Source organism: Aulonocara sp. 'chitande type north' Nkhata Bay, linkage group LG3, assembly GCF_057382095.1.
Source record: "Aulonocara sp. 'chitande type north' Nkhata Bay isolate Kocher_YH1m ecotype deep benthic linkage group LG3, A_spYH_male_GT1.1, whole genome shotgun sequence".
Lineage (NCBI taxonomy): Eukaryota > Metazoa > Chordata > Actinopteri > Cichliformes > Cichlidae > Aulonocara > Aulonocara sp. 'chitande type north' Nkhata Bay.
Window position 1 is genome coordinate 4,318,365 of NC_141346.1, and position 101,845 is coordinate 4,420,209.

Below are 101,845 nucleotides of genomic sequence, written 5' to 3' on the forward strand. Positions count from 1 at the left end.
GGAACAGCCACACCCACAGCTGAGTTTCCCACCCAGAAACAGAGCGTGAACATCACCTCTGTCTGCGCTGTGTTGGTCACAAGCTTTGTTCTGGGCTTTTAAGTGGAGGCTGGAGCTTGTGAGTGATGGAAGCTGAGAGCTGTGTTTGCACATGCTCAGTGTGACAGGATGTTGGCTGCTGTGTTTGCACATGCTCAGTGTGACAGGATGTTGGCTGCTGTGAAAGCTGAATGCTCTCTGGTTAGAAGTGATGTCACACATTAGGATAACTGTGCTAGCTCTCTGTCAGAGTACCAGGTCCTCGCTTTGACCACATGACTCTCAGTACACAGCATGATGTGTGCGCTGTAAACAGGAAGCAGAGGAGCAGGTCTGAGGCTGAGACTGAGGTCCAGATGTTTCCACATGTTTCTGCTCTGCCGTGTGTTTGGTGATTATTTCAGGTATAGATTGTGGAATATGACCAGTCTGATGTCAGCCTGCTTCTATGACATCACCTCTCTGTGCTGCCCCCTGCTGGCTTTGATCATTACTGACTGAGTCCTTGCTGCCACTTTATTAGGTACAGCTTGCTAACATAGGCTCAGACCTGCTTTGCCTTCAGAGCTGAGCCTTAAATCTTCATGGCTCAGACTCAGCAAGGTGCTGGAAACATCCCTCAGAGTCATGTGATCAGTGACGTCTGCTTCAGCACTGACAGATAGAAAAGTGCATCCACAAAAACAGGATATGTAATAATAATAATCAAATGCTGATTTTCAGCTTTTCAGACCTTTGTCTGGGTGCTAGTCCAGCTGTGTGTGTTTGTGATGACAGTGAATAAATGTCAGACTTAGTGTTAAAGTGTTAAGATGACATCAGCACTTTGACATGGATGGTAGTGAAAGCAGGAAGTGACAAATGTAGCACAGCAGCAGCGTTTAACACGTCTGAGCTGGAAACAGGAACATCATAGAACAGCTTCCACCTTCTTTTGCTCTGCTACAGTCTGGATGGATTTGCATTTAAAGATGCAAAGAGACTAAAATGGTTATGGTTATTAACCTCCACAGTGACAGGAAGTGTTTTTAAATGACTGAAACACTAAAATGATGCTAACGGCTGTCGTTAGGCTCACTGACAGCAGTGCTGATGTGTTCATGTCAAACACTGGCTCAGGTCAGACTCCTTCATCCTTCTCCAGCATGAGGCCGCCCTCAGACCGACAGGAGCTCTGACCTTTGACCTCTGACATCATGCACTTTGTGTTTTGACCTCGAGATGGCGACAAATCAGCACAGACAGACATACTTAAATAGAAGACATGGGACATTGAAGCAGTTTAAACACGTCCATCCGTCCATGAACATGTAAGAAATCAAATACATTTTTGCTTCATGTCTAAAATATGTAGGAAATATTCTCGGTATAAAAGTTTCTGTCAAAGTGCAGCTGATCCACACAGATCCATTTCTGCTTTTGCTCAATTCTAATTTCCCTATAAATGCCTCTTCAGTGTTTGGTTCCTCATTAAAATTTCAATTCTCTTTCCTGACCTGAAATTATCGTGTTTGTCTGAAGCTCCATGTCAAGGTAATGCTTTCCTGGCTAACATCAGCTGTATGCAGCTTAGTTCCAGCACAAAAAGCACAAATTTGCCATTCCATAGTTCACGGCGACGGACTCACAGCTGGACCAACGAGGCTGCTGTCTTCCGTCTTTTAGCACATGTGAGTATAAATCTGGAATAAGAGCAGCAGCAGGGCTCTTTTTGAATTAATCTTTACACTCAGACATTAGAGGCACTTCGTTCTTTAAAGGTTTGAGATCCTTGAATTTTCTTCTCTGTTCTCTTTAAGTTTGTCTGCTCCATTTGAACATTTCCCCATTTTCTGCTCTGCACTTTAATAGCTGAACTTGTTATAAAATTAAAATACAACTTCTATATTTATGTCCTGAACATGCTGTTAAATCAGACGTTGTCCCTAATGTTTACATTTTAATGAAAACACTTCTGAATCTGACAGAAGCAATTTTATTTTAGAATCTTCCACCACAGCAGACTTTTAGGGATTTTTTTTAATTGCTTCCACTTTTCTTTACTTGTAATAATTGTAATAAATCGTAATCTCGTCCCCACCACTCATGAAACTAAAGGATTTAATCCATACTGTTCGTTTAAGGCAGCTGACTTGGTACAAAATTATAACAACAATGGTGACCAAGCATTTCAGCATGTTTAGCAACTGCAACTGTTACTTTTCTCACCAAAGAAACAGCTCCAAGTCTCCAGATCTAGCAAGCTAACCGAACGAGCATCATGTTTGTCTAATAAGATCGCAAAATAACGCTTGGTAAACAAAACTGAATAATTAACCAAAACAAGTTATGTCAAAGCATTCAACAAGTCAATAACTTAATTTTAGTGTCATGGCTACTGGATGGACTCACGTGCAGACAGAGTTCTTTGCAATCAAAAGAAGACAGTTTATTTACAACAGGGAACAACTCAGTGCTACATATATGTGCAGTGAGTTGGAAGGGGCTCCAGAGAGAGGGCGTAATCCACACACACGCTTCCTCTTCAGCACAGTCACCACCATATCAGCCTATTAGAGCACTTCGCTTTTACACTGCAGGCCTACTTGTTGTTCCTAGAGTATTTAAAAGTAGAATGGGAGGCAGAGCCTTCAGTTTTCAGGCCCCTCTTCTGTGGAACCAGCTTCCAGTTTGGATTCAGGAGACAGACACTATCTCTACTTTTAAGATTAGGCTTCAAACTTTCCTTTTTGCTAAAGCATATAGTTAGGGCTGGACCAGGTGACCCTGAATCCTCCCTTTAGTTATGCTGCAATAGGTGTAGGCTGCTGACTGTTTCTTTTTCACTCACTAAATCTATTAAGTCTTTATTTTATCTAATGTTACGATAACCAAAAAATCTGTTTTCATATGTAAAGTTATGATGGGTCTGTTCCATCTGGCCTAACCAGAAGTCACCAGATTCCAATGGTAAATGCACTAGTTCTTATATAGCGCTTTTCTGAGCACTCAAAGCGTGTTATATAACTTGTGCCCATTGACACAAGCACATTTTTCTTAGTGCTTTCTGACTAACATTCACACTCCGATGGATGCATCGGAAAGCAATTTGGGGTTAGTATCTTGCCCAAGGATCTCATGTTGATAGGGTTTTTCAGTGTTTTGTGAAATCATTGACAAGACCTGAAATGTAACAGATTTTCTTTTATATGCAAAAGTACTGTAACCGCAGTTTGTGGAACAAGCACCCCCCTATTCACTGTAGTCCTAAACAACCACACATACATAACCTTCTCAAAAAAGTAAGAAATATTACATATTTCTTTGTAAATGTACATTAGTAAAAGATTACATTGTCTCTGCATTGATGTTTTTAATGTGTCTATAGATGCAATATGGAACGGTCTGTACATGAGCAGCTGTTGTATATGCTGCAGAATCTGGGAGAAGAGGAGCTGAAACATTTCCACTGGTACCTACAGAATGTACCTGTAGGTGATTTCACTACCATTCGGAAGTGCCATCTGGAGAAAGCAAACAGACTGGAAACTATAGATTTGATGGTGCAGACATATACTACTGACCATGTGATAGAATTGGCGACATCCATTTTAGAGATGATGAGTCAAGGTCAGTCTGAGAAAAGAGACACTCAACACAGTAATGCAATATGCAGGCACAACATTATACTGAGTTTCTCGGAGGAACCCACTCAAGGTATTAATAAATTACTATCTAATCTAATTAATAAATCACTTTTAAGAGGCCATGATTCAAAATGTTCTTTCATCCAACAGGAAATCCCTCAGTTCAGGCACCTTCATTACTTTCATCAGAAGGTAAGAGTTAAATACTCTTAGGAAATGTTTTTAATGCAAAAACGTTTTGCTTGTTTTCGTGTGGTGTCTCCGTCGTCCCAGTATGTATTTTTTATTTTGCAAGGTCAGCTTCTCTCTGAGAGTCAGCATCAGCTAAAATTAAGCTACACCAACACCCTTAGTGCAAAAACCTGCACAAAGGGTGTTGGTGTAGTTTCACTGCACCACTGAGCATGAGATACAAGCACAACCAATAAGAATTGCCTTTCTCAACCAGTTTTTACATTATAATTTTACTTTGGTGTGTCAGTTTTGTGTTTTATACTGGTTATTCTGTCTCTTGTCCTGTATGTATTGTGTTCAGTTTTGTTTCCCAAGTTGCTAACTTGAGTCACCGGTGTCTGGTTTTTCTTTGCCATGTTTGGTTACTTGTTAGCTGTGTTAGCTGGGTAAGCTGTGTTTTAAGTTTGACTTATGCCTGCTGAGACCTGCATTTGGTTACTCACTCCACTACCAAACAACATTTCCCTCCACAAGATCAGATTGCTGCCACTCTTGATCAACCAGCGCTTTGTTAATTCTGACAGTATTACTTGCTGGTGTTGATTTAATCCGGGTGTCATTAAATGGTAAATGGCCTGTATTTGTATAGCGCTTTTCTAGTCCCTAAGGACCCCAAAGCGCTTTACACAACCAGTCATCCACCCATTCACACACTGGTGATGGCAAGCTACATTGTAGCCATAGCCACCCTGGGGCGCACTGACAGAGGTGAGGCTGCCGGACACTGGCGCCACCGGGCCCTCTGACCACCACCAGTAGGCAACGGGTGAAGTGTCTTGCCCAAAGACACAACGACCGAGACTGTCCAAGCCAGGGCTCGAACCAGCAACCTTCCGATTACAAGGCGAACTCCCAACTCTTGAGCCACGATCGCCCATTACTGTCAATGTAAATTTTTTACCTAATTTATGGTTATCCTGAGCCAACATTTTCAGATTTACTTAAATGTCACCTCCTCTGGCCTCGGGAATACAACTGACTAACTGAGGTGTGACTAACTGAGCAGAAAAGTGTTGGTGTCACTTGCTGCTGTCATACTGCCAGTCTTTCAATTAAGAACTAAGCTAATACCATGTTAAGCTAGCAAATTCCTGTAGATACAGTAAATATATATATATATATATATACATATATATATATATATATATATATATATATATATATATATATATATATGATGAATCATGGTTCACATTGTTCAGGGCAGATGGCAGCTTAGAATGTCACAGTTCTTGCATGGCCAGCATACTCACCGGACATGTCACCCATTGAGCATGTTTGGGATGTGCTTGACCGACGTATACGACAGTGTGTACCAGTTCCCACGAATATCCAACAACCTCGCACAGCCATTGAAGTGGAGTGGACCAACATTCCACAGGCCACAATTGACAATCTGATAGACTCCATGCGACGATGTGTTGCACTGCATGAGGCAAATGGTGGTCACACCAGATACTGACCGGTTCTGGGTCCCCAGACCCCCAATAGCGCAAAAAACTGCACATTCCAGGGTGGCCTTTTGTTGTGGGCAGTCTGAGGTACACCTGTGCACTACTCATGATGTCAGATCAGCATCCTGATGTGGCACACCTGTGAGGTGGGATGGATTATCTCAATATGGCAGATGTGCCCACTACCACACATTTGGACTGATTTGTGACCACTGTTTGGGAGGGATGGTTATATTGTGTATCTGGAATGAATTTTAGGTCTCTACGTCCATCCCATAGGGAATGGGAGCAGTAACAAAGGTGTTGCGTTTATATTTTTGTTGAGTGTATATATATATATATATATATATATATATATATATATATATATATATATATATATATATATATGTGTGTGTGTATATATATATATATATATGTATATATATATATACATATATATATATATATATGTATATACATTCTAGCCTATATATATGTATATGTATGTATGTATGTATATATATATATATATATATATATATATATATGTATGTATATATATATATATATGTATGTATATATATATATATATATATATATATATATATATATATATATATATATATATATATGTGTGTGTGTATGTATATGTATGTATATATGTGTGTATGTATATGTATGTATATATGTGTATGTATATATAGTCCGTTTATAACAAATAGACAATACCATGTTAGCCTGTCGATTTTTTCAGAGACTCTTCAAAAATGTCAACCCCAACTCAAGGCTAATCTACGGAATGTGTACCAGTGTGTGTTTGAGGGGATTGCTAAAGCAGGAGACCCAACTCTTCTGAATCAGATCTACACAGAGCTCTACATCACAGAGGGAAGGACTACAGAGGTCAATAATGAACATCAGGTCAGACAGATTGAAAGTGCGTACAGGAAACCAGACAGACCAGAAACAACAATCAGACAAGAAGACATCTTTAAAGCCTCACCTGGAAGAAAAAGAACAATCAGAAGAGTCCTGACAAAAGGTGTGGCTGGCATTGGGAAAACATTCTTAACACAAAAATACACCCTGGACTGGGCTGAAGACAAAGCCAACCAGGAAATCCAGTTAATATTTCCATTCAGTTTCAGAGAGCTGAATGTGCTGAAAGAGGAAAAGTTCAGCTTGGTGGAACTTGTTCATCACTTCTTTACTGAAACCAAAGAAGCAGGAATCTTCAGCTTTGAAGACTTCCAGGTTGTGTTCATCTTTGATGGTCTGGATGAGTGTCGACTTCCTCTGGACTTCCACAAAACTACAATCCTAACTGACCCTAGAAAATCCACTTCAGTGGATGTGCTGCTGATAAACCTCATCAGGGGGAAACTGCTTCCCTCTGCTCGCGTCTGGATAACCACACGACCTGCAGCAGCTAATCAAATCCCTCCTGGGTGTGTTGGCAGAGTGACAGAGATCAGAGGGTTCACTGACTCACAGAAGGAGGAGTACTTCAGGAAGAGATTCAGAGATGAGGAGCAGGCCAACAGGATCATCTCCCACATCAAGACATCACGAAGCCTCCACATCATGTGCCACATCCCAGTCTTCTGCTGGATCACTGCTACAGTTCTGGAGGATGCGCTGCAAATCAGAGAGGGAGGCCAGCTGCCCAGGACCCTGACTGAGATGTATACCCACTTCCTGGTGGTGCAGGCCAAAGTGAAGAATGTCAAGTATGATGGGGGAGCTGAGACAGATCCACACTGGAGTCCAGAGAGCAGGAAGATGATTGAATCTCTGGGAAAACTGGCTTTTGATCAGCTGCAGAAAGGAAACCTGATCTTCTATGAATCAGACCTGACAGAGTGTGGTATCGCTAACAGAGAAGCCTCAATGTACTCAGGAGTGTTCACACAGATCTTGAAAGAGGAGAGAGGACTGTATCAGAACAAAGTGTTCTGTTTCATCCATCTGAGTGTTCAGGAGTTTCTGGCTGCTCTTTATGTCAACCTAACCTTCATTAACTCTGGCATCAACCTGGTAGAAGACAAACAAACAGCATCCAAGTGGTCTAAATTATTTAGGGAGAAAAATAATTCAAAATATCTCCACAGGAGTGCTGTGGATAAGGCCTTAGAGAGTCCAAATGGGCACCTGGACCTCTTCCTTCGCTTCCTCCTGGGTCTTTCCGTGCAGGCCAATAAATCTCTCCTACGAGACCTTATGACATGGACGGGATGTTGCTCACGGAACAATCAGAAAACAGTCAAGTATATCAAGAAGAAGATCAAAAATAATCTGTCCTTAGAAAAAAGCATCAATCTGTTCCACTGCCTGAATGAACTGAATGATTGTTCTCTAATTGAGGAGATCCAACAGTCCCTGAGATCAGGAAATCTCTCCACAGATAAACTGTCTCCTTCTCAGTGGTCAGCTCTGGTCTTCATCTTACTGTCATCAGAAAAAGATTTGGATGTGTTTGACCTGAAGAAATACTCTGCTTCAGAGGAGACTCTTCTGAGGCTGCTGCCAGTGGTCAAAGCCTCGAACAAAGCTCTGTAAGTAAATATCTGCTCATATGTTTACTTTTTAAAAATATAATTCTGTGAATCTCTAAAGCATGGTCATGTCATACAAGATGCCCTTCAGACAAAGGTGTATGTCAGGTTAAGGCTGGATTGTACTCCAGTGTTGTAAAATACCTTTTTTTTCACATTTAGTTTGATGGTAGAAGAAGGTAGCACATGGTGTGGTTTCTGCAAACAGGAGCAGGGAAAAACAATACAAATCAAATGAAGACTAAAAGGGAAGACTGTGTGTTTTTGTTCTTTTTCATAAATTTTCAGACTAAGTAGCTGTAACCTCTCAGAGAGAAGCTGCGAAGCTCTGTCCTCAGTTCTCAGCTCCCAGTCTTGTAATCTGAGAGAGGTGGACCTGAGCAACAACAACTTGCAGGATTCAGGAGTTAAGCTTCTGTGTGGTGGAATGAAGAGTCCTCACGTTAAGCTGGAAAGCCTCCGGTCAGATCAAGTGATAAAATGTTTTTTCTTTTCTTTTCAAATGACAGTACAAACCAAAAAGAATTGAAGCTAATTAGGTGACTTGTTTAACATTAAGCAATGGGATTTTAATCAAGTGATGAAATATTCAAAACAAATATTGTGTTTGTCCATGGACTTACTTTAAAACCAATGTATCTGTCTTTCTTACTCACCATTTTCAGACTGAGTGGTTGTGACCTCTCTGAGAAAAGCTGTGAAACTTTGTACACAGTTATCGACTGCCAGCCGCCTAGTCTGAAAGAGCTAGACCTGAGCAACAATGACTTGCAGGATTCAGGAGTGAAAATTATGTTTGCTAGATTGAAGAGTCAACATTGTACACTGGTAAAACTCAGGTGAGATTAAGGGATACTCTGTGTTAAATTATATTTTCCATATTTTGGATATCCGTATTTTGGGGATTTCAATTGACATCAAAGCAACTTATTTTTTTGTTTGTTATTTACTTATTCCAAATGACTATAAAGATGTAATAATTCCATCCAGTCAACCTGGATGGACTAACTAAATAATGAGTAACTCCTCACTGCATCTAGAAAAAAAACATTAACACCAGCCTTGTCTCCTTTTTCATAATTATTTCAGTATAAGTGGCTGTAACCTCTCAGAGAAAAGCTGTGAAGCTCTGTCCTCAGTTCTCAGAAAACAGTTGTCTAATCTGAGTGAGCTGGACCTGAGTAACAACAACCTGCGGGATTCTGGCGTGAAACTTCTTTCTACTGGAATGAAGAGCGAACACTGCAAACTAGAAAAACTCTGGTCAGCTAACAATCAAGTTTAATTTTAGCCAACTAGACAAACATCAATCATATGTTGTTATGTTTTATATTCTGACCACTTCAGTCCAAGTCACAGTAATTTGCAATATTTGTACCCTTTTCCACACAGAGTAATCATGACTAATACCCATCTTGGAACAACATAAAATAACATGCACACTAGCAACTCCTCACTGTACAAAAATGTATTTGAGCACTTTGATAGACTTTGTATTTTTGTTCATAATTATTCAGGCTGAGTGGCTGTAACATCTTAGAGAGAAGCTGTGATGCTCTGTCCTCAGTTCTCGGCTTCCAGAACTCCACTCTGATGGAATTGGACCTGAGTAACAATGACTTGAAGGATTTAGGAGCAAAGCCTTTGTTGGCTGGACTAGAGAGGCCAGACTGTGCACTGCAAACTGTCAGGTGAGGTCAAGTGATATTTTTTTTCTTCTGATAGCTGATAAAAATACCAAATAAGAAGGCTAATTTAGTGCTTCATCTGTGTGTGAGTTCTTTAAAATATAAATAAAATTAGCAAAATCAAGACTTTCAACTCACATAAGAAAATATTTCACTCATGACAGAACTTAAATAACAGAACAGATGTTTAAAGTAAGATATTTACAATTTTCTGCACAAAATGAGCTAATTTTCAATTGTGATGCTTGCTGCAGGTCTCAAATTGCTGGGACAAACACCATGTTTACCATGGTGTTGCAGCTCCTCTTCTTTCCAAAACAGTTTGAAGACGACTGGGCATCAAGGTTGTGGTGTTTTGGTGTTCAAGTTCTGTCCAATTATTTGCCTGACTCTGATGCAAAGAGGTTGTGGTCATTTTTTTTTATTTTAAAAAATTATTCTTTATTGCTTTTCCATCAACCATAAAAAGAAAAAAAAAACAAACAAAAAAAACCAAAACTGAATATGTAATAATAATTTCTATACATCGTAAATAATTAATGTTAGGAGGACATAAGGATATATTATATATACTCTCCCATGAAAATCATACATATAATAATTCAGAAAAATGTATACAACCCAAGATAACCCCAACAACGACAAGAAATAAATAAATAAATAAAATAAAAAAAAAGGGTTTACAGATGGTGCTCCAGAGAGAAGAAAATCAAGCAGGTACAACATATTGAGACATTAGGTTTAAGTGCTTTGTTCCAGGGTTTCGGGCTGGAGTTTAATCCAAGAATATCATGTTAGTTAGAGAGGCGTCCAGATTAGTCGTTGTAATGGTAAACTGCATCCTCTTCAGTTTCCAATCCATTTAATTTCACATCCCTTCTCCTGTCCTTCTATTTAGTAGATCAGCATTCGCAGGTTCCCCAGGTTTTCTTTAGCAGCTACGGCGCTGCTTCTCCATACAGGTTAAATGGATAGAATCATCAGTTCTATACATTGTCAATCATTTCCTCACCTTCCAAAAATAACAAATAATTTCCCCACATTTTTTTAAAGGAAGCATGTTTACCCTTTATCATAGATGTAAGTTTCTCCAGAGCAAGGGATTTTGACAGTGTCGATAACCAAGTTCTCAAGTGTGGTCTGCTAGTGGATCTCCATGATTTGGCTATACTGTATTTCGCCTGTAATAGGCAGAAGGTTGTGGTTTTTTGGTTAGTTTTGCTCAGCTGAATTTCAGCAGGGAAAATTCCTAGGATGCATATTTTAGGACATGGATCCAATTTGACACTTGTAATATGTGCAATTATTTCTAAAACTTCTTTCCAAAACTTTTGAATTTCTGAGCAGTTCCACAGGCAGTGTATCAGTGTGCCTTTTTCCCCACATTTAACACATATGTCCGGAGTTTTGGGATCAAATTTATTTAGTAATGTTGGGGTAATATATGTTCTCATTAACCATTTGTATTGGATTAGTTTAAATTGAGTGTTTATAGATTGTGTTTGGGCTTTCAAACAAGCTTTTTGCCATTCCTCTATAGTTATACTACACTCTAAGTCTTGACACCATGCACGTCTTTCTTTTTCTGAGGATATTTGGGAGCCGTCTCTAAGGTTATTGTAGAAGCGAGAAATTAAACCCTTCTTCAGCCGATGGTTTATTGCTATATCTTCTAATGAGTTTAGCGTGGGCAATGTTAGAGATTTTTGAGTTTTTGAAATGAAGCTTCTGATTTGAAGAAATTTAAAGAAATGTTTGGTTGGAATGTCAAATTTCTGTGTCAAGCCCTTGAAACATATTAAGGTGTCCTTGTCAAATAGATCTGCGACTTTGTACAGGCCTCTGTCTGCCCATAGTTTAAAACCCAAATCTTTCCAACCGGGTTTAAAGGCCTTATTGCCCCAGATAGGTGAAAATTGGGATAGTACTGGTATTTCATTTTTAAACTTGAGTGTTTCAAACCACACACGAATGGTATTTTTAACAAAGAGGTTTGATGTATCTTTCATCAGATCTTTATATTTTGCAGAGTACAAATAAGTGCTGAGTGGTAAGGGGGTAGTACTTGACCTTTCTAAATTTACCCAGGGTAAGGTAGTTGTTGAAAACCAGCATGAGGCGGCAGAGAGTTGGGCAGCCCAGTAGTACCATTTGAGGTTTGGAACACAGAGACCTCCTCTATCATACGGGAGATATAGTAGCGAGAGACGCAGTCTAGCTCGTCTGTTATTCCAAATGAATTTACTGAATATTGTTTTTGCCTTTGTGAAAAAGTCATCTGGAGGGCTGAGAGGAATGACTCGAAAGAGGTATAGAAATTTTGGAAGAATGTTCATTTTGAGAATATTTACGCGTCTAATCATCGAGATTGGTAGTGTAGACCATCTGTTGATTAAGCCAGTAACAGATTTGATAATAGGAGAGTAATTTGCGTTTATCAAATCGTTAATTTTTGGAGTAATTTTTATACCTAGGTAGGAAAGACTGTCTCTGGCGATTTGAAACGTTGTTTGAATAGGTGGTTTAATTCTTTCAGAGTGATTAAAAAAGAGGATGGCCGATTTGGATTCATTAATTTTATAACCGGAGATATTGCCAAAAAAGTTAATTGTTTTAAGTAGCTGAGGAATTGAACTCTTTAATTTAGACAGCATTAAAATAATATCATCCGCGAATAATCCAATTTTGGACTCAATATTATTTGTTCTAATGCCAGAGATGTTTTGATTGTTCCTTATCGCAATAGCCAATGGTTCTATTGCTAGGACGAAAAGAAGAGGCGAAAGGGGACAGCCTTGACGTGTACCTCTACCTAGATAGAATGGTCTAGATATAATATTGTTGGTTCTAACTGAGGCTATAGGTTTATTATATAATATTTTAACCCAGGTCATAAAGTAATTGCCAAAGCCGAATTGAGATAGTACCTCATAGAGATAGTTATGTTCGACCCTATCGAAAGCTTTTTCTGCGTCTAAGGAAAGCAGAGCCATATCTAGTTGTTCTGAGTTTGTGTAAAGTACATTTAGTACTCTGCGAATCCCATGCTGTGTTTGTCGGCCTTTTACAAACCCATTTTGGTCATTATCAACAAGAAGATGGAGGTACCGTTCAAGTCTGTTTGCCAATACTTTGCTTATTATCTTGGTGTCCGAGTTTATTAGTGAGATTGGTCTATAAGATTCACATTTTGTAGGCGGTTTCCCAGGTTTAGGGAATACCGATATAAGTGCATTACGCAAGGAGGGGGGAAGTTCTTTTGAATCATAGCTTTCCACCAGCATATCATATAGAGGAAATATTAATTTGTCTTTAAATATTTTGAAAAGGTCTAGTGGAATTCCATCTGGGCTGGGAGTTTTTCCCATTTTTAATTTATCAATTGCAGTGGAGAGTTCATTCATCGATAACCGAGAGTCTAATTCGCATCGAGCTTCTTCAGAAAGTGAAGGAGTACTTATTGATTCAAAGAAGGATTCTAGTGATTCTCGAGTCGTGTCTCCTGTTGAAGTATATAGTTGTGAATAATAGTGTTCAAAGAGTTAATTTATTCTATGAGGATCTGTGGTATTTTCGTCTGCAGTTCTAATTTCATTTATTGTTTGTTCGTTCAATAGCGTTTTTATGCGCCATGCCAAAAGTTTTCTGCCTTTTCCCCTTGGTCGTAGTAGGTCTGTTTCAGTCTAAATAATCCTGCTGAGGCTTTCTCGGTAGTTAATTTATCGTATTTTGCTCTTAATCTTAAAAGTTTTTGTTGGTTTTCTTTAGAGTCATTCAGGTTTATCTCAAGTTCCACTTCTTTTATTTGGCCTTCAAGGTCCAGCATCTCAGTATAATTTTTATTTGCTTTGTTTTTAGTGTAGCTCATCATCTGTCCACGAATAAAAACCTTAAAAGCTTCCCATCTTATTGAGGCTGTAGTTTCAGATTTGTTAAAGTAGAAATAGTCATCAATATTTTTGCCTACATATTCCAAAATTTTTTGATTGTGTAGCCAGTGTGGTCTTAAACGCCAAATAGGGTTACGTCTAAAAGCTGTTGTCACTGAGAAGTTAAGCGTGGTCATTGAGTGGTCAGATATAAGCACACTTTTATATGAACAGCTGTTAATTCTGGAGATGAGAAAGTTTGAAATAAGATAATAATCTATGCGACTGCGGCTGTTATGACTGGCTGAGTGACAAGAATATTCTCTCCCTGTTGGGTTTTTTAATCTCCAAATATCTTTAAGATTCAATTCAGACATAAAGTGTTGTATAGCTTGTCTAGATTTTGGATGGGAAGAGTCTAAACCTAATGATCTATCAAGCCTGGGCTCTAGGGTACAGTTAAAGTCCCCCCAATAATTATCTCACCGTGGAGGTCTGTAATAGAGAGAAATAGATTATTATAGAAACTGGAGTCGTCAATATTAGGGCCATATACATTAACTAATATTAAATCTTGATTCAGCACGGAGCATTGTAATATAATGAATCTCCCTGCGGGGTCCAATATGGTTTTTTTAATGCACATGGGTACTGATTTATGAATAAGTGTTGCCACTCCTCTAGCATGTGTTGAGAAGTGGCTAAAGAAAGCCTGACCTGGCCATCTCCTCCTTATCCGGTCAGTTTCATTCACGAGTAAGTGTGTTTCTTGAATGAAAACTATCTTTGGGTGATAAGTTGTGGTCATTTTTGCGATGTTTTTCATGTAATGCAACAACAATTTATGTGCTTATGCCTTCTGCCATAATGTAATGTGCGAGAAATATCAGTGAAACACTACTGTCCGGTGCATGCCAATTACTGTCAGTAACAGTCATAGCAGCAATGATCACAGTCAAACACGGTTACTTTTGGCCGGACTTGCAGCTAATATTTGTATATTTGTCTGACTGCTTTTATAATATTGCACTGTGAGATGGATACTCCAAATGCAACAACAGATTCAGTGACTGTCCCGCAAGTGTCCAACCTTTCTATTACTAAATCAATGCAGTTGTTAATTTTAATGTTAAATTTAAACACACTCCCATTGCATAATAATATATGTTCAATTTGATTCAGTTCTGTTTATCAATGTATACAGCACCGAATCACAACATCAGTCACCTTGAGGCATTTTACATTGTAAGGTAGACCCTACAATAATACATACAGAAAGAAAAAATCCAACACTTATATGACCTCATATGAGCAAGCACTTTGGTGTACTTATGTGTCATGAGCAAAAGCATGTGCTCTTTGAACACACAGCACAATTTCTGTTCTGAAAGTAAATGCAGTTATGACTTTGAACAAACTCAAGATTGCATGTTTTGTGCCTTGGGTTTCATGTTGGGTTTCATGTTGAGTCCTTGGGACTCCCCCAGCAGCCTACAACTATTGCAGCATAACTAAGGGAGGATTCAGGGTCACCTGATCCAGTCCTTACTATATGCTTTAGCAAAAAGGAAAGTTTGAAACCTACTGTAATCTTAAAAGTAGAGGTAGTGTCTGTCTCCTGAATCCAAACTGGAAGCTGGTTTCACCGAAGAGCCTGAAAACTGAAGGGTCTGCCTCACATTCTACTTTCAATACTCTAGTAACAACAAATAAATGGTAAATGGCCTGTATTTATATAGCGCTTTACTAGTCCCTAAGGACCTCAAAGCGCTTTACATATCCAGTCATCCACCCATTCACACACTGGTGATGGCAAGCTACATTGTAGCCACAGCCACCCTGGGGCGCACTGACAGAGGCGAGGCTGCCGGACACTGGCGCCACCGGGCCCTCTGACCACCACCAGTAGGCAACGGGTGAAGTGTCTTGCCCAAGGACACAACGACCGAGACTGTCCAAGCCGGGGCTCGAACCGGCAACCTTCCGATTACAAGGCGAATGCCCAACTCTTGAGCCACGATCGCCCCGTGGCTCAAGAAAATAAGCCTGCAGAGTGAGAGCGAATTGCTCTAATGGGGTGATATGGTATTATAAAGTCATCAAGATAAGAAAGGGCCTGATTCCTTAAGACTTTGAATGTGAGGAGCAGGATATTGAATTCAATTCTGGATTTAAGGCAAGGCAAGGCAAATTTATTTGTATAGCACAATTCAACAACAAGGTGATTCAAAGTGCTTTACAGAGACATTAGAAACAAAAACAGATAAAAGGCATGATTTAAAATTGATTAAAACAAGCAAGCAAACAAACTAACTAATTAACAGACAAACTGCCACCAGAAATTCTTAGGTGGCTGCCTCAAAACTGTTTTGCATGCTCCTGTGTCGCATACTGTTGTTGGAGCGACAGTTGAGGCTCATCAGCGTCGTGTTTCTGGCACAGGTTGTGTTATTCACACCTGTTCGTGCGATCCGAACCCTTATCGTAAGGGGAGCTACCAGTCCCTCTGCGGACGAGCTACTTTCTATTTTAAATTCCCTGAATTTAAAATACTCTCTAGACCCAGTCTAGGTTGTGTTATTCACACCTGTTCGCGCGATCCGAACCTTTATCGTAAGGGGAGCTACCAGTCCCTCTGCAGACGAGCTATTTTCTATTTTAAATTCCCTGAATTTAAAATACTCTCTAGACCCAGTCTAGACCCAGCTGGGGAGCTACCCAGAGCTCTAAACCCACAAAAGGGGAGCTACCAGTCCTTCTGCGGACGAGCTACTTTCTATTTTAAATTCCCTGAATTTAAAATACTCTCTAGACCCAGTCTAGACCCAGCTGGGGAGCTACCCAGAGCTCTACAAACAAACAAACAAACAAAACAGTATATAAAATCAAAACAGATAAAATCAGAACAGTCAAAGTGCTTTACAGAGACAGAAACAAAAACAAATAAAAAGCATGATTTAAAATTGATTAAAACAAGCAAACAAACAAACTAACTAATTAACAAACAAACAAACAAACAAACAAACAAAACAGTATATAAAATCAAAACAGATAAAATCAGAACAGTAGATAAAATCAGTAGTTAATGTAAGTTTTGAAATTTAAGCTTAAAAGTGTGGATTTGGTGCTTTATTCAAATGCAGCTGAGAATAGGTGAGTCTTCAACCTGGATTTAAATAAACTGAGTGTTTCAGCTGATCTGAGGTTTTCTGGGAGTTTGTTCCAGATATAAGGAGCATAAAAGCTGAATGCAGCTTCTCCGTGTCTGGTTCTGACTCTGGGAACTGATAAAAGACCTGATCCAGATGACCTGAGGGATCTGGAAGGTTCATACTGGGTCAGGAGGTCACTGATGTATTTTGGTCCTAAACCATTCAGAGCTTTATAGACCAGCATTAGAACTTTAAAGTCTATCCTCTGACGGACAGGCAGCCAGTGTAAAGACCTCAGAGCTGGACTGATGTGGTCCACTTTTTTGGTCTTAGTGAGGACTCGAGCAGCAGAGTTCTGAATGAGCTGTAGTTGTCTGACTGATTTTTTAGGTAGACCTGTAAAGATGCTGTTACAGTAATCAAGCCTACTAAAGATGAATGCATGGACTAGTTTTTCCAGGTCCTGTTGAGACATCAGATCTTTTATCCTTTAAATATTCTTGAGGTGATAGTAAGCTGACTTGGTTATTGTCTTAATGTGTTTTTCTAAGTTTAGGTCTGCATCCATCACTACACCCAAATTTCTCGCCTGGTTTGTGGTTTTTAGATGTATAGATTGAAGTTCTCTGGTGACCTGTAATCGTTTTTCTTTAGCGCCAAAGACTATTACCTCAGTTTTGTTTTTGTTTAGCTGGAGAAAATTGTGGCATAACCAGTCATTAATTTCCTCAATGCATTTACCAAGAGCCTGTACAGGACCTTGGTCTCCTGGTGACATTGTGATATATATTTGTGTGTCATCTGCATAGCTATGATAGTTTATTTTTGTTGTTCTTTATAACCTGTGCCAGTGGGAGCACGTAAATGTTAAACAGAAGGGGTCCCAAGATGGAACCTTGGGGAACTCCACATGTGATACTTGTCTGCTCAGATGTGAAGTTATCTATTGATACAAAGTATTTCCTGTTTTCTAAGTATGTCTTGAACCAGTTTAGTGCATTTCCTGACAGACCTGTCCAGTTCTCCAGTCGTTTGAGTAATATGTTGTGGTCAACTGTATCAAATGCTGCACTGAGATCCAGTAAAACTAAGACTGACATTTTTCCACTGTCTGTATTCAGACATATGTCATTAAACACTTTGGTCAGACCGGTTTCAGTGCTGTGGTTCTGTCTAAAACCTGACTGGACGGCATCGTAGCAGTTATTCTGTTTTAAGAAGTAACTGAGCTGTTGAGAAACTGCTTTTTCAATGATCTTACTTAAAAATGGGAGATTTGAGATCGGCCTGTAGTTGTTCATTTGTGTCTTGTCAAGATTGTCCTTTTTCAGTATAGGTTTTATTACAGCAGTTTTTAGTGATTCTGGAAACACACCTGATAATAAAGAAAAGTTGACGATCTGTAACAGGTCTGACTCTAAAGTCTTTGAGACCTTTTTGAAAAAACTTGTTGGCAGGACATCTAAACAGCAGGAGGAGGAGTTCAGTTGACCTAAGATGTCCTCCAGGTCTTTGCTGTTAATAGGTTGAAACTGTTTCATGGTGTTTAAACAGTTTTTTGGTGGACACAGTACATATCCTGGATCTGCTGTTGATGTACTAATTGTTTGTCTAATTTTTTGGATTTTTTCAGTGAAGAATTTGGCAAAGTCATTGCAGGCCATGGTCGAATGAAGTTCAGCTGCCACTGACACAGGAGGGTTTGTTAGCCTGTCAACTGTAGAAAATAAGACCCGAGCATTATGGCTGTTTTTAGTGATGATGTCAGAGAAGTAGGACCTCCTTGCACTCCTCAGTTGTAAATTATAATTGTGAAGTTTCTCTTTATAGATGTCATAGTGAACCTGGTGGTTTGTTTTTCTCCATCTGCGCTCAGCTTTCCTACACTCTCTTTTTTCATTTTTCACCAGTGTGGAGTTTCTCCATGGAGACTTTTTCCTTCCAGAGATAACCTTCACCTTAATGGGAGCAATAGTGTCCATTACGTTTAAAATGTTAGCATTGAAGCTATTGACGAGCTCATTGACTGACCCTCTGGACAGGTCAGGTGTTAATGGGAAGACCTGGTTAAAAATTGCACTACTGTGTTCAGTTATACACCGTTTTGTAATCACTGTTGTTGATATATTTATGTGGGCTGAGATTTTACTTTCAAAGAAAACACAGTAATGATCAGACACGCCCACATCAGACACAGTAACCTTTGAAATGCTCAGGCCCTTGGAGATCAGTAGGTCAAGAGTGTGTCCTCTATTATGTGTGGCCTCTGTTACATGCTGAGTCAGCCCAAAGTTGCCCAGAGTGTTACTCAGGTCTTTGGTCCCTTTGTCCTGAGGGTTGTCCACATGGATGTTAAAATCCCCAACAATAATTACACAGTCAAAATCAACACAGATCACAGACAGCAGTTCACTAAGGTCATTAAAAAAGTCTGTGCAGTATTTGGGAGGCCTGTAAACATTAAGAAACACAACTTTGGATGGGGCCTTCAGCTGTAAAGCCACATATTCAAAAGACTGAAAACTTCCAGGAGATAGCTGCTTACATTGAAATGATTCATTAAATAAGACAGCAACCCCTCCTCCTCTCCTGCTCACCCTGGCCTCACTGATAAAACTGTAGTTAGGAGGGGTCGTCTCGATGAGAACAGCTCCACTGTTACTTTGGTCCAACCAAGTTTCAGTTAAAAACATAAAATCAAGATTGTGCTCAGTGATTAAATCATTAATTAAAAATGTTTTCCCAGCTAAAGATCTAACGTTTAATAAAGCCAACTTAAGTGTTTTAGAGGCATTACTTGTCCCCTCGTGTTTGGGAGCAGTCTGTGGCACACAAGGTATGTTTACTATGTTTAAAGATCTTTTACAGTGCACCTCTCTGTATTTTGACCAGGCCACATGTCTTCTTCTGTCACCTAAAAGTACAGAGATTTTAAAACCTTCTAGTGAACAGGGTCCCAGCTTCTCCTGGGAAAAGTCACCACTGCCATAATCCTTGCTGCCCGGACCCTTCACACATCACACATCAGACTGCGGAGACAGAGCATGAAGGTGGTAAGGAGGAACTAAGGGGGGCGAGGCTGGGCAATGTGACTTCGATTGCTCTGTTGAGGGTGGGGCTCGATGGCGAACCTTTGGCCGCTCTGGTGGGGGGTTTATGGGGGACAAAAAGGGATTGGGCCGGGGGGTAGATCTGAGCCCAGCATTGACCCGCTCCATCATCTCCTCAGTGAATTTCAGGTGTGGGGAGGAGGGAGAAAGGGAGGGGGAGGAGGGTGATGGCCTGTCAGGGGTTTGGGGGACTGGGGAAGATCGTGGTCCCTGGTCCTGGTCGTTGGTGTTGTTGAGAGAGTTGGAGGCAAATAGGGACCCCTCTTCTTGCCTCAGATGTCTCTCCTTTCTGAGGCTCTTCCCAGGTGGGGGCAAATGGAGCTCCTCCTCAAGGTTTCTGCTGGGCTTTGTCTGTTCTTGGAGTACTGTTTGTTCCTCTTTATGAGATAACTCCTCGTTTATCTCAGCCTTGGCACCAAGCACAGATGGATGACGTATGGAATAAAACAAGTTGGAGGTGAACAGTTTCATCCCTGACTTGTTAAAATTAAATCCATTTGCTTTGAACAGATGCCTGCGTTCCCAAAAAATAATAAAGTTGTTGATAAAATGCACCGAGTGGTCAGTACATGCTGATATAAGCCATTTATTCAATGTAAACAACCTGCTGAATCTCTCGTCTCCTCCTCTAACCGGCGGTACAGGTCCACTGATGAATACAGCTGCATTCAGAGAGTTTACAGTATTTAGTAATCCAGTATAGTCCCGTTTCAGAACCTCCGACTGTTGTTTGGACACATCGTTTGACCCTGTATGCAGAACAATGTTTGTCACAGTCGGATATTCATCTGCAATTTGAAGAATTCTCTCCTTCAGGTTGTTGACCATATCATTAGGAAAGCAGAGGACTTTAGTGTTCTTACCGCACATCCTTTGTACATCCTTTACGGCAGAGTCACCCACAATCAGAGTTTCAGGCCTAGCCTTTAGCTTTCCCTGTGGTCTTTTACTTATCAACAGATTTTCAGACCTTACTTCGCTGCTTTTAGATGGATGGTTGTCCGATATAGATCCAGGGTCCTTTGATAGTGGAGCAAATCTGTTGTGCAGTTTCACATTCAGTTGTTTTGGAGGTTTGTTGTTAATCTTCCTATTCACGGTTGTCCAGTCCTGTTTCCTCTCGTATACAGGGGTAGAAGAGCTTCTCTGTCTCGTAGGAAGTGAAGGCCAGTCGGTTTCAGAGATTTCAGCTCGCTGTGCTCTGCCCGTGATGTGTCCTCCCCCTTCCAGGAGACATGATTTATGTCTTGGTTTAGCACCACGACAGTCCAAGGGGGGATTATCACTTGAGGATTTATAATAATGCACAGAGTCTACTTTCTTGGTCATGTTATCTGTGCTCCTTAGCTGTGTACTAGCTTGCTCATCGCCATTGTTTTGAATCAAAGGCAAGGTTGTTTCATTTCCACACAGTCCATTTACCTCCACGTTTACTTCTAAGCGATGAATTTTTGTCTCCAGTACTGCAATCTTCTGCAGGAGGCTGTGGTAGTCATCTGTGGAGAGGGAAGGCATCTTGTTGCTAGTTAGCCTAGCGGTTAGCACCTTTCCAGGCTATTGAGGCTGTTCGGTGCCCAGATGCTGTAATCAGGCTTCAGCTGTGTCTAGGCCACAGACACACGGAGCGCTGAGGATAAGGTAACTATAAAAATGTTGCTGTTTCTGTTAAGGACACTTTAGTCCTAATGATCTATAAGTGTCCAGAAGCTATCGCAGGTAAGCTCATACGGAAAAAAGGGAAAAAATCAGCATAAAAATAAATAAAAGAAGAAAAGCATTTAAGGAGCAAAGAGATGAAGGAGCAAAGAGATGAAGCGTCCACACTCGCAAAAGGGGGAGGTGTCTTCTGAGAGCGAGCCTATGAAGGGAAGCCAATTTAGGAGAAATCCTGGTCAAAAATGACTCCAAGGTTCCTCACAATGTCAATGCAAGACGAAGCCATTCTGTTGTAATAGTTGCAGTATGTGGTTTTGCATTGCCCTGGTGAATACTTCCCTGAAATAGATGTCATCCGGATGTAAGCATATGTTGCTCTAAAGTCTTTATATACATTTCAGCTTTCATAGTTCCTTCCAAAACATGCAAGCTGTCCATACAAACAAGTCAGATGTTATGAGGTTGTATAAGTGCATATGGTATAAAAAAAATACAATTCATATAGCCATTTATCAAAGAAAACTTAATATTGCCAAATATTACAGTAAGTATTCGCTGCAGCTTGAACACACTTTAACGCCAGTGTCTTTTGTCGTCTTGTTAATATATTTTCAGAATGTGTGGCTGTAACCTCTCAGAAAGGATCTGTGAAACTCTGTCCTCAGTTCTCAGCTTTCAGTCATCTGGTCTGAGAGAACTGGGCCTGAGTAACAACAACCTGCAGGATTCAGGAGTGAAGCTTCTGTGTGATGGAGTGAGAAGTCAACAATGTGTATTGGAAATTCTCAGGTCAGGCTTCACTCATGCTACTTTAAAATCTGACTCACACCATTAGTCAAAAATCTAACTCATGTAGAACTTTATCGCCATTTCCAAAACAAGACAGAGATTGTATTTATATTAACCCTTTAAAGCCGGTCGGAGCGGGCACACTGCGTTTTGTGTAACTATTTTTAAATCCCTGTAGAACCGAAACCACGTAAGCTAGCGCAATAATTTTTTTTTTGCATATGAAACTGGAGTAGTTGTACTTACATCTTATGCCATCAGCTTGTCCTAGGTCACAGTTTGCCGCTTTGCCGATCCGATCAGCTGGTCATAACACGTCCTACATTGACATAGACGTCAGCGAGAACTATCGCATGTCCGCCATTACCTGCCCAAAATTGGAAGTGACATCATTTCGCGGAAAATGTCGTTTTTTTTACATATATGCATTGTAAGCCTATACTGGTGTTTTTAAAAGTCATGTTTTACTTCATCCTTTTCTGAATAGTTTCTGGGATGCTTAGAACTCAAATTACACTGCTTTAAATAGTTTAGTTTTATGCACATGCTGTTTTCTTTGCAAATTTACATTATACGATTTATTTTCGTTTTTTCTAGAGTATATAAAAATTGGTGTATTTCAAAAATAAAACTATGAAGACACTCAAAATAAATTTCCTGTTGTTGTAAACTATTTTTTGCAACTTTTTTGTATTTACAGTTTTGAAGGATAAACCTCTTAAATTTCTCTAAGTAGAAATCTATGTAAAAAAAAAAAAAACAACTTTTAATTTCTTTGTAGTTCATTGCACTTTTTTGCAATTTATGTAGTTACTATGGACTTAATACAGACATATTATTAAATTTTGGGCTATAACAGTTGTATTGATGTATAGCAACTTGAAATGCTCCCAAAAATGGCACTACAGCATGTAAAAATATATAGTAAGCTCTGGCAGACTTGGTTCTATGGTAGGTCTTAAAGGGTTAATATATCTGTATATACAAGCAATATACAGGTATATTAATATATCTGTATATTGCTTCTATGGGATCTCCATTTCACAGTCTTTTAGAATGCTTGACATGAAAGAAATTCTTGGATATTTTTGTCTAAATGATCACATTAGTTGTGCAAGGTAATAAGAGGATTTTTTTTCTATGTGATATTATGCAGCATTCACAAACAGTACATGTGCACTAACTGGGATTCATAAATACAAATTTAGAGCTGCCTTTGTCTGGGCATACAAGTAATTAATGAAAGCCTGACTGTCTCTGAAAATTTAAATATCTAGAAAATGATTACAACTCGGGATGGACCAATCCGATATTATGTATCGGTATCAGTCCGATGCTGACCTAAATTACTTGATCGGATATCGGAAAGGAATAAAAAATGTAATCCGATCCATTAAGCACAAAAGCAACTTAGATAACATGCGACATGGCGTAACCCAGCTCATGACCTTAGCATGTCAGACCAGTATGCGTCACGTGATTGAGCGCCTGTGGCGTGCGAGACCTGTCGGCCGTCTGGAGTTACTTTACACTGAAAGCATTTGGAGCCTCGCTACTTGCTTCCAAACTGGTATTTCATATCAGAGAAAGCTATCCCAGAGAAGTAAAGCAAGTCTGTAAGTTCATCTCTGAATATTTGTAAAGTATTTCCACGCTAAATTTAACAACCGATATATAGCACAAAAGCTGGACTGGCCATTGGACGATGATGGTGATTTTTCCAATTACAGCCATTCCAGAGAAGAGTGGCCTGAAAATTGAAGGCTCTGCCTCCGTAACATTCATCATCCCCCCTTCATTTCTAAATTCAGCTGCATAATCCTGTCTGAAACTTTCCTCACCTCCACAACACTATTCACATAGTCTTCCGTCAAAGTTACTCATGCTCCATTTCTCTTCCTAACTATGCCATGGTAGAACATGTTAAAAGAAATGTCTGAAATTTTGCTGGGGAAGTGTGTTATTGCTGGGTGGATTGTTGGGGTTTCTTTATTTTCTTTTTATCGTCTGTGAAAAGGTGTTTGCCACCTTTGTGATTTCTTATTATTTTTACATTGGGCACACATAAACTTTTCAGATCTTCAAAGAAATTTAAATATCAAGTAAGGTTATAAGGCCAGTTCTAAAGCTGTGAAATTCCAGCAAACCACAGAGAGAGCCATTGTCCACTAATGGTGAAAACATAGAAGAGTAGCAACTGGTTGACTGCAAATACCCCAAAAATGAAGCAATGACTAATCCAAGAGGTCACAAAAGACCCCACAACAGCATTGAAAGAAATGCAAACCTCATTTGCCTCAGTTGAGGATGGTGTTAGTCCACCATAAGAAAGAGACTGAGCAAAATGGACTGCATGCCAGAGTTCCAAGACAGTGTGATGATCCTGTTTTCCCCAATAAGTCAAGTCAAGTCAAGTCAAGTCATCTTTATTTATATAGTACATTTAAAAGACATCAGGTGTCAGCCAAAGTGCTGAACAGAGAAATATAATAATAATTAAAATAGATAAGATGAAAACATAGAAACATTGTGAGACATCCATATATTTTTGTAAAAAAAAAAGTGTACATGCAAATATGCACATACGTATGCAAAAATGTACACATTCACACACAAGCACATACGTGAACATAAAATACATGTATACGTGTCTACACATGCAAACATCATCCAATGAGATAAAAGACCAGGGTAGCTGAAACAGAATAAAAGGGGTGTCAGAGAGATCCGAAAGCCTTGGAAAATAGGTAGGTCTTCAGATTTGATCTGAAGACTTCCAGGGACGAAGAGGATTTTATGAAAGGGGGAAGACTGTTCCAGAGTTTCGAGGCGGCAATGGAGAAAGCCTGTCACCTTCAGATTTGAACTGGGAGCGTGGAACTAATAAAAGCATCTGACTGGAGGAGCGCAGAGTTCGAGTGCAGGCGGGACAGGCTTGAGTGACAGATGCCTAGATAGAGAGAGTTACAATAGTCAAGACGTGATTATATGAAAGCATGGATAACAGTTTCCTGGCCTTTAGATGACAGGATATTTTTGAGTTTAGAAATGCTCCTGAACATTAAGTATTAAAGTTCTGGTTAATTATTCACAGATGTATTGTTTTGTGTGTCTGCAGTCTCTCAGGCTGTCTAATCACAGAGGAAGGCTGTACCTCTCTGGCCTCAGCTCTGAGCTCCAACCCCTCCCGTCTGAGAGAGCTGGACCTGAGCTACAATCATCCAGGAGCCTCAGGAATGAAGCTGCTGTCAGCTGGACTGAAGGATCCAGGCTGGAGACTGGACACCCTCAGGTATGGAGAGAATGTCTGATAGAGGAGGAAGAAGAGGAAACATTTTATGTGTCCTTCACTCAGGTCCCACAGACATGATCTGAGCAACCACACACAGTAGGTTTTTCTTTACTCAGAAAAGAAATACTAGTCTACTTGGATGATAAATTCATAAATGATAGAGGGAAATCTGTCTTGAAACTGCCAAATTAGGCAGGGGTGTGGGTGTGGGGGGTAGCTCAGTTCAGGGGCGGGATAGCTCTGTAGGTAGAGTGGTGGCCCCATGATCAGAAGCTTGGGGTTTCGACTCCACTGAACACTGAGCGCTGCATTGGTGGCTGCCCACTGCTTCATTGGGTGAATGGGTTAAATGCAGAGCAGAGATTTCCCTGCGGGGACTAACACATACACACTGTTATGTTGCGTTCTATTTAGAAGAAATTATTCTTGTAGATATGTTTCTTACCTTTTTCACTTATGAGCTAATCAGAAACTGTTTGCCTCATCTACCATTTATCAATATTGAATTTTTCTTTTGTTACTTCTACGCAATCATTACATTATCTGAATGTGTGGAATGCTGAACACAGTTATGTTTAATAGGGGAAGCAACATTACATTGATGTATCATGATTTATTTTAATGCTGTGAAACACGAGAAACTGAGAAAAACAGAAATATAAGAAACCCAAGTATAACAGAATCTACAAGTAAGTTTGATGCAGGTTTTTGATGATCAGAAAATCCATCAAAGAGAAACCAGATTACAAATGATGATAAGAGTTACAGTTGATTCCTATTAAGCACAGATACACGGTACCACTGAAAAAGCATGGCAGGCTGGACATGCTCTCTGCTTCTAATTGGAATGTATTAGTTATCAGATAGCTACAGTGTTGAACACTGAATATAGGTGACAGACTAAACTATGACTGATTAAATTCTGCCTAAACCAGTAGAGAGACCCGGGGAATACGGCAATGTTTTTGTAGCCATTTCCCTCATTGCAGGGTTTCACAAGTGGCTCATCGAGTATCACTATTGAAAAGCTAATTGTATGCAGTCTCATAATGTTACATTTTAGTACCTGCTTGGATCGCTCAGAACCCTGGTGGAATGGGTACTAAAAAAGCACCTGGTACCAGGTACCTAATGGAAAACCCTGAAAACCTTGATGAACTATAGTGAGACGATCCAAGAAGGTACTGATTGAAAAGGGACTATAGATTGAGGTCTCCATCAAACACTACATCCTCTCAGTATGTGTTTGGAGATAATAGTAGCATCCTCAGTCATAACTGACTTGGATTTCTTGCTGTGACAATTCAGAATCGTCAGAATCAGAATACTTTATTTATCACTAGAGGGAATTGTGTTGGTTACAGTGCTCCAGTAAAAACAGTAACAAAAACAGACACTACAAGAAGTAAGAAATAGAACAATATATGCAATATATATATATATATATATATATATATATATATAAAAAACACCCAGCACGCCCCTGCGGGCGGTTTATCCTTCAAGCTCGGGTCCTCTACCAGAGGCCTGGGAGCTTGAGGGTCCTGCGCAGTATCTTAGCTGTTCCCAGGACTGCGCTCTTCTGGACAGAGATCTCCGATGTTATTCCCGGGATCTGCTGGAGCCACTCGCCTAGCTTGGGAGTCACCGCACCTAGTGCTCCGATTACCACGGGGACCACCGTTACCTTCACCCTCCACATCCTCTCGAGCTCTTCTCTGAGCCCTTGGTATTTCTCCAGCTTCTCGTGTTCCTTCTTCCTGATATTGCTGTCATTCGGAACCGCTACATCGATCACTACGGCTGTCTTCTTCTGTTTGTCTACCACCACTATGTCCGGTTGGTTAGCCACCACCATTTTGTCCGTCTGTATCTGGAAGTCCCACAGGATCTTAGCTCGGTCATTCTCCACCACCCTTGGGGGCATCTCCCATTTTGACCTCGGGACTTCTAGGTTATACTCGGCACAGATGTTCCTGTACACTATGCCGGCCACTTGGTTATGGCGTTCCATGTATGCCTTGCCTGCTAGCATCTTGCACCCTGCTGTTATGTGCTGGATTGTCTCTGGGGCATCTTTACACAGCCTGCACCTGGGGTCTTGCCTGGTGTGATAGACCCCAGCCTCTATGGATCTTGTACTCAGAGCTTGTTCTTGTGCTGCCATGATTAGTGCCTCTGTGCTGTCTTTCAGTCCAGCTTTGTCCAGCCACTGGTAGGATTTCTGGATATCAGCCACCTCCTCTATCTGCCGGTGGTACATACCGTGCAGGGGCCTGTCCTTCCATGATGGTTCCTCGTCTCCCTCCTCTTTCTTGGGTTTCTGCTGCCTGAGGTATTCACTGAGCACTCGGTCAGTTGGGGCCATCTTCCCAATGTATTCTTGGATGTTCCTTGTCTCATCCTGGACTGTGGTGCTGACACTCACCAGTCCCCGGCCCCCTTCCTTCCGCTTAGCGTACAGCCTCAGGGTGCTGGACTTGGGGTGAAACCCTCCATGCATGGTCAGGAGCTTTCTTGTCTTTATGTCAGTGGTTTCTATCTCCTCCTTTGGCCAGCTTATTACCCCAGCAGGGTACCTGATCACGGGCAGGGCGTATGTGTTGATGGCCCGGATCTTGTTCTTACCATTCAGCTGACTCCTCAGGACTTGCCTGACCCTCTGCAGGTACTTGGTGGTTGCAGCCTTTCTAGCGGCCTCTTCATGGTTCCCATTTGCCTGCGGGATCCCCAGGTACTTGTAACTGTCCTCTATGTCTGCAATGTTGCCTTCTGGTAGTTCAATCCCCTCAGTTCTGACTACCTTCCCTCTCTTTGTTACCATCCGACTACACTTCTCCAGTCCGAACGACATTCCAATGTCATTGCTGTATAGCCTGGTAGTGTGGATCAGTGAATCGATGTCTCGTTCACTCTTGGCATACAGCTTGATGTCATCCATGTACAGGAGGTGGCTGACAACTGCTCCGTTCCGTAGTCGGTATCCGTAGCCAGTCTTGTTAATGATCTCACTGAGGGGGTTCAGGCCTATGCAGAACAGCAGTGGGGACAGAGCATCTCCTTGGTAGATCCCGCACTTGATGGTAACTTGTGCTATGGGCTTGGAGTTGGCCTCTAGTGTTGTACGCCACATCCCCATTGAGTTCCTGATGAAGGCTCTTAGGGTCCCATTGATCTTGTACAATTCTAGGCATTCCAGTATCCAGCTGTGGGGCATTGAGTCATAGGCCTTCTTGTAATCAATCCAGGCAGTGCACAGGTTGGTCAGTCTGGTCTTGCAGTCTCGGCTGATTGTTCTGTCTACCAGTAGCTGGTGTTTTGCACCTCTGGCATTCTTGCCAATTCCTTTCTGTGTCCCGCTCATGTATTGACCCATGTGCCTGTTCATCTTAGCCGATATGATGCCTGACAGGAGCTTCCATGTAGTACTGAGGCAGGTTATTGGTCGGTAGTTGGAGGGGACCGGTCCCTTCTTGGGGTCCTTGGGGATCAGGACCGTCCGCCCTTCAGTTAGCCATTCCGGGTGTCTCTCGTTAACTAGCAGCTGGTTCATTTGTGCTGCCAGACGCTCATGGAGTGCAGTCAGCTTCTTCAGCCAGTAGGCGTGAACCATGTCGGGCCCTGGTGCTGTCCAACTCTTCATACTGGAAACCCTTTCTTGGATATCTGCCACTGTGATGGTTACTGGACCCTGTTCAGGGAGGTCGCTGTGGTCTGCCCTCAGATCCTCTAGCCACTGAGCATTGCCGTTATGGGTTGCATCCTTCTCCCATATGCTCTTCCAGTATTGCTCCGTCTCCAGCCTTGGTGGTGCTGTTCTCTTATTGTTCCCTTGCCACTATATATATATATATATATATATATATATATATATATATATATATATATATATATATATATATATATATATATTTATGTCACTTTCTAATAAATATCTGAGCATGTGCAAAAAGAGTGTAGTTATAGCAGTATACAGTGTGTTAGGTGAACGAGTTGTACAGGGAGATGGCCACAGGTAGGAATGATTTCCTGTTGTTCAATGGTGCTTTTTAGTAGTCTCAGTCTCTCATTGAACGTGCTGCTGTGGCTAGCCAGCACGTCATGGAGTGGGTTGGAGAAATTATCCAGCATTGTCTTTATCCTGAATAACATTTGCCTCTCCATAAGAACCCTAAGATAGTCCAGCTCCATCCCCACGACATTACTGGCCTTTTACTGAGTTTGTTAGCAGCAGCAATTGACAATTGATCGAACCATTACTTCAAAGAACTTACAGATCCAGGATCAGTCCAAATCATCAGCAGGTTGATCCGCGTATGGATTGAAGTGTATTTGTGAAAATGTTGGACTGTTCCTTTATCAGTGTCTAACAGTATGTGTACGAGAGCCATGTAATGTCCATGTGTGCATGCTGAACGACACTGTGCTGGTCTGACCCCCCTCCTCCTTTCAGGGTGGAGCCTGCTGGAGAACGATGGTTGACACCAGGTCTGAGGAAGTGTAAGTGTGTTTTTAATGTGATTCATGAAAACAAAGCAGCACACATTCAACCATCTTCAAACTGTCACATCACTCATTCACATCTCTGATGTCAGGAGTCATCATCAAAGTGTCAATCAATGAACAGATGATGGATCAATAACTGCAGCTGGATTGTGTTTGTTCTCTCCATCAGATTCCTGTCAACTCACAATCAACACAAACACAGCCAACGAATACCTCAGAATTTCTGACAACAACAGGAAAGTGACATGTGTGGAGGAGATTCAGTCATATCCTGATCATCCAGACAGATTTGAAAACTGTTATCAGCTGCTGTGTAGAAATGGTCTGACTGGTCGCTGTTACTGGGAGGTTGAGTGGAGAGGAAATGTTGATATATCAGTGAGTTACCAAAGAATCAGAAGAAAGGGACGCTGTAAGGACTGTTTGTTTGGAGGGAATGATCAGTCTTGGTGCCTGATCTGCTCTCATGATGGTCCTGAATCTGTTTGTCACAATAACAGAGAAACATCCATCTACTCCTCCTCCTCCTCCTCCGCCTCCTCCTCCTCCTCTGTCTCTAACAGAGTAGCAGTGTATGTGGACTGTCCTGCTGGCACTCTGTCCTTCTACAGAGTCTCCTCTGACACTCTGATCCACCTCCACACCTTCAACACCACATTCACTCAAACTCTTTATCCTGGGTTTGGGTTCTGGCCTCATCGTAGTGGTTCCTCAGTGTCTCTGTGCTGACTTGAATGTAAAGAGTGTCCTCCTGTTAAAGGAACTGTCAAGGTTTGGCTGTGTGGCAGGTAGGATGTAGGACCCAAACGCCGGAACAGGCGAAGTTAACTGAGAACATCAGCTTTATTGGTGGAAACTACAGATTTAGACAGGAGCACGAGGGAAACACACAGCAGTAAGGGTGCACAACATGACAACAAATGGGGAAGACTAAGGACTGAAATACACAGGCAGGTTTTGGGATTAAATTATTTGAAGTGCCTCAATTCTATGCTTTATATTAACTAAAATGCCATATAACCATATAGTGTAGTATTAAGTAGACACAGCCCTGAAAAATAAAGGCATTAGACTACGTGTCCTTGGGAAGTGGAATGCTGTAGACTCTCGCTCATGCCTGCCGGGGAAAAGTAGATAACAGGGGAGCATTTTTTAGTGGAAAGTTACTGAGACACTGTTTAGACTAGAATGAGAGAGCTTCTGTAATAAAACTGTTAGGGGCACACCACCATTTTGAGATCCGCTGCAACGTGTCATGGAGGATGCATCTCCCTTCATAAAGTAATATGAAAGATAAATAAAATGATAAATGGTCTACTGAGCAGTGTTTTGTCTTCCATCGGATGCATCTGAGGAATCAAAAGAACTCGGTGAAGTCTTGGTACTAAACACAGGATAACAAGAGGATTGGGAACAGGTGGAAACACAGTTCAGACTAATCAGATGTAATGACACAGAGGAAAAGCAAAACTCAAAACACTGAACACAGGACACGAGACTTTCAAAGGATAACAGGAAGCGGGAGACAGGCATAGAGACGCAAAGTTCATAAGGGGACATGGCTGACAGGGGAGACAGAGAGAACATGAAGCACAGAGGCAAGTAAGTAGTAAGTAACCCAAGTTAACCAAATGCCTGTCTAAGTCACAGAGTCAATGGTGCATAGTGGGGGGAAGGGGGCAGGGAATAAACTGTTCCACAGTGTAGGAGCTTGGGTTTGAAAACCACGATCCCCCTTTGTTTTCAAACGGGTCTTTGGAATAGTTAGAAGACCACTATTAATGGATTTAAGGATCCGGTATAGAGAGTAAGGTTGAAGAATCACAATGATATAAGTGGGGGCCTCACCTTGTAAGGGCTTAAATGTAAAAGTAAAAATTTTAAACTGATATCTGTACCCAACCGGAAGCCAGTGCAAGGATTTTAACACAGGAGAGATTTGGGAGAATTTATGACTGCAGGTTAAAGCCTTGATGCGGCATTTTGGACTGCTTGAAGATGATTTGAGGAAGCCTTAGACAGACAGGTTTTACGGCAAACTTGCCTAAAGCTGTGGATAGCTTCTGTAAACCAGGGCAGGATTTAACAGTGTTGGCTTTCACACCTGGGCTCCTGTGATTAGGTAGAGTATCATTAGGGGGCCCTTTTGCCCCTCTCGGTGGGACACCCCCACAGGGCTTTAATCTGGGACTCTGCACTATTTGACCCTAAAACTGAAGAAGCTTCTCAGATGAGAGGTGAAACACCTTCAAACAACTTAAAGAAGTCCAGACGCTTTTTTTTCCAAGCTCTTTAGACAGTTTTGGCTTTCCTGATTTTAAGACGAGCCACTTTATCTAGAAATTTTAGACATTGCAAAATGGTTGCCCACTGCTTTACTGAGTGAATGGGTTAAATGCAGAGAATCACTTAGTGAGCCATGTAATGTCCATGTTAATCCATGGGGATTAACAGCCAACCCAACTCCATCTCCTGAAAGATGCAGTGTGGTTAGACAATGACGGTCTGCCTGGCACAGTTCATTAAAATGAAAAAAAAAAAAAAAAAAAAACCATATTCCACTTAGTTTTGGTTAGGAACTTAAAATCCAAGTTATTCCTAATCAAAAGCTCATTGAGGGCAAATGCTTTATTTGAGATCAAATGGCAGCTTAATAGGGTCATCTTAATCGGCGAGGCTGAAGCATCTCTGGTTAAATCCTGAGGGACTTGGCACACATTCGCCCTGCACACTCCCCGAGACTTCTTACCTTTTATCATAAGCCAAGGGACTATGAGATGGTCACTCACATGTTCTAGGAAAGCTCGGCGTCCTGATGAAAACCATGCGGGGAAGGCATGCACTCAACTCGAAGCCCGTTTTAGCTAAAACATCCAACGTCGGCAGCCCCGAGCAGGACGCAAAATCAAGGATATTCCTGTATTTCCGTATTCTCACTTGGTTGCCCACACGTCTTCCTCGCTTCCTCAGACGATTTTTTGTCGGGAAACGGCAGCTCCGGTTTCTGCCTGACACAAGCAAGCATAGGAAGTTATGAGCAACAGCTGATCGCCCAAATGTGGAGGAAAGCCTCCAAAGTGTCCAATGATTTGTCTTTGAGCTCATAAACACAATGCGGTGATCAGTATAAGCACGTTGAAAAGATGGTTCAGGAAGAGGAAAAATCAGGAGAAAAGACACAGGCTTGTAAAAGTTGGGTGGATTTGTAGAAAATGAAACGGCTGGTCATGGACAGATGCAAGGTTATTGATGGTTCCACCCTCATGCAATAAAGAAGATGGATGTTGTATCACTCGATGACTGATCAGTTTGTTTCACTAACTCATCTACACAAGGCATTTTATAGAGTCTTGAAACAACAACTGCAATCTGCACAATTCCACTTTTATCTCCAGATAGATTTTTCACTTTCATCTCCATATTTCCACAGTATTCTCCAAATGTTCAGCAATATTTCTGTATCTTAATGTGGCCCTAATACTCCGTGGTAGCTTTAACATGATATATTCATGTCCATCTCAAACTGTGAGCTCGGCTCCAGCACAATAGTATGTTAAAATATCACTTTAAATAATAACATAAATAAATATAAATATAATCATTGGTTTGTACAGTCATTTATCATATAGTAATGCTTTTTTTTTTGGAAATGGGTCTAAAGTTAGCGAGGTCATTCTTTTTTCTTTTTTTTTTTGCCTGTCCCGTTTGGCTCTTTTGCATCAGAATTATTGTCTAAAGGCAAAGAAAGATGCCCAACGGATTTACTTTACCAAATTGACCTTCCCAGCCTTGCCATAATGGTCCATTTGATTCACCTTTTATTGTTTATTTTATTTTCACTTGCTGAATACGGGACAGACTTGACTGGGGGAAAGAAGGGGAGAAAGAAAGAGGGAAAGAGAAACAGCTGAGAAGAGGGACGGGGGAGAAGGGCAAAAAACAAAAACCAACAGAATGGGCAGAAAAAGAAAATGCATCTATCGATCACCTGGATCACCTGTTGAGAAAGAAAAAAGAAAACAAGAGTAATAGAATAAACAACATCACAATGATATATGGGAATATGACAGTAAATACTAAATATTAAACATTATTGTGCAGCACATAAGATCAACAGAACACAGTGTGCTTTGAGGTAGGAGCCAAAAAGGGTGTAGTTTGTGGGTGTGATCACCCGTGTGTACACCTGTGAGCATGGACGCGCTTGTTTTTAAAAGGTTCCTTCATGTAATGATCTGCTAGAGGGTGTGGGGGGGCCACAGCCCCGTCCTCCAGGGCATGAAGCAGGTATGGAGGAGATCAAAACTCCAGACATCCAGAGGCCCCCAGAACACAAGAGACCAAGGAAGACCAACAGAGGGGCAGCCGCGCCACTGTCCCAGTAAGAGCTGAGGAGAGTCCCAGATGAGGGCTCACCCAGCAGCCGTGGAGCAGAAGCCGGGGGGGGGGGGGGGTTGCAGTGACGCGCCCGTGAGCTCCGCCGGCAGCCAGCTGCGCCTGAGTGACCGAGCCCCAGGCCGAGAGGCCGGGGGCACCCCACCTCCGAAGTGGCCCGAGCGAGCCCCAGGCTCCAGGCCCCGATAAGCGGCCGCCAAGGAGTGAGCCGGTGTGTACCTGGACGCCCACCCCCAGACACAAAGAACCACCAACGCACCGACACCTGAGGGAGTCCGCCACTGGCAGGGGAAGTGGTGGTGGGTGGAGATAGGCCTCCAAACCTTGGAGGGCCTGAGATGTCCCCAGAGAGGTGGTGTCTGATACCCAACCTGACATATAGACACAGACATACAGGCACACACAGATACAAACATCCATTCCCACCCTCATGCTCTCATGTGCACTTACTCCACACTCAACCAACGTGGAGACAGACATAAAGAGACGCTGTACACACGATCACACTCTCCAAGCGTACTCTACGAACCGGGTCTAGGTACCCTTGCCCCTGGAGGGGGGAACTGCACCCAGACCCAGGTGGTGTTACCCTTTTCCCTGCGGTGGGGAGAGGCAGACCACCCCGACTCCGCAGCAGCAGGGAGGCCCCACACTCCAGACCCCAGTCGGACGGCCAACTCCTCCTCCTAGCCCCCCCCGCTCCAGCAGGCCGCAGAGAACGGGGGTGAGAGAAGACTCCAAACCTCCCTCCACCCGCTCATTGTAGTGTTGATGCATGTGTGTTCTAAGGTGCATTTAAAACCCAGGAGGGCATGGAGCTACCTGCCAGAGAGCAGCAGGTAAGCGCATAGTCCCTCCTGCTAGCCCTCAATGTCTACGTGTATTTAAAATTGAGAGGTGGGCAACGACGCCAGGGGTGAGGTGTACACCCTGATGGTAATTTGGATTCCGTGTATCGTGCCCACCCCCAAGATCCTATATGTATGTGTAATGAGAGTGTGAGTAATGTGAATGTCTAAGTTGTGGGATAAAATTGAGGCAGAGGCAGCCAGAAGGGGACGGGGGGGGGGGGGGGGGTAGCCTCCTCTGCACCCTGGTGACATACCCCTACTCCAAGGCCCTGCATGTGTGGGTGGTTGTGGTGGAGTGGGAAGAGGGAGGCAGCTGGAGTAATGCTAAATCAAAGCTTGCACACAATCATACAGGGTACAAGATGTAGTGAAAGCTGCAGACATAGCCACACCATTCTAAGACTTACCAAGTGGGAATCTGGAATTGCGCCTCTCACTCCCAAGTTGCATAGTCTTACCACTACACTATCCAGCTACAACACTGCTGGGACTTGTGACTGTACAAAATAGATCTGATTTGAGTCAAATGATCCAGATGTTTTCAGTCTCTCTGTTTTTCATTGTGAAAGAGGGAAAAATGAACAATTGGGAGCACACAAATATCAACATGTAGATAAAGTATTAAAGCATTTGATCTGACTGCAATGTATATGAACTTTGATTTTTAGGACATGAACCTTTTTCCGCTCATCATCTTATAATATTAGAATATTTCAAATCAATCAAGTGTATTTGAAATGTGAGATTTAAAGTCATATTGTTGAAATGTTTGTTCCAGGCTGTAAAAAGTGCACTGTAAGATGTGCACTTCAGGAAAACTGAGTGGAATGCATTAAGCTCTACATGTACTTTAATGTTAATGTCAGCCTGTAGTTTTTCATGTGAGCCCATGTAGTTAATCAGAGTTTCAAATCAAGACTTTAACTTTGATCAGTGTTTCCACAGTGACTTAGAAATGGTTAGCCTTCAGTTAATCCAAAATGCTGCAGCAAGAGTCCTAACAGGGACTAGAAAGAGAGAGCAGATTTCTCCTGTTTTGGCTTCCCTTCATTGGCTTCCTGTTATTATTATTATTATTATTTTTTATTTTATTTTTTTTTGTCCCGTTTGGATCTTTATCCATCAGAATGCACATTAACTGTGTTACAATAAGGACTTAACAGCGCCCTCTGCTGGAGTGTTTCAGTACTTCGTTAACTAGAATACACCACCTCCTCCTCCTCCTCACACCACCTGCTACAGCTCTACTCTTCTATGACTACAGTCATCCACAGCACTGATGTGAGGTCACATGGTTCATATGTAAGGAGCACAGCTGACCTCAGGTCAGTTTAATGACTGTGAGCAGCAGCTGTGTTATTGTCACTGTGACAGGGAGACACTCTCAGACACAGCGCTCATGTCAGCTTGTTCTCATGCAGGAGGATCAGGAGCTCCATGTTTGTCTTTCTGTTTGAATCATGATGTGTTTGTGCCATCAGAGTCTGTCATGAGTACTCAGGGTTTCACAGCAGCTCTTCTGGATGCTGACGAGGACTCCAACCTCATGTTTCACCTATCTGAGCTTCTGATGTCTGTGAACACTCGTGTTTCTTCTCTGGGCTCATCTGGACAAAAACACCTTTCTGTGTTTGGCTGCAGCCTCATTCTGACTGTCAGGAAGTGTGTTATCCATGAGCTGCACTTCTGTGAGGAAGTTTCCTGCTGTGTTTCCTGTCTGTGGACAAACACGAGTGTTCCAGCTGAGGACTTGGTTCCTTCCACCTGTCCATACAGGACATCACGCTGTCTTTTCTTTGATTTCTCTGACTCGTGTATTATGAACTAAATGTATCCTGATACACACAGAGATGGATGAGCAGAGGTCACATGATGAAAGAACAAACATGGAGTCTTTGATTTATTTAGATATTTATTGATGAATGCAAACAAACCCTGACACTGAACCATCGTCCAGCAGAACAAACCTGATCACATGACCTGCTGACCCAAACAGTGAAAATCTCCATGGCAACAACAACAAACAGCCTCACATATGTTAACAGAGGCTATTAGAAGCACAGAGTCTTTACAGTCTTTCTCCTGTTTGGACACAGATCTCTGCACATCTTCATCACAGTTACTCACAGACGAGCAGAGTGTGTGGATATCAAAGCTAAGTTTCCACCATGTTTGTAGTCTGTACTGGGACTCATGGAGCATCTCTCTATGAGCACTCAGTGCTTTCAACAGTGAGTCCCAGTTTAACCAGCAGCCTTCACACCACACATCACACAGACATGGAAACTTCAAACCCTCAGACTGAAGACACCATCAGAAATAAACAGATTGTGATGAAGATGAAGAACTGGAACAGTTTGCTGTGGTTTCTTCTGTTCCTGTCAGAAAAAAGAGTCTGGCAGCACTTTGCTCTCCTTCCACATGTTTAAGGAGGAAGTGAAGACGAGTGAGTGAGTCGTCTTCCTCTGTGGGCCCAACATCAGGCAGCAGCCACGGATTTGTAAAAACCCAGCACACTGCTTCAGAAACACTGAGTCCAGGTGACCAGAGTCATGTGATCAGTAAGGTCTTCACTCAAGACGTCACTGCTTCAGGACCTGATTCAGAGGTTTATAAGGACGTGGATCATCGGTGCTGATGTTGTGTGAGAGCTGGTGAACCATGGGGAACATAAATAAAAAAACAGGCCATCAACAATTCTACCCCCAGCTCTAAAACCTACATAATACACTATACATATAGTTATATAGGTTATAGTATGTTATATATAAACGTAGCTGAAGCAGTTTAATTTGTAGCTTCATGCTGCACTTCATATGTTTGTCCACCAGATGGCAGCACAGAGGCCTGTGTTGGAAAGCTTTGAGTAATGAAGCGCTTTCAATCCAAGCTTCAGAAAGCTTCATGTGGTCATCAAGGAAGCAACCAGGAAATATCTGCTGTGTGTAAAAACACCAACACAAGCATCCAGGATGAAGACAAGAAACTCAAAGCTCACAAAACAGGTGGAGCTAATTTTGTGACGTGTTTCTGTAAAAACACCACAGAAGTGAATCATCAAAGTTTCCATGTGAGCTGATGATGCTGCTGCAGAGTTTCTGTGAACCTCCTGTGACCCCGCCTCCTCATACAGAGACATCTTATTGGCTTTATTCATTCTGCTCAGCACAGACCTGCTGCATCCTGGATCCAGTTTGATCCAGTTTCTGCAGTAAATCTAATGACAGACCTCCAGGTGCACCTGCAGAGTCTTCTTGTTGTTTCAGCTCAACCATGAACTCTGTTAAGTGCAGTAATCAAACCATCATAGATCCTGTTTGACAGATGAAGCTGTCCCTCTAAGTGTAATCTAACACAGCTTATTAAACTCACTGCAGTCTGGACATCAGGACAGACATCAGCTAGTTTTAGTGATCAGTGATAGAGTGTAGAAGAAGATGGATGATGACATATTTGTTAGTGTGTCTAACTGTGAGTAACTGAAGCTCTCAAAGGCTGAGGACAGACCCTGGACTAATCTGAGGACTTTGGTGGTCCTGCTGATGTGTTCAGTCTGTGATTGGACAGAGAGCAGGGGTCCAGGACCTGGTGGGATCAAAATCATTAACTGTGTTTATTTTACCAGAGCTTTCCATTTCTCTTAAATGAGCTTCATGGTGTTGTTCTTGGCTGGTTTTGTTTCTGCTCCACACATCCTTCCACAGACGACACCATCATAGACACCAAAGGTGGTTCAATAAGTCCAAACTCCTCTGACTGAATCAAACACTTCCTGTGTCTCTTTGGTGTCAGGCAGAACATCAGTCTAACACCTCACTATTTCACTCTGACCTCTATGTTGGTAGAACGTGTTAGTAGAAACATATTGAGCTGTGTGGATGGACTCAAACGCACTGATAAGCCATGTATTAGAAACAGTTCTCTGTGTAAGTCTGTAGAGCTGAAGAAAGAAGACACAAAGACACCAACTGGGTGAAGTCCAGGTGTTTGACTTGTTCAGTGTAGAGCACTGTGACCTGGATGAACCTATGCACCACTATGATGCTCTAGATCATAGACTATGGTTTCATCATGTTAGAGACTTTCTCCCAGTTTAACCTACCAGTAATGGACACGGCGGAAGTGATCTTGGTCCTGCTGATGTTACAGATTGATGTCAGGCTGATCTTTATTATCACTGATGGACAGATTCATTTGGTTTTTGTGTTGTTCAGACTTCAGTATCACTGCTGCAGGTTGGATGAACTCTTATACTACGAAACAGGTTTTGTGTTTCTTTTATTTGACATGATTCACCAGGAAGTTCTGATCAGTTTGTCTTTCCTGTCTCCTTTTAGTCTGAAATAACTTGGTTTAAAGGTGCTTTTATTTTGGAGTCCCCTCTGACTATAATCATATATTTAATGTTAGGTATTGTTTGAGTGGAGCCTTTGAGTGGTTCATCTACACGGATCTATATTCATCAGGAGAGGAAGCATCATGGTTTTATGACATTATTGTTCTTACTGATCAAACCAACAGAGTAAAGATGTTTAAAGGGTTTAGTGTGAAGACTGTGATCCAGGTCTGAAGGAGATCCACGTCACCGTCAAACCTGTCACTCACTCAGGACTAAAAGCCTTTATATTCTGACATCACTTCCTGTGCTGTAAGTCCCGCCTCCCTCAGTTTGAGCAGCTCTGAGGTTAATAAGACACATATAAGAGTCAGAGTTCAGCATCAGCCCACAGTCATGTTACAGGTGACTCCAGGCTGCCAGCATAGCTGAGACACTGACAGAGGAGCTGTGAGTGTGAATGTGATGAAGCATCACTCAGTGTTTCACATCCATCATGTTAAAAACACTCAGGAAGTGTGACTGTGTGGCTGTGACGTTTACAACAGTCTAACATGTGCTGTCAACCAAACCATTTCATGTTTCTATGGTAACTAAATCATTAGGATTGAATCTGTTCTTGTTGAGGTGACCTGTTAGTGTTTGGACTCGTGATCACGTCACAAGATCATGTGAGATTTCAAACCACAGGAGAATCACTGTGGTTATAAGAGGCAGACACCCGCACACACACCACGTGTCTGCTGTTGTTGTCAGGGAAATGAAGGCCGCATCTCGAGCAGCCTTTGAGTTGGGACAGCCTTCATTTCGTCACTGTGATGCAATTGGCCTCAAAATGTGGCCTTTAAGGCTGCAGACCCTGAATTGGGACACAGCCAGGGTCTGCATCCTTTGGAGGCTCCAATTGAAGGCTGCAGGATGAGTTGGGTGTATCTTTCATGGCCCACTATATTTCAGAATTATAGTGTTACATCATATTCTATAAGGATGTGTTTGTATACTTTCTGCCCAGTTTGGCCCATTTAGCAGAAGTCAGAGCTTTTCTTGGTGGACAGACTTCCAGAGCGGAGACAGCAGGTTTTTCTGCTTCCTGATTGGGAGTCTGGCAAGATGTGCAGGGCTTGAATTTGGGGCGCATCATGTTGAGAACACACAAACAAAGGCAGCAGACACACAAAAGTTAACCAGCTCACTGACAAAAACTGACAAAAACAAAAAGATGAAGAGCTAAAGAGACAAAACGACAGATAGCAACAGAGAGACAGACCAATGAAGATGCAGCAAGAACAGATACAAATACACTGACGTGGCTCTTAAACGGGCCTTTGGGAGGTTTTCAAAAAGCAGATGTAGGAAGCAATAATAACAGGCTGATTGTTTACTCAGCAGGTTCTTCATCAAAGTATTGTGAATTCAGAAGCACCTTATACACCAGTGGTTATCTGTGCTGCCACACTGGGAGATATTTGTAGGACTGGTTTAGACTGGTGGAGAGAAATTTAGTTGTGTTGATGCAAGTTTGACTTGTTTTAACTACAACAAGTAGTACAGTATATTAATAACATGTCAAAATAAATCTATACATTAAATCCTTCGTGATGTGAAGACATTCAGGCATGCAGCTGCAAACTGTCGGTGCAGTGTAACGACTGAGTGATGTGAGTGAGCAATGATATTTTGCTGGTACTCGTTTTGCGTCTGCTCGATCTTTGTATTGGTGAAAGCTGACAGTGTGAAGCTTTTGACTACACGTTTTCACTCTTTATATTTGTGCCCTTGTGTATATCACACTATTTATTGTTGTTAGTGTATTTATAGAATGATCTTTCTATTTCAGTCATTTAATGTTTTCCGTTTCTCACTGAAAACATTTTCAAAGTCCACAGAAGTGGTTTGTGTCATCTGTCTGCTACTACAATGGCGCCATCGTGTGGACACCAGCAGGACCTACACAGCTGAGGAGGAACTACAGGAAGTGTTTCTTTATGAATGAAAGTAGCTTCAGCTCGGAGGCTCTGCTTCGCTGCTCAGGTATGTTTTCGCTTTAGTTTTAAAGATGTTTTGCGGTCAGACTCCCGCCGTTACTTCGAGTGTGTGTTTCATAACATCGTCACATTCAGTTATTTTCGCTTTAAACTTGATCCACGCGGTAAACTCTCCGCATGTGTTCAGGATATGATAGGATACGCTGACGTTAAATAAGGTGTTCCTGCAGACACGGGAACCATAAACTGAGCTGTAAACGTTTAAAGAGAGACACAAGTGTTACGACTCTAACTTGTATGTACGGCAAACGTTTTTTGGGTTTTTTTGTAAAATATATAGGTCATATCTAAATGTGCAGTCATATTCGTTGTGTTCCCACTAGTGCTTTCAGGTTAATCTCGTTGAAATGACCTTAACGCCACAACACGGCAAATCTCCGTTAACGAGCTACCCTATACAGAGGGGCTAGACAGCCAACACATTAACGAGCTAACTGCGCTAACACACTAGCTCCCACCCATGTAATTGAGCATTGCATGGCACATCCAACATACTGTTTTACTTTAGTCCATGACTCGCTTACCTTCAGGGTCATACGTCACATGAAAACCAAAATAATTCCAAACGCCAGATCTGAATGAGGGTGGGGAGGTCCACTTCTGTCTCGCTAGCTTGCCCTGCGCTCTTCCTTCTGACCATGCTGTCTGTGTTGAGTGCTCAGTGAATCTGCGTTCGACTACTCCGCCTAGGCTGCACTCTCGAGCCTAGGCGGAGTAGTCAAATGCAGATTCACTGAGCGCTCAACACAGACAGCATCGTCAGAAGGAAAGTTGATAAAATAAATTACAAATTTTGTATTGTTCTTTTTTTCTTCTCCCCTTTGGTTTTCTTTCTTTCTCTCCCCCTCTTTCTTTCATTCTTTCCCCCTGTCCTATCCCACAGTCATGTCTGTCCCGTTTGCAACTGAAAATAAAATAAATTCATAATTATAATAAAGGTCAATCAAATGGACCAATATGATGATCCACTTAAAATAAATCCTCTTGGCATCTTTCTTGGCCTCAAGACAACAATTCTGATGGCTATAGATCCACACGGGACACAAAAAAAAAAAAAAAAAAAAAAAAAATTTGAAAAAATTATATTGTTCGATACATATGCGGACCGAACCGAAAGCACTGTATCGAACGGTTCAATATCGATACGAATATCGTTGCACCCCTAGTATAACGTCAGGGAGAGCCAAGGCCAACATAACAAACAAAACATCCCTGATGTTGAAATAAAAGAAACTTACCTTACTCCAAAGAAAACAAAATATACAACCTATAACCATAACCTACCTAACAACACATAAACAGGAGAAAACAGGGTGTCAAAACAAAAGGCAGCTCTCCCCTACAAGCAGTCCGAACATGAAACAACAATGCTGGCGCGGCTGCCCCTCTGTTGGTCTTCCATGGTCTCTTGTGTTCTGGGGGCCTCTGGATGTCTGGAGTTTTGATCTCCTCCATACCCGCTTCACACCCTGGAGGACGGGGCTGTGGCCCCCCACACTCCCTAGCAGATCATTACATGGAGAAACCTTTGGAATGCAAGCATGCTGACCCACACAGGTATGCACACATGGGTATTCACAGACGCGGACTAAAGCTTTCTTGGCTGCTGCCTCAAAGCACACTGTGCGCTGTCTATCTTGCGTGCTGCACAATATCGTTTATTACTTAGTAAATACTGATATCTATGACTAGCTAGTTTATTGTGATGGTGCTTTGTTTTCTCTATTATTATGTTGCTCTTTGTTGTTTGCTGTCTCCTCTGTTTGTTTGTTTGTTTGTTTGTTTGTTTTTTCTCTCCATACAGGTGACCCAGGAGTTTTTTTTTTTTTTTTTTTTTTGTCTCTCTTCCCCCCCCTTCTCACCGTCTCTTCTCCCCTTGGGTTTTCTTTCTTTCTCTCCCCCTCTCTCTCTCATTCATTCCCCCTGTCCTATTTATTAAAAAAAAAAAAAAAAAAAAAAAAAAAAAAAAAAAAATGACAAAGGATGAACTGAAGCTCTGCCATCACGTAATGTCGCATACTGCTGTTTCTGATGTCATTTAAAAAAAAAAAAAAAAAAAAGAAAAAAAAAAAAAAAAAAAAGAAACAACAATGCTCACACAAGACACAAAGGCATGCAAGCCTGCACAAGTATGGCAACCAAAATGGCCAGAGGGCCCAGAAGCACAGCTCCACAGGCCTTAAATAGTGCTCTGCTGATTACCAATTAGCCGGACTCTGCGCAACATCCAATCAGGACAGAGGAGGTGGAGCCTGGACAAAACAAAGGGTTAATAGGGAGAAGAGACATCCTCCTGGGGGATGTAACACAGACAAAATAAGGCTAAAAATAATATATTAGCCCTCAAGTTACAAATATCATTTTCAATTTGTTTAGGAGGTGAGGACAGAAGGAAATATCATTTTTAGCATCAGTTAGCAGGACTACACAAATGAGTCCAACGGTTATAAGATTGTGGAACTGCTCATTATAATTGTAAGAGTTGTACAAACATGCGCTGTTTTAAAATGTGCTATGTTTAAAATGATAAATCAATATGATGAATTTGAAAGAAATGTGAGTTAACTGGGGGTCATTCTCGTCTCCTTGCTATTATGCGGTGGGGTATATTGCTGGTTATATTCTTGATGTGTGCTTTGTGCTACGAACTGTAGACAAACGTTAATGTGTTCCTTGGTTGATGGTGCCCACTTGTAATATCATTTGGAGTGCAGATAGGGGACACGGTTTACTAAGAATATTTTCTTCTTCCTGCTCCTGTTCACTCAGGGGTGCAGTGTGATATTAAGGGAAATCACAGTTTGTGTGTGTATGAAGGGAAACTGTTGAACCAAGTGTGAAATAAATAACTCTCAGATCTCAAAGTTTATTACAGGAAGTCAGGTGTGACAAAAGAGAGTAATGAAAACAAGACTTTTAGTGAAAGACAAACTAAAGACGAGAGCCTAAAAACCAGTTCTGAGGGATGTTCTTAATTTACAAGGAGTCACATCACTTTGCATGAAACAAAATGAATCACTAGAAATGATCTACAAGCTATGAGATGCTGTCGAAGCACTAAAGGAACCGGTATGAACAGTACTGTGAGAAAAACGCTATAAACTATGAAACAGTACTATGAGTAAACATTTCAGTGAGCCACCATAGTGCCAGGAGTCCCCACATGTGCTAGGGTGAGGGCTAAGAGTCACAAAGGGAAGGGGGGGGGGGGTCATCAATGCAGCAGATTGCAGCAGTCTTACTTGACGCGGGTGGAGGTGAAGCTTAGAGCGGAAGGTTGTCCGGGAGAGGCGAGCTGGGCAAATCCTACAATAGATTTGTAGCAGGCAGAGAAACAAACAAACATTTACACCATATTCAAAGAAACCTGGAAACTTGTTGCATTAAGAAATTAGAAGAACATCTGGATCCTTAGAAGGGAAATATAATGATGTCATGGGTGGCTCAAGACTTTTGCACTGTGCGGTGTAACCAGTGCTAATTTCTGTGGCTTATTTTACATGATGAGTTAGTGACTGTAATAAACATTAAAATCTACTTGTTTAATACACAATTGTAATATTATTTTTTCTTAACATGACATGAGAACCACAGATGATTTCTTCTTCCTATTCAAAAGAATCTATGAATATTTAAAGTAGTAATTTTCAGTCTGCTCTAAAGCTCACAGATATGATGATTACCTGCTCTCCTCCCTCTGGTCTGTGCCCCTCACTGACACGATGGACTGAACACTAAGCAATAAACATTTAGTAAAAAACAATAAGAGGAAATGATGAAACATGCAGATCAGCTGAGAGTCTTTTCAGCTGTGGAAGTTAAACAACAGTGAGGGTCTTCTTGTGTTTTTCCAGATGTTTCTAATCAGACAATTTGTCAGGGGCTGGGTGTGTGACCCAGCTGTTTGAGTTTATTTTGTATTTTCTGATTTCTTATGTTATATTGGAAATATATTAAGTTCTTGTGCCGTTATTTAGTCAGGGTTTTGTTGTTGTAGCAGCCATAACTAAATGTGTTGAATTTTGATGATCACTGGGTTTTCATTTGTTTGGTTGCTATGGTGATGTGTAACGGGAGTCACGTGGGTGCTAGTGGTGAAATTAAGAGGGCGTTGTCAGTCTGTCATTCTCTGAGAGGAGGGCTGGAGCTGTAGTTTTTGTTGACCGCTGCACCACGAGTTTCCCCTTGTTGCATCAGAGCCTGTGATGTTTAAGAGTCTGAATCGGGAGCCGATCACATTACTCTGTAAACTCTCAAAGCACTTTAATAAACAAGCAAGCAATTCCACCTCTCGCATTATTGCGTAAAGTTGACAGCACGTCAGGCAAATAGGCAGACTCCATCCCCGACCTCTAGCGACTGTGGAAGTCGCTACAGTTGTGTTTAGTTTAGGTCTCATCTACAGGGCTCTACACTAACTTTTTGTCATGATTGCACTGGTGCGCCTAAGAAAACCAGCACAAAAGTTAGGCGCACCCACATTTTTCAACCGCATTGCTTAAGTGCGTGAGCGCGCTTGTATTCAAAAGGTTTCTCCATGTACCCAAAAGTTGATTCTGTTCATCTGGAGGTAGCATTTTCAGTGGGAGCAACATTTCATCACATTGATCAATGGTCTTTGATCAATGGTCATGACAATTTGCATATTAATGATGCAGAAACTGATCTCCCAGCCCATTGTTCCTTCAGTGGGCTGGTTTCAGTCAATATGCAAATGTACTGTTTATAAGATTGAAACCTGCAGTCAACTGAGACTGAAGAAGTCACCTGGATGATGATGAAACGTTTCTCCCACAAAACGCTACGTCCAGATGAACAGAATCAACTTTTGGAGATTTACTTTCCTGGATGATTGAGAATGCTTTAAGACATTTCTCCATTTAACCACATGCTAGAGGGTGTGGGGAGTGATAGCCCCTCCAATGAGGGCATGAAGCAGGCATGGAGGAGATCCAGGCAGACATCCAGAGGGCCCTCAGAGTGTGAGAGCCCAAAGAGGGGCGGGGCCATCTGCTGTGATTGGTTGGGGTAAGAGAAGGAAGACAGGATAAAGACATGCTGTGGAAGAGAGACAGAGAGCTAAGCTAAGCTAGCGAAACAGTAAATACACAGTGAGTGAATACTTTGGCTATAAATCAGGTAGTGAGTACACAGAAAGTGTGCTTCGGATGAAGCACGTGAAGATTATACTATGAAAGAAGAATGTATTTAAAAGTTGTTAATTAAATTGCTAAGCAATTAAGCTACTCAGAAACACCACTGTGGTTCAGCAGGAACAGGAAGTGATACTCTAACGCAGAGCGAGCGAACACCAAGTGACAGCGCCACCAAGAGAGTGGTGCCACGTCCCCATGTACGCCCTGATGGTGGTCGCCTGCTTTAGCTTTGAGGGCTCAGATTTCTCTCCGCATCCCTGCACAGTTACTGAAATATACCTCAATATCCTCCATTTCTGCAATCAGAGGAATGTTTCCAAGACACCTGAAAATGAAAGTACTAAATGGGATGCAATACTGTCTTTATCTCAGGCAGCTTTTTGTGCAACAGAAGGAAAAAATGTGAGCCTAACATCACTGCCCAAGCTAGACAGCTGTGCTAATTTGGCCATTTTGAGCAGGAATGTAATTCAAATCAGCCCAACTGTAAAGAAACCCTTGTGTGCCTTTCTCCACTACACGGTTCAGGAGTTTTTTGCAGCTCTGTGGGTCTTAAAGGATCCAGAGAAGACCAGATGTGTTCTACAGAAGTGTCTGGTTCAGGGCAGCAAACACATGAAACACTTGGTCCCTTTCCTGTGTGGACTGTTGAATGAGAAGAACACTGATTTGTTAGAAGTTCTCCTTCCTCCTCAGCAGCTCAGAGACACGTCTGACTGGTTCTTCAAACACTTGGTGACCACCTTTGTAGGTTGCAGTGACAGTGAAGACTGTGAAGTGGACTTAATGTTCTTATGTCAATGCCTCTATGAGTCTCAGTCACCTGATGCCTGCCTCTGCCTCCTGGATAAACTGGACTACTGTATTGATGCGAGTGGAGAGACTCTTGATCCTCAGCAGTGTTGTGTTCTGGCCTATGTAATCAGCCAGAGTCAGGAGAGGAAAATAGAGCTGAACCTGGAGGATACAACAGTATCAAAACAGGGAATGAGGCCTTTGCTGGGATGCCTCAGCAAACTTCAAAGGTAAGTGAGAACATTTAGATCTGAAGTTAAAGGGTTCTGTACATCTGTTTTTAATATTTTAAATGTAAAGCATTCAGTGATTTAGAGCAGTATGTGTTTTTCTTAAAGTGAAAAATGAAAACATAGTAGTGAGAAGGATTTGTTTCAGCTTTGTTTCATCATGTTTCCAGTGAGTTGTAGACAGCAGAAAGTTTGTACGTAGTCTTTAGGTATTTGGTAACATTATTCTTTAGTCTTGATGCATATACAATAATCCAGGTGAGGGGATCCCAGAAAGCTAACTAACTTTTACCTGGACGTTTGTCATTTGAATGAGAGATTTTATTACTTATTTAAGACATTTTCAGTCTCAGCTGAAGCACATTTAACTTGTAAACTAGCACCACTGCATCACACTGACCCATGGTCTCATAATTATTGTGAAGTTAATTTCACGATCAGAGGCCATGAGCAGTGCTAAAGACAACCCAAAGTAAGGTTAGAGTAACAGACCTATCTCCCAGATTAATGCTGTGTTCATTTGTAGCTGTTACTCCTGAGTTATCAGGCAGACACGTATAGCTTTTATTCTCCAATGAGAAACATACTGCCTTTGTTACCTTGTGTTCAGTTAAAATCCACTAAGTCAAAATGCCTCACCCTCTAGTTCACATATAAACATAAATATAAGGATTTCCTCTACAAAAATGTGTTTAGATAAATTTTGATGTTGTTAGTCTGCTAGTTCAATACAGTTTTCTCATTAAAGTACAATCAATTATACACTGAACAAAAATATAAACGCAACACCTTTGTTACTGCTCCCATTCCCCATGGGATGGACGTAGAGACCTAAAATTCATTCCAGATACACAATATAACCATCCCTCCCAAACAGTGGTCACAAATCAGTCCAAATGTGTGGTAGTGGGCACATCTGCCATATTGAGATAATCCATCCCACCTCACAGGTGTGCCACATCAGGATGCTGATCTGACATCATGAGTAGTGCACAGGTGTACCTCAGACTGCCCACAACAAAAGGCCACCCTGGAATGTGCAGTTTTGTCTCACAGCAAAATGCCACAGATGCCACAAGCAATGAGGGAGCGTGCAACTGGCATGCTGACAGCAGGAATGTCAACCAGATCTGTCGCCCGTGCATTGAATGTTCATTTCTCAACCATAAGCCGTCTCCACAGGCGTTTCAGAGAATATGGCAGCACATCCAACCGGCCTCACAACCGCAGACCTCGTGTAACCACACCAGCCCAGGACCTCCACATCCAGCAGGTTCACCTCCAAGATCGTCTGAGACCAGCCACCCAGACAGCTGCTGGAACAATTGGTTTGCACAACCAAACAATTTCTGCACAAACTGTCAGAAACCGTCTCGGGGACGCTCAACTGCATGCCCGTCATCCTCATCGGGGTCTTGACCTGACTCCAGCTCGTCGCCGTAACAGACTTGTGTGGGCAAATGCTCACATTCGATGGCGTCTGGCACGTTGGAGAGGTGTGCGCTTCACGGATGAATCATGGTTCACATTGTTCAGGGCAGATGGCAGCTGAGAATGTCCCAGTTCTTGCATGGCCAGCATAATCACCGGACATGTCACCCATTGAGCATGTTCGGGATGTGCTTGACCGGCGTATACGACAGCGTGTACCAGTTCCCACGAATATCCAACAACCACGCACAGCCATTGAAGTGGAGTGGACCAACATTCCACAGGCCACAATTGACAATCTGATAGACTCCATGCGACGATGTGTTGCACTGCATGAGGCAAATGGTGGTCACACCAGATACTGACCGGTTCTGGGTCCCCAGACCCCCAATAGCGCAAAAAACTGCACATTCCAGGGTGGCCTTTTGTTGTGGGCAGTCTGAGGTACACCTGTGCACTACTCATGATGTCAGATCAGCATCCTGATGTGGCACACCTGTGAGGTGGGATGGATTATCTCAATATGGCAGATGTGCCCACTACCACACATTTGGACTGATTTGTGACCACTGTTTGGGAGGGATGGTTATATTGTGTATCTGGAATGAATTTTAGGTCTCTACGTCCATCCCATGGGGAATGGGAGCAGTAACAAAGGTGTTGCGTTTATATTTTTGTTCAGTGTAAATATTAGCTCATCTCCTGAACACAACAAACAAGCTGACAGTGAGTCAAAACCTTTAAGATTTAAGAGAAGTATCTTTGTTTTTTAGTTTCTAACCAAACAGCAAGACCCTAACACGTCAGCAATGATCAGTCCATTAACCTCCTAACACCTGAACTCTTTCATGCATTTTACATTTCTTTTTGCTCTTGTGACTTTATAGTAGAACACTATACAGTCACAATTGAGTAATGATGTACAAAACTCTTTATTTGGTGTCTGAACACAGCAGCATTTTTCCTGAGTACAAAAACAAAATGAGAAACAACAATTGTGCCCCTTTGAGCGACGTGGTTCATTTGAAAGAGCAAAACTTAGTATTGTTGTCTAGGCAATAGGGCTGCCACAAACGATTATTTTGATAGTTGACTAATCAGATCATCATCCACTGGACGTAAAACGTACAGCTTATTGCACCAGCAGCATCTGCTCTTATATAACTATCATTAGCTTACAGCTTTAAGTGTTTAAGGTCTGTGCAAACTAAAAATAAAGACAAGATGATAGTTTGTTAAATTTCAATGAAGTTTGCAGATTGTTTCGGTGAAGTTTAATAAACTCCTTGCTATCTAAAATATAACAGGACACCGGAGTAAATTCTCGAGCATCTCACACTTCTGATGATCAGCTGTCTGCTTGACCTTTATTCAGCTGTGTAAAAACTATAACTTTAATCTCAGCCAAACCGATTTACTCAGGAACAAATAAGATACTAAAAAAAAGCCAAACAATAACATTTTTAAATTATCTAAGTGACTTATATATCATGTTTAACCTGAGTAGGCGGTGGGTTTGAAAACGATTTGCTGGGAGTCCGGTGTTCTCACGGCTCTAGTGAGCCTAGCCCCCGGCTAGCTATCGAGCTGGTGGGTAACAGACGTCTCCGAAAACGTCGGAGCGCTTTTGAAAATATGTGGTGTCTTGATAAACTGAGCAGATATTTGAGGTTTACACAGCTACATTCTCGCCTGAAAATATGTTAAACATTTATTTTGTGACCCAGAAAGAATAATAAGAGTAATATTAAAACTAAGTGGCTGCCGCCATTGTTGGAAACTGAGCTGGGCCGTGCTATGAATTCTGGGATACAGCTTCTTCTTCTTCGGGGTTTAACGGCAGCTGGCATCCTTGTACATGCAGTGCTGCCATCTTCTGTTTCAGTCCGTTATTACACTCTTAAATCCTACTACTTATTCCTGTGTCTTTTGCGATCTTACAAACCTTCAAACGACGTGTCGACTATTAAATCAGTCGTCGATGATTTTGATAGTCGACGTAATCGTGACTAGTCGACTAATCGTGGCAGCCCTACTAGGCAACCAAAATGTGATGTCCCCATATGTGGACGCCACATCCTAGGAGGGTAAAGTTGTCCTTATAACCAGAGATAAAAACTGCTACAAGAGGTAAATTGGTATTAAACCCCGATTCTTTTGTCCCCATGATAGAACAGAGAAAATCTGACTCATAGTGGTCAAAACATTTTATATTTCTTTTTATTCAATCATCTTCCAGAAGAGAGAGCCCTGCACAGCCCCAAAAGCCAGTTGCAGGATCTCTAACATTTGAAGCTCCACATGTGTCTTATATGGTGTTATTTCTGTAGACAGAATGATTCTTACATCCTGTTCAAACTGCGGTGACTCTGCTGACTATATCTGTTCGTATTTTGAATGTACATTTTACACTTGTTTAAGATTTACTTTCTAAACCTTGAAGGCTGCAAACTCACATCAGCTCACCCGTCTCTGGTTTATATCGTATGCAGAGTCAATCCTCTTAAGCCTCTGGCAGCTTTGCACAAATTAGGAGTTTTGCATGAAAAAAGGCGAACATGGTTCTTCAGTTTCAGCATGAATCTACACAAATAGACTTTGTTCTCAGCAGCTGATTACATGTGAACTAATGAATTTCTCTACCAACCTTCCAACTGTAGGAGTGACTCCATGTCACGCCAGCTGTGGAGCATTTCTCTTCTGACTGATGGGGAAGTGGATTACGTGAGTTTACTTGACTTCACTGAGAATCAGCTGCACCTCCCAGTCAACAGTGAAACACAACTGTATGACGGAGCTGTGAGAGTCCTGCAGAAGAGGAAGAGGAAGGTGAAAGTCTGCCTTCACTGTGATCACAGAGTCTGTCAAAGTGCGAGCTCATTCCTCTTACACCATTTACCCCACATCCACTCACTCAGGTATGCTCTTTGGTTTTACTTATTAAACACTCAATGTTTTCATGTGATCTTCAATTGTGGTTTAAAATCCAGTTGAGTTACTTTATAGAAATAATTGAACCAACTGTAGTACTGACCTTATATGTCTTTAATGTACTTTTAATGCTGGAGATATTTATCTGAGACATATCTAGGACGGTGTCAGTGCTGCTTGTTTCTGTTTGTTGTGCTCAGATCAAATCATCACATCGTGTTTCCTTTTCTTTCTTCCAGTTTCTGTCAGTCATCAGGAAATCTCTCAGATCAAACTGAGTTGTTGATGAATCTCTTCATTGTAGCAGCAGAGAGAGAACAGAGGACAGGAGAGAAGATCCTCAACATGCTATCATCAGTCTGCTCTTATCAGACATTCCCTCTTCATTCTCATTACAATGACAAATATCAGAGTGACTTCCTGCTGGATCTGTGCTCCCATGTGAAGGACTGTGAGACTAAAACAGGTCTGAGTGTCCTTCCATCATTACAGCCAGTTTTCCAGTCAGCTCCTGCAGTCTGGTCCATAGACCTCTCAGAGAGAAAGACCTCCATCCTCCTGGAGCTGCTGAAACTCCAACCAGAGAAGAAACAAGTGGAGCTGACAGGCTGCTCACATGACGAGAGTGAAGTGAGGAGTTTGCTGCAGTGTCTGCCTTTTATCTCACAGCTCAGGTAAATAACATGCTCTTCACACAATAAAGTCTGTCTGTCAATGAATGAGTGCTGAAAATAATTCATGAAAATATTTTAGCTCTATTTGACAATTTAGTTGCTGCTTGGTTGAAGCCAGTTTATAGAAATGAGTCCACAAATTTGTAACGTTTACCTTCAACAGTTTTTTAACATGTGACAGTTTGTCTGTGAGAATAAAACTGCACTTAGTGACATTTACAGCATCACTAAGACCTCCTGGTAAAAAAAGCTTCATTACAAATATTAATAAAAGTTGTACTGTTAAGGTATTTATGTGTTTCTGATGGGCTTTAAAACAAAACAGCATCAAGCAGCTGTCACTGCAGAGGGAAACAGTTTGAGTCATCCAGGATGTTCAGCTTCAGCCTGCATTTGGGGCCTCTCTTCTCCACATCCACACAACGACCATTCATACGTTATTTCTGTCTTCTTCCACACAAAGTAGACCCACTGATTTCACCTCCATTAATAAGAAATATTGTTACATTAACAGGTGACACAGAGCTATAAACAATATGTAACTATAACAACACAGGCAACACTGTTGCTGCATCAAAGGAGACTAAGCGATGCTGGTAGCAATCATTAACATGTGAATGAATGAATGTGTGTGAGCGCTCTGTGCTGCAGTTTATTTGTAAGCTGACAGCTGTGACACTTTGACCTCGATCCACTTAAACATGAAAGGTTACTCGCTGCATTCAGCTCTGACACACAATCTGGTGAAGGAGTTTGTCACCACATCAAAGTGACGTTCATGTTATCATGAGCTCCAGCTCAGAGCAGACTGGACATAAAAGACTCAGAGAAAATGTGTCACTTACAGCTGATTTTAATCTGACACTGAACATAACCTGATCTACACCAGGCTGTGTTCAGCATCTGTTACCATGGTGATATAGCCAGGTACAGAGAGCTAGTCTGGTGAAACTAAACACTGACAGGAGGCTCAACGTGGCCACTAACATGTGAATCTTTGTGTTTAAGACTTTTCTGAACCAGAAAATATTAATTGAGTCTAATTTTCAGTGTAAACAAATCTTAATCTAAATGAATTAACTGTAAAATGTTAGTAAATATGTGATTTCCACGTGTGTGATGTGAGCAGCAGGTGAAGCTGCTGTTGTAGATGTTGTTGTTCCCCTCTGTGTGTTTCTGTATTGTTGATGTTTAGTGTTTTGCTGCTAACACTTTATAACAGCTGCACACTCTTCAGCATTAGTGTTAGTTAATACTTGTTTCATCATTTATGAAGCATTGCTCCTCCTCAGTATGTCGTTCATAATCATGGATACACATGATGAAGTTTTGCTGAAGAGGCTCAAATATAACATGTTCAATGACAGCAGTCTGATACTTTTCCAATGATGGACGAACACTTTATAAAGTTGTACATGTGTTACAGATATTCCTGAGTTAATTCAGACAGTTACTGGTTGTTAGTGAAGTATGTTGTGTGAGCTGGTCTAAAGTGAGGCCCATCCATGGCTTCCAAAGCATTTATCACATAACCTGAAAGCTCAGCAGGACCTGGAGACGCCAGCAGGTCTGAGCTGTCTTCATGACAGGAAAAGGAAAACGCACAAAGTGATACAGAACATACAAATATTGATCACACAGTGCAAACATAACTCACTGAAGGTTTGCAGAATATTAAATGAGCAGGGCCAGAGTGTGAGTTTGAGGCTTTAAGAGAGGAAGAGACTCACTGAGCAGCTGGAGCCACTCAGAGCTGTAACTTCAATGTCCTGAAACTTCTTCTATCAAATCAAATGTGAATGATCACAAAACACTAGTGAATATTTCACACAGCGTCACAGACGAGTGTAAACAGCACAGACACAGTGTTGATATTGAAGCGATCAAGGCTACTTTAGCTGCTCCCTCATCACAAGGAGTCACCTGATGATGCAACAAAGTGTCTCTGGGATGTTGAAGAGTTTGGAAGTTCTGTCGTTGGCTCCTCTGGTTTGTAGTCAGTCAGTTTTAGTAAAGACGTCCAGTCAGGTTCACTTCCAAAGTGCTCCTGAGTGAAACACAGCAGCTAAGCTGTTTGGTGCTGTGCTTTCACACAGGTGAGCTCAGGTGAAGGCTGAAAAAGGGGGCGTGGCCTCCTCGTCTGGCACAGTGAAAACTCAGAGCAGCTGCTCAGGCTAAGGAGGTGATGAGGTTCAGAGGTGGCTCGCCATCTCCTTCATCATAGAGAATCCAACGCAAACAGCATTTCCTGTCATAGAAACATTGTAGAAAACAGACGTTACTGCATTAAACCAAGAAACACCAGGATTCAGTGACCATAGCAAATATAAAATCTAAACTCTCCAAATACTCCGACGTACATGAATAATACAACACTGTATTACAGCTGTTCTCACAGTGTTCTACCTTTTTACAGCAGTGACATAATTATTTGATCCTCTGCTCAATTTATGAGTTTGCTGACTTCCAAAGAAATAAACAGACTCTGATTTTTATCAAAGTTTCATTTTACTGAAGACAGAAAATCAGCAAAGATCCAGATTAAACTCACAAACATTGCAAAGTGTGTCAGCAGTGTGTGGTTGTTTCAATGCAGCTCACATCAAATCATCACTGAATGTTTCCTTCTTATTGTTCCAGGGTTGATGCTGAGACATCAGATGAAGACCGAACGAGGATCTTTGTGAGTCTGTTCTGTGCAGCAGCAGAGAGAGAGCAGCAGACAGGAGAGAAGATCCTGGAGCTGTTAGCATCAGTGTGCACATACAAACACAGTCCTCTTAAAGAGAAATGGTGTGACTTCCTCCTGGACCTGTACTCTTATGAGACTAAAACAGGTCTGAGTGTCCTTCCATCATTACAGCCAGTTTTCCAGTCAGCTCCTGCAGTCTGGTCCATAGACCTCTCAGAGAGAAAGACCTCCATCCTCCTGGAGCTGCTGAAACTCCAACCAGAGAAGAAACAAGTGGAGCTGACAGGCTGCTCACATGAAGAGAGTGAAGTGAGGAGTTTGCTGCAGTGTCTGCCTTTTATCTCACAGCTCAGGTAAATAAGTCGTGATGATTTCATTTGCAGAACGTTTCCAGCATGTTCTCTGATCCCATCTTCGCTGTGTTCCAGCTGTGATCCAGAGTTCTTCCAGAGTGTGTGCACATCCATGTCTGTAAGATCCAGAGAGGAGGCCCAGCAGCTGGAGTCTCTGCTGCAGCTGCTGGGCTTCCAGCTGCTGCTAACAGGAGCGTTACACAGGAAAAGCTGCTGGTCTGTGGGGAGAGTTCTCAAACTGTGTGGCTCTAAAGTGGATCTCATCCTCACACCCAGCAAGATGTCTGCCAGAGGAGGCGCTCTGCTCTTCAGACACACAACACAACTACACAGTCTGAGGCAGGAAGTGAAACCATGACTCTCTCCTGCTCTTCTAACATCATTTCTATGTGAATCTTTAGTTCTTGGTGTTCATCATTTCTGCTCTTTCGTCTCTTCGTTCTTCAGGCTTTCCATCGACATGTCCTTGCTGCTGTCTCAGTGGGTAAGAAGAGGCAGAGCGGCCCGTCGGCTGGCTGTTGAAGAGCTTTCTCTTGTGCCTAAGAAAGCCCGACCATCACACAGAGTATTGTTGAGGGCCGTCAGTAGTTTGGCTTCCCTGCTGAGATACTGGACAGTCGGACGGTTAGACCTGACTGAGACCTGCATCCCTGCTCAGGGTCTCATTGCACTGCTGCTCCATCATGGTCCTCTGACAGTCAAGTAAATGTCTTTCTGAACATCACAGGACAAATAAAATGTCGATTTTTACTTCAAAGCTTATTTTATATTGATGATCTCTGCAGACTGAGTGAAGAGAGCTTCCAGCAGCTCCTGTCTCTCCTCCATGAAACCCAGGACAAGGACTTGACGTTGTCCTTCTTGAGTAAGGTTGGTGGAGACCTGACCTCCTGCTGCCTGAGCTGGGAGCTGCTTCACTATCTGCTGCAGCAGCCGTCGGCTCCGACCATCACTGTGGACCTGAGGAAGAACCTGTTCTTACAGGAGGAGACCACACGTCTGCTTCCCTTTCTGGACAGGATTGTGTTTAAAAGGTGCTGAATGTGGTTTGATCTTTTACACAGTTTCTGCTGATTAATCAGGAGGATTTGAAATGCTGTCTCATCTTTAATCAGCACTTCATGGATCCTTTAAACAAAGTTGGAAATAAACTCTTTGTTTTCAGGCCCAGTCCCAGCTTTGTGATGAGCTCCATCAGAGAGCTCTACAGAGCTCACGACAGTCACGCTGTTCCCAGTTTGCTGAGGTCACTCGGTCATGTGATCAGCCTGAGCTGCAGACAGTTGGACTCAGTGGACTGTGCTGCTCTGATCTTCATCCTCAGACACGGAGACGGAGTCAGACTGAACCTGCTGTGGACCTCCATACCAGCAGGGGGAGTAGAGTCCATCCTCCTCATGCTGGACAGCGTTTCTCGTCTCAGGTCAGATATTAGAGCTCGTTTCTGTGCTGCGCTGTGTGATTGCTGAACAACACACTTTATTGTAACATAATGACATTGCTTCAAAAACAAGCTAACATTTTACTGTTAGTGTGGAACAGATTACGTGAACAGTCGAACAAGAAACTACAAGGAAAGTTTCAAACAGCAGGCAGAGTGAACATCATTTAAAGGTAGAGCAGTAATAATAACAACAACAGCAACAATAACACATTTTATTAGTGGGCGCCTGTCTAACAACCCAGGGTCACCGTAGCAAACACGGAACAGGAAACAGGATCAAACAGTAACTGGTTCATGTTGATGTTTACAGACAGTAAGCTGGTTTGAAGACGGCTTTGAGTTCAGTTTTCCTGGAAAAGAATCCCAGAGCCGCTGATAGTGGTGCTCATAGTGGCGACATGTACGAACAACAATGTGGTGAAGCTTCCTATCTTATATATCATAGTTGGAAAGAGACGATAATTACACTCTGATGACACAAACAACATGTTCTCACTATGGTATGTGTTCTTTAATGATGACCAGATGTTTATTTCACTACTTATCATCGAGGGTTTCATCACAGATGCCCCGCCCCCGACTGTTGTTTAGTCTCAGAGATTCACACACGCTTTTCTTTAGCATTAGCCCGCTGTCATGGCAACAGTGAGAGCCGTTTGTTGTATTTTAATCCAACACAAACTTTACTAAACAACAAAGAAATTCAGACTAATCAAAAGTTAGATTTTTTTTATTTACACCCAAGGGCCGACTTATCGCTGAACACACTGCAGCTTAGCATTAGCCGTCCTGTTTTTAGATGTCACACAATATTCATGAATTATTTACAAAGTTTACAAATGTCAGCTTTGCAATTTCTCATTAATTATACAGATAATTGTTTAAAAATATATTATTGGAAATCATTTGGTGAAGTTTACAAATGAGGCCCAAACATTTCTGGTGATCTTCAGTGTTTCCCAAACTGCAGCCTCTGACTTGTTGCTTCTGATTTGTGTGTCTCATTTGTGGTTTTACCAAATGGTATCATCAGCGTTATTGTCATTTTAATCTTAGTGAATTAAAATTGGTCGAATTAACAATTTAATTGTATTAATTATAGTTATTATCAAGTGTTGTCATTACACCTCCTGGGCTACTTTTATCAGCTGCTCGAACAACAAGCTGAAGGCTGCAAATCACAAGTTTGTCTGCAGACACATTTGAACTGGACCCATTAAAATAATCTGCTACATGCTGTGTTTCTGTGGCTTCCTGGACACAAAGGAGACATTTACTCTTCATCACTGCTGACAAATGATGCTTTTAATCTGATAAATGCAGTAAATTATGAACAACGAGTTACCAGATGAACAGAGTCCTTATTCATTTAAAGCTGTTATCTGTTAACATCCACCTGCACAATCAGCCCAAGCAGGGAAACTGGGCTCAGTGTGACTTTGTCTTAATAACATGAGTGCTGTGCATAAATCCAACATCTAATTACAATAATGTGTCTGCTGCTAGTTCATAGATGCTGTTCTTAAAATCCTTTAGTTTTAAAGATCAACACATTTTATTGGAGCCAGCAGTTTGTTTGCAGCATCTATCATTTTAGATTTTCTGTCTCCATGCGTTTCTTTCCAGTGTTGACAGGAACCAGCTGCTGAGGTTCATCCACTGCTGTGCTGCCTGTGACGTCCAGCAGGAGGCAGCGTCAGGCCTGCTGAGGACTCTGCAGCACAGCTTGGATCTGTCCTGCTCCTCCTGTGTGGAGCTACCGGAGGAGGATCAGACTGAGCCTCTGAGTCTGACTGCTGATGACTGCAGGGCCGTCTCCACCATCCTGACACAGGGCAGCCGGGACACACAGCTGGACCTGCGAGACTGTGAGGTGGAGGACAGCGTGCTGGACCTGCTGTTTCCTGTCCTCCACAGGGTCCGCCTCAGGTGGGAAAGACCACCGAAGAGTCTGAACCAGAGAGAACCTTGTTCACGCTGGTGTTGATGCATCCTGACAGTTTCTCTGTTTGTCCTGTTTAGAGTCAGTAACACTGTCCTCCTCCAGCTGCTGTCTCTGGTTCCTGTGAACAGTGAGAGGGACGCAGTGAGGCGGGCGGTGTCCCTGTGTACAGCCCTGGGTGGAGAGCTGGATCTCAGTCACAGCACGCTGGATCAGAGGGTCTGCGGGGCTTTGGTCCAGATGCTGGACTCGTGTGAAGGGCTGACAGAGCTGGACCTCAGTCACTGTCAGCTCACTGACCAGCTGCTGCTCCCTCTCATCACACATCTGCACAAAGTCCAAGTCCTAGAGTGAGTGTCACACACTGATCCTCCTGTGGGAGGCACCAACAACCATCAGCCTGTTCACACACACTACAGTAATATAATGTGCAGCGATCAGTTAGAGCCACATGTTGTGTTTGTGTTACAGTCTGAGTCACAATCAGATCACTGATGCTTCGACCGATGTGTTACTGCAGCTGCTCTCCATCAACCCCTCCATCCACTGTGTGCGGTGAGCCAACATGAAGGAGTTTCTTCTCAGACTCTGAGAGGAATCATTCACAGCCTGAGCTCACGTGGATTCATGTTGTTCTGTGTGAGTGACGTCTGCTCTCTGCTTTGGTCTCTTTCTAGACTCTTCAGCAACAACATCGTGCACAGAGCAGCCTTCAAGGAGCACACGCAGTTTGAGATCTGGTGAAGCGCTCGCCATCATCACCATCGTCATCATCATCATCCTCCTGGTCATCATCATCATCATCATCAGAGCAGCCTTCAAAGAGCACACGCAGTTTGAGATCTGGTGAAGCACTCGCCATCATCTTTAACATCGTCGTCATGGTCGTCATCATCAGGGAGATGTAGTTTTATGGTCTCAGTAAAAACTCTCACAATTGCTTCATACTAAACAATTTGATATAATTTAAATTTAATTTAAGTAAGAATCTATCGGCACCTGTGGTTGGCTCGGCTGAGGAGATCCAGCGTCCCCGCCTTCTCTCACCTCGTCTTCGCTGCAGTGAATCCGCGGAATCTGTGGCCACTGAAACCGGTTCCCTGGATGGCTGTCACCGGTCTGATGGACCCTACCAGGATCGCCCTTGTTAACGCTCGGTCGTTAGCAAATAAAACGTTCATGTTGATTTCCTCTGTGTGACAGAAACCTGGCTAAGTGACGGTGAGTTAAGCGCTTTCTCAGAACTGTCACCGCCAAACTGTTCGTATTTTAACTCACCGAGGACTACGGGCCGAGGTGGAGGAGTGGCCACAGTTTACAGAAATACTTTTCGCCAACTGTCACCTGTCACTTTCTCCAGTTTTGACCTGAATATGTTTGAGCCTGGTCATCCTGTTCTCTGTGCGCTGATCTACCGTCCACCTAAATATAACAGCAACTTTGTTCATGACTTCTCTGAGTTCTTGGCTGAAATAATGACAAAGTAGGACAAAGTTTAATCCTGGGTGATATTCATGTGTGTTGTCCTACTAAACCACTGGCAAAGGACTTTTTAAACCTACTTGATGCTTTTAATGTGTTGCAGTCTGTCACTGGTCCCACTCATAAACATGGACACACTCTGGTTTTGTCTCATGGTTTACCTGTTTATAATCTTCAAATTTATGATGTCGTCTTTCCTGATCATTTGCCTGTATTGTTTGAAACTTCTTTTCCCTGTAACATCACTACTTGTGTCCTCCTACTGCTTCTCGCATGTTTAAACCATCAAGTGTCGCCCAGTTTTCTACCCCCTTTATTTTTTATTATTTCAGAATTGTTGTCTTAAGCAACATTTTTTTTTGTGTCCCGTTTGGATCTATAGCCATCAGTATTGTTGTCTTAAGGCCAAGAAAGATGCCAAGCGGATTTATTTTACCAAGTGGATCATCATGGCCTTGCCATATTGGTCCATTTGATTGACCTTTATTATAATTATGAATTTATTTTATTTTCGGTTGCTACAAACGGGACAGACATGACTGTGGGATAGGACAGGGAGAAAGAATGAAAGAAAGAGAGGGAGAGAAAGAAAGAAAACCAAAGGGGAGAAGAGACGGTGAGAAGGGGGGGAAGAGAGTAAAAAACAAACAAACAAAAAAAACAAAACACCTGGGTCACCTGTATGGACAAAAAAAAAATAACAGGAAGCCATTGGCTTCCTGTTAGGATTCAGGAGACAGACACTATCTCTACTTTTAAGATTAGGCTTAAAACTTTCCTTTTTGCTAAAGCATATAGTTAGGGCTGGACCAGGTGACCCTGAATCCTCCCTTAGTTATGCTGCAATAGATGTTGACTGCTAAGAAATTACTATTATCCACTGGGTGTTTCTTTTTCACTCACCATGTGCTTATACACTCTGCATTTAATTATGAGTCACTGTATTATTGTACAGTCTTTACCTTAGAATATAAGACCTGTGGGGATAGGAACAGACTCACATTCACTCCCGCATTCACACCTATGGGCAATTTCGATTTTTAAATTAACCTTTGTGTTAGCCCTGCGACAGACTGGCGACCTGTCTGAGGTGTACCCTGCATCTCGCCCTATGACTGTCAGGCATGGTAACTCCAGCATCAACTTCGGTCTATTAAACATCCGCTCTCTCACTGGTAAGGGACATCTCCTCTGTGATCGCAAGTTGGACTTTCTTTGTTTGACTGAAACAAGCCTAATGACTTTGTTTCTCTCAACTACTCCACTCCATCTGAGTTTGTTTACACTTGTCAACCTCGCATCTCGGGGAGGGGCGGAGGTCTCGCGATAATTCACCGGAGGCATTATGATTATCTGTGTCACCCTCTGTGTATTTATGTGCATGTCTCCCTCAGTTCAGGGTCGCGTCGTCTATGTCTCCTCCCCGAACCTGTGTGCTTTTCTGTGTTCCCTCGGTCCTCAATTAGCATTCCCAGTTTAGTTCTGTTTCTTTGTGAAGCCTGCAATAAAGCAGTGATTTTGAGTTCAGATTTTTGTCTCCGTGAGTTTTGCGTTTGGGTCCTCATCTGCCTCCACACAGCCAGTTCATGACAGGTGCAGACCCCAATAACTTTGATAATCTTCGCCCTATATCAAATCTCCCCTTTATTTCAAAAATTCTTGAAAAAGTTGTCGCCGCCCAGCTTCATTTACATCTCAATGACCATAATCTCTATGAACAATTTCAATCTGGTTTCCGCCCCAATCATAACACAGAAACTGCTCTGTTAAGAATTACTAATGGCCCTCTGATGGCAGGTGATTCTGGTCTCCTATCCATTCTTATCCTTCTTGATCTTAGTGTGGCGTTTGATACCATTTCTCACAATATTCTCCTGAACAGGTTAGCTTCTATTGGTATTAGTCATAGCCCACTTACCTGGTTTACCGCCTATCTCTCAGACTATGGAACGCCAGGACTGCCATAATGAATAAATTTTTTTTTTTTTTTTTTGTCCCGTTTGGATCTATAGCCATCAGAATTGCTGTCTTAAGGCCAAGAAAGATGCCAAGCGGATTTATTTTACCAAGTGGATCATCATGGCCTTGCCATATTGGTCCATTTGATTGACCTTTATTATAATTATGAATTTATTTTATTTTCAGTTGCAAACGGGACAGACATGACTGTGGGATAGGACAGGGGGAAAGAATGAAAGAAAGAGAGGGAGAGAAAGAAAACCAAAGGGGAGAAGAGACGGTGAGAAGGGGGGGAAGAGAGAAAAAAACAAACAAACAAAAAAAAAAACACCTGGGTCACCTGTATGGAGAAAAAAAAACAGAAGAGAAAGCAAACAACAAAGAGCAACATAATAAATACAGCACCATCACAATAAACTAGCTAGCAGTAGATATCAATAGTTACTAAATAATAAACGATATTGTGCAGCACGCAAGATAGACAGCGCACAGTGTGCTTTGAGGCAGCAGCCAAGAAAGCTGTAGCCCGCGTCTGTGAATACCCATGTGTGCATACCTGTGTGGATCAGCATGCTTGTATTCCAAAGGTTTCCTCCATGTAATGATCTGCTAGGGAGTGTGGGGGGCCACAGCCCTGTCCTCTATGGTATCAAGCAGGTATGGAGGAGATCAAAACTCCAGACATCCAGAGGCCCCCAGAACACAAGAGACCAAGGAAGACCAACAGAGGGGCAGCCGTGCCACTGTCCCAGTAAGAGCTGAGGAGAGTCCCAGATGAGGGCTCATTCAGCAGCCGCGGAGCAGAAGCCAGGGGGAGTTGCAGTGACGCGCCCGTGAGCTCCGCCGGCAGCCAGCTGTGCCCGAGTGACCGAGCCCCAGGCCGGGAGCACCCCACCTCCGAAGTGGCCCGAGCGAGCCCCAATAAGCGGCCGCCAAGGAGTGAGCCGGTGTGTACCCGGACGCCCACCCCCAGATACAAAGAACCACCAACGCACCGACACCTGAGGGAGTCCGTCACTGGCAGGGGAAGTGGTGGTGGGTGGAGATAGGCCTCCAAACGTGGGCGACCGTGGCTCAGGGGGTTGGGAATCGCATCTGTAACCGGAAGGTCGCTGGTTCGATCCCTGGGCTCTCTGTCCTGGTCGTTGTGTCCCTGGGCAAGACACTTCACCTACCGCCTACTGGTGTTGGCCAGAGGGGCCGATGGCGCGATATGGCAGCCTCGCTTCTGTCAGTCTGCCCCAGGGCAGCTGTGGCTACAACTGTAGCTGCCTCCACCAGTGTATGAATGTGAGAGTGAATGAATAGTGGTATTGTAAAGCGCTTTGGGTGCCTTAAAAAGCGCTATATAAATCCAATCCATTATTATTATTATTATTATTAAACCTTGGAGGGCCTGAGATGTCCCCAGAGAGGTGGCGTCTGATACCCAACCTGACATATAGACACAGACATACAGGCACACACAGATACAAACATCCATTCCCACCCTCATGCTCCCATATGCACTTACTCCACACTCAACCGATGTGGAGACAGACATAAAAAGACGCTGTATACACGATCACACTCCCCAAGCGTACTCTACGAACCGGGTCTAGGTACCCTTGCCCCTGGAGGGGGGAACTGCACCCAGACCCAGGTGGTGTTACCCTTTTCCCTGCGGTGGGGAGAGACAGACCACCCCGACTCCGTAGCAGCAGGGAGGCCCCACACCCCAGACCGCAGTCGGACGGCCAACTCCTCCTAGCCCCCCCGCTCCAGCAGGCCGCAGAGAACGGTGGTGAGAGAAGACTCCAAACCTCCCTCCACCCGCTCATTGTAGTGTTGATGCATGTGTGTTCTAAGGTGCATTTAAAACCCAGGAGGGCATGGAGCTACCTGCCAGAGAGCAGCAGGTAAGCGCATAGTCCCTCCTGCTAGCCCTCAATGTCTACGTGTATTTAAAATTGAGAGGTGGGCAACGACGCCAGGGGTGAGGTGTACACCCTGATGGTAATTTGGATTCCGTGTATCGTGCCCACCCCCAAGATCCTATATGTATGTGTAATGAGAGTGTGAGTAATGTGAATGTCTAAGTTGTGAGATAAAATTGAGGCAGAGGCAGCCAGAAGGGGACAGGGGGGGGGGGGGGGGGGGGGTAGCTTCCTCTGCACCCTGGTGACATACCCCTACTCCAAGGCCCTGCATGTGTGGGTGGTTGTGGTGGAGCGGGAAGAGGGAGGCAGCTGGAGATGGGGAGGGAAGGAAGGGAGGGGCAGGTGACCCCTCCCTGGGGCCAGCTCCCCCGCTGACCCCAGTAGGCACTCCCATACTCCGTGACCCGCCAGGGAAAGGGGGCCCAGGCCCATCCAGACCGGGGCCCAGTGCAGCAGCGCCTCCCGGCCCCACAGAGCCCGGGACAGTTCACCCAACCCCACCACAGAGAAAACTGCACCCACCCCCCCATCCACTCATCTTCCAGATTACATGAGACAATAGACGCCCAGGCTGAGATCTTCCTCCACCTCTCCTGTATCTCCCCCTCCTGCAGAGAGTTCCTGAGGAGAGGAAAGCTCCTGCAAGGTGTGACAATCTCCCCCACCAGTTGAAGAGCCCCCCAGGTGGCTCGACACACCGGCGGCACCATGCGCCAGGGATGGGCCCCCATGCACCCACCCGCCCACAACCCCGGCAACACACAAACCAGGACCCAAGGCCCCGAGGCCCGACCAGGGCCCCAGCCCAGAGATGGAGCGCCCCCAGAACCTCACGCCCATCACGGACCCACCCAGCTGCAGCCAGGCTACCAGGTCAGTAACCCACGTCCGTCAGCACAGACCCTCCCCTAGCCCCGCTGCACGCAGCCACGAGGAAACAGTCAGAAAAGAGCCCCCAACCGGACATGACCGCTACCTCGGGTTGAGCCCCCCAAGGAAGATGCCTCCGGGGAACCCCCCGACGCCCTAAGCACGCCATAATGAATTAATTAAATACACCATTAAATATTTAATTAAATGTGGCAATAATTAATTAAAATTGGAATTAATTAATTAAATAGATAGTTATGACACATGTAATTAATTATTGACACATTTAATTAATTATTCATGTATTTCACATTTAATTAATTATTGACACATTTAATTAATTATTTAATGATATATTTATTTATTTCATTTTGGCAGTCCTGGCGCCTGGCTCTCATCTTGGATTAATTTTATCTGTCAGCCTCACCCATCAAACTCAGGGGGCGGGGTTAACGCTGATCGAGTCAAAACCATTGCTTTGGCCTGGTGGCCATTGTTTCTAGCACACAACAACCGGCATGTGGAAGCTAACAGAACTGAACTTTGAAAAACCCTGTTTGTGTGTTACCAAATACCGTTTTAATGTTTTTTTAGCCGAGCATGTAGCGGTTTAATCTTCATGTGCCTAGTCGGTTTGTCAAGATACAGCCTCTTTGCAAAAGTGCTTTGATGATTTCGGAGATGTCTGCCCAGTCTCACGGCAAAGCGTGGATAGACCCGCTCGCCTCGCAAGCAATCGAGCTGTTATTACCCCTGACAAAGTGCAGGCCCCGGTACACAGCTGTAGTAACCCCCGCTGACTTCTTTTACTGAGGTTATATTTATCGGTGTTTTATTTCCTGATGTTCTTATGTGTCCTACGTGTTTCAGTCTGAATTATAACTAACATTAAAAACATGTTTAAGGAGGACAGAGAGCAAATAAATCTGTTTAACATCTGATCTTTGGGTTTTTGTTCAGTAATCAGCGTGACCTGTGTATAAACGCATAAAAGAGATAACGTTGGTGTTTCTGTCATGTAGTAACTGCTGGCTTTAACTGTACAAAGGTTGTTCGACACTATGAAAAACATATAGACTTCATGATGTTCGGCTAATATTTTTATTGTGAATATTAATCATGAGAGTAAACGGCCCTGTACACCACGGAGCGAGGTCAGCATATCCACGATATCCTCAGCTCCATGAGTTAACACAAAGTTTCCCAGCTGACTATCTAACTGCCAACTATTCCAGAGACGTGAAAATATACAGCATAAAGAAAAGTGTAAGAGACTCAGCAGCAGATTAGAATAACAGTTATACATTTAATAAATCACCAAATGAATCCAAGAAACGAGCAAACCTGAGTTTGTGTTCCCTCAGCTGCAGACTCGCTGCTGTTTAAATGTTTGAAAAGGAAGATTAGATATAAAAAACGTCAAACATAGACTCAGTCTGCCTTCACATTTGATATGAGGCCAGCACGTATAGTGGCTGTGTCCTGTTTTAAGATCATACATGTAAAATTGTTGTCTGACCTCCGTCAATCCAGCCGCTCAGAGTCCGTGGTTACCATGGTTACCGCATAATCAGCTATAATGTTAACAGCTGGCACTGAGGAAACCTACCGGCAGCATGGGTGTTTATGTTTTTCATTGCAAAAGAACCGTCTGAATGGTTAACTGAAGTTAACTTGGATAAATTATAGTTAAGGAGTATCACAGATAACGCCTATGTGAGCTGTGCGACTGTTCACCACTACACTGAAATCAGCAGGCTATTACTGAAATACACGTGCTATATCATAAACTATGATATAAATAGGGAGGTCCTATTAACATGTTTAGTTTTAAAGGACACCTTCCTGCCTTTAGTCTCCTTCATGAGCAGTATTAGTTTTCTTCTAACATCCAGAAGTCTGCACGATGTGTTTCATAGTTTGTAACAAGCCTTTGACAGGTAAACATAACATGACCGAAAAAGCAAAAAAAAAAAGAGAGAGAGAAAAAAATCACATTCTAACAGACAGCTGGTGCTTAGAATACAGTTGAATAACTATTAAAAAAAACAGACGATATAATATTTCTGTGCAGGTTGCAGACTTCATGATGAACATGCTGTTGCAAACTGCTCCTCTCGGTGGAAATGCGCCTTCTCTTTCCTCTTTGTATAAAACATTTTAAAAGTCAGTTTAATCTCAAAATTCACTGTTAAATCCAAAACACACCAGATAAAGAAAAATGAATAGTTCAGTCTAACACATGTGCCAGTGAACCATTAAACGTCTGTAAAACTATGCAGTTATGAAACATAATGTCACAGGCTGGGTCTCTGACCCAGTGCTCTGAGTTCATTTTGTATTTGTCTCATTTTAGATATGTGATTAGTTTGTGTCATTCCTATTTAGCTTTAGTTAAGGAAAGGCAGTTATTATTTATTGTTTCCTTGGTTTCTATGTTTGAGTTCTTGTATCATTCATCACGTGTTAGGTCTGTTAAGCTTGTGTTGTCATGTCTAGTTTCAGTGTTTTCTGTTTTATTTTGAAGGAGTCGTGTGTTCTTTGTTCATTGTATTTAGTTTCACTTCCCCTGTCCTGTCATTAGGTTCATGTCAGTCAGCTGTTCCTCCATGTGTTCCCACTTCCCCTAATCACTAGGGGTGCAACGATATTCGTATCGATATTGAACCGTTCGATACAGTGCTTTCGGTTCGGTACGCATATGTATCGAACAATACAAAATTTGTAATTTATTTTATCAACTTTCCTTCTGACGATGCTGTCTGTGTTGAGCGCTCAGTGAATCTGCGTTCGACTACTCCGCCTAGACTGCACTGTCGAGCGCAGATCCACTGAGCGCTCAACACAGACAGCATCGTCAGAAGGAAGAGAGCAGGGCAAGCTAGCGAGACAGAAGTTAAGCTCTCCTTGCAACATGGACCTCCCCCACCCTCATTCAGATCTGGCGTTTGGAATTATTTTGGTTTTCATGTGACGTATGACCCTGAAGGTAAGCGCGTCATGGACTAAAGTAAAACAGTATGTTGGATGTGCCATGCAATGCTCAATTACATGGGTGGGAACTAGTGTGTTAGCGCAGTTAGCTCGTTAACGTGTTGGCTGTCTAGCCCCATGCACGGGGCGATTGGCGGTAGCTGGTTAACGGAGATTTGCCGTGTTGTGGCGTTAAGGTCATTTCAACGAGATTAACCTGAAAGCACTAGTGGGAACACAACGAATATGACTGCACATTTACGCCGACATCATCCTAGTGCAAAGACAAGTGGAAGCAGACAAAAACAAGCAAGCATGCTACTAACTTTAGCCGAGTCATTTAGACAGCTGTTTAATATGCTGCTGAGAATATAGCCCGACGTCCCGGGGTTAGCGATTTTTTCAGTCGGGCTACCAAAATCTATCTCTTCCCTGCCCGTCGGGCTATTGTAGGAAGGAAAAATATATGTCAATGCTTTTGCATTCTTTCAGAAATGTAGCTGGGTAATTATGTCATTGGCATCGGTGAGCCACTGTCAATATGTGACATATTGAAATCGCGTTTGAATTTGCGCTTGTTTTTTTGCTTTCACTTTGCAATCGTGCGAACTGTGTATAGAGAGCGACAGCACTGATCTGTGAGTGATGATAATTTGCGCACCAATTCCTCTGACATCGTCTTATTAATCGTTAGCTTACTATGCAAACATGACAAGTGAAATCTCCCGCAGCAAGCTTAAACATGTGAGAGGTTGATCGCGCAGAGAATCGCTGAGCGTTATGTGAGTGCGTGTGTAAAAGCAGCAGGATATATATTTGACTACGATGACCTGGATGACTGAGAACCTTCACAGACAGATATATATTTCAGTTCTGCTGAGCCAAATAAGACAGGTCAGGGTGAAGAAGTGACAGCCAAAGAAAAACTTACCGCAAAACGGAGAAGTTATGACAAATCAGACTATAAGGCAAAAAGAAAGTGCAGCTTTATGGTTTCATGGACAAAAGAATTTCTGTGGCTGCAATATGATGAGCTAAATAACCAGGGGTGCACATAAGTGGTCCGCAGGTGCGCATTCGCTGTCAAAATAAAAAACACGCACAAGGGTTAGGGTTAAATTTAAAAACTGTACTTTTGAGTTAAAATATATATTTATAATTTTAATAAATGACAAATTAAAAAGGCATGAACATTTTTTTTGTATCGAAAAAATATCGAACCGTGACACCAAAGTATCGAACCGAATCGAACCGTGAATTTTGTGTGTCGTTGCACCCCTACTAATCACCTCCTGTGTATTAAGTCCTGTGTTTTCAGTATGTCATTGTCAGATTGTCTGCTTTGTTTGCAAGCCAAGAAGTTGCGTCAAGTTTCCTCATGTCAAGTCCATATTCCTGTTGTAGGTTTTTAAGTTAATTTAGCTCACCCAGTTTAGTTTATTGTTAGCCTTGCATTTTGCCTTTTCTTTACAGCTATTTTGCCAGCCTCAATAAATGGCTCGTTTTCTGTTATTCAAGTCATGTTTCACATTTTTGTTTCCGTCTGCATTTGGGTCCACCCTTCACTCTACACACAGTCAGCCCTGCTGATTGTGACAGAACGATCTGACCAGTCATGGACCCAGCAGACTCAGCTCTCACTGAGTGTCTGGAGGAGATGGCTCGGATCCAAGCAATCCTCAACCGCGTCCTCACAGCACCCGATTTGAAGAGCAAGCTTGTAATGGTAAACGTCGCTGAGGCTATTATGAAGAGGGATCCCCGCCTCCTCCAGCTCCCAGACTCACCTGCCATAGTTGATGCTTTTACAAGGATAAAGGAGATGCTGCAGGCCCAGGATCTGTCGAGTCATGTAATGGCCTCCAGCGCCTACCAGTCACAGCAACCCCACAACCAGTCGTCTCCACCACTGCCTCTAGAACCTGAGTGTGTCCGTGTCGGCTCGCTGAGGTTTGCCACAGCGCCCCTCCCTTCGGTGCCGGCACTGCCCCCCAGCTCGCCAGTTTCCTCTTCGCCATCACGGATTAGTCACTCACCCTCACATTCTCATTCAGACTTCATATCTCCAGCCTCATTTCTGGCGAGGTTGTGGTCAGAGGATGAGGAGCCAGACCCCACAATTAGCCCTGCTTCAGTCACAACTGCTTCTAGAAAAAAGCGGCGTTCACGTCGTCAACGTACCTCACAAAGGTTTGAAGTGAGTGGCTCCTCATGTTTTTTCTAAGGTGAATATTAAAAGTAACACTGCCTTACCAGTTCATGGGCCCGGCTATAAAAAGATTGTTTATGATTTTGAAGTTACTAAGACTGAGAATGTTTCGGCCAAGTCTTCCACGGACCATCTTATCCCTTTGCAAAATTATCTAGCTTCTCTGTACGATGATCATGCCACGAACTATGCTTCCAAGAAGCCAAAATTATAAGACTGTTTGCACTGGAAATGCTAGCCATCAGGCTCAGCTAAGCCGCTGTGGGACTGTAATCCAGGCCAGGTTGGAGCCAGGGGCTGAGTTGCAGTTTGTGCAGCCTTTTCCAGTGTCCGCTGGAGGGCCCGAGGAGCCCGTCCAGCCCCATGCCACGTCAGCTGGAGGGCCCGAGGAGCCCATCCAGCCCCATGCCACGTCAGCTGGAGGGCCCAAGGAGCCCATCCAGCAACCTTCCTCGTCAGCTGGGGGTTCAGGAGAACCGCACCAGCCTCATGCCTCGTCAACTGGAGGGCCTGAGGAGCCCGTCCAGCCTCATGCCACGTCAGCTGGAGGGCCCGAGGAGCCCGTCCAGCCTCATGCCTCATCCGCTGGGGGTTCTGGCGAGCCCGTTCAGCCTCCTGTCTCCGCTGGAGGGTCCGAGGGGCCCGTTCAGCCTCCTGTCTCCGCTGGAGGGTCCGAGGGGCCCGTTCAGCCACCAGCTGCTCCACCAGCAGCCTCATCCACGTTTGCAGCAGCCGTGTCTTCATCCACGCCAGCTGCGGCCTCCGTGTCTCCGCCCACGCCGTTGCCTGGTCCAGCTTCATCTGAGTCTTCATCCTCGTCTGGTCCAGCCCATGCCACTGCTTCTGCCACGCCTGGTCCAGCCTCGGCTTCTGGCCCTGCCACGCCTCAGCCGGAGGACGACGCCTCGTCTGGTCTCGACGCGACCCAGCCGGAGGACAACGCCTCGCCTGTGCCTGCCACGCCTCAGCCTGGTCTCCTTCCACCTGCCAAGCCACGTCCAGGTCCAGCACGGCTGTTTCTGGAGCCTGTCAGGACAGCCTGTCGACGGAAACCAACCAAACCATCCAAGGATTATCGTCCACGCCATCGACCACCAGCCAATTCTTGTTCACGCCGCCGGCCGCCAGCCAAGTCGCCCGACGGTCTTCGTACGCGCCCACGTCGCCGCCGCCCGCCAGCCAAGCCGGCCGCCAGCCAAGCCGCCCGACGGTCTTCGTACGCGCCCACATCGCCGCCGGCCGCCAGCCAAGCCGCCCGACGGTCTTTGTACGTGCCCACGCCGCCGCCAGCCACCAGCCAAGCCCCCTGACCGTCTTCGTACATACCCAAGTCGCCGCCGGCAGCCAGCCAGGCTCTCCAGGTGTGGTCAGCCATGCCTGCTTCGCCACTGCCATTTTCCACGTTGTTGGCCTCCTGATCTGCTCCATCGCCACCGTTGGACTCGTGGCTGGCCCCCTGAACCCTTGAACTATGGACTACTGAACCGTTGGCCTCCTGGTCGGCCACCTGAACCGTGTGAACTCTTGTACTGCTGTCATCTGGGTCTGCCTCCTGAAACTTTGAATATTGGACTTTTTGCTTGTCCCCCAGGGTTGGGTTAGTTGGTCTCATATGTTTGTGTTTTAGTCTGGGATTCCACTTTGAATTTTTTTTTGTTTTCTCGTTTCCTTTTTCCTTCCCGGTTTCACATAACTTTAACCTCAGCCAAACCGATTTGCTCAGTTGTAAATAAAACAGCGAAGTAAACGTGACCCGACAGACAGAACCTGAGTGAATGAAGTCCAGCGTTTAACCACTGAGAGCTAAAACTCAGCTGAGGTTCAAAGCTGTGTGCCGGTGATTGGACATCAGCAGCTGATGAAGCTGGTTCGCCTATAAAGTGCTCTGTAAGGAAACAAGCTGCAGCAGCTCTGCGCTCTGGGAAAACACTATATTTACTTATCTTGTGCAGAAAAATGCGCTGACATTGCTTTATATCAAGCACCGGCTGCCCAGTTAAACTGTGACTATCACCAGGTAACGTGGGCGTGTTTCTTGAATTAGCAGCAGGTGTTAAACAGCTGACAGATGAGTTGGAGGATGCATGCAGGTAAACTGAGGGTCTGTTGAGCTGATCGCTGGTTTCGTGAGAAAAATGTCAGCTCGTTCTTTATGTTGCAGAAGCACAGAGACACAAGACCAGGCGGAAAGAGACGATCGTTCGGTGAAAATGAGAATCTGTGAATCCAACATGTGGAACACGGAGAGTGGAATATGTAAACAAACCGGTTAACGTAACCCCCTGGGTGCACTCTGCATGCTGACTGTTAGCAGAGCTAGTGAAATCTCTAAAGTCAGAACAGAAAGATAGCGTAGGAGCATTAAAGATTAATGATTGTGTTTTATGATGTGTAGTAAACTATCCTCTTTTTCTCTGTGTGTGTGTGTGTGTGTGTGTGTGTGTGTGTGTGCGCCTTAGAAGTCAAATTAGACATATTTACAAAAACATTTTGAATTTCATTTAGAAGTGAAATTTGAAGTTGAAAGCAGAAATCTTGTGCTCAGCCAGAAGCATGTACACCCGCTTTCACAATGCTAAGGTGTCAAATCCATGAACCCCAACAGATGGTTCATTAAACAAGGGCACACCTGTGTAATAAACTCTGTGTAATAAGTCACCCTTTACTGACACAGCATCATGCACTCTAAGATTTTGGAAGTCTGTTTAGAATGGTTTAGCCACAAGCATAATTGTCACTTCTGGATAAAGGTCGCTCTATCTTCATGCCTAAGAAATTAAGCGTGCCGTGTCTTTATTAAACTCTTATTTATAAATAAACGATGATAATGATAAATGTCACACAATGATATGTGACATGTGCTCTTTTACATTATAAAATATCAAAATGAAGACATTTATTCCAATGTATGAAATGTCATGACCTTCCTTCTGCAAGCATATATATTAATGGCAAGCATTGATCCATGTGTGCCATTTCTGAAACATGGATCAATGCGGAGAAAGGACTGGACTTTGGACTGGAGGGATATGAAGTGAATTTTGTAAATAGAAGGAACAAGAGTGGAGGGGGAGTAGCTGTGTATGTGGATAAAAACCTAAATTACAAGGTGGTAGAAAGTATGACAACTGTAATTGATAATTTATTACAATGTATAACAATTGAAATTTATAAGGAAAAAGAGAAAAATGTAATAATTAGCTGTATTTAGCTGTATTCCTAAAATAACCAGGCCTAGCAGAATTACACCACATTGTGCCACCTTACTTGACAAAATTTTCACTAACAATATGGAAAACAACATTGTGAGCGGAATATTAATTAATGACATCAGTGATCACCTACCAGTTTTTGCAGTTTATGACACCAATTATAAGAGAAATCAGCATGAAGAACAACTGAGATACAGACGTGTAAGGACAGAAGAAACTATGAATGCATTTAAGAATGATCTATTAAATCAGGACTGGGACAATGTGTACAAAGAAACTGATACTGATATTGCATATGGCATATTTTTAAGAATTGTATGATAAAAACTGTCCAACAATAAAATACAACAGAAAGCACAAATATTCAGATAGACCATGGATCACTAAGGGTTTACAAAATGCATGTAAAAAGAAAAATACACTCTATAGGGAATACCTAAAACAAAGAACAAAAGATGCTGAAAATAAATATAAAAAATACAAAAATAAGTTGACCAATATTATACGTGTATGTAGAAAGGAGTATTATAGTAAAATATTGAACAACAATAAACATAATATGAAGGGAATATGGGATGTTTTAAACGGTATCATTAAAAATAATTCTGGACAACAAAGTTATCCACAATACTTTATCGACAATGGAAATATTATGGAAAACACTGCTGATAAGGTCAACAGCTTTAATCATTATTTTGTAAATATTGGACCAAAACTGGCAGAACAAATTCCTGAGTCACTGTCATCAGTGGACTGTAACCGATACAAGTGAAAACCTGATTGATAGGAACCCTAACTCAATGTTCCTCACACCAGTGGAGGAAAAAGAAATAATTGACATTGTACACATGTGTAAATATAAAACATCTACTGATTGTCATGATATTGACATGAAAATCGTCAAGAAGGTCATTGAAGGAATTGTAGGACCTCTAACATATATTTGCAACTTATCATTTCAGACGGGAAAAGTGCCAAACAAAATGAAAATAGCTAAAGTTGTGCCGCTGTATAAAACCGGGGATAGACGCCACTTCACAAATTACAGGCCTGTTTCTTTACTACCACAATTCTCCAAAATCCTAGAAAACCTGTTTAATAAACGATTAGACAAATTCTTAGATAAATATAAATTACTCTCTGACAGTCAATATGGATTCAGATCAAAAAGATCAACATCTCTGGCATTAATCAAATCAATTGAGGAGATTACAAATGCTATAGATCAGAAACAGTATGCAGCTGGAGTATTTCTGGATCTCAAGAAAGCATTCGACACAATCAATCATGACATAATAATTAATAAACTGGAACGGTACGGGATCAGGGGGGTTGTACTGCAATGGGTGAAAAATTATTTCAGTGACAGGAAACAATTTGTGAAGCTGGGTGTCCATTCCTCATCATGCTTGGACATTGCTTGTGGTGTTCCACAAGGCTCTATACTGGGTCCAAAATTATTTGTTATTTATATAAATGATATTTGTAAGGCATCTGATATATTAAAATTAGTATTATTTGCAAATCACACAAATGTTTTTTGTTCTGGGGGGAATCTAAAGGAGCTGCTGGATACAATTACTTCAGAAATGTGCAAAATTAAAAAATGGTTTAACAGGAACAAACTAGCGCTAAATCTAAGTAAAACTAAAATTATCTTATTTGGGAATTCCCTTAGAAATGCAGAAGTGCAGATTGATTTAGATGGTGTGGAAATTGAAAGAGTACTTGAACATAAGTTTCTTGGTGTGATTATAGATGATAAATTAAACTGGAAGTCTCATATAAATCATATACATAACAAAATTTCAAGAAGTGTCTCAATCTTGAGTAAAGTAAAACACATTCTGGACCACAAATCACTCCACATTCTCTATTGTTCCCTGATTGCACCGTATTTGAATTACTGTGCAGAGGTTTCGGGCAATACTTACAAATGTTCGCTATCATCAATCTTTCTATTACAAAAAAGGGCCATAAGGATAATCCATAAAACTGGTTACAGAGATCATACAAATCCACTATTTGTTTTTATTTTTGTGTTTTTGTGTCTCTGGTCTGACCAGAATCCTGAACTTCTCTGGTCAGTGTCTCAGTTTCACTATCGGTCATTGTCACATCTTCATTGCTTCAGCATTAATGGTCATTTCTGATAACCTGCAGTACAAACATGAGCTGGAACTGTGAATGTGCAGAAAGATGAAAGTAAAAGTCAAGTTCATGCACTGCCGGGTGATCAGTGGGCAGGGCCTGTGCCAGAGCATATGGACTGGATTGATAGCCAACTTTTGACGGGGGGGGGGGGATTTCTCTAAAGTCTCTCCTTTTTAATTAAATAAATTCATGAAAATAAATTAAAACATTAAATACGAAGAGAGCTAATCTAATGTATCTGTATTGTATAAACTGGACCATCTTCAGAAGCCAGACAACAAAGTCACTTTTACACAGGTTACTTTAAACTGCATCGTGACCTGCTTTGTATATTTACTTCACAGACAACAACAGAGGGCAGCACGGTGGCACGGTGGTTAGCACTGTTGCCGCACAGCAAGAAGGTCCCGAGTTCAATTCCACCATCAGGCCGGGGTCTTTCTGTCTTTCTGGAGTTTGCATGTTCTCCCCGTGTTTGCGTGGGTTCTCTCCGGGTACTCCGGCTTCCTCCCACCGTCCAAAGACATGCAGCTTGTGGGGATAGGTTAATTGGATAATCCAAATTGCCACTAGGTGTGAATGCGTGAATGAATGTGAGTGTGAATGGTTGTCTGTCCTTGTGTGTTGGCCCTGCGACAGACTGGCGACCTGTCCAGGGTGTACCCCGCCTCTCGCCCTATGACAGCTGGGATAGGCTCCAGCGCCCCCCGCGACCCTGAAAAGGAGAAGCGGAAGCAAATGGATGGATGGATGGAGACAACAACAGGTATAAGAATGTAAAAATGTCTCTTACAAGTCACAGTGTAATAAAGAGGAGACACTTTTTCTCCAGGTGCAGACTTGATCAATGAACTCCCCTCACACTGGAGCATGTCTGTGAGCACACTGAAGGTCTACACATGTTCATTTGTATTGACAAGCAGGAAAGCTAGCCTGACCTCTTTTTAGCTCCAAAAGGGACATGAAGGGTACCTGACGAGGTCGGTCATCGAGACCACTTGAGACCAAAACAATATCTTAGGATCAATATCTTACCCAGGGTTGCTTTCATGGTCAGTAAGACAACAGCCTATTAGGTCTGTAATAACACAAGTTGGTCTGCTTAATGAGCTTGGGTCGCTACTGCAACAATCTATCAGAGCTTTAACTTTATCATTAATGAAGTCTCAGACCTAATTTTACTAGAGAAAGTAAATTGTATCAGGAGAACTCAGCAGAGGGGGTACATAAACATTTTTGCATCAGCCCGGACCCTCGGCATCCACATGCTCATGAACCTGAGTAGTTGTAGCAGCTGACCCAGACAATCAATAAAGAAAATCCAAAGAAAACGTGTCAGATGTATGCACTAGGAACTCTCAAAGCTTGAAAGACAGACCGTCTTTAAACTTCTAATCAAATCAAATCACTTTTATTGTCACATCCCATTACTGGTACACTGGAACAGCACATGAGAGTGAAATTCTTGTGTGCAAGCTTCACAAGCAACAGGTGTGCAAAATACAAAAACATAAGAACAAAGCAAAATATATGAATGGATAAATACATGTAAAAATATAAGAGTGTATGTGCATTACTGAATATGCATAGTGTCGAAATCGACAATTACACGAATGTCGACCTGTAGATGTCCTGGAGGGAGGGAAGCTCACCTCCAATTATCCGTTCAGCACACCGCACTACTCTTTGATGAGCTTTGCAGTTGTAAGCAGTGCTGTTGCCATACCAGGTGGCGATGCATCCAGTGAGGATGCTCTCAGTGGCACAGCGGTAGAAGGTCCTGAGGATATGGGGGCTTACGCCAAATCTTTTCAGTCTCCTGAGAAAGAAGGAGACTGTTTTGTTTGTGTGTACTGACTATGTGAGATCGTCTTCCAGATGTACACCCAGGAAACGGAAGCTGCTTACTCTCTCCACAGCAGCTTTGTTGATGGTGATGGGGGTGTGTACTTCTCTGCACCTCCGGAAGTCCACTATCAACTCCTTTGTCTTTGCGATGTTGAGGGTAAGATGGTTGTCTCGGCAACAGTGACCTCCTCCCTGTAAGCCGTCTCATCACTGTTGGTGATAAGACCCACCACTGTGGTGTTGTCCACATACTTCACAATGATGTTGGAGTTGTTAGTGGCTGTGCAGTCGTAGGTGTAGAGTGAGTACAGGAGAGGGCTCAGTACACACCCCTGTGGAGCACCAGTGTTCAGTGTGATGGGGGATGAGGTGATGCTGCCCAGTCTGACCACTCGGCGTCTGTCAGACAGGAAGTGAAGGATCCAGCTGCAGAGAATGAGCAGGTGTCCATCCGAGATTATGTTTTCTAAAAGTGGAACCAAAGAGGAGTATACAGGGAAAACTAAGTGGCCCCAATATAAAGGTAATCCGAAAGATCGTCCTTTTCCAAAGGTGAGAGAGAACATTCAGTCAGAGATACACACTGGATCAAACACAGATCTGCATGTAATTTGAATCAAACATTTGTGAGAAGGACGGCTGTGCACAATGACCTACCTGCCAGCTCTTCTCCTCCATTTAACTTGCTTCTTTAGTAGTGAGTGGAATAGATTCATGAATCCTGGTCCAGAGAAGACAGAACAGTCAGCCAGGAAGAAGCAAGCGAAAGATCAACATATGTAACATTGGTATTTCCAGTTTGACACCAAGTTCCAAATAATGAGTCACATGATTACACTTAGATATTTAATATAAATAAAACAAACTTGATCAGTAAAGAAGATTGAAAGAAGGATGAATGATTCAGGTTCTGATGTGAGCTGAGGTTTTAGCAAATATTGGATTTAAACCTGCAGGATGTGCGCTGAGTTAAAGATTCATTATAAATGGTCCAGCTCCAGTCTTTACATTTCACACCAACTTTACAACAGACAACAACAAGAAGAGGAAGAGGAAGAGGACTTTACACAGTGGGAGAAGGTCCATCAGTCATGGGTTTTCTCTTATTTCTGAAGCCTTGAAACTGCTCTGTAAAGCTTGCACCATGTTTTCCTGCAGAGGAAACAGACAACATTGATTCAGAGTCTCATTTAACTTGTCTTCAATCTCTGGTGCGAGTTATCAAGAATATTTGAAACATCGGAATCAGGACTGCAACCATTACTTGTCATGATACGTTGTGTGGCAGGCAGGAGAAGGACCCAATAGCAAAACTCACAGACACGGGGATGAACTCAAAATCACAGCTTTAATGCTGGAATGGCAGAACATAGGAAATACAAAACTAAACTGGGAAAAGTAAACTAACATACGCGGAGAGACACAGGGAGATCCACACGACATGAGGGAGAACGCGACGCCGAACAGAGGAAGACGCAGACAGAAATACACAGAGGGTTAACGAGGAAAGTGGGAACACACGGGGAACACAGGTGACACAGATAACCATAACGAGACAGGGCGGGGTGAACTGAACATGACATGTAGAGGCAGAGGTTCCGACAGGAGGAGAGAGAGCACGGGGAAAACACCGACATAACGGGCTGGGGAAACATGAAACAACCACAAGGGGAGACGAGGGCTCATCAATACATAGAGGGCACACAGGGGGGAAGAGCCATGAAGGGAAAACACTTAGGGAACAACACAACAGGGCAACTCAGAAAACATGGCCTAAATAAAGAACAAAATACAAAAATGCATGAAAACTAAGAATACTGGGCCCACATGGCCCAGGACCATGACATTACTCAGTGATATCAAAGAAAACTATGGGAACCTTTCCTCATTTCAAGACAAAGCAGAACCATAAAATTACACTAATGGTTAACATTTAAATATTGTTTCAGAATGAGTGTATTAAGTGAATCTATTTGGCATCTGACACTCAACAAAAATGGACACTTGATGTTTTCACAGCAGTTCCTCAACTAAAAGAGCAGTGGGTGGAGGAAGCTGCATTCACTGACCTCTGACAGTAAGCATCACAATTTTCTGTGTCAGGATGTCTTCACCCTGGGAGACTGTGCACATGTAGAAACCACTGTGGGTGTTTTGGGGGTCTTTCAGGGTCAGACTGAGGTCTCCAGTCCTCAGTGGCTCTTCATTCATCTCTGTGCGACCTCTATAATCCTGTCCCTGTTCTTCTAGCAGGTTTTGGCCGTGCTGATAGGTGTGGACTGTGTCTCTGGAATCACCACGCCTCCACTCGACTGTGACATCATCGGGTAGATCAAGAGTGGTTTTAAAGGGTAGCAGCACAGACTTCTTCCCCTTTGTTACTTCAACTATTTCCACCTTGTAGCCTGATAAAATACAACATGAGCTGTAAATACAGACACAAGTTATACATTTACTGACCTCAGATGAGTTTACTGACCTCTGATAGTGAGTATCACTACTTTCTGTTTCAGGATGGCTCCATCATTTTTGTAGACGGTGCAGGTGTAGACTCCACTGTCAGTAGGTCGGAGGTCTTTCAGGGTCAGACTGAGGTCTCCGGTTCTCAGTAGCTCTTCATTCATCTCAGGGCGGCCTTGATAGTCCTGGTGTTGCTCTTCATGCTTTTTTTGGCTGTTCTCATAAACAAGGACCTTCACATCTTCAAGGTCTGAACGTCTCCACTCCACTCTGACGTCCTCAGGCAGGTCAGCTGTGGTTTTGAAGGGAAGCAGAACAGGCTTCACCCCCGGTGTCACCTCCACTGTCTGAAGCTCGTAGACTGAAGAAAGGAGAAACAAGTTGTACAGACAGGCAGAAGTTATGTGCTGCAGTTAATTCATATCAGTTTGATTTATGTAGTGTCAGATCCCGACAAAAGTATATCCGAGTGCTTTACAATGAAAATAACTCTAAAATACCAAAGAGAGAACCACACTGATCAGGTAATCTCATTCATTTTAAAAGAAGATACTTCCAATAGAAACAGGATCAAGGAGGTGTAGCCATCTTTTGGGTGGTGAGGGGGTAGAGGAAGAAGATCAGAGAGACCACACATAACAAACAGGACAAATAACAAACTGCAGCAGAGAGAAGACAAAGTTCAGGACATGAACTAGTGGCGTATGAACATACAGGGAGTGAAATATGGGCATGAAAAAAATTTGTTTAGTGCATCATCGGAAACCCCCAAAGCCTGTAGGAGCGTGTATGAGGGATATAAGCAGTTCCAGGTACAATATTTATTTAATGTGAATGTTCACACAGGCACATTTGTTGGCCCTTTATGTGTATACATATACAAGTACTCCATCTTTTGCTTTACTTTCAATGTACTTGCCAGAATAGACAAACAGACACTACAGATGTTGGGTCTGCGCTTCCACAGGCCCCGCTGGTTAAGAAACTTATTGTCATTAACGACAAACAAGACGAACATCTTTTACTTGCTACCAAGGGAGGCCCGCTTGGTGTCTCAGGAAAGCACTGAATCCAACCACAGACGACCTCGACTCAACTTACCGCCTTTTATTGAAAACAGTTACAGTACACACAAGCACCTCCCATTGTAAAACCCCCCTATGGTTACAAAAGACAAGGCACTATGTGTGTATGTGTGTGCACTTGTAAGCATGTGTATGCATGTGATTGATGATCAATCTGAAGCCGAATGTCTTGGACACTGTATGCATTGGAGACCTGGCGCACCTAAATATATAGCAAGGTTTCTCTGGGAATACCTGGCACAAGTCCTGGTCTCTAAGATCTTCAACTCCCATCACCTACAGCATTCTGACTGAGACATCAGGCAGAAGAAAGAGTCCTATCGGGCTCTGTTTCCCTGTGGGAATTAGGAGGCAGCTGATGAGTACCAACAGGCTAAGCAGAACGTGGCTTGGGTGGTAGCTGAAGGAAAAACTAGGATGTGGGAAGGGTTCAGAGAAGCCATGGAAAAAAAACTGTCTTGTTGGGATTCTGTCATGGGCCTTGTGTGTAGTTGGAGTCAGCAGGACTCCACTCCAAGAAGCAGAGTCTGGTTGGCTTTAAGATGGTTAACCTCCTAGGACCTGGCATCCACATATTTGGAAATCACATTTTGGGTTATTTAGACCAAAATACTAAATCTCGCTCTACATACCCCTGATATCCACTTACGAGGACATTATACTGTTACTGTTCTATTGAAATTTTAAACAAATATCCTCATATGTGGCTCTCATTTTCTTAGAAACAAAAATCAGGTAAAAATAAATCTGGTAATTTGTTGTTCGGGTCTTAGGAGCTTAAGAAGGGGGACCTGAGGGTGTGTTCCAGCTATAGGAGGATCACACTCCTCACCCTCCCTGGGAAAGTCTGTGCCACGGTGCTGGAAGGGAGAGTCCATCCGTTAGTCGTACTTTGGATAGAGGAAGAACAATGTGGTTTTCTTCTAGGTCACTGAAACTGGACCAGCTCTTTACTCTCTCAATGATACTCTAGCTGCAGGTGAGTTTGCCCTAGCAGATGTTTAGAAAAATTCAAATAAATAGTAAAATACCTTTAACAGCAGGATTTAAATGAGTGCTTACAGAGAAACTCAAAGAAATTTCAGCCCTTGCTTTTCAAACCCATTGATTAAAATAAACCACACATTTTTTTACTCAGTACTGAAACTGAAAGATCAAAGTTTTTGGCTTCGATCCTGAACCCACTGGTAGGCAGCTCTAAACACCACAACCAGAACACCTTGGACTTGGTAGGAAGGTGTTGGGATGAGTTTCTTTCACACTCAGTCGGAGGCACACAAAGTAATACACACATCTATACACACATAAACCTCACACGGGCTGAGCACACACAATGAAATGTTTCTCCCACTGAAAATGTGACATCCAGATGAACAGAATCAACTTTTTGGGATTTACTATAAACAGTGTTGGGAAGGTTACTTTTAAAATGTATTCCATTACAGAATACAGAATACATGCCCCGAAATGTATTCTGTAACGTATTCCGTTACGTTACTCAATCAGAGTATTCTGAATACTTTGGATTACTTAATATATTATCATGCTGTTTACAACTACGTGAATGTACTATTGCTGTGTGATTTATTACTATTACTGAAGGTCCGCGGCTCAGAACCGTAGTAAAGGGACCTCTGGCTAATACGTTGGGTTCGTGTCGGGCTCGTAGCCGAAAAATAGCTTTACTTTGTTGTCTGGGTCAAGTTTGCTAGCGAGAGACAGGGAGAGGAGTTGAAAGGCTGCTGCAATGGAGCTTATTGTTTTTGGAGGAAAACACGAACACAGTGTACAGTCGAGTCTTTAGGGCTGCTCGATTATGGCAAAAATGATAATCACGATTATTTTCACTGAAATTGAGATCTCGATTATTTGACGATATTTATTTAACCCTTTAAGACCTACCATAGAACCAAGTCCGCCAGAGCTTATATTATTTTTTTTACATGCTGTGTAGCCATTTTTGGGAGCATTTCAAGTTGCTATATATCAATACAACTGTTATAGCCCATATTTTAATAATATGTATGCATTAAGTCCATAGTAATTACATTAATTGCAAAAAGTGCAATAAACTACAAAAAAATCGTTTTTGTTTTTTTACATATATTTCTACTTGGAGAAATTTAAGAGGTTTATCCCTCAAAACTTTAAATACAAAAAAGTTGCAAAAAATAGTTTCCCACCACAGGAAATTTATTTTGAGTGTCTTCATAGTTTTATTTTGGAGATACAGCAATTTTTATATACTGCAGGAAAAACAAAAAACAATCCTATGATGCAAATTTGCAAAGAAAACAGCATGTGCATCAAAATAAACTATTTCCAGCAGTGCAATTCGAGTTCTAAGCATCCCAGAAACTATTCAGAAAAGGCAAAAATGACTTATAAAAACACCAGTATAGGCTTTTAAGGCCTACAAGTAAAAAACTACATTTTCTGCGAAAAATGACGTCACTTCCGGTTTCGAACAGGAAATGGCGGACATGCGATAGTTCGTCTTGACGTCTTTTTCAATGTGGGAAGTGTTACGAACAGCTGATCGGATCGGCAAAGCCTGTTTCTGGAATATTATATTTTTGTTCCTGCAAGCGCTTTTAATGCAATTTTTGCAAAGCTTTATGTGGAAGGAAACCGTGACCTAGGACAAGCTGATGGCATAAGATGTAAGTACAACTCCTCTGGTTTCATATGCAAAAAAATTATTGCGCTAGCTTACGGTTCCGGTTCTACAGGGATTTAAAGGGTTAACAATAACAATGTATTGAATAATGACTTTAAAAAATAATATAAAACAGTGTGCAAATACTGATAACAGTGCAAATGTTTGCAATATAAAAAATAAATGAAAAATCTAAACATCTATGTTTAGTGAACTTTGCAGTGTTGCTCTGTGGTGCAGCTATGACACCGTAGCAAAGTTTACACGGCGGTCGTGTCCAAATTCATGGGCTGCATCCTTCTGAGGACCCGGCCCACGTAGACCGCGAAGGCCGGGTCCTCAGAAGGTCGGGTAGGCCGGAAGTAAACGGCCGTGAAATTGGACGGTCTAGCCTTCTGATTAGCGTCACCGCTGTCTTGGTGGAGTTTAATAAACTCAGCCGTCTGATCCTTGCTATCTAAAATATAACAGGACACTGGCGTAAATTCTCGACTGTCTCACACTTCTGTTTAATCAGTTTTCTGTTTCACGTTTAGTCAGCTGTGTAAAAACCAAGGAGGAACCTGTCAAGGTTCGAGTTTTTGAGGAGGAGACAAACGACTGCATGGTCCTCAGTAGATGTCAAAATAGTGATTTTTATTATACATATGTACATATGGGGAAGATGAGCATCACAAGCCTTTAAGAGCTGATCTCCCTCGAACAATCTCTTCACAAGGTTTTTATTGCAATGATGACGTCAAGTCACATGATAAGTATCAGTCAGTTCTCAGAACTCAGGAAGTTCCCCTCACTCCAAAAGTTCTCCTTATATAGACATCAGCTGCTACTTTAGAGAAAAAAAAGTGTGTGATATGTTGTGTAGTTTTGTGAGTGTAGGTCCAAGCCAACAAAAGTTCACCGTGTCCTCATATGACTTTTTACTGCGGCCTGACTGGACCCACAGCGAAACTGGTGGTTTTTTCATAATAGAGTATTACATCTAGAATGGGTTTTATCCTACGTGCTCTGAAATAAACGATAAATGATACATGATAAACTGAAGATAAGTAATACAGACTAATGAAGTAACGATGAAATAATGACGGTGCTTTATGAATGATATATAGTGACAGTAAAATAAGATGTTTTCCTCGATAAACCCACCCGGGGGATTAATAAAGTTTTATTTTATCTAATCTAATAACTTTAATCTCAGCCAAACCGATTTACTCACGAACAAACAAAACACTGAAAAAAAGCCCAACAATAACATTTTTAGATTGTCTAAGTGACTTATATTTTACGTTTAACCCGAGCAGCGAAAGTCCGCGGTGATCTGAAAATGATGTGCCGGGAGTTGTGCCGTTCTCTCGGCCGCATCAGTAACCCTCGAGCTCCCGGCTAGCTGTCGAGCTGGTGGGTAGCAGATGTCTCTGAAAACGTCGAAGCACTTTTGCAAATATGCGATATCTTGATAAACCGAGCAGATATTTGATGTTTACACAGCTACTTCCTCGCCTGAAAATATGTTAAAAGTTTATTTTGTGAGCCAGAAAGATTAGTATGAGTAATTTTAAAACTTAGTAGCGGCCGCCATTGTTGGAAACTGGAGTTTGGCTGGGCCGCGCTATGAATTCTGGGATATGGTAGGCCACAAAGGACACACCCGACCCATCCTTCAAATTCGGGGAAAAGGAGGACGCATTTGTCGGCTGCATTCGGAGGAGTCTACGAATTTGGACAGCCTTCGGCGCGTCGCTGTGACGTAATCGGTCTACAAATGCGGCCTCAGGAGGATGCAGCCCATGAATTTGGACACGACCACTATGTCTACTTGATCCACGTCTGACTCCGCGAACCCATAATGTTTCCACACCACTGAAGTTTGTTTTTTTTACCTCTCTTTTCAACCAACGGCAGTCACTCTCCTCTCCAAATAACTTCTGCTTAGCTTTCCGAGCTTTCCGAGCTTCCCTTGGGTCCTCTTAATTGTTGTGGTGCGTGTTCGAAATGCAGAGAGGTGCGCTCGATTTGCCACATGGAGCAGCGCGAGAGTAAAGCACGAGGGAGGGGCTAATAATTGGCTCAGTCATTTTTAATGATCGTTGAAAGCCCAGATCGTAATCGTGATTAAAATTCGATTAATTGAGCAGCCCTACGAGTCTTAATAGCTTACTTACAGCTGGGCTCGTCAGGCACTCTTCTTGGCTGCAGTGGTTGTTATTATATTTACATGCTTCCAGCTCCCGTTTCTGCTCGATGACAACTCGTACTTTTCCTTTTTCTCCCTCCCTCGCTCACAGACACATAACGAGTATGACAGTCCATTCTCCCTGCAGCACGGACTACACTGCCTATGATGCTACATTCTTTAGAGCTATACTGGTAGCATTCTGCCTATAGACTATTTGCACGTTAGCATATGCTACTTCCGGTGCGGAAACTCCTGTGGGGAGCTTTGTTTCCGGTGTCCTATTCACGCCCTGTTTACAGTCCAAAACAAGTTAAGCAAATGAATGAATCAAGCGGCGATTTACATTTCTATAGATGTCTCGGGCATTTACCCAATATATCTGTAAATGATGTTCATCGACTTGTCGATATTTTCCCCCCGCGCCTCAGAGCAAAAGAGAAAAGGGATTCAAATGTTATATTTCTCAGCGGTCCCTCGTTTATCGCGGGTGTTATGTTCTAAAAATAACCAGCAATAGGTGAAATCAAGCAGCCAATTTTATTTTTTGACGGTGCAAAACGTTTTGTGGGCATCGTGGACATACAGCACTGCACTTCAGAGTCACACTGCCAGCATTGATGCAGCGATTCTGTACTGTACAGGAGAGACGTCACAGAGGAGATCGTCTGCAGCGATCAGGACGCAGGACACAATGTGACGTAAAAAAATAAGTAGCAAACTTGCACTAAAAAATCTGTGAAACAGCAGGTGAAAGGTGAACCGCGTTATAGCGAGGGACCGCTGTAATTTTGAAGGTAAGTCACAACATACCCTTCGTAAATACTAATGTATAGAAACCGTTACCAGCAATCATTCATTTTTTGTGTGGCTTTTTTCACAGTTTGTTAACATGCTGTGTAGGTGTGTACTTGACTAGCTGGTCTCGACATAACGGGGAAACATCTGGTTTGACTATTCTTCACCTGTAGTTTGAATGCTGAACATTTGCCTGTTTAAATCATAAGACCAGTCACTACACAGAGATGTGCTTCTGAATGTGGACGAGGTGTCTTCTGCTGCAGTTCTGCTTGTGTTGAGTGACGTAAACAACTGATCGATCTAAACTCTTTAAACATCAAAGTTGGTCATTAGATTTTTTATGACACAACAGTGGTGAGTGTTCCCGCCTTCTGCTCTTTGTAACCTAACGCGATCTTTCCATTTTCGAGTTTTGGACATGATTTTGGAGGATATCTTCGCAGTAGCGATTGACCGCAAAGTAAAACTACCGGAAATGCACAACCCCACATCCGGTCTCAAACCAGGAAGTTAGCATTGTCTCGTGCACAGGCTCAATTAGCTTAGCACGACAACAACAAAAAGGCGCTCTCTCACCCAGGAAACACGCAGAGAGAGAGCGTCACCCTGTAACCATGGCAACCGTAACGCTGCCGCCTGGAACAACAGAACATAGCTGTCAAACAAAACCCAAACAGTCCTGACCCGCCACAATATGAAACAAGGAAAGAACCGCCGTGTAATCCATTTATTTCAACAAAGTAACTGTATTCTGAATACCACCTTTTTAAATGGTAACTGTAACGGAATACAGTTACTCATATTTTGTATTTTAAATACGTAACATGTATTCCGTTACTCCCCAACACTGACTATAAACATGTTAACTCTAATCGAGGCAGAACAACTATTAAATATCTAACACACAAAGTAATGAAGTGCCACTGCTAACTGCTTATTTATGTTAAGTTTAAGATGGTTATGCTTGGTCAGATGTACTACCTGTCAAAAGTTGTAGAACACCACAGTTTTTTATTGAAAATTATGTCGTAAAATTGCACTTTGAAATGAAAGTATTGTACAAACTAGAAAGTGAAGATTTCTCTGGCAGTTCACATCTTACCTTGGTACCATTTCAAGCTATTCATTGGAATTGAACAACATGTATTCCAATAAATACCTGGAAAAAGTGGGGTGTTCTAAAACTTTTGGCCAGTAGTGCAGATTTCCTTTTTTCATGTTTTTCATACAGTCAATGGAGTCCAGAGTGTTGACAACAGGAAATGACAACATACCACAGCCTCTCTGATGTGCTTACTGACCTCTGACACTGAGCACCACCACTTTCTGTTTCAGGACTTTTCCATGCGTGCAGACAGTACAGGTGTAGACTCCACTGTCAGTTAGTCGGAGGTCTTTCAGGGTCAGACTGAGGTCTCCGATTCTCAGCGCCTCTTTGTTCATCTCTGTGCGACCTCTGTAAATCTCCTCCTGTTCACCTGAAAGGTGCTGGCTGCCCTGAAACATGTGAACTTTTTTGTGTTTGGAGTCTGAGCGTCTCCACTCCACTGTGGCATCCTGAGAAAGGTCATCTTTGGTTTTAAAGGGCAGCAGGACAGACTTGTTCCATTCTGTCACCTCCACCATCTCCATCTGGCTCTCTGAGAGGAGAACACAGTAGAACATGAGACAGACAGACATCAGTGAGGTGGATCCTCCATCATGTCCTCTGCTGTGTAACCAGCAGCTCCTGTTTCCAGTGTTTCTCTGACTTGGAGCTCGACTGCTTGTGTGTTGATGTGTGAGGCTCCACAAATTGCTGCTTTGCTCTGCTATCTGCTGCTTTCTTTAGTCTTCTGGATTTATTCTGTCACACCTGCAGAAACTTACAGCGTCTACCCTTCAGCATGATGCTGGGGAATTTGTGTTTTTAACAAAGCAGTGAGTCAGCAGGAATCACAGCCTCTGCTACACAGCATGGATCAAACTTTTGTTTTGACTCTGCTTCTGTGTGTGTCACATGTGGTGTGATGGACCCTTATTTTTGTGTTGTTATATTGACAGTGGTAAATTTATTGACAAAAATTCTTGTCATGGATATGTTGCCATGGAGATCTGACATATGTCTGTGAAGGTTCTCAGTCATCCAGGTCATCATAGTCAAAGGAGCTTGCAAAGAAAAGCGTCTGGACTTCTTTAAGTTACTTGAAGACGTTTCACCTCTCATCCGAGAAGCTTCTTCAGTTCTAAGGTCAAATGGTGGAGAGTCCCAGATATAAACCTAGTGGGAGTAACCCCCCACATGCTCTCCACCATTTGACCTTAGAACTGAAGAAGCTTCTCGGATGAGAGGTGAAACGTCTTCAAGTAACTTAAAGAAGTCCAGACGCTTTTCTTTGCAAGCTCCTTTGAGATCTGACATAGTACAGCCAGATGTTAAGTTCTGTAGAAGAAACAAGCAGTGTGGAAATTAATGAGTTAATGAGCTGAAACAGGGAATTAAGTGGCAGATGTTATCCCATGTTTTTTTTTTCATTCAGAGGTCTGTGCAGGCCTTAATCGGATTCACACAGCTCCCTCAGTTCGCAAGTTTAATCAAAATGTCTGCATTTATTCATTCAAATGAAAATGTGTCAGCAGCAGTTTGATCTTGTACAGATATGGATCCAGAAGACAATCAAAGCTGTTCCACTCACCTCTGACAGTGAGAGACACCACTTTCTGAAGTAGGAGGCTTCCATCCTTGCTGCTGACGTTGCAGGTGTAGACTCCGGTGTCAGTAACACGGGGCTCCTTTAGTTTCAGACTGAGGTCTTTATCTCTCAGTGGCTCTTCCTTCATCTCTGTGCGGCCTTGGTACACCTCGTCCTGTTTGTCCGGCTGATTTTTTCCACTGTCATACACGTGAACCTGCATGTGTTTGGGGTCAGTGAGTCTCCACTCCACTGTTGCGTCCTGGGGAAGATCCTCTGTGGTTTTAAAGGGCAGCAGGACAGACTTTTTCTCTCCCTCTGAAATCTCCACCAACAATACCTGACTGTCTGTGAGGAAACAGAGCAGAACATGAGGTGTGCACACAACACCAACAACCAACACATCATTCTACCAGGACCTCAAAGAGAACGTGTTTGATTGTTTCAGTGCCCAAGTCATGAAGGACAGAAAAATAAGAACAACTGTATCCACTGGAGATCTTTAGGGCCACAAATCTCAAATGTTGCAAATTAGCATCAAGCCACAACTGCACAAAGCTCAGATCAAATGAGTGCCCACAAAGGAAGAATAAGAGGAAAATCATTCACTCATTACTTCCTGTCCAGTTCTGGTTTACAACAACAAACCAAACAGCAGCACACGCAGATACAAGGTCATCATACCTGCTGGGCATTTCATCCTTTTATATCTATAACACATGACGATCCCACTGCTGACAGCCAGGAGAGCCAAGATAGCCAGGATGCCAGAGAGGACCCAGGGCCAGGTCGGAGGCCGCTCTGTGGTGAACAGAAGAAACCTGAACATGAAACATTCACAGCAGATTTCCTCACTCGTTCACTACTCTGTGTCCTGATCAATGAGCTCATTCACAAAATAAAATAATTTTAGGTGCAATTTTTATTTAATGTAACAAAAGTGGACCGTACAATCTACAGCTCAACTAGCAAGATGTCAGCAACCTATAAGTGAAAACATGATGGGTTCTTACTAAGCAGACATTTTATTAGTTACAGCATGCACTGAGCTGCTGCCATGTGATTGGTTGATTAGATATTTGCATTAAAGAAAAGCTGAACAGGTGTGCCTAATAAAGTGGCAGTGAGTGTATATGTGTTGAAGTTGAATTGTGTCCCCTGCTGGAGACACTTGGACATCTCTCAGTTTAGATTTCACACCATTACAGAGCCACTGTCACAGAGCCTTGCTGGACACTTTATTAGGTACACCTTGCTGGTATCCTGTTCCTTTGCTTGTTAATGGCTCAGATGTGACATCATCACTCACACGCTGCACATTTATCATGTGACTCTTCTGTTCCAGCACATACCAAGGACGCTCTGTTGGACTGAGATGTGTTACTGTGGAGGCCGTCAGAGTGCAGTAAACTCATTGTCATGTCTGAGATGATCTCAGCTTTGTTACCCTGCAGGAAGCATACACTGAGGTCATTGTGGGATGGACACGGTCAGCATTAGCAGTCATGGCTGTGGGGTTTAAACAATGCTCAGTTGGTATTTAAGTGGCCAAAAGTGTCCATGCTTTCAAGATGTTTTCACCAAACTCTGACTCTACCATCTGAATGTTGCAGCAGAAGCCAGGAAACAGATGCTACCCCTCTGTTGTCCAGTGAGTCTGTGCTCTGGTCTTAGCAGACAGATGTGGCTGTAGCTCAGGCGGTAGAGCAGGTCATCTGCTGATCAGAAGGTTGGTGATTCGATTCCTGTCTTCCCCTAGTCTGCATGCCAAATATCCTTGGGCAAGATATTAACCCCAAATTGCTCTCCGATGCATCCATCAGAGTATGAATGTGTGTGAATGTTACTTAGAAAGCACTTAGAACAATGTCCTTGTGCGAATGGGTGTGAGTGGGTGAATGCACAAGTTGTGTAAAGCGCTTTGAGTGCTCAGAACAGTACAAAAGCGCTATATAAGAACCAGTCCGTTTACCATTTACCAAGGTGTGGCCTTAGCCTGCAGCTGTGTTTCAGACCTTCTCTGTAAACTCACAAATGATTGGAGGGAAAATCCCTGCAAATCACCAGTTTGTGAAGTATTCAAACCAGCACTCATTGCCACATTTAGAGTCACTAAAATCATTGTTCCTTCTCCATCATTGTCCTTCCGTACAATATAAAGCGCCTTGGGGCGACTGTTCTTGTGATTTGGTGCTATATAAATAAAACTGAATTTAACTGAATTGAATTGAATCCATTCTGTTGGTTAGTTTGAACTTCTGCAGGTTTTTTTCAGCATGTCTACATGCCTAGGTGCAGTAAGTTGGTGTCATGTGACTGGCTGATTAGATATTTAAATCAATGAACAGCTTACAGGTGTACCTAATGAAGTGTCCCATAATGGCCATGGAACTTGTATAATTCCACTAACCTGTACTAAGTGTTTTGGAATGTGTGTTATCAGTAGGGCTGACACGATTAGTCGACTAGTCACGATTACGTCGACTATCAAAATCGTCGACGACTGATTTAATAGTCGACGCGTCGTTTGAAGCTTTGTAAGATCACAAAAGACGCAGGAATAAGTAGCAGGATTTAAGAGTGTAATAACGGACTGAAACAGAAGATGGCAGCAGTGCATGTACAAGGATGCCAGCTGCCGTTAAACCCCGAAGAAGAAGAAGCTGTGTCCCAGAATTCATAGCGCAGCCCAGCTCAGTTTCCAACAATGGCGGCAGCTAGTTAGTTTTAATATTACTCTTATTATTCTTTCTGGGTCACAAAATAAACGTTTAACATATTTTCAGGCGAGAATGTAGCTGTGGAAACCTCAAATATCTGCTCAGTTTATCAAGACACCACATATTTTCAAAAGCGCTCCGACGTTTTCGGAGACGTCTGTTACCCACTAGCTCGATAGCGAGCCGGGGGCAAGGCTAACTAGAGCCGTGAGAACACCGGACTCCCGGCAAATCGCTTTCAAACCCACCGCTGTCTTTCGCTACTCAGGTTAAACATGATATATGAGTCACTTAGATAACTTAAAAATGTTACTGTTTGGCTTTTGTCAGTATTTTATTTGTTCCTGAGTAAATCGGTTTGGCTGAGATTAAAGTTATAGTTTTTACACAGCTGAATAAACGTCAAGCAGACAGCTGATCATCAGAAGTGTGAGATGCTCAGAATTTACTCTGGGGTCCCGGTGTTTTACATCCAATGGATGATGATCTGACTAGTCGACTATCAAAATAATCGTTTGTGGCAGCCCTAGTTATCAGCCAGTGGTGATGTGTGAGCTCAGAGTTACAACATCTCAGACTCCAGTCAGACATTACTGTACACACATCATAACGACAGTACAGACAGCTTCACACACTGACCTTTGACCTTCAGTTGCACATGCGTCTTGCTCTGATCTTGTCCATATTTGCGGACGATGCAGGTGTAGGTCCCACCATCAGAGACTGTAGGGTTCCTCAGGGTGAGGCTGAGGTCTCCAGTCTGCAGGCCGTCGGCTTTCAGCGATGTTCGGTTGGTGTAACGATGGTTCTGATCGTTCAGAATATCATCGCCGCTCTGCACACGCATGTGGACTGTTGGGATCTTGAACTCATCACGGTCCCAGACCACTGCTGTGGAGCTACTGGAAACATTAACAGGTACCTGACAGGGCAGCAGGACAGACTCCTCCCCCTCATACACCTGATACACCTCCACCCCTGAGGCATGATGGGAAACTGAGGAGAGAAACAGAGTCCCGTCATTCAGTCTGTCCACAGGGTGGGTCACATGTCGGGATGAGTTATAACAAGAGGTTTTAAATTAGTACCAGTAATGACCACAGTGTGTAACACTAGAAACCTTTGAAAACATATTGAAGCTCATCAGGAGCCTCCATCAGCGCTCAAAGGTATAAATTGGTGCCAAAGAAACATCTGCTCCATGCAGACAAGTTTTAATGGAAGGCCTTCATGTTTGAGCAAAGGATGCTAAACCGCAGACTTCATCTATTCCAGCAACACAGCTTCATAAGAGACGAGTCCGGCTGCTGAACCGTCTGGACCTTTCACCAGCTGACAACATCTGGAGCATCATGAGCTCAACAACAGGACGAAGCAGAGCCAGGACAGCTGAGCAGCTAGAACCCTCCATCAGACCAGAACCGCTGCTATCCTCAGCTCACAGACTGATGTTAAAGAGGAAACATGGACCATTTTCCATTTTCAAACTCCAGCGCTTCTCTGAATTCCAGATGTTTCGTTTTCAGGTTTCTGTACTTGAGTATTTCTCGGGGAGCTCATATTTTTACCTTCTATGTTTTCAAAACTCCACTTTTTACATTTGAAACAAGCTCATTATCTCACGTAACTGCACACCTACTGTACCCTGATTAACCTGACCTCAGACATGTTTATTTCCTTAAAAGCAGCTCATTCAGCATATGCGCTTCTCTGTCTGCTGTCTGCTCACACACACACTTTCTGCTAATTGGCAAAAAAATTATTGCCTGTATTCAAATTGCTGTAAATGACTTGTTGGTCTAATCTAATCTAATCTGTCATAAATGATATAAAGTCATTTTAAGCCTGAACATTCCTGCCTCAGGGTAAAAATCCTTTTCAGTCCAGCTAAAAACACACACGCAAACTTCTTCCTGGCACACCAGAAGCACTCCTCTACTTTGACAGTAAAATCAGTGAAATGCAAACGTTTGATCACTGCAGATTGTGTGGGAGCATTCCTGGTCAGAGCTCAGGGATTATGGTGTATTAATGACGTAAAGCTGAGAAGAAGCAGAAGCAACACAAATGTCAACCATTTGTGTTGCTTCTGTTTGAAAGACATTAATAAAAGTTCCTACAGGTCACCCGAGATCAGCCAACCGCTTCCTTTACTGTGAAAAGGTTCTGAAACATGCTAATCATGCTCTTAACCCTCCTCTTGGGTTAGCTTTCTGTTATCATCTCTCATGTTAACAGGTCGATTTTGACCCGTGTATTAAATCAGTTATAAAATACACTAAAAAGAATATGCTATCATGCAATTTGTTTCTCATCTCTTGGTTACCTAGTTAGGCTTCCTTATCCATGAAAATGTTGGTGTTAATACTTTCGGTGTGGACCTTTGGGCCTTTTTTGTAAGTACACCCCTCAATTTCAATTAAAAAAAAAGGTAAAATGAACCTCAGGAGAAACATATATAAATAAAAGGTTGTTATGTTACCTGATTAATACTGAGGGGCACAGAAACCATCTCTTAAATAAATTTTTTTTTTTTTTTTAATTAATATTAATAACTAAAGTGACATCTATTGTCAATTTCGACCCATATATATTTACATCAAGAAAAGGCAAAAAAGTATTTTTTTTTCAGCAATAGAACTTTAATATAAACTGAAAAATTTGTAAAGCAGAACAGGTCATGACGCAAAATATATATTTGCATGGTCAAATAAACAACAGCCAATCAAGAAAATCAAACAAATAGAAATCAATTACAAGTTCCAAAACTAATACAAAGCTAAATCAGAGTGAAAACCTCTATGTGCAAGAACATGCTTGTGTATGTGTGGCTTTAGAGGCATGTGTGGCAAAAAGTGACACTTTTTGTGTGTTCTTTGCAGAGATATTTCTTGCAGTTGAAACACAATACATTTGTCTTTCTGTCCTTACTGCTTGGGCAGACCTGACACCTCTTTCTTTTCGAATCAGGTGGCCTGACTGGGGTTGGGGCTGTTCTGGTTGATGTTGAGGCAGCGCTGGCTGAGGAGGATGCTGATGCAGATTCTCTCTGTGTTGCTGATGGTATGGATGGAGTGCTGGGTGAGCTCTGCAGCTGTCTGACAAAGGCTGCAGCATCTTGGTCTAATGTGTGGCTTGACAAGGGAATTTCCCAACTCTTCAAGAAACAGTCTCCGCTTGTTTTTTTCTTGGTTGAGTTCCACCCTTCGTGGATGTGGCTCCACAACACAATGCATTATATGCAGACACATCAAGGATGTTGTAAAACACAACCATTGGCCATCTTCTGGTCATTCTCTGGCATGTGTACGTGGCTGTCAGCTTGTCCAGGTTGTCCACTCCTCCTTTGTTTTTGTTATAGTCGTGGATAATTGTGGGCTTTTTGTCACTTCCTGATGATACAGCTGCATCTTTGTGAAGAGTAGACATGAGTATCACATTTCGGTTTCTTTTTGGACAATATGAGACAACAGTGGTGGTGTCTGTAAAAGCAAACTTTGAGGAAAGTGGAGCCCTGCCCTTCACCTGAAAGATTTCAACAGGCAACTCAGGTTTATTTTTCTTCACTGTTCCCACCATGGTAAGTTCCTCTTGTGAAGTTCTTGTCCGAGGTCATAGCTGGTAAAAAAATTGTCACAAGTGATATTGTGACCCTGCAGTCCACTGGTCATATCGAGGACCACACGTTTTCCTTGGTTTTTCTCAGGGATGCCACTTGCAGCTTTGCCTGTGTAAATCTGCAGATTCCAGCTGGTTCATGCGTCACAGGCTGCCCAGATTTCTATGCCATATTTCCCTGGCTTACTGGGTATGTATTGCCGGAAGGGGCATTTTCCTCGAAAAGGAACAAGACGTTCATCCACTGTCACCTCTGGCCCTGGGATGAACATCAGCGGAAGGAGCTGCACCCATCTCTCCCAGACATCCCTGATGGGAGCAAGCTTGTCAGATCTCACTCTGGTCTCTCTGTTGTCAAATCTGAGGACTCTTGATATCATTTGAAATGTCTGAAGTGATATTGTTGCCCGGAAAATATTTCTACCTGTTGATGCGTCCCATAGACTATCAGTGGCCTCATTGCAGGATCTGTACACTCCAGCAAGAAGAAGAACACCAATGAAAGCATCCAGGTATTCCTCATCAATGTCTTTCCACATGTGGCCGTGGACCTTTTTTCCTTCAAGGTTCGTCATAGTAATGATGATTCTTTTTAGTGACAATGGCATAAATAGCTCAAAACATGTCTTGATGTCACTGACTCTGGTCAGAGCAAACCTTGTGATTCCAGGGGTCATTTTGATGACATTTGCAGCAGCTGCCCTGCCATGTACATCATGAGGTACTGAGCTCCAAAAGATCTTACCACTTTTGGAATCGTTCAGCAGGAGCAGCTTCAGCACCAGTGACTTCCTCATCTGACTCATCAGATGTGTCTGTGTCTTCTGGATAATACTCCACATTGTCTTCCTCCTCAGAAACCTCCTCATCTGAATCACTATGCTGCTCTGTGTCCTCTCCTTCATTTTCACCAAAAATGTGATCCAGAACTTGGCTCACTGTAAATCTTCTTCTCATTTTTGCATGCTACAAATTGTAAATGTGCACTCTGCAAGTCAAATGACCATTCAAATAAGAGAATTCACCTGACATGTATAGACATGCCTGTCTTTGTTTGTTATGTTTTTGTGCAGGTATACTGGAAAGCCACGCAAAATGAGAAAGCTCACATGAATAGAAGAGGAGCTGGTTGTCAGTGTTTCAGCACTTAGGATTTCAGTTTTAGCTCCAATTATTGCTTTATCATCGTATTATCATAACTGGGTCAAAACCGACCCTAACAACACAAAGGTCATAATTTCTACCAGAGCATTTTATAATTCAGCAATAAATTTTTTTTTGTTTTATTTTGTTTAAATAAAGGTTCCTGACAAAGTCAAAAAGCCTTGATGCAATAGACAAATTTATGTGATTCTTGTATGCATTTAAAATTTAAAATGGGTCGGTGCAGACCCTAACACAAGAGGAAGGTTAAAAGTTTTAAAAAAAACTGGGTTAACATATAAGAGTTAAAATAAACTCTGCATTCAGTCGGAGACAAAGCTTCATTTGTAAAATACAAAACTACTTGTAAAACCTGGAGAGTAACAGACTAAGCTGTGACTGAGTGTGACTCATCCAGCATTCTGTTATTCACTGAGTTGAAGCAGGGACCGGTAAATACTGAAAACATCCCCCTGTGGCTGACGGCAGCCCAACTATACACGGGTTCAAAGTTCTTACCGTGCACGAGCAGCAGGAAGGACACGAGGTTCTTCATCCTCCTGGCAGAGACGAAAACCAACTCTGCTCCACCCGACACCCAAAAACTCACACGGCTCTAACTTTCCAGCTGTACAAGAAAGTTTTACTTTCGGTTTCAACCTTCAAAGACAAAGCTCATAGAGACGTATTCAGAGACTTCCTTATTCCATCCGAGGGAAAAGTGCTGCAGTCAGTGACAGCAGGAGCTCAGTAAAAGCTCTATTTTTATTCTCTCTATTATTCTTTTTTTTAAATCGCTCTGTGTCGTAGTTTGCAATTGTAACATTGTATTTTACAATTACATTGTAAATTACATTACAGTTACATTGTGTATCACAATTGTAATGTAAAGAGTTTGTAGTTTGTAAAGCTCTGTCAGTAGCGGTTTTTGATACGGGCGACACGGGCGGTTGCCCGGGCGGTTGCCCGGGGCGGCATCGTGGTGGGGGGCGGCATCACGGGCCTCGGCAAAAAAATGAAAAATAAAAAAAATGCTCGTACTCATGCTGCCCCGACATCAGCCAGCCATATTGGGAATGGTACAGGCACCGATCGGTTTTCTATCGCCCATTTGCTGGGAGTAAGGGCGCCCTCCGTTTGCGAGGTGCGCCTGCTGCTTGCGGCACAGGGAGGAGAGGGCGGGGCGGCGGGGGATTCTCACTAACGTACACGGAATCACACAAACTGCGACACCACTGCCATCCTCTGCTGCTGCTTTTCGTCTCTCACTCTCCTTCTGCGTGATGCGCACATGATCACTGATGCGCTCATTTGGGTGCGCTTGATTCTTCCCTCTAGACATCCTGAGGCCGAGTCAGCAGGGAATTTGCACAAGTAAGAAAATAAATATACACTTTAGGACTCGGGGTAAAGGGATCAATAACAATTTAAAATTTATAATTTACAGTCTGATGATTTAAAGTCTCACACACAACCCGTGGAAAGGGGAGGGGGGCCCTGCTTCTTCCAATTAGACCACATTTCATTCATAATGTTGTAAATCCAAGCCCATTATGTATTCATGATCTGAATCCTGGGTTGTGTGAAATCCCAGAAATAAACCCAAGACAAAGTGAATCTGTGAACTAAGGTGTGGAACAGGGGTCTGCAACCTTTAACACAGAAAGAGCCGTTTGGACCCGGTTTCCACGCAAAAGAAAACACTGGGAGCCGCAAATACTTTTTGACATCTAAAATGAAGATAACACTATATATTATTTTTTTTTACTTTTATGCTTTGTATGAACAACTAAGGTGTGTTGCTTATGAAATCCATGAAGTGCTACAGAGAAAATTACATTTTATTTATGTAATTAACACATTTTGAACTAAAATATAACAAAAGGAAAGACACCCAGCTGAACTACAATGATCCAGCAAACAAAAACTGTTGTGAGCTGCCACCCTTATATCGCCTTTGGGCTTTTGGAGCCTTGACCTGACTTTTAAAACAGAATTGGAAAAAATGCACTATTCTGCTAAAAAATGAAAAAAGATATTTTCAAAATTCTGCCTAAATATGTATTTTACCTGGTTAATGTGTGTGTAGAGGGAGTGTTCGCCCGGGGCACCAAACAGACTAGGACCGCCACTGAGCTCTGTAATCGTAGTTTATTGCGATGAACTTGATGCTTGTCTCCAAAGGTGCTGTAGAAATAAACTTCATCTCAGGGTACTAATGAATAAACCTCGACCAGAAAATGTGAAGTAAAAGTGTAATTTTCTAATTAATTCACTAAAAGAAAAAAGAAAAACTGCTGTTAAGACTGATTCAGACTTGTGCTCAACATCTACTAGTAACTTCTGTTGTAACAGGAAGCTGTCACGTTCCTGGGTCATTTGAGTGTTTTGAATTTTCTTGTGTCATTTTGTATTATTACTTATGTTTTAGGTCCACTTTGTCAGTGTGGAGCTAATTCTAGATAACCTAGATTACTCTGTTTAGATTTGTTTATTAGATTTCCCCGCGTTGTTGCCCTCTGTCTTTGTGTCTGTGTTTATATAGCTGTGTGAGTTCTGGTGCCTTGTTTCCCTGCTTGTGTTTTATTCCATCATGTTTCTCCAGCCCACAATGTCTGCTCTCTCTCTGCATCCTGTTACCACTCATGGTCACCTTAGGTAACAGGCCTCTAGGTGTTGTGGATAAATACAACAAAATAAAACCAGTGACAAAAAAAGAGGACTTATTCATAACACGCGGACCCAGGGAAACCGAGTTAATGATAAAAACATTTAAAAATGTAACGATAAAGGCCCTGAAAACCATAAATTTCCCACCCGAGCCTCAACTCTCGTGGCCTGGTACCAAACGTTTGGAGGCCGGTGCTGTAAAACATACGTGACGCACAGATCAGCTGAGTGTTCCTGTGCACTCAGGAACCCTGATCCTCTCCTGTTCAATTCAGTTTTATTTATACAGCACCAAATCACAACAACAGTCACCTCCAGGTGAGGTAGAACCTACAATATTACATACAGAGAATCTTACGACCCGCTATCAGCAAGGGCTTTGGTGACAGTGGGAAGGAAAAACTCCCATTTAACAGGAAGAGCTTTTAAGCAGAACCAGACTCAGGTCCACCCGGTTGGGGGTGATGGAGTTGTCATATGTTGTTGTCCAGGCGAGATCCTGATTGGCGGTGGGAGCTGTGCATCTCTGATCTTCCTCTCCTCATCCTTTGAGATGTCCAACTTTTGGGTCGCCCTCGCTTCCTGCTTCCTTTTTTGGATTTGCACTGACTTTGTGCAATTTAAGATTTGGGACCACATTTCCACTTGCCCTTACACTTGTAAGCTCAGATGGTTAATGTTCACAGCTAAAATAAAATAAATTGAACTGATCCAGCAGAACTAACATTTTGTGTTTAATGTCAGTGAGCACAGAAGCTGTCTCTACCTCCCCCTACAAGCTCAAACAGAACATGTAATGTCAGGTTGAGGTGGTTATTTTGAGTTTGCTGATGGCGTTTTATTTCAGGAGTTGTTGTCAAGGTTACCTGTCAACCCATCAGATTTCTTCTTTTTTTTAAAGACCACCTGACTATAACTGACCTGAGCACACCCTGGGGACAGAAATATGAGGGAATAATATCAGGTAGATGTGAAGGTGAACACTGAATCACCACCATCATCATCAGTTTTTGCTCAAGTTTACCTGAAGGGTAAGACCTTACGTCCAAGTGGGCATTCAATGGATCAGCAGGATGTTTGTCTGGACACACACACACACACACACACACACACACACACACACACACACACACACACACACACACACACACACACACACACACACACACACAGTGAGAAATTGTGTGTTGACTGAAACTATAAAGGATGGTGTGTGGGTGGGTTGTTTTGGTGTTGGTGTTGTTTGGTGTTTTGGTGACACACACCTGTCCTGTGTGAAGGAGACATCAGCATAGGTGACATCTGAAAGAGGAGATGAGTCACTCCTTCCTGATAAATGAAGCAGGAAACAAAAACATATTCTAGTGAATAAACTGTTCGTTTGAAGTCCTTTGTGACCTTATAGTACCATATGACCCTATTAGAGCACTTCAAATCCTTCCTTAGTTATACTGCAGTTATACAGCAGATCTGGGCTCCAGGTTCTGCTCAAGGTTTCATCCTGTTAATTATGATGATGATGATAATGATGAAAATGATTATTATGATTATTTTTTATTGGGAGGTCAGTCAGTAACACATGCCTGTAAAATGTGTTGGTTGGATGAGGTTATGTTTAATTTAATGCTTTCATGCTGAGCTGACCAACCATCAAACACAAAGAGTAGCAGCATAAACACCACATCCTGTCACAGACACAGGTACATATAAGGTATGTAGACCACAGGATATGAAGTTTACACATGGGCTGCTTCCTGTTGACAGAGATGAGAGCTCATAAACTTTCACATTATAAAGTATGTCAGAAGCAGATGAAACCACACAGGTCTTACTTGTTTAAACTCTAATGCAAAATATATTGTAGAGCCCAGAGTGGACATTAACACTCAGCTAAAGATTAATTAAATAATCACTTAATTCTTAAAGTACAAGAGCAAGTAAACTAAACAGTACTCTGGTCCTGCACTGGTTTAAACTCTAACAACTTAACA

At 42.7% G+C, this 101,845-nt stretch overlaps 5 protein-coding genes across 7 annotated transcripts in view; 3 read left to right on the forward strand and 2 right to left on the reverse strand.

The window, feature by feature from the left end:
• Positions 1 to 342: 342 nt before the first annotated feature.
• On the forward strand, positions 343 to 31,267 carry LOC147333597 (NACHT, LRR and PYD domains-containing protein 3-like). 2 transcript variants are annotated; one of them, XM_086286292.1, is made up of 12 exons: positions 344 to 1,709; positions 3,407 to 3,735; positions 3,816 to 3,857; positions 6,090 to 7,890; positions 8,179 to 8,352; positions 8,556 to 8,729; positions 8,980 to 9,153; positions 9,408 to 9,581; positions 21,981 to 22,154; positions 25,273 to 25,446; positions 29,900 to 29,946; positions 30,122 to 31,267. In XM_086286292.1, the coding sequence occupies exons 2-12, from the start codon at positions 3,414 to 3,416 to the stop codon at positions 30,679 to 30,681; spliced, it is 3,816 nt and encodes a 1,271-aa protein (XP_086142418.1). In that variant the 5' UTR covers positions 344 to 1,709; positions 3,407 to 3,413; the 3' UTR covers positions 30,682 to 31,267. The 2 variants fall into 2 exon arrangements, with proteins under 2 accessions (XP_086142419.1, XP_086142418.1); XM_086286293.1 differs by lacking the exon at positions 21,981 to 22,154 and having other exon boundaries at positions 343 to 1,709.
• Positions 31,268 to 46,520: 15,253 nt separating this feature from the next.
• Positions 46,521 to 52,800, forward strand: LOC147333598 (uncharacterized). Its single transcript, XM_086285811.1, has 4 exons — positions 46,521 to 46,561; positions 46,879 to 47,760; positions 51,852 to 52,109; positions 52,362 to 52,800. Exons 1-4 carry the CDS (start codon positions 46,521 to 46,523, stop codon positions 52,798 to 52,800), a joined length of 1,620 nt encoding a protein of 539 aa, XP_086141937.1.
• Positions 52,801 to 55,451: 2,651 nt separating this feature from the next.
• LOC147333599 (uncharacterized) lies at positions 55,452 to 60,116 on the forward strand. The gene is made up of 9 exons (XM_086286380.1): positions 55,452 to 55,841; positions 55,917 to 56,180; positions 56,289 to 56,543; positions 56,627 to 56,875; positions 57,007 to 57,264; positions 58,912 to 59,214; positions 59,308 to 59,577; positions 59,699 to 59,782; positions 59,905 to 60,116. Exons 2-9 carry the CDS (start codon positions 55,954 to 55,956, stop codon positions 59,969 to 59,971), a joined length of 1,713 nt encoding a protein of 570 aa, XP_086142506.1. The 5' UTR covers positions 55,452 to 55,841; positions 55,917 to 55,953; the 3' UTR covers positions 59,972 to 60,116.
• Positions 60,117 to 78,276: 18,160 nt separating this feature from the next.
• On the reverse strand, positions 78,277 to 97,749 carry LOC147333600 (uncharacterized). 2 transcript variants are annotated; one of them, XM_086286350.1, is made up of 10 exons: positions 97,704 to 97,740; positions 93,063 to 93,419; positions 90,388 to 90,504; positions 89,707 to 90,051; positions 88,333 to 88,671; positions 80,333 to 80,674; positions 79,923 to 80,258; positions 78,921 to 79,005; positions 78,511 to 78,574; positions 78,277 to 78,394 (listed from the first exon to the last, which is right to left on the reverse strand). In XM_086286350.1, exons 1-9 carry the CDS (start codon positions 97,738 to 97,740, stop codon positions 78,532 to 78,534), a joined length of 2,001 nt encoding a protein of 666 aa, XP_086142476.1. In that variant the 3' UTR covers positions 78,277 to 78,394; positions 78,511 to 78,531. The 2 variants fall into 2 exon arrangements, with proteins under 2 accessions (XP_086142476.1, XP_086142477.1); XM_086286351.1 differs by having other exon boundaries at positions 78,286 to 78,574; positions 97,704 to 97,749.
• Positions 97,750 to 100,697: 2,948 nt separating this feature from the next.
• Positions 100,698 to 101,845, reverse strand: part of LOC147333601 (uncharacterized) — a 5,847-nt gene continuing 4,699 nt past the window's right edge. Inside the window, exon 6 of the mRNA XM_086285812.1 lies at positions 100,698 to 100,786. Coding sequence (XP_086141938.1) covers positions 100,698 to 100,786 — 89 coding nt within the window. The remainder of the gene's footprint in view (positions 100,787 to 101,845) is intronic.

Bases quoted from the DNA above. Each gene is read 5' to 3' on its own strand.
- LOC147333600 (XM_086286350.1), bottom strand. From the start codon at position 97,740: ATGAAGAACCTCGTGTCCTTCCTGCTGCTCGTGCACG. The intron at 90,505-93,062 runs GTCAGTGTGTGA...TGTTCACCACAG, and splicing joins TGTGCAACTGAAGGTCAAAG to AGCGGCCTCCGACCTGGCCC. The intron at 79,006-79,922 runs GTCAGTGAATGC...TTTCCTCTGCAG, and splicing joins TGTGATGCTTACTGTCAGAG to GAAAACATGGTGCAAGCTTT.
- LOC147333598 (XM_086285811.1), top strand. From the start codon at position 46,521: ATGGAGGAGATCCAGGCAGACATCCAGAGGGCCCTCAGAGT. The intron at 47,761-51,851 runs GTAAGTGAGAAC...TTCCAACTGTAG, and splicing joins TGCCTCAGCAAACTTCAAAG to GAGTGACTCCATGTCACGCC. The intron at 52,110-52,361 runs GTATGCTCTTTG...TCTTTCTTCCAG, and splicing joins CCCCACATCCACTCACTCAG to TTTCTGTCAGTCATCAGGAA.
- LOC147333599 (XM_086286380.1), top strand. From the start codon at position 55,954: ATGTCTGTAAGATCCAGAGAGGAGGCCCAGCAGCTGGAGTCTCTGCTG. The intron at 57,265-58,911 runs GTCAGATATTAG...GTTTCTTTCCAG, and splicing joins GACAGCGTTTCTCGTCTCAG to TGTTGACAGGAACCAGCTGC. The intron at 59,578-59,698 runs GTGAGTGTCACA...TTTGTGTTACAG, and splicing joins CACAAAGTCCAAGTCCTAGA to TCTGAGTCACAATCAGATCA.
- LOC147333597 (XM_086286292.1), top strand. From the start codon at position 3,414: ATGGAACGGTCTGTACATGAGCAGCTGTTGTATATGCTGCAGAATCTG. The intron at 3,858-6,089 runs GTAAGAGTTAAA...CGATTTTTTCAG, and splicing joins TTCATTACTTTCATCAGAAG to AGACTCTTCAAAAATGTCAA. The intron at 29,947-30,121 runs GTAAGTGTGTTT...TCTCTCCATCAG, and splicing joins GACACCAGGTCTGAGGAAGT to ATTCCTGTCAACTCACAATC.